At 37.3% G+C, this 122,304-nt stretch overlaps 1 protein-coding gene across 3 annotated transcripts; it reads right to left on the reverse strand.

Annotated features, from left to right (window-relative positions):
- Positions 1-52,293: 52,293 nt before the first annotated feature.
- Positions 52,294-113,118, reverse strand: IPO8 (importin 8). Of its 3 annotated transcripts, XM_019737141.3 has the most exons (25): positions 112,798-113,118; positions 106,600-106,681; positions 101,119-101,275; positions 98,537-98,695; positions 97,307-97,463; positions 94,183-94,272; positions 92,978-93,072; positions 91,986-92,070; positions 89,612-89,746; positions 88,134-88,233; positions 85,318-85,394; positions 84,912-85,028; positions 84,389-84,478; positions 82,278-82,443; positions 81,098-81,258; positions 80,160-80,285; positions 76,991-77,057; positions 72,888-73,013; positions 72,129-72,226; positions 67,977-68,072; positions 62,043-62,263; positions 59,830-60,035; positions 57,400-57,603; positions 55,169-55,285; positions 52,294-54,276 (listed from the first exon to the last, which is right to left on the reverse strand). In XM_019737141.3, exons 1-25 carry the CDS (start codon positions 112,879-112,881, stop codon positions 54,179-54,181), a joined length of 3,114 nt encoding a protein of 1,037 aa, XP_019592700.3. In that variant the 5' UTR covers positions 112,882-113,118; the 3' UTR covers positions 52,294-54,178. The 3 variants fall into 3 exon arrangements, with proteins under 3 accessions (XP_019592700.3, XP_019592711.3, XP_074181960.2); XM_019737152.3 differs by lacking the exon at positions 84,912-85,028; XM_074325859.2 differs by lacking the exon at positions 98,537-98,695 and having other exon boundaries at positions 112,798-113,102.
- Positions 113,119-122,304: the final 9,186 nt, after the last annotated feature.

Consider the following 122,304-nt stretch of genomic DNA (forward strand, 5'->3'; position numbering starts at 1 on the left):
AACTGAAAATATCATAAAATCTCAGAGAGGGAGTGCTGAAAAGTTTTCCTAAATTGACAAACAAACAAGTTCTTAATTGGCAAGAGAAAATGTGGTAATTCTTCATTTGCTTTTGTTAAACTTCTGTCCTTGAAACCAACAGGAAATTGGGGTGATGAAAATGCTTCTACTCAACACATGCATGGGATGGCAACATCAGTGCTGATAACCAAAGGGAAAATTCCCTATGAAACCATCACAAGTGCTTAATGAGAAAATTTTCATCCTTTGAACCTGGTGTAATTTCCAGTAAATGTTGTTCTTACAAACATGTGATGAAGTTGGTACTGGTCCCATATCCCACCCCACCCCCAACTCTCCACTTTTTGGAAATTCCTGGGGAATAGTTAGAGAGTGGGGCTCGCTTGGTCTTACAAAACAGAAGGAGATTTTACTCATGTCATGATACTTACTTGGATACTGCAGGAACTAGTAGCTCAAAAGTGGATCTTCAAAACAGAGCTCTCACGAAAGAAAACTTCCTCTTCCCATTGCAGTATTTCCCATCACCACACCCAAATCTCAACAAATAGCTGACATCAGGGCCAAGTGCAGGAGTGGGTGTGCACTTTGTAGAGTAGATATACATGGGACTATCTAGGCAAGAAATATCTCCAGCCGCCTCACATCACAACTGAACAAGCAAGCCAGCCACAGTGGTCTTTGGCCTTGGCTCATTATCCTAGGAGTCTTTTTTAAATCTGTTTTAGCTTTAGCATATTGTTCATTGAGCTTGATATCAAGCAGTAATTGACGGGCCAAAACCCTGCGTGTTGACTAAGGCAGTATTTCTCAATGTGATGAAACACCACCTATATCAAAATCACCCCAGGTGCTTATTAAGAATTCGAATTCTAAGGCTCCACCCCACATCTATTGAAATTCTTCAGGACTCTGAGTTTTAGCAAGTACTCCCTGTGATTCCTATGACCTCAAATTTGGGGATTACTGACCTAGGGGAAAGGGCAGAGAGCAGTTGTTCCCAAACTTTGCTACAGAATACGATGATCTAGGTATCCCTTTAAAAATATTTTTGCCTGGCTCCTCCCTTCAGATATTCTGATGAGTATGGGTGTGACCTAGTCATTAGGAGTTTTAAAAGCTCTCTAGATGATTCTATTATGTAAGGAAATTTAGAAACCTGTCATAGAGGATTCTGGATCATCACCTGATGACTATTTAATAGACAAGGAACTAAAAGATGCCAAAAGGTAATAATATTGCCTGAAGCTGTTTTTACTCTAAACTGCTTTTGTCATTTAACCAGGAGTCTCTGTTATTTCCATCAGTGTCAACTGAACACCCTTAACAGAATTTTTGTGACTTAGGGTGCTGCCCTCAGTTTCACATGATTTTCAAAAAGCACCCAGGGTATTCTTCCCTGTGACTCACCTGGGCTAAAGTGGACCCATGGCTAATTGAAGAAAGTGTGAACTGAGATGGTATCTACTTGTACAGCTTTTCAACCATTTTGATTTTAGCCACTCATTCAACAAATACTGGCTAATTAATTCAGGCTTTGCTCATTAATATGGAAAAACAATCTGTGGACTTGTTAACCTATATCACATGGTTACCAACTCAGAGGAAAATGTTATTTTACTAATTTTTCCCCTTCCAAATGAGGCTGGCAACTCAGCCAAAATGTTTAACAAGATAATTCTACTTACATGGCATCTAGAGCCGTAATCAGCTTCTTGTTACTGGTGTTCTTTTACATTTAGTGCAGGGCTGTTATTATGTGTGGAATGGTGATTTCTATATTAAACATTTATTGTGGTATCCCACATGAGGAAAAATCATTCTGATGTCTAACCTAAATTTTTTATAGAGCAGTTTAACCTGTGAAATGATGTTACCTATTTAGGTTTCCAAAGCACATTATAGTCTCCTCAATTTTAGAAAATAAAGAAAAGGAGAAGATAAGTAGTATAAATGGCGATTTAAGAAAAAAATTCCATAAGATAATAACAGCCAAACAAAAATAGTGCTTTATATGATCCCAGCACTTATCTAATCACTGAAAATCATTTAATTCTCACAATCGCTCTAATATTCCATTATTATAATAGGGTCGGAGTAGTGAGACGATGATCTAGCACTGGTCACAGCCAAGTGCATAAAAAAGTTAGAGAGTGACTAGAGGGAGGAAGAGCTTAGTGGAGACTGGAAGTGACACTGGCTACAGTCACAGTTTCCATTTTGAATCCTGGTGTTCAGGTATTTGGGGAGTCAGTGCCTGCCGTGGGTAAGAGCAAGGAATCGGAGACAAACATGCCCAGGATCCAACCCCGGCCTCATCACTGAGTTCCTGGACAAATTCTGTGGCACCCCTAACCTCTGTGTTTTGTTTTGATTTTTAATGGTTAGAAAGGAAAGCTAATGCCTGTGGACTCATTTCCTAGGGCTGCCATAACAAAATACCACAGACTAAGTGTCTTAAATAACAGAAATGTACCTTCTCACAGTTCTGGAGGCCGGAAGTCCAAGATCAAGGTGTCTTCTAAGTTGATTTCTTCTGAGGCCTCTCTCCTTGGTTTGCAGATGGCCACCTTCTCACATGGGCTTTTCTCTGTGCATGTGCATCCTGGTATCGCACATAAAAAAATATGTCCAAATTATTTCTTCTTGTAACACCAGTCATGTTGGATTAGAGCCCACCTGATGGCCTAACTTAATCACCTCTTTAAAAGCTCTGTCTCCAAAGCCAGAGGTATTCTGAGGTACTGGGGGTAAGGGCTTCAGCATGCAAATTTGAGAATACAATTCAGCCCATAATAGCCTATTTTATAATGTTTAATGAGAAGTAAAATAAATAGTGCAAATAAATCACTTAGCAGGGTACCCAGCAATAAAAGAGGAAGCTTCCTGGGATAATGAAAATGTTCTGTATCTTCTTTTTGGTGGAGTTACATGGGTCAAACTCAATGATTTGTGCATGTCATGTAGGGTGTCAGGCAGGGTCTCTGCTCCTGCTCCCCACATAAGAACGCAGGACACAGTGAGGCCAAAAAGGAACACCCACAGAGCCATAGATAGGGGAGTCATACCACAATATTCTCGCTGGCGGCTGGGTGGGAGACACAGGAAGCAGGAGCCTCACTATCCGCAACCTGCCGTCCACTTCTCTCTGCCAACCAATGTCATGCGGGGGACCCTGCTCGCTGTGCCATTTGTCATGCGGGAGACCCTGCTCACAGCGCCATTTGTCGTGCGGGGTCTCTGGTCCCGCTCCCCATACAAGAACGCAGGACATGGTGAGGCCAAAAAGGAACACCCACGGAGCCATAGGTAGGGGAGTCATACCACTATATTCTCTCTGGCAGCACTATACTCTCACTGGAGGCTGAATCCACACTGTCCGCAAACCGCCATCCACGCTTGCCAGCCCAGCCGCCATCTTCTTGCTAGCCCCCATTTTTCTCTCTCTTTCCTCTCCTCCTAGCGTAGCCACAGCAGTTATATTAGTGGCCAATGGCTCACTGGTTACAGCTGACGGTCAACTAGCCACAGCTGATGGCCATGCAATCACAGTTGATGGCCATTTACTACCTGAGCCAGGCACCTGTCTATGTGAGGCCGAGAGCCTGGAAACTACTTTCTGGGGCTCTGCCCCCACACCAACCTCACTTGCTAGCTGCAATCCATCGTGCTAACTGCAATCCGCTCTTGCTAGCTCAGCCACCATCTTCTTGCTAGCCCCCATTTTCTGCTAGCATAGCCATGGCAGTTATATTAGTGGCCAAGGACTTACTGGTTACAGCTGACGGCCAACTAGCCACAGCTGATGGCCATCCAATCACAGTTGATGGCCATTTACTACCCAAGCCAGAACGTGAGGGCAGAGCCTGGAAACTGCACTCCTGGCTCTGTCCCCACAGTGCACTTCAAATGTACATTTGCTTGTATGTATAGTATACCTCAATAAAGCTGACTTTAAAAATATTGAATTACTACCTATCAACTTCTCCACTTGAACGACTTCCTTTTAAAACATCTTTCAAAGTATAACAAACCTGTTAGCCTGAATCGTTGGTGATTAATTATCCCCCAAAGGACTCCCAAGCAAAGTAGAATTACCTGGAGTGTAGAGCTAAAAGGAAGTCTTATGCCTGAAGTTTTTGCAGTTTTTTAATACTCCCATATAAAACTAAATTACCCACTGAAGTGTTTTTTCCTGGGAGTATGTCATCCCCTCGAGGGATCTGTAGAACTGCAGTTTTCCATAAGGGAGCAGAGTTCCCAGCAAGTAACTTTGATGTTAATGAAAGACCCCAAGTATTTAAATTCACCCTCTGTCTTAAGTGCCCGTTATTCTACAAGAATTGGTATAGCCTTAAGAAGCTCCATTTGCAGTGAAAATTAAAAGTATTGAAAAGGTTTTTTCTGCAGATTTTGAATAGCATCCAAGTTAAATTATTATGGAGACAACATGTCCTGAGGGACTTAATTTTCAGCGTTGGTTTCCTAAGTCTACATCCGTCCTTGAGACATTGGGAGAATTTCCAAGTTAATGTTGATGAAGACTTATGAAATCAGAGGTGGAGTTCTGCTAACCATAAAAACAGGAGAAAATTACCATTTTTAAAAAAATCTTTATTTAAAAAACATGTCCCTGTTGAAGAATTGCTTCAGGATATAATTTTGTGTGGAAACACAAATATATGTGTATAAACATAATGGACTTCTACCGTGATTTGCACATTGCCCAAAGGTGTTTGTTATCTAAATGACTAAATATGTTGTTTGACTAAATGAATGAATCAACAAGAAAGCAGCATTAAGAAAGCTGCAGATGTAATTGTGTTATAAACATGCAATTTTAAAACTAGGAGTTGGCTGAATCACAGTGAGCCAGGAGCAGTGTGGACAGCCACCTCCCGTGGGAAATCACTCAGATCTGCACCTCCCTCACTGCCTGGCAAATAACAGACAATGATAAATGTTTGCTAAACTGAATCATTGAATGCAAGGTCTCTGTGGTAACTATATATTTTGCAATGTCTGTGCTAGGAAACTGCCTTCTAGGTGAAACCGCCTTGTGATAAGCTGTTTCTGGCACCTAAGAGCTAAAACTTACAGACTCAAAATTAGTTTTCCCTCCACAGAACTTCATCCTGCAGACTGGAGCCAGAGGGGTTCTGTAGCAGGAGCTGCTGTCAGCTGCCTTTGATGATTTGGGCAGCAGTTCTGCTGAAATCTCAGGGTGCAGACAGACTGTCAGGGTGGGGAGGCTTGTTAAAATGCAGGGTCTGATTCAGTCGGTCTGAGACTCTGTATTTCTAACAAGCTCCCAGGTGATGCTGAGATCCGGTCCATGGGTCACACTTGGGGCATCAAAGTCATTAGAGGAAGAGGGGGCTTTCTCAGCAGAGGTGCAGAATAAGCAGATATGGGGTGATGGAAGGCACTGAACCTGGAGTCTGAAGGCTGGTTATGTGACCACAGATGAATCACTTAGCTTCTCTGAATCCAAACTGTCTCATGAGGAAAATGGCTCTGATGATAATAGGACAATAATACCCACTTCATGGGATCTTTGTGAGAATTAGTGAAGAAGTCACTATAACAATGAAGGACCGTGTGCCATACATAGCCATTGCTCAGGAAATGCTTGCGGACTCTGAATGGCAGCACAGGTTACCTGCTCTTTGTAGTTCAGAGGGCTCCACTTCCCATCCCCGCTGGTGCCACACACAGTGCCTGGCACTGAGCAGGTGCTCAGGTAGGGTTTGCTCTGTTCAGTTAGTAGTAGAGTGATCGATGCCTGGAACGACATTCATAGCTGGACGATGGCTCCTGTGGCACCAACAAGAAAGACTCTTCACTGAGGGGTAACTTTGAGGCCTCAGGTAACTTCCAGGCTCCTCTAAGCCAGCAATGGGAGATGGAACCAGCTCCTTCCAGTGAAAATGCAACGTTAGGATAGCTGATCTTTGATATCCTTCAACAGAAATTGTGTATAAAATCACCTACCTTTGATATACGGCCAGGCCTGTCCCAGGCAGACGGTTCAACCTGCAGGGGTGTGGTCAGTCCCTGAAAGGCCCAAGTCACCATCTAGATCACTGTGACTCTGGCTCCTAGCCACCAGTATTGCTCTGAACGATGTTCTGCTGAAGGTCAAGGGAAGGTCTTGTGAACAACTTTTAAAGTACTGGGCAAAACTCCCAAGCAGCATAGCTGGAATGCATATAGAAAACCCGGAGAATCACCAGCAGCTCCACCTAAATCATTATAGAACTTTCTGGTGAGGGTTCAGAGACCCTATTGGCACCTTATGAAAGCCTGGTTTAATCAACTTTCAATGAATAGCTAGAATAAATCTTTACTAAAACAAGTAGAATGTTTTACATCTTCTCAAAGTATTTAAATAAAGTGTTAAAAAAATAAAAATGTCCTCCCCTCCCTCCTTCCACTGCCCCCCTACCAGCCCCATAATCTATAAGGTCCCAGGAAAGAAAGGAAGTCATCCTCTTACTGAAGAATTCCATTTCTTCCATTTAATTTCACACGATATTTTTTTAATCAACTTCAATTTTATAAATTAATATTGCATATATTTTCATACCAGAGACTTTCATTCATAGTTCATGTTTTGTCAATTTTTTTTTGACAAAAATTACAAGCCTAGGTTTCTCATAAAAATATTCACCATTCCAGGGGTGTAGGTGGGTTTTAGGCCAGGATAATCCACTTTGGTCATTGATATATTCCTATCACCTTGGGGGAAAAAATCTATCAGAAACATAATAAAATTGTTTGCAGGTGTTACTACTTATTGTTCACCAGCCTTTGCTGGGGAATTTGTTATGGTCTAAAATGTGTGAATTCAATATAAGCTCAGTTATTGAAAAGCTGACACAACCTGCATCCTAATGCCTCTCAAAAGATCATGAAGTGTTGTGAGAACGTGCTCCTAAGGTATTTCTAGTGACAAGAAACAGATTATCTTGAACCTCTTCCTTCTTTTTCACTTGTTTCTAAATGATTTCATACTATACTTTTACATATCTTGGATCCATGCCCTTCTGCTGAGATTTGGAGGGTTTTTTGTTGCTGTTGTTTGGTTTTTTTAAGTTGTCTTCTCTAAATTGATGATATAATTGTATGGATACACAGAAGTGCTGTTAACAAACAACAATTTCTTTCTGATGTTTTGGCCAGATAGCATGTCTTTAAAATCAAATGCATCACGTTCACGAAATGTCCTACAACATATGTATAATGGTTTCTGTCTAATGAATCAACTGCCTCAGATCTAGTGAATGATTCTGTGTTTGCTGCAGTTCAGCTACGAGAGGTACAATTTGCACTTAATTGATCATGGAGGATTCACCAGGATGCAAATAGGTATCTTGCTAGCTAGCTTTTCGAGATCTAATTGACCTATAACATTGTGTAAGTTTAAGGTGTACAAGTATTGATTTGATACACTTACAGATTGCAAAATGATTACCACCACAGCATTAGCTAACACCTCCCAGCATCACATAATTACCATTTCTTTTTTCATGGTGAGAACATTTAAGATCCGCTCTCTTAGCTCTAAGTATACAATACATTGCTGTTGACTCTAGTCACCATGCTGTGCATTAGATCCCTAGAACTTATTTTTCTTCTAACTGGGAGATTGTACCCTTTGACCAACATCTCCCCATTCCCTCCACTCTCCAGCCCCTTGTAATCACCATTCTACTCTCTGTTTCTACAGGTTTGGATATTTTAGATTCCACATATAAGTGATATCATACAGTATTTGATTTCTCTGTCTGAGTCATTTTACTTCACATAATGCCCTCAAGTTCTATCCATGTTATCACAAATGGCAGGATGTCCTTCCTTCTCATGACTGAATAGTATCCCATTATATATGTAATATCTTCTCAATCCTTTTATCCAGTGATGGACACTGAGGTTGTTTCCACATCTTGGCTATTGTGAATAATGCTGCAATGAACTTGGGAGGGCAAATATCCCTTCGAGATCCTGATTTCATTTCCTTGGCTATATGCTCAGAATTGGTGTTGCTGGATCACATGGTAGTTCTAGCAAATAGACATCTTAGTGAGTTTTTCCATGGCTGTGATAAGTGAATTTAATGCATGTTTAAATAGCTCAACTAAAATAATTTTGGTCATGCTTTATGGTATATATTGTCAGTCCTCACCCACTCATTTGTGTGTTGAAGCAGAAACAGGTTTCTGAAGATAATATGGTCTCTACTCATACATATTCCTTAGCCCACCTGGCTCCTTCATTGTTACAAAAGGACCCTCCCCTGTCTCGTCTGGTTGGTTGTCAAATGCATGGAACTCCTGTTAACTTGCAACCAAGCAGAGATCACCCCCCTACACGTTCCCACCAGAGAACTGAACCCTGGAACTCTCTGCTGCCAAATTTTCATGCAAGTCCAGTCTTAAAAAATTAAGACCACAAAGAATATGACATCTGCCATGCCGGCATGTGTCCTAAATCTTACTCGTGTTTTCAAGACAGACCACTAGCGAGCTGTGCATAGCAGCCTCTCTGCTTTGGTCCTGCGTAGAACTGCTTTTACTGGACTCTGCCTTGTTTGGATTGTTAGGGTTTCAGGCTTGTCTTCTAGCAAACTCTCAGCTTAAGAGATAAGCTAGGTCCTCTTTGGATACCCAGTCCTCCCACAAACCAAGTGCTCTATACACTATCTCCATTTAGTTCACTTTGCACTTCAGGTCCCTGTGGTGTGGTGCAAAGAGTACTTGACCATGAACTGAGCAGACCCAGGTTCTAGAGCTCACCCTCTAGCAACCAGCAACAAGGCAAGGACTTGACTGTCCTCTCCTGGGTCTCTTTCCAAATCTGAAAAATGACCACCCTATAAGTGATCTTGAATGTCTCATTTAGTTTAATATGTTTTTAGTATCTCCAACATTAACTAACCACCAATCAATACTTTAATACATTTAAATCTCTGTTGCAATTAGTGCTACAAAACGCATTTTTTACCCTCATTTACATTTAAGAAATGGCCAGTGCCCTATTTTTGAATTAATCATAAGATAGATTTTTATCTAAATAAATCACAAAGGTAAACTGATGAGAAGTTTTGCATTTCATAGTTGATATTGTGAACAATTTTAAAGAAAAATGGCCTATTCATAAGACTAAATCTTTCCCTAAATCCGTAGGTCACATATCCTTTGCCAGTCTTTCACACCTTAAATGCAATCCCAAAATGCTATGAGATCTGTGAATAGAGCTGAAAAATTGAACAGTCCTCACTTTACCTCCACAGGCAATTTATTTTAGCACCAAAGACACAGAGCACACACCCCTGCCCCCAACTTTCATTATTTCATCTTCGTGTGTTGACTTCTGTGGAATGCTTTAAATACACAGGCCAGGCACAGAGAAGCTATTAAAAAAAAATTGATTTGACTCATTCTTTGACAGCAAAGAAATTCATGTCATGAATTTCTGTTCAGCATCCTAGCTTTTCAGGCACTTACAGGACCGTAAAGCCTTGTGTTCAAATCTTGGCTCATCTGTTGGACCTTAATCCCTCTTTCACCTGAGAGCCTGTTATGCATATAAGCATATATGTTGCTGTCGTGGCACTTCTTGTATGATCTCTTTTTTAAGCTAAACACCCCATTTTTTTTAGCACTCCTCATTTGCTCTAGTTTCCTTACATTTCTCTTTCTGTTCACACTGTTTGTGTTACCTCTGGATTGTCCATTTTCTCCATTAAAATAAGGCACCTCGAATTAAACTATTTTCTCAAGCTCTGGTTCAGTACAGAGTTAAGTGAAATAGTTACATGCCTGGCTCTGGATCCTATATCATTATTCTACCCCAAAATAGTTATTTTGGGGGTTTGCCTCCATCTGACTTTGTGGGTCACATTAGAGATACACTCAACTGAAACCTCTGGTGATTTGGGGGGGCATTTTTCTCTTTTTTTCTAACATTCATTGGTAAACAATTCTTTCTAACTATTTTAATTGGGAAAATTTGATGTGAATATTTTGTGATTATTTAAATCATTGACAAAAATACTGGAGAGATCAGTGCCAGATAGTTTAGTACCCTCTATCCAAGTATATCTCTATCTTAATCAAGATTCCTGGTATAGTTTTTCAACTGCTTATGCATTTACCCAAGTAATTATCATCCAGCTCATGTTTCTTAGTCTTTCTACAAGGCTGTCAAAGATAGTTTCATCAAATACTGTGCTGAAAACATCCTCCTAATGGAGGATAATTAACTATGAAAATGAGTCCAGAATGCCTTGTTCTTATTGTTTCTACAGACTGCCATTTCTTGTCGTCAGTGACAACAAAACCATGGGTGTCATAATCCTTCCCAGTATTTTGTCTATGACTGATATGTTCTCTAGTCTGTTATTTCTAAATCAATTTTTTCAAAATTTTTAAAACTTAGAAAAAAGGTTATCCATGAACCATCATTCTTTAAGGATTGTGCTGCACTATAAGAACATATTACCCAATGTTTGTGTACCACTTTTCAAATATTTTATCACACTCGAATTTCACCATAATACTTAGAAAGCCCATGTCAATAAGGATTGAGGATGCATGGGGTAAAGCCTCCCCAAATGTGGACAGGATAGATAACATGGCCTTGAGAGTGGATTCTGAGGGAAGAAGTAAGAAGATTGATTGATGGGTACAAAACATGGAAGTAGATCTCAGAAGAGCTTTCTGGCCAAAGTAGAGAATTTGAGATGGGGAAACTTATAATATACTAGGTAAGAAGTTGAACAGAGATTCTATAGAAAAGGGTAGTAAGAGCAACACTGGAGTCCAAACCTGAAATTGGTAGATAATGGGTGCAAAGTTAGGGTTGTGAGGAGAGGAACTAGGTAGGGTTTTGGGGCTATTAAACGCATTCTGGCTATAGTGGCCGAGAGTTTGGATTTGGGCAGCGCGTGGTAATGGATAGAATCTGGGGTAGAAGATTCCACTGCCCTTGAGAATAGTTGGAGTGTGAAAGATGAAAGGAAAAGAGAATTCGAAAATTAAGAACTTCAGAGCAGAGCACCTAGAACACCAAGAAGACACATGGCCACTCAGAGCGGTGGGGAACCAGGGAGAAACAAGGTCTTTAGGAAGAAAGGAAAGGAGATCAATTTTCAACTTTGATGTTTTTTTTCAGTGACACAAGTAGGATAAAAAATATAATTGCAAGCTTGGAAAAACAGAAAACAAAATAAAAAGTCACATCTGATCTGCCACCTGAAAACATGATTATCACTTTGGTATATTTCCTGCAGGAACATTATAGGTGGTTCAGTTCACATGCTGTTATATTATATTATATTACATTACATATAATATTACACCATTCTCCATGTGGCTACATGGAATTAAACTACTTTAATAGTTTTTTTTAGTATTTATCAAAATAGTTAATCATAAGTTACTTAATTCCCTCGCTATTGGTCATTTAGATTGCTTTGAATATGGGAAATGGAGAGCAATGAACATACTTATGTCTATGGCTTTCAAAAAATAGACCTTGAATTATTTCTGATGATGAATTCTTACAAGCAGAATTCCTGGGTCAACATGGATGAATATATTTCATGACTCTTAAGATATGTTATTTATTTGCTTCCAAAAGAGGGTATCAATTTCCACTTCCACTGGCAGTGTTCAACTTGAATGTTAATGGGACATTTACATTGTAATAGTATATGGACAATTGAGAGTGAGGGAAGCTGAGGCTGGAAATACAGATTTAGGATTTTTTCATATATAGATAATAAATATCAAACAGGCAAATTCTTTAGGGGAGTAAATGAAAATGGAGAATAATTTTGGAAGATGAACCTTAAAGGAATATTTTTAAACTTCTCATTTTGCAGATGAGGTGCAGAGAGTGAAATGGCTGGTCAAGGTCATGGTAAATAACAGGTGGTAAGGCTGGTGGGGGTGGGGAATGTGAGGGAACCGGAGGTCATAAAAGAGAAGAATGAAAATGCATTGCCATAGAACTTACAGACTAAAACCTTGTCAAACAGAAGGTGACAGAACCACTGTGTCAAAAGCAGCAATAATAATAATAATTAATAAATAAATTTTTAAAAACTGAGAAAGGAAGGTAAACTCTTGGATTTGGAAAAGGAGCGATGTCTGACTTACTGATTTTCCTCTGATCCTCCTTTAGCTCAGAGAACTAGCTGTTACCCAGTTTTACAGATAGACTTTTAAACATTTACAAGCCCACAAACATTATAAGCTGCCTAGTTCTGCCCCAGGTAATAGTATAAGAAAAAAAATCAACATTTTTTTAAGACTCTGACCACCTATAAATTATTACTAGCCTCAGGTTTGTGAATTATTCTTTAAAAGCTATTAATTTAATAGTGTATCCAATCAAATATTTTCCTTTCATGATTTTGGTATATGACTTCACCCAGCACAAAAATAAAAAATAAATTGAACCAATAAAATCTAAGTGTCCTGTAGACCTAAAGTATCCAGGATCAATTTCTCTTCTCTAAGAGACATCCTTTGGATATTTCCAGATACTCTGGGCAAGTCAAAATAAACTGTATTGTGCCTTAAGGATTCCAGAAACAGAAAGACAGTCAGTGTTCCTGGAAGGATAGAAAATGAAAGCAAACCTGTCTAAGACGAGTGTGGGTCTGGAGAAATGGGAAACTGCCACATGGTTTTCTTTTATTTCTTTTTCTACCCCTCCTGCCGCCTCCATCTTCATGGTCTCCTGACAGTGCTGTACCTCTGTGTTTGTGGCTCACGGCTCATGTCACACTTTTCTTTAACTTTTACAATCCTTGGCATTTCCTCTTTAAAATGATATTTCTCTCTTACTTAAATTTTCACTTGTTGTGTTGATCACACTCTGCTGGGTGCTGAGAAGACCTCAGATTAGGAAGAAAAAAAAAACAGTTGCTGGGTAAGTGGGTGGGAAGAATGCCAGGTTAAATTATTCATTTCCACTGTAGAGGAAAGATGAGCCAGTGAGCAAATACCGGAACGTGTTTCTCATAAAATGCCCATACTGGTGACAGATGAGTACAGGACCTGTTTTACAGAAATAATAAAAGAAGAGTTATCTGCTTTATTTTTTTGAATTGGTGTGTCTTGAATTGCATATTTCTTAGAAAAATTATTAGCACAAAACCTGACTTCCCATGGAGCCTCAGTTTCCTAGACATGTGGTAACTTAGCGAGCCAATTGGCTGTTAGGAGGAAAGCTTAGGCGTCTACGTGCTTATCTCAGGGACTAGAGTGAAAGGATTTCCAGAAGGTAGTTCAGATGCAGGACACTGATGTCAGGGAAACCTGGCACATCTCCAATGACAGCAGCCCCCAAACCCACCTCCCACTCATTAGCTTGGAATCCCACACCCTATACCTTTTATACAATAGGTATACGTTATTACACACACCATCCACGAAATAAATGTCCATTTCTCCTCCAAGCTTTTGGTACCCAAGTCATAAGAAAAGTTTTCCAACTGTTATCAGTCATGCCAAGAGAGAAAATAACTGTCAGGAGTCCTTTACCTTCTTCAGAAGGTCTACTTTTCATTTTTTCTTCCTGGGGATAAAAAGCATGATAGTGATTAAAACATAAGCAAGGACTGTTTCCCAGGTTCTATTCTCTCCCCATGGCTCACTTTCACTTTCACCCCACTGCAGATGTTTCTGATCTGTGGCCAGAGCCTACTGCCAAATGCTGCCCTTCAACTTGCTGTCCTCAAGGCTGATTCGTGGTGAGGCAGCGACTGCTGGAGGCACTGTGTACAGCAGATAGCATGGTTGTCAGGACTGTTCTCCAGGTCACACGCATTTTTAATCAAAGCTGTCCTATATGTACCTGATCTTCTTTTCCTCCTGAACCCATATTGTCAATAGAGAACACAAATGGCCAGGCTTGGTTCAGAACCTTTAAACTCAATGAATTAAGTGGAAAATGAACTGCTTGAAATTGATTACTTAAAAATTATTAGACTATTCAAAAATACTTAAGAATTGGACTACTTAGATGACTTTAAAAATAATGCATTGCCTTCCCAGAGAATACAAAAATAAGCTTTTTGTATATAAGATACATATCAGGTAATTCCCTTCTACAGTGGTTCCCCTTCATACGTTTTATAAGTAGAATTTCAATTCCTCTTTGGAATTTAGAATCATGAGAAAAAGCAAAGAAAGCTAGCTACTAACAATACTTTCCACTGAACCAGAGTTTTGAGACAAAAGAGATTATTTGCTCTTATCATGAATGACCATTTGGGGTCCCTTGTTACCTTTTAGGACTTCAAAATTGAAATCCAGTTCAGAAACCAGAAACAGGAGCAAAACATTTTAGGTTAAAACAAAGGGGGGGGGGTGTTTTTTTGCCTGTTTTAATCAGCATACATACACAAAGCAGGGGAAAGTAAAATGAAAGTCAGCAATTGCTCTTGGAAACTGTTGTTCAGTGTTGTTTTGCTTCTGAAAGTTACAATGTCAGAGAATTGCTTTTACTATCTCTTTTCAGGAAACAGTTTGGTTAAAATGAAAATCTAAAGTATCGACAGATTTTTTTTTTTTTTCTTAAAGCACATCTTATGTTACATGTGCTGCTGCAGTTAATGCAAACAGGTATAGTAAGATGGGATGCCATTCAGATCATGGCCGTGCTTGATGCAAATTTCTAACACATGTTTTATTCACAAGCTAAAAGTGTCCTTTTTGAGAAATTGTTAATTTAATTGTCACTGCATTCTCTTTTCATTTTTCTGGTTGAATAATCAGTAGTAGCAAGTGGGCACAAAGTTATGAAAACTGTCCATACTCAGAGCATCTGGAAAACATAGCTGTCGGCCCCACGCTGGACCACTTACTTTCATGTGACCTTCAGAACTGTGCTACGAAGTCATGAACTTGTTTTATCATGGTTGAAACTCAGTAGTTTTAATTCATTCCATTCTGCCAGTTATCGTGTACAGGTGGAAAAATCTAATAATATGATCTTAGTTGTGGAAAACGTGTTGTTTAAAATGTAAATGCTTATACAATAAGTGCTCAAATAGGATATTTAACCAGTGGATATGTGTGGGGCATGGCTCAGTGTGAGAAGCTGCAAAAACCCACAGACACACACTCACACACAGGACTTACTCACACACAGTTTTCTTTTGGAGAAAAATTACAATAGACCACTCCAGGACACCTGGGGTCACCCTGACCTGGGTGGTAGGTGCATGGTGAAAGAGATTTAGTGTTGTCAAATGTTTATTCAGGTTGTTCCAAGGCCCTTTAGAACAGAGTAGGTACTAGAAATAAACATGGTGGCTTGGTAAACAAGCAGATAAGCTTGCTTTGTTGTCTGTGTGATCCATTCAACTGTGGTTTGGGGGCACCTTGTACAAAGCATGCCTCAGCAAGGAGTCACATTCTAGTGTCAACAGGCAGGTGATTTAAATGATATAAAGAGCATATGCCTCATTTAATGGAGAGCCCCCTTCTGCTAATTGTATCTATCAAAGGATGTGGATCTTGAGATGGCAGATCTTCCAGGTTTTCAAGAGAATTCAAAAGACTGGAATTTTATGTAAAATATCTCAGTGTTTGCAACTAATTTTAAACTGTTCCTTCATTCTGTGGGCCAAACTAAGCAACCTGTGTTTCGTTGTGTGCGCTCTCTGGCCTAGGCGGTGCGATGCATGTGTCTGTCTCAGTGGAGAGACAGAACATCAGTACGTGTTGCACCAGCTAGAAAGTGACCGCGCCGAGAGTGCATAGAATAGAGGTGCCAGAGACCTGCAGTGGGGACAACGAGGAACAGCCCACAGGGGAAGAGGCGTTGATCTGGGCCCTGAAGGTGGGACTTAGAGGTGGCTCAGTGCGGGCCACGCTTCCTGCTCAGAGTGGGAAGCACAGGTTGGCTGTTGTAAAATCGCAGTATAGTTGAGTATGCGTCCAGCCTTGGACTGTGGAGATGCTTCAAGTAAGGAATCAGCTTGAGCCCCTTACCCACACAAAACCTCCCCAGAAGAATTGTGCGGTGTAGGGTAAAAGAGAATATGAAAATTTGAAATTATATAAAAGCAGCTTTAAGTGCTGCTGATCCTTAAAAACCCTAGTGGTGCTGTCATTGTCCCAAAGGTAGTCACCCATTTTCACCTGGGGAGTTACTGGGAGGAAAATAAAGCCTCGTGTATCTTAAAGGGTAACCTTTTCAATCAACTATCTTGAGCCCTTTCCTGTCTTAAAGGTGTGCTCCTTTCGGTCCCAATGCATCCAGAGAGCCAGATCTCCTTCTCAGCAAACTTTTGCTTGCTGGCCTTCCTCTGAGCACGCTGTTCTAGCACTAATTTAGGGCCTTATGGACTCAGTCCTCTCTAGGACTTCAGTTGTGTATTTGCAAAGCCAGGTAAATCTTCATGATGCAAAGCATGTAACCGACTTCTGTTTTTCCTTTTAAAAGGAAACATGACTGCCTTCAGGGAGGAAGCTTCAATAAGCTTGCTAACACGCAGATGGCAGAAGCCACTTTACTGGATGCCCCAAGCATCATAACGTCTTGCTTTTCTCCTTTCTGAAACCTTATAAGGTTGCCTCATTAAGAAGGTCATAACCTCTAGGGAGATGAGGTTGAACCCAGGTCATTGAGAAATTAGTTCTCTGTGAGCCCTTTTTCTTCTAGGTGTGCAATGAATGACATATGTATGCGAGAGGAAAAAGACAACTGTATACCAACTATACTTACATTTTTAAAAATAAATATTAAAAAGTCAACTGATATGGAGTTCATTTTCTATGTGCATTCATATGATATTTGTTGGAAAATAAGACTCCAAGAGTTTGAATAACTGAATTTAAAGTGTTTATCACCGTACCTGGTATATAGTAAGTGCTCAGTAATGTTAGTTCTTCTCCCTTTTGAGCCTCTCTCCCCTATTGGACTAGATTTTAGTGTTAATTTTTTAATCATGGGATTCTTTTTTATTCTCTTTTAAAGAGGACTTTGAAGAAGCTGAGGAAATGTATCAGGTTTCAGTAAAGAACTGTCTAGGAAGCTCAGACTTAAACATGAACCACAAGGTTTTCTTGGTCAAGCCTGGTAAGTGAGATTAAGGAGAACCTGTTCTGTGGAGATTAGATAATACAGATCAGGTCTATCTATGAAGAAAATGACAGTGACCCAAATGATGCCTCAGAAATAAAACGCACTGGGCTTGGCAGGAAACTCACACTGTGACAGGGGCTGTGACTTCTCTAAATCTTCAAGTTCAGTAAAATGCACCCAGCTGTTGGAATCATATCTCTAAGCCAAATGCTGCAGGATGTGGGAAGTGGTCTTGATGGTTTAGGAAGTAATGATCTGCTGTTAGTATCATTTATACAAAGTTTTAAACCCACAGTCTTGCAATGTGCCTCAACATGTGCAGACCCTGCATTTAAATCTAATCACAGCACATGGTAGACACTAGATTTCCACAGATGATGGAAATCTCCAGGACTTTTTTCTCTTTCCTTATTTAACATCCCTTATGGAAGCAAGGTGAACGTTGATAAGGTGTTAATTGTATGGCAGATGCTAAATAAAATATACTTATTGTATCTTATTTCATGTAAAATCTATTGGGTATGAATTCTATTTTTTTATGACCTGTGCAGAGCTCCACATATTGTTGGCATGCAATGAATACTTGTAAATTATGAAAAGAAAGACGTTAAGTTTAGTGCAAGAACATGATCTTATTCTCATTGACTAATAGATTGGCTGCCTGCAGTAAAATTCAGTTTTAATTATTTTTTTCAATATGACAAGTTCAAAGAACTTTTTATTTTCTGGTACATTTGAAGCTTTTTCTATTTTACAGAAGGTAAACTACACGATGAATTGATTTAAAACTGAGCTGCCCAAGAAATCTGCTTTTATTCTTACATGTAAAATTGCTAGATGTTCTTATGTACTCATCTATAAGCAACAGAATACAAGTTAGAAGTTCCACGCATTAAGAAATTAAAAAACAGAAGAGAACTCAAGAAGAGTCAAATCTTCCTTCTACTTCAACCCCAATCAGACTCCCAAGTAACCCACTATCCACTCTATTTATCTTGCCAACAATATACTTTCTCTTTGCCTTGATGTTTTCGTATTTATGAAGTCCCCCCAATTCCTCCCCCTACCACCTGCTGCATACAGATTTATCTGTGGGGCATCTCTTGTCTCCTGCCAGTTAAACCTACATTCTAAGGCAGTCCACCTGAAAAAAATTACTATGCAAAGAACAATCATTGCATTAGGGAAAATGTACCCCAAGTTCTCCAAGTTCAGAAATTTCTCCAGGCAGCTTCTGTGGACAAAGTTATCTACACTAGAGAAAGCAGATTCTATACAGAGGGAGACACACCATGATGTTTTCTTTTTAACCTTTTCTTAATATAATCTCAGAGACCATGTTGGCACAGTATTCAATCCCTGGACAGTCCTCCCTAATTTTAAATTTAGACCTTTTAGAAATGCAGCTTATTTTTAAAAAAAAAAAATGAACTGTGATGCTCTGTTCTTAAAACTCAGAGCACTGCAGATGGCACCCAAAGGGGCTATGATATTATCACCCGTGATCACCCTGGGAGCTCTACATTACAACAGGGGTGGTGTGAAGCGGCATTGCAGATTTACCAGGAAGCTGCAGCATATCACCCTTCTCATAGGAAACTCCACTCAGTGCTGGTGAGTAAAAGACCACCACCAACAAAAACAAATTTTTTTTTAAGAAAACAGGAACTGAGAAAATGAGTGTGGCATAGGACATAGGGAGGCTTTGATAACCCTCAAAACAGAACCAGAGTATCTATTGTATATCCATTTTATAAATATTAATGTGCTACTCATGTTAGATCATTTGCCAAAGTCAGAAAAGAATGCTCTTTTAACTCATAAAAAAAGATCTTAAAATAGCATCTTTCTTGTCATTAGAAATGCAATCAATGAAACTTTTCTTACAAACACATCGTTGCAGAAATAACGTTAAAAATAATTGAGCAGCGGGCGGCCGGATGGCTCAGTTGGTTAGAGCGTGAGCTCTGGACAACAGGGTTGTCAGTTCGATTCCCACATGGGCCAGTGAGCTGCGCCCTCCACAACTAGATTGAAGGGCATCCACCTGGAGCTGATGGGCCCTGGAGAAACACACTGTCCCCATTATTCCCCAATTAAAAGAAAAGAAAAAAGTATTGAGCACTATGGCTCTAGGTCATACTTAGTCAAGTTTTTATTTAAAATCACAAGCCACTTCTGTGGGTTTTCTTTTGCCATCCTTGCTACACACACACACACACACACACAACTGTAAACTGTAGTACATACAGCCCGTCTGTGCGTCCAAAAATAGATGCTGAAAGTTTTTGTCAGAAAACCAAATATAATGTACTATATGTGCATTAAGATGTATACATTATATATAGTAATATGTAGTATATACTGTATGTATATAAAACATATGTATTATAATACATTATAATGTAATACAGTACTCCTAATGCATTTTCCCAATGCCTCTCCTCAGAGATGCTTTATTTGATACAGAAATAACAAAGTGTCTTCTAAGCCAAGTCCGTGTGGTTTTGCAGGCTCAGGTTTTGGCCATGATGGGTCAGACAAAAGAAGCTGAAAAGATGACCAATCACATTGTGTCAGAGGAGACTGGATGCCTTGAATGCTATTGCCTATTGTCAGCCTTCTACAGCAAGCAGGAGCTCCACGACAAGAAAGCCACTCTTGGCAGTGTGTTTCGACTCCAAAGTAGAAGAAGTGACATAAATAATTCATGAATTTGCACATTGAAAAGTCTGAGCAATCTTGAATATTGTCGATTGGCAAATTGTTCTCTCTTATGGAAGCTCTTCGCAGATAAACTATCAATCTTAGATTTCCCTTTGAAATCTGATTTTTAGCTCACCTCTGAGCTAAAGACTTTATGTGGTATTATCTCATCCTGTCCTCAGTGATCCCTATAATAAATAAAGACTAACACCTGTGCACAATGTGGCTTGTCATCTTCATGTTGATACATTTAATCTTGATAACAATCCTTCAAAGCTGATAACCCACCATCAGTAGAAGTTGTTATTATTTATCTCTATTTTAAAAGCCACACAAGCTAAATCCATGAATAAACTCAACAAATATTTGTGAATGTCTCTTATATACTAGACACGCTGCGGGTACCGGGAATTGAATAATGAGAAGAGGAAAAGACAGTGCCTGTGTCCTCATGGAACTTACAGTCCAGAGGAGGAGACAGTTATTAAATAAGTTATCGCAAAACCAATGTGGAGTTATAACCATGCTCTCTGATGTCATAACGAGTAGCACCGTCCCTAAAGAGAATATAATCAGGGAACCTGAGTGGTCTGGGAGGTCAGGTTTTCCTGTGGAGTGATATGGAGGTGAGGGCTGGGTGATCAATAGAAGTCTCAGAGAAAAACAGCAACCAAACAGCACATACAAAGGCCCTGTGGCAACAGCAAGAGGCCTGCTTGAGGGATGGGCATGAGAGAACAGGGTGCAATGTGAGATGTAGCCGCAGGGGCTACTGGGAGAACCTTTGAGGTTTTAAGAAGAGCAACATGATAATATTTGTGCTTGGAAGGGATATCTGGCTACAGGGGTGGGGCAGTAGGTACTGGGGGCAGAGTGGGCATCAGGGACCAAAGAGGAGGCTATTGGAGGGTCCAGATGGACACAGGTCAGGGCAAAACATCCAACACCAGATCTTGTTTTCTTTCAACTCTATTACATGACTTCCCTGGAAGGTGATTCAGGGACATTCTATTGTCACTGTAAACGGAAAACCTAGAGTAGAGGGAAATTATTTTGTCAGAGCCATATCATTTCTCAGTGAGAAAATCAAGAAGAATGAACAATGTAAGTGTTTTGACTCTCACCCAACTGTTCTATTTCACTTACCATGCCAGCTAATACATAAGAATAAGAAGTATGCATATTATTGTTTTAGCAGGTTTTACTGTAATATGTTTTCATTCTGTCTTAATTTGCAACCTCTGCAGCAGTAATGTTATAGGCGTGGCTGTTTGGCTGAAATCAAGGTTCCCAACATCCTATCCGAGCTTTTGTTAACAAAAAGGAACTCAAAGAGCATAAACTTCCTGACAAAGCTCTCAAGGTAGAAACATTTAATCGAATCAAGGCATTATGTATATGAATATCAATACTCCAATCTTTAAGTATACGCAGTAAAATCCAACATCATCGCATGTTTGCCTGATGAATTTTTTGGTTAATTGACATGATGGTTTAAATTTGTTTTTACAATTGACCCTTCAGTTTTTGATTTCCAGGCACCCATAATGCCTCAGGGTTATCGTGTTCAATCTCCTTTTTCTGTTTGCCTGCCAAAAGCCTCTCTTCCATCTTGACTAGTGTCTACATGTGCTTTGGCCATTTCTCCCTCTGCCTCCACACGTCTTTCGATTAGCCCACCCCGACCTAATTACTATCCATCCATGAAGATGCACCCTGTTTCTTCCACTCTTGGGAAGATTTCCCTAACCAGCACAGCCACCTCTACCTGGCTTCACCTGAGCTCTTGAAATACTTACTGTCTATGCCAGTCAATTGAAAGTCACAGTCTGCTGACCTGCGGGGTTCCGTCTCTATGTTAGTATATTTTACATCCCCTCCTGGATTGGACGTTCTTTGAGGAGAAAGTCTGTTTCGCTCTGTGTTTACAACACTGCACCTTGTATCCGGTAGGGTTTAATATTTACAGCATTAAAATTAAAAGTATACACAGTTTGCTCATTGATAATTTACTGTCAGAAACACTATCCATTTTTCTTTGATCAGGCAAAGCCAGTGATTGGAATCTGTAATAACTTAAGATCATACCAATGATACTTGGGACCAAATTCCAAGTGACATAATTTTGTATGAAAATGAACAAATGACTTAAAATGTGGAAAAGCAAGTGCTAAAACATTAGGAGAAATTAATTTGCTGTTGAACCTTCAACAGCAATAATAATGTCCAATTTGAGATGAAAATTATCTGGATATTCTCTTATCTGGTAAACATTTTCAACACCAGCCTTCTTACCTTATTATTACTAATATCATAATATTATAAATCTATAACTATATATACTACATGTATACATATATAGACATATTATTAAAACTATAAAGAAACTTTTTTGAAAATAAAGGTATTTGCTGATTGACCAATGGATCAAATGATCATCAGATGAAGGAAAATATATAGACTAGAACACTGAGCTAATAATAAAACTAAAATGTGCTGGGGACTTACTATATGACATACACTATTCTAAGAATTTTATATGTATTAACTAATTAAATCTTGGCAACAACCCTATATACTGTAGGTAATATTATTATCCCCATCTTAAAAATAAACTAAAATACAAAAAAGACTAAGTAATTCATTCAAGGTCACACAGCTAATAAGTAACAGAGACAGGATTTGAACCCAGGATTTTGGCTACTACACTATATTCCTTTCCTGGTTAAATATTAATTAGTCTCAAAATACATACCCTACGAGCTTATTTTAGCAGTTCCTCTCAAGATCATATTTCTTCACTGTTTGCTTAATTTAATGAAATTAATATGATGAAGGGGTGGACCAGTTCTGGGCATTTCCATATTTATTTTCTGTTTATAAATGTCTTATCAATAAGTAAACTGTATAGAAATTTATTTCAATGCTATAGATATTGAACACCCACAGGATGCAACACACAATGTTGTAAACACAAAAACATGTATCAGTTTTTACATTACAAATAAATGTTCATAATTGAGGGCAACATTACTAATTGTTGGCTTCATTATTTTGAATTAATGTATCTATGGTGATTGCTCTATTGAAATTGAGTATTCTTTTGCTATAAAACAAACCATTTTTTAAAAATTCCTAACAGATATGATACTCAAAGGGATACTTATGTTTTCAGACAAAAAATATGGGAGGGGTGGGATAATACTCTTCAACCACTAGGAGCTTGTGGCAGGAGAAAATAATTTTGCTCTAGATAGACTGAACATCGAATTAAAACTAAACAATAGACACTAGAGGCATAAAACCTTCAGCTTAAAATACAGAGACTTTTTAGTTCTTTTAGTTTTTCTAGACTTTCTTTCCCTAGTGATCCTGTCTACTTTAGAAAGTATTAAGCACCCTGTCATGGAGATACTTAAGGATGATAGGCCAGGTGACCAGATTAGTGATATAATAAAAGATGTTACTGAACTGAGCTGGGTTAGGTAATTATTCTAACATTCTATGATAATAAAAAGTTTTTCTAAGGTGAAATCTTCACAACATTGGATTTGGCAATGATTTCTTGAATCTGACACCAAAGGCACAGGTAACAAAAGAAAAAAATAGACATATTGGACCATGAAATTTAAAATTTGGGGGCATCAAAAGACACTATCAAAAGAGTAAAATTTAAAGCAACCCACAGCATGGGAGAAAATATTTGCAAATTATATATCTAATAAGGGATTAGTATCTAAAATAGAGAACTACTAAAAGTCAAGAGAAATAACTCAATTCAAAAATGGGCAAAGAAGTTGAATAGACATTTCTTCAAAAGAGATATATGAATAGCCAGTAATCACATAAAGAGATGCTCAATATCACTAATAACTAGGGAAATGAAAATCAAAACTACAAGGAGATACTACCTCACACCCATTAGAATGGCAACTATTAAAAAAAAAAGCAGAAAATAAGTGCTAGCAAGGATGTGGAGAAATTGGAACTTTTGTGCTCTGTTGGTGAGAATATAAAATGTTGTAACTGCTATGGAAAACAGTATGGCCCTCAAAAAATTGAAAATAAAATTACCTTATGATCAAGCAATTCCACTTCTGGGTATACATCCAAAAGAATTGAAAGTAGGGTCTGAAAAGAGATATTTGCATAGTAGTAGTATTATTCATAGTAGCTAAAAGGTATAATAGATGCAACCTAACTGTTCATCAATAGATAAATTGATAAGCAAAATGTGGTATATACATACAATGGAATAGTATTCAGCTTTAAAAGGGTAGGAAGTTCTGAGACATGCTACATGAATGAACCTAGAGGACATTATGCTAAGAAATAAGCCAGTCACAAAAAGACAAATACCGTAAGTCCACTTATAAGTCCACTTATATGAGATGCCTAGAATAGTCAAATTCATAGTACAGAAAGTAAAATGGTGGTTGCGAGAGGATGGGGAGAGGGTGGGAAATGTAGCACAACAATATAAATGTATTTAATACCACTGAACTGTACACTTAAAAATGGTTAAGAGGGTAAATTTTATGTTATGTGTATTTTACCACAATAACAAAAAGTTGGGAGGGAAGAAAAGTTTTTCTTCCCAACTCCATTATAAGCAGTTTTTAGAATAGCTGAAAAGCACACTTTTCTGACAAGTCAAGGCCAGCAGGAAATGAGGCACTATAATAGAAATCCTCTGGATTCCCTGCAGGCAACTTCAGTCTCCTCAAGTTCACAAAATTATCTCTGCAGGGGAATTACATATTCCAGGTTCCTTCACTTTAGAATCAACAACTTGTGCTGGCATGGTATTTTGCAAAATAACAGTGACTGGTTTTCTATTATTAAAATAATAAAAATAATAGTGATGATTATTGTATTAACCATTTAAATGTTTCTATGTGAAGAGAGTGGTTTCTACAACCCTGTAGTGTTAAAGATGGTTCTCATTTCCTAACCTGTCGCTATTTCTTATTTATTTAGAATTATAAAGCAGCCATGGAACTAAATCCAGATCAGGCAGAGTCCTGGATAAACTTGGGTGGAATACAACAAACCAAGATTGAAGAAATAATCCACTTACGTTGTGAACTGAGGTTCCCCTTTGTGCCATCTCTGTGTTTTTCTCTCTTAAATGATTAAAAACCTATACCTTCGTTGAATTGTTTGAAGACCATTCATGGATGTTTAAAAATGAAATTAGTGGTTTGTGCTCTGTGTTAGTATCTCGATGTTGACTATCATGATTCCCTTGTTCTTTAAAAAAAAAAGAAAGAAAGAAAGAAAGTATATTCATGAGGCACCGTGATTTTATTGATCGCAAATAGAATCATAGGACCAGATAGTACACAGCAATTACAAACTAATTTATGTGAACTAAAGACCTATTAGAATTTGGTTGGCTTGTTTTTCTGAGGCATTTACTCAAATGTCAAGACTAAAAATTTCCTTTAAATATGGTTTTTCTACATCTCTTATCTTTTCTTTCCTTCCTGACTTTTTACTGGTAAAGAATCTTGCTTTTCCCCCCTTTTTCTTCGAGAGAAAAACTACCCTTGATGAATCTTCCCGTCAAGAAGGCCTGAAAATTATTTTGGATCTATCTACTAAAAGCAAAGATTCACTATCTTTTGTCCATTTTTGTCCTCTCTGACTCAGTACCCAGTCCTAGCCCTTCCCCCTCTCCCCCCCTTGCCTCCCCGCTCCGTGTCCCCCTCCCCCACCCCACCAGGATCATCCCATTAAATGGCAGGAGACTTTTGTTCCGGCTTCCTCAGCAGTGAGATCTGCACTGATGCCCTGACCCTCACCCAGCATTGGGAAAAAGAGAATACGAGAGAATTGGTACTTGCTCTGGTTTAGCCTCTTGCTCATATTATGGCCGTATACGTTTAAAGGCTTAACTGCTTCTTTCATTTTGGCTTGTCATCTTAGCTACTCCAATACCTCACAGCACCGCTGAGCTCTTGAGAATTAAACAAAACAGATGGAGCAGAGGATTCTGGGAGACAGTGGAATGGAAAGCAGCAGGAATCAGTCTCCCTACCGAGACGACAATTGCGCTGGCAGAACCCCTTGTGGGACAATGCCGGTGCCTCTGGAAAAGAAAACAGGGATGGAGGTTTTGCTTTCACATCAGCAAGGGCACAACCCATGAAGCTTTCCTCTCGAATTCAGGGTGGCACATTGTGGGGCACATGCTGATAACTCTGGTGCTGAGAGATTTGCATTTCTGTGGAGGAAGACATAAAGGGCATTTAGGGAGAAGGAAGGGGGTGAGCACCCTACTGTTGTATCCATTTATACTTGGTTTCACTTCGGGTTTCATAGATACCTTTCTCTACAATATGCAACCTAGGGATTTAATTCCATTTCCCAGCCTTTAATGTCCAAAACTACAAAAGCATGGATGTAATGTAGGCAGAGCACTTATTATTGATGGAGTGAGATATTTCTACGTGGGCAGTTCCTCCAGGGGTAAGCCAATTGGGGACTGCTTCTGAGAGGAGGCTAATTTGATTCTCTACAAACCTGCAATACTTGCGACATACTAAAATACATCATTCTTTATCTGAAATTCAAATGTAATGGGGTGTCCTGCTTTTCACTTGCTTGTTGTAAATCTGGCAGTCCTTCAGCTTTGTCCCATGCCATGCAACGACTGGATGGAGGATAGTCAAGTCAGCATGTGTTACATTCCTACTGAGACTCTGGCTGTCGGGATGATGTGAAAGAAGTAAGTTACATCACCCCATCCTTGAAGACTTGGTACCTGGAGGACTTGCACAGCGTCTTGTGCATGGAGAGCGCTCCAGAAATTTCTGTAGATGCTTGGGATTGAGTGATGCCATGAGGCTTTCTACTGCAGGGTGTGTAGGAAACAACAGTTACAGATCACAGTGATTTCAGATTGTCTTTAGGGAGCTGAATGATGCTGCTAATTGTTTTTACTGGAAAGAAAGAATATTCTGCAGAGAAATAAGAATTCCATTTGAGGGAAATAAATTTGATTGAACTAACAAACCATAACAGTTTGGCATGTGTCCCACTGCAATTTAGTGGATTAGAAGCTACAGCTGCTGACCCATCATTCTTTTTGTTCTTCCTATTTGGATGAAATTTGCCACTTCTTCATAGGTGGTACCCAAACGGAAGGGTTTGGAGTTAAGGAGGAAAGTGTTGATCTGAGTATTTATCAGGTGTGAGGCCTGCATCAGAGTTTTAGGAGAAGTCATCAGCTGAATTGTGTTTCAGGCCCAGCAGTGTTGGTAACATACTGCTATTCTCCAGTTTTTTTGAAAACATGTGCAACTTCAGTAAATTTAACTACAGTTTATGGAGAACTCAACACTGTGGGAGCTGATGGAGAGGACAGAGACTCATGAGAGTCTGCCCTAAGAAGTCCCTGAGGCACTAGGTTCCATGCACCCCTGCTACTCCGGGACCTCATGCCGGTGATTCCCCCATCATCCCTGACACTGTCACCTTCACTATCATTCTCCTCCAGACTGAACCCATTGGTGTACAAACGCATTGCTATTTCTCCCGTCCTAAGTTTAAAACAAAGCAAGACTTTTTCTGGACCCCACTTCCCCCACCAGCTACTGCTCTATTTCTTTTCACCAAAGCTTCTAAAAATATTTTTCTAAACTCAATTCCTCATCTCCCATTCTCTCTTAAACCCACTCTAATCAGACTTTCCATGCATCCATCCCCAGTCCCCTGATACTGTTCTTGTTAAGTTCACCAAGAACTTCAAGCTGGTAAATTACATGTCCATTTCCAGTCTACAACATAATAGATTTTTAACAGCAGTATTTGAAATGGTTCATCGTGACCCTTCCTTGAAGCACTTTATTTACTAACTTCCAAGACCACGTGTTCTCTTGGCTTTCTTTCTGATTCCTCAGCTTCTGGCTACAATAATGCTGCACAACAAACAATCCCAAAATCTCTCCACCATTTCTCACTCTCAGATCTGAAGGTGGGCTGTGACTCAGTTGATCTAAGTTGGGCTCCGCTGGGCCAAGTAGGACTCCAGGCTTCTGGTTTTGCTCTATAGAAGGATTCTTTTTTTGAAGGATTCTTTTACTCGGTGTAATGTTTTTGTAATTTATCCATGTTACCACATGTATGAATAATTCTGAATTGAATTAATATATATATACATATATATTTGAATGAATATATGTAATGTATATATATACACATACATATGTATATATGTAAGTATGTATGTGTATATATATGTGTATATACATATATATACATACATATATATATATAGTAGCTCCACCTACTAAAATGACCTTAAAGTGATGACACCCTAGTAGTGATGAGTACAAATACTAGTGCCCAGATCTTGATTTTTCAATACCATTCCCACTAAAAGGAACCAAAGCTCCTTGGACAAATGGCTGATTTCAAGATTGGTCCAGGGAAATTAGACAGTGAATCTTGACTATTGTATACCGGAAAGCAAGGAAGTGCTTCAAGATGGATGGAGACATGTTAAAAGGAGATGGGAGCCACTTTAAAAAGTGTTCTCACGTAAGGTGTCAGATGACTACTAGCCTTATCGGGGTGATCACTTCCTAAGTTATACAAATGTCTGATCACTATGTTGTACGCCTGAAACTAATATGCTATTGTATGTCAGCTGTAATTGAAATTTTTTTTTTTAATTTTAAGTGTTCTCACTTGCCCAATTAATTCACTGAATTTCTTTTAAAAATGTAGAATCATGACTAATGGGACCAACTCACAGTAAGCGCTTCTTGATGAAATAGCATAGGAAGCACACTTGTGTAGGTTTCTTGCCAGAAATATTTAACCTCCATTCTAAGCATGAGGAAACAATCAGAATCTCCAAATTATGAGACATTGTTTAACAGAGTTGACCTGAATTTGCCAAAATGTCAATCTCATGAAAGATTTTTCTTTTTTTCAGTTGAGAAAATGTTCTAGATCAGCAATTCTCAAAATGTGGTCTGTGAATCCCTGGGGGTCTGTGAGACCAGGAAGCCCACAAGGTCAAAACTATTTTCATAATATTAATAGATTATTTGCCTTTTCCACTGTTTTGAGATTTTCAGGGATGGTGCAAAAGCAGTTGGTGGCTACAACTTCTGACACCTTATCATGAATCAAAGACATGATAGCAAATGGTACTAATAGTCATATTCTTCATCACCAGGCACTTTTTTTAAAAAAGCCAGTTTCACTTAAGAATGTCCTTGAAGCAGTCAAAATCATTAATTTTGCAAAATTTCAACTGTCAAATACATATCTTTTTAATATTCTGTGTGGCAAAATAGGAAAGACACATAAAGCACTTCTGCAAACTAAAGAGGGATGGTTGTCTCAGGAGATAGCCTTGTGTACCTGTCTGAACTGCAAGCTGGACTAGACACCTTTTTTTCACAGAGCATAATTTTTATATGACAGAACTGCTGACCAACTTGTGGTTTTTCAGATTTGGATATTTGACAGACAGTTTCTCAAAAAGTAAACAGTGAGTCTGTCAATTCAAGGAAATCACCAATAGTATTTGTTGCCAATAATAAAATTCCAACTTTCAAGCAAAAATTCGAATTTTGGAAACATTGTATTCATTATTATATTCATTTCTATTTGACATCAGCTTTTCAATACTCAAAGACTTTTTCAATAAGATTGGTGGTGATGTCAATGTACGGGATTTTTTTTATGCATATACAGAATAATGAAATTTGCTAACATTGGGAAGATCTGCATAACTCAGTGAACTGATATTTTTTAAATGGCCAATGCATGATGTTACAAAACCATCCCTGAGCAACACCTTCATTCACAGTGCACGATAGAGCAATGGATTTTAATGTGACAGAGTAGGAAAAGTTTATTGGTATAGTTTTAGATTCCACATTGCAGCTAACTTTTCAGAAATACCCCTTGTCCATGGTTGATATGTATCAAAGGAAACAACCTAACATTTATTGAGTACTTACTACCTGCCAGATGCTGTGCAAGATAGTTTACATACTGTGCTATAACAACTTAAGAGTTTCAACAAGCCTTTGACAGGGTTTTACCTCAAAAGCAACTGAAAACAAGAGTAGTGCCGGAGTCATGTCCTTAAGTTAGCACAGTGGCTGGAATCTAGGGCACTGCAGATTTCTTAAGCACTGGGTCTGCTGAGTATATAGTGAGGCCTCCATAATTTCTAATTGAATTTGCTGAATTCTCTATGTTCTAAAGAAGATGGATGGATGTTAACCAAACACTCCTGAGACCTGAGACACAATGCAGCCAGTGGCCTCTGCTAAAAATCTGATGAAAGTCTCATTACCTATCTTAGCTACTAAGTACCCAGCTCAGCACTTTCATCCTTAATTCCAAAACCTTCTGTTTGGACATGACCTATGAAGAAGCAGAAAATTTCCTCAAAATGGAACAAAAGAATGTTGGTTTAGCAAACCACAGCTTCTGGTCATAAATAAATAAATAAATAAATAAATAAATAAATAAATATTATATATATATATATATATATATTTCTAGTCCAATAAATTATAGCACGACGGACGCCAAATTTTATGGCTTTTTAGTTTAATGACATTACACAAAGATGAAATTGTCATTTCTCTGTCAGAAATAAGGCAGAATTCCTTTAGTCCATTAAAAATTTTATTGCTACACACATCATCCAGCTCCTTAAAATCATTCTGCAATCATTTCGATCTTACAAACTCTTTTCATACCTCTGCCAGATTGATCTTACAAAAGTGCTGCAGGGCTTCTAGGAAAAAACATAGGAGAAAATCTTAGTGACTATATTAGTTTGCTAGGGCTGGTGTGATAAAATACCACAGACTGAATAGCTTAACCAACAGAAATTTATTATCTCACTATTCTAGAGGCTAAAAGTCAAGGTATAGGTAGAATTAGTTTCTTCCAAGGACTCCGAGGAAGAACAGACTAAATGCCTTTCTCTTCTTCTTACGCTTTGCTGGAATTTTTGTCATTCCTTGGTTTGTAGACGTATCACCCCAATCTCTGGTTTATGGGCAAAGGCCATTCTCCCTGTGAGTGTGTACAGTCCCCAAATTTCCTCTTTTTATAAGGATACCTGTCATATTGGATTAAAACCCACCCTAATAATTCATTTTAACTTGATTACTTCTATAAAGACCAATCTCCAAATAAGATTACATTCTGAGATACTTGGGGTTAGGATTTCAACATATTAATTTTGGGGGATAGAGGGAGATACAATTCAAGCTATTTAACAGTGACCTTGGGTTAGGCAAAGATTTTTCACAAACTATGAAAAACACAAACTAAAAGAAGAAAATTGATAAATTGAATGTCATCAAAATTAAATACTTCTGCTCTTTAAAAAGATTGTTAAGAAAATGAAAAAACAAGTGAACCATAGACTAGGTGAAAGTATTTGCAAACCTGATACCTGAAAAAGCACTAATGTCTAGAATATATAAAGAAATCTTACTCAATAACAAGACTAAATAAGAAAAATACAACTTATGATAAGATGACAAGCAACCCAATAAAAATGGACTCAAGATGCAGACAGATACATAACCAAAGAAGATACCAAATGGCCAAGAAGCATGTAAAAAGATGCTCAAAGTCATTAGTGATCAGGGAAATACAAATTAAATCCACAAGATACATCTGCATACCAACACAATCATTAAAATAAAAACACCAAGTGTCAGCAAGGATGTGGACCAACTGAAACGCTCATATGGTCAGTTTGGAAACCAGTAGGCAGTTTCCTATAAAAGGGATTATACACCTACCATACATCACACCAATTTAAATCCTAGGTATTTACACAGGAGAAACAAAAACCTATGTTCACATAAAGGCCTCTACATGAATTTTTTAAGCAGCTTTATTCATGATAGCCAAACCTAGAAACAAACCAAACGCCGATCAACTGGAGAATTAATAAACAAATTGTGATATATACATACAGTGTAATAGTACTCAGCAATAAAAAGAATGAATTATTAACACACTTATGAAAAGTTTACAGTTCTATACCGTGTTTCCCCGAAAGTAAGACCTAGCTGGACAATCAGCTCTAAGGCATCTTTCGGAGCAAAAATTAATATAAGACCCAGTCTTATTTTACTGTAATATAAGACCGGGTCTATATAATATAATATAATATAATATAATATAATATAATATAATATAATATAATATAATATAATATAATATAATATAATATAATATAATAAATATATAAATAATATAATATAAATAGTATAATACTGGGTCTTATATTATTTTGCTCCAAAAGACGCATTAGAGCAGATTGTTCGGCTAGCTCTTATTTTCGGGGAAACACAGTATTTACACAGCATTCTAGAAAAGGCAATACTATAGGGAGATAAAATCAACCAGTGGTTGACAGGAACTGGAGGTAGTGGAAGGGAATTGACAGTGGAACTTTGGGGGATAATGGACATTTCTGTATCTTGATTGTGATGATGGTTAGATGACTGTACATTTGCCAAAACTCATTGAACCACACACTTTAAAAAGTGAATGTATTTTATCCAAATTATGCCTGAATGTTTTTAAAGTGCTACAATATCTTTCACTCCCTCAAGCACCTACAAAGATTTCTAGAGAAACCACCCTCCCAACCTCCCTGCAAATTCTTCAAAGACTGAGTGATGTGCTCACTCCTTTCAGCTCATGCTTAGAGCCAGCTTCCAGGTAGGAACATACTCCATACTTGCTGAGTTTATCATTCTCCATCTAATCATTCTATGGAATGGAATAAAAATGACAAACCTATGGGTATTTCCAGCCCTTCTTCCTGTGAAATAAATGAGGCTCTGATTATGCCCACTGCTTAGTTTCTGTCCTCCTCATTCTTTGACCATGATTAAGCAAGATTCGGGTTAGGAGGTAGAATTAGGAAAAGGAGCTAAGGACGAGAGGCCTAGTCTCATGAACATAAGAGTGAGAGTTTAAAGGAGTTTCGCTTCCCAGGGCATCTCACACCTGGAGTTGCGGAGGGCCAAGGGCCAGGAGCTGGAAGAGGTAGCTTAGGGGTGGATTAGAGAGAGTACTGGGGTGGGCCAGGAAAGGTGAGGGAGAGAGTCCTCTGTGGGGAAACAGTGACAGGCCCAGGAATTGAAGGATGCTAGAGAATAAAAGGAAAAGGAGATTTTAGAAAGAACAGCTGTCGTGCAGGGTCTCAGCTCCCGCTCCCCGCATAAGAATGCAGGATATGGTGAGGCCCAAAAGGAACACCAATGAAGCCATAGATAGGGGAGTCATACCACTATAGCCTCGCTGGCGGCTGGGTTGGAGACACAGGAAGCAGGAGCCGCATAATCCGCAACCTGCCGTCTGCTTCTCTGCCAACCAACCAATCCCACTGCTGGCTGCAATCAGCTTCTCGGAGAACCAATCAACCCCTTGCTAACTGCAATCTGCGCTTGCTAGCTCAGCCATGGCAGTTATTACAAGTGGCCAATGGCTAACTGGTTACAGCCTATGGCCATCTACTACCCGAGCCAGCATTTTCCCACATGAGGCCAAGAGCCTGGAAACTGCTCTCTAGGACCCTGTCCCCACAACAGCCTTAGAGTTCTGCATTTGATTTGCATGTGATTTGAATTCCTATGTGTACTGTTCTTTGAATGTGGCTCCACTTCTGAATGAACCATGAGGGTCCTGATTGCAAGATGATCATACATGCATCCAGCATTTATTAAACATCTTCTGGGGACCCACATCTTACTGGACAGCCCAGGGGAGGCAAAATATATAAAAAGACAATAGTGAAGACATTTAATTAGCTAAGAGATGAAACATAATAACATTTGTACAGCTTTTTACAACTTTCAAAAATCTTAGTATGCTTGATATGTTATGATTTTATTGAATCCTTGTAAGAACTCTACTGGACAGGCCGTATCTGAATTAAATGATCTGATTAAGTGAGCTGAATATGACTGATATTCAGCTCAGTGGCAAGAATCTGCACCCAGGGACTTCAGTTTATCCTCTCTGTTCTTTCTGTAACTTCTTCCTCTCTCTGCTCTGGGAAGGAACCTGAAATGCAGGCAGAGACCCTGAAGCAGAAGTCCAGTTTCTGATGCATAAAGTGGCTTTTCAGGATTACAGGAGACATGCCTGGTTACTTTCAGTGACAAGGGTCTCTCACACAGGGATTCAGGAGCATGTTAGGTCTAACAGGTCATCGTCTTCCTCTTGGCTATTCACTCAGTCTTGGTCCCAAAGACGTGGCTACACACAGCCCTCAAGGAACACCAGCACATATTTCAGCAAACATTGGGATATAACTTTCATTTCTGCATAGCTCCTGGAATCCATACTTATGATTTAAAAAGCATCCAATTGATCAATCTGTCATCATCCCCTATGAAGTTTCCCTATAGAGCAGTGTTTTACCCAATACCCCACAAAGGCATCTCACGTCCTTCGTTGTTTTCAGAAGAGGGCTGTGGGTGTGGTAGGCAGTGATGACAGGGGAGAGACTGTGACGGCAAGACAAATGATACAAGTTACCCGCTATCCTGCTGTATTTCCTGAAATAATAAATATGCAGGCTTGTGTTTTTTGGTTCAGTGCTTATTGGTGGTGGTGGTGGTGGTGGTGGTGGTATTTTGGCTACCTCATGTGCTCTTACGTTTTTGTTTTAAATCCTTTCAGGCATCATGGACCTCAGAACATGTATTTTTCATTCTCCCTACCCACACACGATTTCTCCATTACATTCTCTCAGCTTTGCCACTTTGAGTGTGTTGATCCAGAATTTCAGCCAGTAAGGGAAGAGAAACATCCATGCTATTATTTTTTAAATGACTCTGAACCCAATTCGAAAGCAGCACTCATATGTAGGTATCACTTATCATTTAGAGATTATAAAGGTTCCTGAAATAATTATTTTTAAAAACTAATACAAATTATCAGTGGGTTATATTATTTACTATATTTTAAAGTTTCATGAAAAACCATGAAACAAACTGGTATACAACTCAAGGTTTGAGTGTTTTCAAAATAAAAAACGCACACTTTTTACATATAAATATAGTTTTAACATGTTTTTAATATAGTACAGACAAATGAATGGTCATGCCTGTTGTAAGCAAAGTAACCTAACGTCAGTCAGTGCTATAACATTGCCGTGGAGAAGGATTAACAGCTCAACAGCTGCGCTGGAAGTATAGCAATTGCTGTCATTGGAATTCAAGGGTCTACAAAGTACTCTATTACATTTAACTAAATTGAAGCATATACAGAGCAGTTTTGGCATCAACATGAGATTAAGAAAGGATTGTTGACTTTGCCCCACTTAAATCATAGATCTTAATCCCTATAATAAAGTCAACTATTGCGATGTTTGCAAAAGAAGCATGAGATCATAGGACTGACCTTTTTACCTAAGATGAAAGAATCCATCTGGAGATATCACATTACAGCAGCAGCCCTTGCTGTCACTCTCATACCCCCTCTCAGCATTGTGTGGTGTAGGCCTTCCCCTCTTGTCTGGGTGAGTTTATCAGGGGTTGTTAGAACTGGACTTAGGGGCCAAAAATCGGTAGGCAGCCATCTACACTGTGGTTTGGAGGATTATGGAAAGGATACATTTCTACAAATATATCTTCTCTACCTCCCAGTAGAACTCGTATCTGAAATCCAGGTCTTGAAGGTATTTTAGATTTCCTGACATTATTACTGCTAAAGTTGGTTTGTTCTTTCTCCAAAGCACAAGACTTGCAGCGCTGACCCTGTCATGTGGTAGATGGTGATGCATGCAATGTTAGTAATGCAATGAGTTTGCAATGGATACATGACACATAATGAGGTTCATAATCCAGTCATATATGCCTTTTCTGTTAGAATGAATACTAGTGAAATACACAGTATAACATAACAAGATTTAAAAGAATTACGTGATACCTCTTTACAGAATTTATTGATTGAAAACTGACTTACTCTTGGCTTATACACTTAAAATGAAATTTTTCTAAGAATATCACAAGGCTCTGAAACTATGTTTTACATCAAAAACCTATCTATCCACTTTCGGGATTGCTTGTCTAATCAGAGAAAGAAATCACTTTTTTTCTGGTCCCACTCATTAGCACAAAGCGTCTTATCTTCTCCATTTGCATCTTCTGTTCCCTTTGCAACATTATATTATCTTCTCACTTTCTTTGTTTGCATCTCTGACTTCTTTCCCCAAAATTAATTGAAGAAAATTACCAAAAAAAATATGATACTCTCATATTTAATGTTGGTTCTGTTAGAGGGTTTTCCCAATCCTGCTCAAAATTCAACTTAGACATGGCATCAATCTCCTGTAACATCACTCTGATCCACAACCCCCTTGAAAGTTGTGCACTAAAATAAACAACACAACAGAAAATCTGACTAAAACTCTGAGCTAACTTTGTTTTTGTCTTGTCCTTCTTCTGAACACTGCAAATAGATCTTGAAAATATGCTAGACATTTTATAACATACTTGTACAATATCTGGTATAAATATGACGGTAGTTTATTTATGAATCTTCCCATGACTTCTCTTAAAAACCACGGGAAAAACACGGACAGTTTTTTAAAGCCGCAAATTTAATTTTTATGAAACTAGGAAACAGAAAACCCACCAAATCTACATTGAATGGAAGTGTTTTTAAAGCAGCTGAGTTCAGCAGGCATCTGGCCATAAGGCAAAAAAGAGAATAATAAGAGAGCACAGAGGGATGTAGCAGCAACAGGCCTCAGAAGCCACCAGTGAAAGTTATGCTCCCTGAAGAGGATGACATCACCCTGAGTGAGACCTGCTGTGGAAAAGACTGAGTTTAAACAGGTTTCAAGGGCTGAAGAAGGGAGAGAGAGAAAGGTGGAAAGTGCCTAGGAGTATCCAGAGTAGCAAATATCAAAAACAGCAGTTAAAACACCCTCTGAAAATGAAGGGGTCAACCTCTCAGGTAGATGCAGCATTGGGTGAAGCAAACAGAGGAGTGCAGAAAAGGCTGTAGATACCATACCGAACCAGGTGAAGTTCAGAGGGGCATACACAGAGGTTCCATATTTAAAGAGAAAAAAAAAAAGAAAAAGATTTGAAGTAGTAATGACTGAAAACTTCCCACATTTGATGAAAAACATTAATCTACACAGCCAAGAAGCTCAACAAACTCCAAGTAGTATAAATTCAAACAGATCCATATCTAGACACATGATACTTAAACTGCCAAAAAAAAAAAAAAAAATTTTTTTTAACATAGCAAGTAAAAAAAAAATTCACCACAGGGGAAAGGTAGCTACATTTAAGCAAAATCTACATACAGTATTACAGTTAAGTTAGTGGTATTCTAAACTAGATTGTTTAATGTTAAGATGCATATTACAATCCCCAAAGCAACCACTAAGAAATGAATTCAAAAAATATATAATAAAAAGAACAAACAATGGAAATAAAATGGTACACCAGTATATCTCTATTTAACACAAAAGAAAGTGATAAAAGAGGAGTGAAAAAAGACATGAACTAAGTAAAGAAAAGTCGTTCACTATACCAACAGAGGAGGTAACCCTTTTCCTTATTCATACTCATTTCCTTCATCATCTGCCAGTAGCTGGTTCAGAAAAGTACAATGCGTTCAAATATGAATGACAAAAAATAAATAATACTGCATCCATTTTTTAAATTCTATACAATAAGAAAAATGTGGGAAAGCACAGCAAACCTTTCCCATATAAAAGGAAATCCACCAGAAATAGTTGTCACAGAGCAGAGAAGAATGATATTCAGATAAAATCACAGTAATGAAGGAAGACAGAGAAGCAGAAATAGAAGAACTAGGAGAAGAAACTTAGAGACAACAGATGCTGATAGCACAATAGAAAACAGGAAGAAGAGAAAAAGGAACTGGCAGGACTCAGGAAAGAAAACCAAAAAACAAACCAAAAAAATCAAACATAAATAAAAAATTATTCAAAAGCACAAGGGAAAATAAATATTATGGAAAGCAAAGCAAGAGGTAGACAGGAAAAGAAAATGGGGAAAGCAAGCAAAATGAAACCAAAATAGAAAAAGAGGTTGAAGAAATTAGAGACAAAATTATAGATATAGAAGACAGGCAAAGGATATCCTACATATGCATAGAAAAAAGTCAAAAGAGTGGAATAGGACACATGATTGAAAATATAATTATAGAAAATATTATAGAAATATAAGATATAAGTCTATCTATTGAAAAGGAACACTGTGCATCAGTGGGCTAGAGGCTTAGGATCTGGGCTTGGTCCAGACACAGGGTCTCTGATGGTGAGACAGAAAAACTCATAGAGCTTTTAGTGGGTATTCGGGACTGAAATGACAAAACTGGAAACCTGAGAGCTGGTCTCCTCCTTCAAAGCATTCCACTAATTCCAAAATGTACCTGGTGGGAGATTAAAAAGCTGAACTGAAAACCTGTGAAAGGCAGGGTAGAAAAGCAAGGCAGTACCCGCATAGCTCATTGGTGCTCAGGAAACAAAGACCTACCCATCTATTAACCAAAGCTCTGAAGGGTCTGCCCTAGGGCAAACAGGAAGTAGACTGGAGATCTGGTAAAGATGGCTAAGTAGGTAAACACACTGTGCTTACCTTCTCTCGTGACCACATCAAAATTACAACTAACTTACAAAACAACCATCATCGAGAATCTCCTGAAATCTTGCTGAACCCAAGCCCTACAATTGCAGATATACAACAGAAGCCACCTGGAGACGGGTAGGAGGGGCAGAGATGGAACAGACTGGTCCCATACCCATGTGTGACCATTAAAAATCGGGAGGAATATCTTGGCAGCAGAGGTCCCCCCTGAAGGAGCAAGGGTTCCCAGTGCCACACCAGGCTCCCCATCCCAGGGTTCCAGTGCTGTGGAGAGAAGTCCCCAAACTTCTGGTTGTGAACAACAGCGGAGATTGTGGCTGAGTGAGACGGAGGGCACCTGGAGTCCCAGGTGCTTCTTTTAAAGGGTTTCCCATGGAGGAGCTAGGGACCCTCTCTGCAAACCAGTCTCCCCAGCCAAGAGTACTAGTGCTGGGAAGAGGAGGTCCCAAACATCTGGCTGTGAAAAACAGTGATTACAACCATCAGCATGGGATGGAAGGCTGAGGGAAACCCAGACGGCCTCTTAAAAGGCCCGTAAACAGACTCTCTCACGCACAGAGGAATGTAGCAGCAACAGGCTGTCTCACCTTGGGCTCCAGCGGAGGGACAGCAACTTGGGGGGGGTGTCGGAGACATATGGGGGGAAGGCTGAAGTGTGTGGCTTCGTAGTAAGGACTGGAGGACAGTCATCATTTTCCCTGTGAGGGTTCTTCTCTGGTGCAGCCAGCAGGCAAATGCCATCTTTCCTGTGATGAGGCCACCCCCACAAGTCAAATCTGAATCTGATTGGCCTGATGAGCTCTGATTATTCCTCCATGCTGACTCTCTGGGACCCTGCCCCACCCAACTTGCCCAACACCAGAGGCATTTTCTCTGAGAGCAGCCAGCCTTGCCCAATTGCACTCTTTCTGGGAAAACTATCAGAGGCCACAGGCTCCAGGTGGGTGGTGACTAGCGTTGGTGTGCTCTGAGACTTTTGATGAGTAGCTCCAGACTCAGCACTGGCACCAAAACAGAGTCTACATTAACCTGGTGGACATAACTCTTCCCACTCTAGTGACTCCTTGAGATGTTACCTCACCCAACTTGTGTACCGCACAAGGCTTTATCAGTGGCTGAACCTTAAGGGATCCAGCAGGTGGCAGCAAACCTCGGGTTGTCCTAGCATTTTGTGGAGCTACCTCAGGCCCCATACTGGTGGCAGACTTCCTCGGTTCCCAGTATGGCCACTCCCACACACCTCCAGGGTTAGCACAGGCAGTGGACCACTGTGGATCACTTTGTAGCTCTTACCAGGTTGTGCTTAGCTGGTCAGAGGCAGTGGGTGACCTGGCCTGCACTGGAGTCCCTCACAAGAGGCCCCAGAACCAACATACTTGGAAATTGCCTTCAGACCACAGCAGAGAACGGCCCAATTAGTCCCACAAATGGCACAACCAAAGGGTGGCCTCAACAGGCACCAGAGCCCAATGAGGCAAATACCACTGTGGGGACAGAGTGCCAGAGAGCAGTTTCCAGGATCTTGGCCTCATGTGGAAGGGTGCTGGCTCAGTTGTTGGATGGCCATCTGCTGTGGCTGGTTGGCCATCAGCTATAACCAATTAGCCATTAGCCACTAATATAACTGCCATGGCTATGCTAGAAGGTTGGTTGGTTGGTTGGTTGGTTGGTTGGTTGGTTGGTTGGTTGGTTGGTTGCAGAGAAGCAGACAGCAGATTGCGGCTCCTGCTTCCTGTGTCTCCAACCCAGCCACCATTGAGAAGATAGTGGTATGACTCCCTTATCCATGGCTCTGTTGGTGTTCCTTTTTGGCCTCACCATATCCTGCGTTCTTGTGCAGGGAGCAGGAGCTGAGTCCCTGCATGACACCACTCAGTAGGGTAAGCCCTCCCTCCACAGCAGCCTGTAAGCTATGGACATGGCCAAACCCCACAATCAGCCTGAGGGTCAATCCTACCCGATCAAGGCTCAACTATAACAGGAGGGCACACACAATCCACACAAGGTACACTCCTGGAGCAGGTGACCAGGTAGACTGTGCCAGGGCCCCACAGGGCACCTACTACATAAGGCCAACCAGCCAAGACTGGGAGACATAGCACATCTACCTAATACATAGAAACAAGCAGAGAGGCAGCCAAACTAAGGAAACAAAGAAATATGGCCCAAATGAAAGAACAAGAGAAAACTCCAGAGACAGAACTAAACAAAATGGAGGCAAGCAATCTACCAGAGACAGAGTTCAAAACAATGGTTACAAGGATGCTTGAGAAACTTAGTGAGAACTTCAACAGAGAGATTACAAGAATGAAAAAAAAGGATATAGAAACCATAAAAAAGAACCAGTCAGAAGTAAAGAATACAATAACTGAAATGAAGAATGCACTAGAAAAAAATCACCAGCCAACTAGATGAAGCAGAGGATTGACTCAGCAATTTGTAAGACAAGGTAGAAAACTCCCAATCAGAACAGTAAAAAAAAAAAGAATCCAAAATAATGAGGATAGTTTAAGAGACCTGTGGGACAACATGATGTGCAACAACATTCACATCATAGAGATACCAGAAAGAGGAGAAAGAAGGGATTGAGAACCTATTTGAAGAAATAATGACTGAAAACTTTCCTAACCTGGCAAAAGAAGTAGACATATAAGTCCAGGAAGCACAGAGAGTCCCAAACAAGATGAACCCAGAGAGGTCGACACCAAGACACATTAGGATTAAAATAACAAAGATTAAAGACAAAGACAGAATCCTAAAAGCAGCAAGAAAAAGGCAACTAGTAACTTATAAAGAAGCTCCCATAAGATTGTCAGCTGATTTCTCAACAGAAACTTGGCAGGCCAGAAGGGACTGGTACAAAATACTCAAGGTGAAAAGCAAGGACCTACAATCAAGATTACTCTACCCAGCAAAGTTATCATTTAGAATCAAGGGACAGATGAAAAGCTTCCCAGACAAGAAAAAGCTAAAAGCATTCATCACCACCACCAGTATTACAAGGAATCTTAGAGGGACTTCTTTAAGATGGGGGAAAAAAATATCAAAAATATGAATAATAAAATGGCAATAGCTACATATCTACCAACAATTACTTAAAGTGTAAATGCATTAAACGCTCCACTCAAAAGACATAGGAGAGCAGAATGGATAAGAAAACAAGACCTCTTATATACTCTGCCTACAAAAGAATCACTTCAGATTGAAAGACACATACAGATTGAAAGTAAAACGTTAGAAAAAAATATCTCATGACAATGGAAGTGAAAAAACCACAAAAACTGGGGTAGCAATACATATACCAGACAAAATAGATTTTAAAACAAAGGCTATAACAAGAGACAAAGAAGGACCCAGTAATCTCACTTCAGGGTATTTATCTGAAGAAACTGAAATGCTACTTCAAGGGGAAATGTGCATTCATATATTCATTGCACCATTGTTTACAATGGCCAAGATGTGGGGGCAGCCTGGGTGTTCGTCAATGGAAGAATGGATAAAGAGGAGGTGGTGCATATACACAATGGAATATTGCTCGGCTATGGAAGGGAACGGGTTCTTGCCATCTGCAGTAGCATGGATGGACCTGGAGGGTACTGTGCTGAGTAGAGTATATCAGACAGAGAAAGACAGATGCAATGTGATTTCATTTATATGTGGAATCTAAAGGACAAGGTAAACAAACAAAACAGAAACAAACTCACAGATACAGAGAACATATTGATGGTTGCCAGATGAGAGGGAGAGCTGGTGATGAGTGAAAAAGGGGAAGACGTTAAGAAGTACAAATTTGTTGTTACACAGTAATGATGGGGATGTAGGGTACAGCAAAAGGAATATAGTCAATAATAGTGTAATAACTATATATGGTGTCATATTGGTACTAGTGGAATCTAAAACTGCAAGGTAGCCTCAACCCAGCTCAGTCCCTGACTGGATTCAAATGAGTTTCCACTTTCTCCCACTCTAGTTTCTAATTTGAACTTTCTCCATTAAAAGGCATCAGGCCACAAAGCTCATCTGTAATTTTGTTAACAAAAAATAAAGATAACTATATGATTGCTATATTCAAGTTGCTTGCTGTTGTGTCCCGGTTGTGGGGAGCGAGGAGGGCGGCGCAGGGTTAAGAAAAGACAGTCACCATGAATAGAGTTTAAGCGGGGGCCAAGGGACCTGCAGCCTCAGGGACTGCATTAGCTTTTATTAGTTAGGTGGGAAAGTAAAGGAGATAAAGCTTGTCAATCTCAATATCTATGAATCCTATACATCATAATAGGAAACTGATTCAAGCCAATCACCCTTGCCTGCAGGCAGCAGAACCATAAGTCTCAGGATGTATGTACTTCCCCAAAGGACAAAACCTTCATGCATATGAATAGATGGAGAGCACATCATTGAATCTCTTCCCCTGCAGATTTTGGGAAGGAATGCAGCCACAGAGGCAGAGGCTTTCCTTAGCCTGGGGAAGGTGGGGGGCTGTGCCCACCTCTATGAACCCCATGGGTTCTCCTGTTGGTCCCCACTTGACTGTGCCTGGCTTGAGTTGTCTCCCCCATGGGAAATCTTACTCGTCATTGGCTCACCAGCCATCTTTTTGGGGCCAAAGAGGGAAACATAAGGTACAAGCACAAAGATGAAGCAATGTCCCCGAAAGGATCCATCTCACTGACTCTCCTTTCTTTGGGGGCAGGTACAAGGAGACAGACGGGTGGGCTGCTGCGTGGCCACAGTTTGCTGAACTGCTACCAAGTTGATAGCAGCCTTTAGCTTCAAAAGGAAGAAACCCTCCTAATACACTTTTTTATGTCTAAAATTTTAAAATTTTAAAAATTCAAGTCACCCTGCAGGAATTCATCTAGCATGCTCATCATGGACAAACTTCTCTCATACTTTCTCTCTCCACTTCATTCTAAGTTCATAAAAGTGAAATGCATTAACAAATGATGTGTGATTGTTAATTTTATGTGTCGACAGGGCCACAAGGTGCCCAGCACAAAGCAGGGCATTGAGGCAGGGGTGGGGTCAAGAGAGGTACAAAGTAAGAAGGCACAAATCTTCACCCTGCTTCACCGTGGCATTTCTGCCTTCAGTTTCATCATCCCTCCACCACCAGCACCACCACCCTCTAGCCACACACGCAACACATGGCATGCCTTCGTGTCAGAGCCTTAGGAACTGTGCAGGTCAGGTGAAGTTTTCATTGGAAGGATTTGACTTTGTGCCTAGCTCTCCAAATGATGGCAACATGATTTATACCATGATCCGCTTTTTTTCCACGTCTACTCTTTTCCTTCCATCTTTTCCTTCCTTTATACTTAATAGTGAAAATATTCAGAGCGAACCAAACTAAGAATCACTCCATCTCTAAAACTTGAGTAGGTATGTAATGAGCTTGGCATGTTTCTAATACAAACTAAATTTTCAGACAAGAGCAGAGCAAGATGAAGGGGAATCTAAAGAAAACTTAGAAATTGAAAGGGAAGCTAAATGAGGATGATGAAGCATAAAAGCTTTTGCCACAACTGGTGTCAATGACCTTTAAAAGTCATGTTGGCCCATAAATGTTCTTATTAAAGGTAAGAAAGAACATACCAACAATTAAGAATTTTAGAATGTTTTACAGACCATCAAGAAATTTGTGTGGGCAAAATAGTTTTTGAAAATCTGGGGACGGGAAAAACCACCCTTCCTCTGCCTGGTATCGGTCACAGAATGAAGGTGGCCCCCGGGTGAAGGTAAACAGCCTGATTGTCCAGTATACTTGAGCAAAGGCAGAAACTGGCCAAGGTCCAGCTCACTTCCATATTATTTTCTGACTTTTAGACATTTTTCCTTAAGAGATGAAATTTCTTTCTCTATTTCTTGTGACTTCTGTACATTTCTACAGCTTTCAAAAAAAAGCAGAGTTTGCAAAGGTGCACTCACTTGATGGGGATCAGGGTATGCCATTCCAGAACATGCCACTTTGGCATACGGATTATTTTGAGCAGAAGGCAATTGAGGAACATCAGATGCAGGAAGAGTTCGCTGCCTTCCCTTCATCCATCTGAAAGCCAGGCATAAATTTCCCTTAATGAGGGTGTGCCCCACCACCACCAGGAGGGGAAGGGCAACTCTTCTCACCAGTGATAAACAGTCAACACCAACCAAAGCTTGAATAAATAGACCTTACTAAAATAACCTTTATCTTCCATTAGTGTCCCCCATATATCTCCTAGTCACTCTCACGACTTATCATCCCTTGAAGCCCAAACCTCCTTTCCTTTGTTAAAATGATGTATAAGCCCTTAAATAGAACCACTTAAAGAAATGTAACTTAAGTGAGTTTCACTTCTTTCTGGAAATTCCCATGCACATGAATATTAATAAAAATTGTGTATCTTTTCTCCTGGTACTTATCTTTTGTTAGTTTAATTCTCAAGCCCCCAGTTACTGAACCTAAGAGAGCAGAGGTCTCTTCCCGCCCCTCTCTCTCTCTCTACACACACACACACACACACACACACACACACACACACACACACACACATAATCAAATGCTTTTAAACTTCGTACTTAAACTTTGCTTTGAAACTGTCATAAGTTAAAAATTACTCTGAAGACCACATTTACAATCCTATAAAAGCATGCAGTTGGAAAATAGATCTACCATAAAGAAATGTACTTTACAGCATTTTAAAATTTTAGCTCTTCAATTACTGAGGTACTGCCAATCACAGTCAGTACCACTGGACCATGTTAATTTTATTCCATTACAAAATCTCACAGAGGTTTTGTCAAACCTGATTGACAGCATAATCCATTACTCGAATTTAGTGGTTCTCCACCTGGCAGAACAAAATTAACAGTGTCACCAAGTAACCATTGTCAAATGAAGCTCAACAAAAGACGTAGGGGAGGCAAATGCCTGTGTCATTATATTACACCAGCAATCCTGTTCTGGTGTTTAAACCCCACAGTCAATTTTAAACCCAGACATCTCTGAAAATCAGATTTTCAAGTTAAATATAAACATGAGATGGTAAAAAGTAGAGCCCAAGAGGCAGAGAGGCAATGTCCAGGCATGTGAATACTTTTGAAAGAGACTGAAAAGTAGCTTTACGGCAATGAAAGGTCATCACGCATGTTAAAATGATCTGTTGAAGAGCTATCTCAATTTCGTGAGTTAGATAGAGCAGACCAATGGAGTCAGTGTAACTAGAGATAATGCCTGAATATGTGAAAAATTAATTTGGCAATGGTTGCAAATGGGGCCTCCTGTCTATATAAATATAGCCTATAAATTAGATCGTGCCTTTTCATTTGAAAAACTTTTGCACATTAAAAACAAAGTTGACTAAAAATAAAAATGATAGTCCCCACGAATAAATCCCTAACATTTGTAAACAGATGTAAACAAAATGTAAACTACAGATTTTTTCATATCTGTTTTTAGATATAGCTTAGTTTGAAAGTAAACAAGCTAGACTAATTTAGGAAAATTTGGTTATCATATTCACTTTCCAGTTTCAACCTATTGTGGAATCTTGGGATGGGGAGGAATCTTAACGATTATCTAATTCTTTCTCATGTCAGAGGCCAGCGCTCTCTCTCCAGTGTTCCTGTATGAGAAATAACTGGTTGTCTTCCTAGCAATGCAGGGTGTACTATCTTTATTCAGATTGCAAAGTGAGGCGAGTTTTCTGAATAGCGTATTAATTATCTATAGTAGCATAACAAATTGTCCCCAAAGGTAGCAGCTAAAACCAACAATCATTTATTATCTCACACAGTTTCTGGGAGTCAGGAGTCCAGGAGTGGCTTAGCTGGATGTGACGTAGGGTTCCCCATGAGGTTGTAGTCCAGCGGTCAGCCACACCTGATGCCTCTGAAGACTTGACACGGGCTGAAGCATCACCTTTTTAATTCACCTATGTGTCTATTGGAGGGAGGCTTCAGTTCTTCACCATGTGGGTCTCTCCACAGGGCTGCTCATGACACCAGAGCAAATGGAGAGAGTGAGCGAGAGCGTGGGAGAGCTCAAGTGAGCCCAGGATATAAATCAGTGTTTTATAACCTAATCTTGGAAGTAACATATCATAACTTCCCCTGTATGCTAGTGATCTCACAGTCCAACCTCGGAACAATGTGAGAGGGAAGAACCCAAGAGATTTCAAGGATCACTGAAGGCCGGCCATCTTGGAGGCTGATGACCATGGGCAAACAATAATCCATCTGCAGTCACACAACTCTCTAGATGAAAAAGTGCTAGTTGGTTTCTCACATCACTTAGCCTTTTAGCTGCAAGCAACAGCCACCAGCCCTAGCTTACTTAAGCAGAAAAGGAATTTAACGGAAAAATCTTAGTTTCTCACAGAACTGAAAGGAAAGCTCACAAAGGAGGCTCAGAAAATGTCAGGAACCAAGAGATATTTGCTTAATGAATATATTGAATTCAAAAATACAGTATTTTACATTAGTTTAGATACTATACTATTATTAAGAGGTACATTAAACAATCACAACCTGTGGGATATAATCAAAATGCGTATTTATTTTTACCTTCCACTTGCTCTTTAAATTTTGTCCACTGGCGAAAGTTTTCCCATTTTTAGATAAAAGTGTTCTAGCAAGCCCAGTAATTTTCTGATCACTCTTGGGCAGTAACAAGCCCCACAATCAATTTATACTGCAAAACTGTATAATGGGGGACACTAATGGAAGATAAAGGTTATTTTAGTAAGGTCTATTTATTCAAGCTTATGTTGGTGTTGACTGTTCCCCCATATATCTCCTAGTCACTCTCACAACTTATCATCCCTTGAAGCCCAAACCTCCTTTCCTTTGTTAAAATGACATATAAGCCCCTAAATAGAACCACTTAACGAATTCTATCTGCAACCTTGATTCCCCTTTGCCATGTAGGGTTACACATTCACCACTCCTGGGGAGTAGGATTTAAACACCTTTAGGGAGGAGTGGGTGTCATTGTGCTGCTTACCACAGGCGTAATATAGGTAGCAGCTAACCAAAGGACAACCACTGGTGAGGGTTAACATAAGGTGACAGCATCATGGAAGAGCCAGGAAGGAAACAGCATCTCCTGGCAGTTGGAATTGGTTTAGGTTATACCGTAGTCTTTAAACCTGGGTTGTAAGAGCCTGGAAGCCTGTCAGATGTAGGCACACTGAAAGAGTAAACAATCTGCTTCTGTAACTTGTTTCTGCTTCAGAGAATCTGGCTCTGGTTCCCAGCCACAACCCCATTAAGGCTGGTCAGCTGGTGAGTGGCCTGGACACCAGGGGTAAGGAGTGCTCAGACCTCACTGGAAAACATTGAAAATATGCTCCCAGGTAATGAAGCTTTCTAAATACTTCTAACTACTGAAATGAAAACTGCTCTTGTTCCTCACCAAAGTAGACAACAGCTTCATAAAGAAATAAACACTTCTTGCTGGTTTCTAACAATGTTGAACACTTTGTTTTATGTAAAAATGCCACCAATTCTCATACCACCCACTTGAGGGTTGTCTGATGTCTGCAGCTGCAGGGAGCTAAAAATTAGGAAATTGAATTTGTAATTTCGGTTATTGGGAATGACCAATACTGGGTTATCTGGTTTGGAAAACTGTGTAATAAATGCACACAATAAATTTCTTATTTTGAAAATAGAAGTATACACATTTTATCAATTAAAAAAATCAGTTTCTCCCTAACTTTACCAAATAAATGTTAAGCAAATATTTAAATATCACTAAACCAAAGGGGAGACCAAATTATTGACCTTCTTTATATAATTGTTTGACTAAAATTGGGCAAATAATTCCATTTCAAGTGGGATATTTTAAGTCCCACTGACTTCTCCAATTTCGCTATTACCAGTCTTCCTTTGGCAGGGACTTGGATCACGCAGGCTACCAATGACAAAACCACGATAAGCGAAGCCCTATGCTAGGTGCTAGGTTTCAGTAGTGAGGAGGACATTGGTCTGGCTCTCAAGAAGCTTGTATTACACAATTAGTTCATTATAAGTGGGACACATGATTCCAAGTTAACATAGGTAGGGGTCCAAAGAGCAGAAAGCCTTCTCTAAGAAAATATTTATGTTCCAAAGTGAAGCAGAATCTATCCAGTAAAGAGTAAAGAAGAGAAAAAAGGCATCAGTGAACCTCCAGGCATAAGAAACAAGTGAATTGGAAGCAGTGGTAAAAGGCAACTGGAAGGTACTATGTAAGTAGCACATGATGCTACAAAAGTAGGACCAATCACTCAGGGCCTTTGGGGCTAGGTTAGTGATTTTATCTGTATTCCAAAAGCCACTGAGGGATCTTAATCTCTCAGGTTAGTGATACCATCAAGATTTGCATTTTGAAAAATCATTCTGCCTATTTGGTGAAGAATAGGTAAGGGCAGGGAAGTGGGGCACAAGAACAGATGTCAGATCTCAGATTTGAGGATACGAGAATATTCTAGCTAGGCATGGTGGTGGTGGCCTACACTAATAAAGAAATAGACTCAAAATATTTTTTGAAGAGATAGTGAGACATGGCATGAAGTGGGAGTCAGCAAGGATGATACTCACATATCTATCAAGACCTGGGTCACTGGTGCCAATCAAGAAACACTGGGGGAGGGCAGGGTTGGAGATAGAGGGTAAAAATCGTGATTTCCATCTGGATGCCTGTGGAGTTTGAGATACCTGTGATCTTCAAGAAGAGGCGATTGGTTCTAGAAGTGTGAATGCCAGAGGAGAGGTCAGGGATGTTAACTAAAGCCAAGACAGTAGAAGAGGGCCTAGGATCGATCTTGGGAGACCTTTCTATACAATGAATACCTGATTAATGAAAGAACAGGTTCTTAAATATTAGGTAGAGGAGAATGAATCCAAAAGGGGAAAGCAGCAGCTGGAGTTAGGAAAAAGGGGTTCTGTCATGGAAACTAAAGGAAGAGCGGAATGGAAAAAAGAGGACTCAATTGCCTGGAATGCCGCTGCTCATAAAACCTGTGCACTGGATTTAGAAATGGGAAGAGCAGTAAGGACTGCAGTGATCCACAGATGACATCTTACCTCCAGTGGCACATATTTACTTCACTATCCAGCTGCTGCTGCTGCTGCATATTTATGTTTTCTCCTAAAAGCTAAGTGCCTCCACAGGAACCTACATGAATCGAAGATCTTATACGTGGCCTCTGAGATGCCTCTAAGTTCCAAGTTCATTGACAGTACCTCAAATGTCCATTCATTCATTTGTTCATATTAATTATGCTTGGTGACCATGTGCAGGGCATATAAAGAAGACACGTACAAAAGACTATGGAAAGCAGTCTCTGCCAATACTTACAAGGTGTGATCAAAAACTATGGTGAATGTTTAAATTAAAAATATATATTATTTGAAAAGACACATTGCCATTAGTCCCCCTCAAAAATACTCCCCCTTGCTTCAAACACACTTATCCCATCATGCTTGCCACTTTCTGAAGCATTTCTGGAAGTCCTCTTTTGTAAGTGTCTTTAGTTGTGCTGTCGTGGCTGCCTCGATGTCCTGAACCATTTTGACTTTGGGAAAGAGCCAGAAGTTGTATGGTGCCAGATCCGGTGAATGAGGTAGACGAGGAGACATCGTAATGTTTTTATTTGACAGAAATTACCGTATACCCGAAGCGATGTGTGACACGGAGCATTGTCATGATGGAAGATGATTTACAGCACACTTTAAAACACACCTTCTCTCAACTGTAGCTCACATCCGACTGACTACACCGAACAAGTTAAAACTTGTCCCACACTAAGGTTGATGCGCCGCTTCCTGTATTGAAGATCCCTGCCTTCCCATTGGATGGAACCTGGCAGCAGCATTCACTGTATTCTTTGAGCACAACGGAAAGGCTCCGTGTCACACATCGCTTCTGGTACAGCAATTTCTGTCAAATAAACACATTACGCTGTGTCCTCATCCACCTTATTCACCGGATCTGGCACCAAGCAACTTCTGGCTCTTCCCCAAAGTAAAAGTGACCATGAAAGGTAAACGTTTTGAATTGACTCAGGACATCAAGGCAGGCATGACAGCGAAACTAAAGACACCCACAAAAGAGGACTTGCAGAAATGCTTCAGAAAGTGGCAAGAATGATGGGATAAGTGTGTTCAAAGCAAGTGGAAGTATTTTGAGGGGGATTAATGGCAATGTGTCTTTTACTGTAATAATTTTTAACATTTAAACATTCACCGTGTTTTTTTAAACGTCATATAATCAATGGCATGAGCAATTCAAGGTGCAACACAATAGAACAAACACAAGAGATATGAAAAAGAAGAGGAATTCCAAGGCCAGAGAAATCATTCACTTTACAGAATTCTAATTCATTGACATATGTAAGGAGAGATAAGACCAGTGGAATCAGACTGTCTGGAAATCAGCATATGTGAAGCTGCACAAGTTCCCAGGAGAGAATGACTGCAAAGAAGGAGAAATAAGGGTATTGTCCTCACTCACTGGCCAGTAGGAATGACGAGTCACTCTAAAAACTAAGAAGAGCATTGTGTGGGACACTGGGTCACAGCTGAAAGGTGCCATGAGGTCTTGCTATGTAGTTCGCAGCTTCCCAACTTCCCTGGGTTTTCCCTTCATGCCCACGGAGGTCCTGAGGGGAAATTATCCATAAGGTCACTCCTGCCTGAGTTGCTGTTAGCCCCCTATAAATTCCAAACTCTTTGGGAAGCCTGCAGTTTCTAGATCTTAAGAGGCACCCATCTACTTGAGAAATTTTTTTCAAGTTGGGTAATCTACAAGGTGACCGCCCTCTCATGCGCCCTGCAGGGGGCACACACATTCACTCATCTCCTCCCTTGATAGCAGTCTTGGCACTCTCTTTTTCCACAAGACAGCCCTTCCTTCCCTCAGTACTGCTGTCTGGCCCAGACTCTCCTGCTTCCCAGCCACTCACTTTCTGTTGCATACACGCTTGACTTCTGGCTACAGGGTCAGCCACAGTTGTCTTCGTGTTTGTGCTTCTTCCTAAAGCATAATTCAATCCTTTGTTCATTGCTTCTGTGCCATACTCACAAGTGGACCACCCAAGACGTTTCCAACCCACCCAAGTTAGCACTTGCACGCTGATCTCAAAACAAGGGCAGGAAAGATCACTGTGTAAGGTGCACGTACACACTCCCTCTCTCGCTCTCTCATTCTCTGTCTCCGGTGGTCTCTGATCACAAAGCCAAGTTTCCCTTGATTTCCTCCATGGATTTATTACAGTTTTCAGTCTCAACTGCTACACAGAAAATGGGAATGTAATTCAATGTATTACTTAAATGACATCATTTAAAATAATTGTTTTCTATCTTAGGAGTTTTCACTGATTAACAATTTACTGGTTCAGTATGGTCTTAACATAAATTAGAAGTGGGGGAAAGAAGTTTACTGCCATGCTAGGTAAGTATTTGAGAAACAAAAGGCCAGCATTTACCATTCTGCTCAGTTTTGATGGCTCCTAATTTGATGTCGGCCCATCGAAGGTGGCTCCAATTTGAGCACCTTCTCCTTTCCCTCAAGGTCCTGGTGTGGTTAAGTGGCTTTTGCTTTCTTGGAGCTTTTATCACACTCATGTGGAAGCCCTGGCTTATGAGACGGGCTCTAGCTCTCAACACACCCCACTCTTTAGCTGTTCCTGAAGAGCCTCTGTTACCCTCCCAGACCAGCACCAGCCACCTTGTTCCAGATCCCCAGAAGTCAGGAAAAACATACTGACGAGTTTTTAATCACCTGCCTAAAGCACCTCCACATTTCAGAAAACATTACACACAACAAAGGTCAAGGTCTTGGGAATCAGTCCGCATTTTACTTTACAGTACATTCATGTAAGTTCCTGCATTTCCAAGGTAACCAGATCACATTCAGATTAGCACTGCTGGTAACAAAATTATACAACTACCCTGGCTTCAAAAACAAGATAAGATGATACACATTAACAAGTCTTTCCCTTTAATACTGCAGAAGACAATACATCACAAAAATAAAATCACATGCCTTTTACAATCCAGTGTGAAGGCATATTATTTATGTTAAAATTAAACAATTTGGGACATGGGAAGAATAAGAACAGTTTCAAAGCTGAAGATCTCTAAACTTTCCCCCAACGCCATCTTTCTCTTCTGACCACCAGTTGGCACGTTCAACATCAATGCCTTGGGAAGAGAGAGACAGTGGAAAGCAGGGGATCGTTTAACTCCGAAACTCATGGCTTCTTAGGCTACTTCTGTGAAAACTACGTAAATAACCTGAAATTCTAAAAAAGAGTGATATTAACAAGAGATGGTAATGTAGGAAGCCCCTGGAGAACATTCCTCCAGTCACTAATGGGAAATATAAGCCGCAAACATTTCACAAAAATGGAAAACTGCATCACATAGAGTAATATATTAAGTTTTGAAAATACACTTTCACTTTACTGAATGAAAACACTGTGATCCATATTCTGGTCTCGAATCAGCTGAGAAAAACAGCTGTTACCTCCATCTGCAATATTTTCAATGGGCGATCTTCCATCATTACTATCTAAGAGAGCAGCTGACCAATAGCCCCAATCCTTGAAAAATATAAGAAGCCAAACTGAACTATAATAAAGACTAGAATGGATTAGGCAGGAATAAATTCAGATGCGTGAGAAAGCAAGAAGTTAGGTTCGGGTCTCTTTCCTAGATAAAAAAGATGGTTACAAAACACTTTGGACCCAGGTCCAACACAGCTGGAATGATAAGGTATTAAAAATGCAAGCCCCCAAGCGGAACAACAGCGTGCTTATGTAGCACCTTTCTCCTAGAAGTTCAATGTGCTTTAGTATAATTATCAATTAACTGCATAATTAAGTACATGATTCAGAATATACTTGGACTTATGAATTCCAGTGACTAAAGAGTCCCCGCCACTTGCTGCTAAGAAATTTTTGAGTCCTGAACGTATCAGGTTATAAATGAAATTGATACTCATCCTTTGCTGACTCCGAAAGAAATACTACCCTTTCGGGGCTGAAAAATATGATGGGAGAGGGAATAAGACACTTCTTAGGAAAGCCACAAAACGGCGGATGAGAAACCAGAGCCAGTGCATCTTTTACGACCCCAGAGGAAAGTCCCCAGCAGCAGGCTGAGCAAGGGGAGCAGTGGTGTTTTTGAAACCAGAGTGACTTGTAGCTAAATGCCTAACAGTAAATTCACATAGTAAAATGCAGAATAAGTCAATGTATAGCCAAGGTTTCCATTATATCTAGAAATAGGTTTTATGCTTTAAAAAAAAATTGCAATGCACTCCAAAAAAATGTTTTCAGATAATTCATGTACAACAGAAGGCACTGTTATCCGCATAAATCCATTGATTCTGCATGGCAAAAACCTGAGACGTGCAATTCAGTCCTCTAAAAATCACCTTGGTCATTCATCCTTTGGAGCATATGATTTGTCCTTTTCAGTCCAATGATTTTGTTTGCCGTTAAACTCATACATACAGTAGCTGCTTAAAATACATATTTCAGGGTGAGAAAGGTCAAAGCGGAAGGGGAGAGTGGGTGAAAGTGCTGCCCAACGCCAGGCGGTGACTGGCAGAGCAGGAGGGCTCCAGAGCAGCCCCCTGCACTCCTCCCCGACCCCCACATCCCCTGGTGAAATAAAATGTCACGGTGACGCCTGGTCACTGGATGTTGCTTCTTTCAATTGTTGCTGGGCATCGTCCCAAAGTTAAACGCAGAGAGGACGCCTTTGTTTTCAAAGGTGAAGCCTCCCTGTTGTTCAATCTTCTTCTTTGCCTCTAGTATTTATCGAGAGAAAGGGAAGAAAAGAAGAATATTTAAGGTGACGAAGCTAGAAAGGAGCTTAAAGGAGCCAGATTCTCTACACTCAGCACCGTGAAGGAGTGTGACGCATGGTCCCAACTGAGCATTCACCTTTAACAGATGCAGCTCAGTAAGCAGCTGTGTTTACTCTCATGGGAAAACTGTTGGCTAACAATGAGCGAAACGAAAACAAGTCTCCAAGTTGAGTTCCACTAGCTCCATATTCTCTACTCCTGAAAGGACGCCCACACCTCTCGTACCAAAAGGAGATTCTATGCAGAACTGACAATCTAAGTCAGTGCACAAAAACTGGGTTCTAAACTCTAGATGCCTCTTCCGTGATGTTTCCCAGGAAAATATTTTTGTAATTACAAAATCCTTTCCATTGATTTTCTAGGAGTGACCATAATGATGTCTGCAGAAAACAATGTCTCTATCTCAATAATCGAAAATCAAGAAAAATCACCAACATGTAAAACCCAACAAATAGAAATGGAGACTTTCTAAAAATACAAGGTCCTTGCAAGAACTCATAAAGTGCCGTTGGTCCATCTGTGGTTAAGATGTGGAGGTGGGTGATCCAGCTGATTAACTCTCCCTCAGTGAGACTCATCCCAATCCTTACATCTTACATTTGGCTCCAAATAGGATAAGGAAATGAATGACACCACCATTACAAGAAACATAATACGTAATGCACAGTGTTTTGCAGAGCTAAGATATCATGAATGATTAAAAAGATCATACAATATAGACAGTTCCTTATTGTATTGAAATGTTAGCTTGTAACAATTTAAAAAACAGTATGTTGGTGCCACCAGGCTTATCAAATAAGACAGACTTTGGAGCCCAGTCCCCCGGGCTGACCTGCCACCGTCCGCCGGTGCTCGGCCAGCGTGTACACCTCCTGCAACGCTCTCCTCTGGTCCTCACTGAGTGGTGCCATCAGCAGCTGGTACCAGGCAGCATCCCGATTCTGCACAGCTGTTGCATTTAGAGGTAGGGGAGGGAGGAAAAGGGAACGCAGGGACAAGTAGAGAATAATAATGACAATCAAATTACAATGAAATGATTGCAGACAGTAAGAGACAAACACAAAGTGATGAAACTTATTCCAACCAAGGATTACTTCCAGGTGCCCACTTAGTAGCCAACTATGTGGGGCTAAAGGATGGCTGGGACATCGAAAATCTCTCTTTGCCTAAGTTTCCCACCTCCTTCGCCATCTCCTCTTCTTTCTAGGGTTTAGTAATTATGAATGCTCCCTAAAACCCAGATCTTGGGAAACACCTTTCCCCACTTTTCACCATTTCCTCCAGAATTCTCATATTACCTGCAGCTTCAGCATTGCTCTTACACCAAGAACTCAAATTTGTACCTTTAGGCAAAACTTTTCCCTAAGCCTCCTGGACTTTTCCATTTAGACAGCTTGCCTCAAACTCAGCACAACCAAACCCAAATCTAACATTTTATCTCCCAAACCTTCTTTATCTCCCCATTTCCATCATAGTTCTATCAGTTTCCTAGTCAACCACTGTAAATCCCTAATATCCTTAACTATGCCTTCTCCACATCCAATCCTCTACTGGTTTCTTAAAGTCTTTCTCCTGTATGCGTCTTTCCATCAAATACCATCCTCCCACTCCAGGACCCTATTATCCTAAATCAATAAAGTAATCTCCTAATGCTTTGTTCCAGAGTCTACACCCCACCCCCACCCCCACCCCCCTACCCCGACCCCCGTCAGTTCTCTTTGCACATCATCACATCTCCCCTGAAGGAAACTACCACTTTCCTGAGGTCACTTCCTTACAGCAAAACATCCAACAACTCTCCAGCGGGAAATGGGATAAAGACTACCTCAGTCCAGAATTCAAGGCTACCACAATTTGGTCCCATTTTATCACTTCACAGAGATTTAAGCACTGGTCTCTATATGCTGATCCAAAGCTGGTTGCCTTTCTCTTGAGGAGCAATTTTAAATACATACCCTAACATCCCACCCAAGACCTAAAAGCTTCCTTGCTGCTTATGATGCACACCCACGTCTGGAAGCAATGGCCTTTGAGCACACCTTCCCCATTCCCATCTCCACATTTATGCTCTTATGTTCCCCGGGCTTTGGAATGTTATTCTCTGCACCCTATCTAGTTCCTGCTAAATTTCAATAAAACAGAGGTGGTTTTACCTTCAGTAATGGTATGTTTAGCAACACTAAATCATGCCAATATAGGATACTAGCATTGCCTTGTTAGTAACAATATTTTATACACAAGGATATTCATTTTAATATTGCTTGTAACAGCAAAAAAAAAATGGAAATACTTTTATGTCCATCAATGGAAATGAATTATAGCATGACCATGGAAATAATATATAACTATAAAACAATCTACATTAATAAGATTTTTTCATTGTGATTTCTTTATAATAGTTATATGACTATTTTCATTGGTTAATTATTTATTTTTAGTTCTATAAGTTTTCCATTTACATCTTCCATCTTTATACTAGGTTACTGGTCTTACTCATTTGTAGGTCTTTGTTAACTGTGAATCTTAAGCCTATGACATGTATGTGGCAAATATTTTCTCCCAATCTTTTATGAATCCTTTAACTGTACAGTGTCCTTTACTATACAAAATTGGTAAATTGCTTATGTAGTAAAAAGTTACTCTCTTATGGCAACTGGACTCTGTTCCTTCCCATGAGGACTGTGAATTGCTAATAAGTTTATGGCCATAATTTTTAAGCAACATATGACTGAGTACTTCATTCTTTTTTGTAGAAATGCTTATCCATTGATCTCTAGAGGATGTACAACTACACAGATACTCTTGCCTGAAATTATGTTTGTGAGGATGACCTGCAGCCTCCCCTGCCACTCTACAAGGAAGAAGGTTGCTGCAACTGGGTGAGGGGTAAGTCACTGTTATTCTCTCTCATTTTGTATATGTTTGGGGATTTCCACAATAAAAATGAAGTTTTTTAAAAGAATCTAAGTCAATTTAGGGCAGATCCCAAAACAACTTCTAATAGGAGGAAATGAAGAAAAAGTTTAGAAAAAATATCTGAAGACTTAGGGAGTAAAGACATACTTAGTAGTGCTTGCGTAAAAAATTGGTATTCATCCACACTGTTGTCAAGGTCAAGTGGAGTACTGAATCCCTCAAGGGCAGTTTCTTCCAATACTTCTTCATCCCAGTCATCATCATCTTCCTCCTCATCTTCGCCTCGTCCATTATTAGACTGCATTGCTTGTGCAGTTACATTGGCCTCCTCTTCGTCACTTGAAATCTCCTCTGTGAATCCGTTATTTAAAAGGAATCAAAACACATAAGGACAAAATATAAAATTCCATAAAGAAAACAGAAATTATAAAATGATATTCTGGAAATGAAAAAAAACTACCCCGTAATTTTACATAAAATTATAAAAAACAATCCTTATCATTAGTTTGCTAAACTGAAAATGACTATCTTCCTCACTGAAAATAATTTCCAACTATGCTTAAACCTGTGGTCCAGCTGAACATTGTTACTGTTTTTCTATGGCTGCCTCATGTTTATTAATATAAAACACTATTTAACCACAGATACCCAATTAATATTTTTGTCAAAAAAAAGACATAAAATAATTGTACAGTCAGTTCATGTGTTTTAAATAACAATGCCCTCCCACTGAGAATTCAGGTCTCTTAACTATGAACTGCTCAGAAATGCTCAGGTGAAGAGATCATTTCTACTAATAGAAACAGACAAATATAGAAATGTAAAGGAAAAATAAAATAGCTACATGTGGGTTGAAAAGTTAAAAGGTGAATTGTATATCGCCATGGATTCTGTTTCTATTTTCAGTGCCCGTGTGTTCTAAGCAGTAAGACCAGTATTATAAATAACCAGAAGACAGAAAACACTTGGATTAAACTGTAAGATAGTTTTAGAAATAAGGCAAGAAGCCATAGTTTTAACCACATACATTAATGTGTGTGTGTGTCTGTGTGTCTGTGTGTCTGTGTGTGTACACATGTACACATATATATACAGAAAAGTTATAATTACAAAGACAGCAAGAAATACCTTTGCTAGTTAATTATTCTATACTTTAGTAAGAAATTCAACAAGGAAGTCTGGGATATAACTAGAAAAATTTCCCTCAAGTCACATTAATTATAAGCTAATAAAAAGTGAGCAATATAAGAAATTAAAAAGAGAACATCGTAACATACTAAAAAGGAATTCTATAATTATTGGCATCTATTTAGCAAAAAAAGGGCCAGCCCGGTGGCTCAGGCGGTTAGAGCTCCATGCTCCTAACTCCGAAGGCTGCCGGTTCGATTCCCACATGGGCCAGTGGGCTCTCAACCACATGGTTGCCGGTTCAACTCCTCAAGTCTCGCAAGGGATGGTGGGCAGTGCCCCTGCAACTAAGATTGAACACAGCACCTTCAGCTGAGCTGCCTCCTGATTGGCTCAGTTGGTTGGAGCACGGGCTCTCAACCACAAGGTTGCCAGTTCAATTCCTCGACTCCCCGCAAGGGATGGTGGGCAGCGCCCCCTGCAACTAGCAACGGCAACTGGACCTGGAGCTGAGCTGCGCCCTCCACAACTAAGACTGAAAGGACAACAACGTGAAGCTGAACGGCACCCTCCACAACTAGGATTGAAAGGACAACAACTTGACTAGGAAAATAGTCCTGGAAGTATACACTGTACCCCAATAAAGTCCTGTTCCCCTTCCCCAATAAAATCTCAAAAAAATATATATATATTTAGGGAAAAAAAGCTTCTAGTAAAGAAATAGTACTACAAAAAAATAGTGTTGCATGTACTCCTGGAAAAGTTCTGATTTTTCCCAATTTAAGAAATACCTGTTTTTAACCGAAAGAGGAAAAACTCCATTTAGAGTTGGATAATGTTTTACCTCCTGGGCCCCAGTAGTAATATTAAATATCATTAAATAAAATAAAGATCTAATATTCTTGACTCGAACAATCTTATTCTAACTCTTGGTTAAGCAAATCACCTTCATTTACGTACTTTATTCTAAATTCATAACATGCAAACTACAAATATCTCCCAATTATAATTTTTGATGATGAGTCACCTAAGAACTACGAAAAGAAAAACCAAGCACTCTCTACTAATCTGCTGTACTCTGACACTTCTCAGTCTCATGGTTAATTTAACTCATAGCTGCTGCCTTCATTGAGACTGAGCACCAAAAAACAAGCAAAAAACACTAGGTTGCTAACTTATTTAAGACCACTTAATTCTATTATAAATGTATGTCCCAGGGTGTAACAACATTTCACTAGGCTCAATAATAAATCTCTAAAGTGTCAAAAAATGAACAAATATAAACTTATATCAATGATACAATTAAGCCAACCAAACCCAAAGTATTCGTTAAATGTGCAACAGGCCAAAAAATGTAAATTTGTTCAATGACTACAGATTAAAATTCAAAGAAAATGCATGCTCAAATCAAAATCAATTCTTGCATTCACTGCAGTTAGAAGACTTTACCATTTTCTTCCATATCAGTTTTCTCTGCTTTTGAGCGATCTTCCCGGTTTACCAGTTGTCTAGTAGCACAGACCTGCTTGAGGCCAAGGAAAAGGAAAAGAATTGAGGGCACAATCTGTCCCACCACAGCATCTACTGCAGGAGGTCGATTTTGCAATTCCAAGAGGATACTCAGTCCTATTATACACATCTTCCGGTCATGATGCCTGCAAATTATGAAGGAAAAAAAAATGTACACATAAGGAATGAGGACAAATTCTGAGGAAACTGCAAAAAGGAATGTCCAAGGTGTACTCTAAGGTTCATTCATTGGAATTATACAGAGGTCTCTCCCATTTTGTAACAAACGAAATCCTATGTAAATCGAGTTTTGTAAACCAATTATTATCCTCAAAGACTTATGGGAGTCTGCAATCAGTATGGTGAAATCTTGCTGTAATATCAATTTATAATTAATATAAATGCTATATCTGGGTCTTGGAATAACAAGTTGTATTAAATTAAAAACACCTTATTTGACAGCATAAAATTCCTATCCAATGGAAAAAATGAAGAATTCCTTAGACTTTGTCTTCAGTAAATTGGTCTACAAGGTTTCTTGGCAGATATATGGTACACTAACCCCAGGTGTCAAAAGCTATTTCAAAAACTCAGGATCTAATAAGCTGAATTTATGGCTGTAAGTAAATCTATTAAATGTCCTCTGCTGTAACACAAAATAAGGAAAATTTAACTATGAAGGAAACATTTGACCAATATACATTACACACATTTTTCTACTAAATTTTTCTTCTAAATAGTTTAAAACTAAAAATATTGAGAATGAAAAGACTACTATATTGCATAACACCTAAGATTGCAGACATGAACAAAAATTCATGTGCAGTAATTCAAGTTGTTTAAAATGAGTAATATACAACAAACCCAATGATGAACATATTACAAGCTTCTGTTATTCTTCATTATTTTCATTGACTGATTCATTCAAGTTACTACTGCCAAAGTAGTACGCTATAACAGGAACCGTACTCATCCTGAGGGCTTTCTCATCCGTGTTGACCCTAACTAATAGTGCATCTCAAGTGTCAGGAGGATCAAAGCAGGAAAGATGATTATCTCGTGGGACTCTTAAAAAGTCCAAGGAAGCACAATCCAAGCATGCCCAGTCCATGCAATAGCTGAAATGGACATTCCATCTCTGGAAAGCTGCTTATAGATGCTAATAAAGAGATAAGCGTACCAACTGCGTAACTGAGAATGACCAAACCTCTACTTCCTGAACCTTTGTCACAGAAGACTTTAATTAAGCACAATTTCTGTTTTAGAAGTATGTTTTTCCCTTCAAGGCTTTAATAAGAAATCTGAAACAGGGACAAATCCCAATCTCCTACAAATAGAAAAATTAGAATAAACATAGCAGCTTATAAAGATCTTCCCCCACTCGTACTCTACATCCCAATTCAGGCCTCCATCATCTCCCCACCACTTAGCAGTGTCCTAACTACTTCTCCTGTTGGAATTCTTTTCCCCTCAGCAAATTTTTCTAAATGATCTTACAAAACTTAAAAAGAACTTTAGTTACTTCTAATGTGTTAAACTAATCAGTCAACAATCTAGCTCAAATTTTCTAACTGTCAGTACTATGTGTTGGGTCACTTGAGGAGGGTATATAACTACTACTTTGGAATCTCACTTTTCCTGTTAGGAAACGAGGAGAGTGTTTCCCATAAGGCCAAACTCTCCTACCAGGGCAGCGTCTGGGCTACAACCAATCATTCTGACCTCACATTTGAGAACAGACTCCCTTGAGATCTGAAAAGAGTCCACAGTCCAGGACAGTACATTATATCTTTATCAGACTGGTATTTTCCTTAGAAATCTTACTCCATTTAGAATGTTTTTATCCACAGACACTTAGTAGTCATGGAACCAAGACGGATATTAATTTTTGTTACCTAGAGATATAACAACACACACAAGTCAAAAGCAAGTGCAGAAAGTCTATACCTAATTTTCAGAGGCTACGTTCTTTCCACTAGATTATACTGCTGAAACACATTCTTAATTCTCTAAAAATTAAATATGTTAACAATACACTATAAAACAGTTCTTAAGATATGAAAATTATCTTTCTATATGCTATTATATGTACATATTTTAAAAATCAGCTTTCCAGAAACAGAAAAGCAGTATAAAATGCAGAAGACACATACCCAAGAAAACAGTCTGTATCATTCATCCATTGATTTACAAATTGTACAGTTATAGGTCCAGGGTTGTGAGGCAACTGAATTCTTTCTAAGGTATGTAGCAGCAAATCAGGGTTGTAGTACAAGGCAGCAATTGCAACCTGAAGACACATAGTACGGAGCTCACTAGTTTTGACCCCTCGGGTTAATCTCTCCAAGACAAGTTGAACAAAAAGTGGAATGCACTAGAGGGAAAGAAAAAAAGAGAGAATCAATCACACACAGAGAAACCAAGTAACTTTTATAGAATGCTGAATCTTGGTAAAAGTATAATCGATAAATAAAACTATTTTAATGAAAATAAAACTTTTGCTTATTTAAATCATTTTTCAAGATAGTAAATTTATATTCTCATAAAAATCTGGAGAGGTGAAATGGCCAAAGAGAGTAGCACCAAAAAGTCTCCTTCCCCTTTAAGTGCAGATCACAGTTAGTTGGAGATTGGCCTACAAGAGTCCACACCCAAATGATGGCAATATCCAAATGTGGACTTAGCCTTTCCAAGTTTAAGATAAATGACTATGGTGAGAAATCAAATTAGGGAGATCAACAAATAAGACTCAGGATAAGCATGATGTGATCAGAACTTCTCTTGAGAAAGAAAATTCCTGTTCGTATAAGAGAAAATGGTGAACTTGACACATTAAAACAAAATCATCTCACTCCAATTCTAAAATAAAACATTGATGAACTAATTGTATTATAAATATTTGCCAATAATTATTTGTCAATTGATATGGCTGGGCTGAAGTTATTTATGTAGAATAAAATTTTGAGGTCTCCATATAAGTTCATTTTAAAAGTAAATTTTTAAAATCAAGGTTTCAGGGGAGGATGAGATGAACAGGTAGAACAGGATTTTTGGGGCAATGAAACTACTGTGTGTGTTACTATAAGGCGAATACATGTCATTATAAATTTGTCCAAACTCATAGAATGTACACAAAGTGTGAACCCTAATGTATACTATGGACTTTGGGTGATAATGATGTGTCAGTGTAGGCTCGTCAGCTGTAACCAGTGTACCACTCTAGTGGGGGATGTTAGTAATGGGACAGACCGTGCACGTGTGGTTTACGGGAAATCTCTGTATTTTCTGCTCAATTTTGCTATGAAGCTAAAACTGCTCTAAAACATAAAGTTTACTAAACAATAAATTAAAAATCAAGGTTTCACGTAGAAATTTAAGTCAAATTTAGTGTTTTCTTTAGTAGGTGAAACTATAAAAACATTGGCATCAGCAGAATACTAGCCTTGTTTAAGATGACATATTAAATCAAAATACATGACTATACGAGTATTTGGTACTTTTAAGACTACAAGTTTATAACGAGATGACTAGTTTAACTCTATTGATTTCTGCTCATATTCTGATACAGAGGCATCTGTGTTCTGATTTGATAGAACAACATAAGGAACATATAGGCTACGTTAAAAATTATTACTATGGTCAAAGAATTACTGTGAATCCATGAAGCAACACAAAAAAATGTAAACTAAGCTCGAAAAGCTCTTTTTGAGTTCTTTTAAAAATAAAGTTTTACTTTAACAAATATTTACTATTACATGCAAAGCCATTAAGAATATAAAGAAACCTTGAGGTTTTAAACTAGTAAAAACTAAAATTATCCTTTTATATTACATTGAAACAAACTCAATTATGGGAACTAGTTGAACAGACTACGTAAATCCACAAATATGGAACTATGCAGCTTCAAAAAGGAATGCAGAATACCTCTACATACAACTATGGAGTGACATGCAGGATGCATTATTAATTGAAAGTGTCAGGATTGAAAAAAAATATGTATAGTATGCTACTACTTAAGAAGGTAAGGAGAGAATGAATATATCTATATGCTTATTATTTCAAATGAAACATAACTAAAAACTGGGGGGTGGGGGGAAATGGGGACAGAAAGTAAGGGTAGAGGAGACAGGGATGTAAGCTAAACTTTCCTGAACATATCTGATTTTATAAATTAGGCTTTGGAACTATGTAAGTTTTATACATTCATTTAAGAAAAATTTTAAGCAACCCCTAAAAATTAAAATAAAATGAAACAAATTAATCAACCAAACAGGGATTATTTTAAATGACTTTAAAATTTAATGATTTAACTATATTTTCACTACACATATCCCTAGTACATGGACATACCCTGTGGATAAAAGGAGCTACTGAAAAATCTTAAACTGTTTCTAGTAATTATGTGTTGGTGATAACATTAACATAATTGTTCTGAGACTATATGTACATATAAGTGAGATAAAGCAAGTGAGTAATTATGAGGAGAACCAGGACTTTTGGTATGGGAGCTAGAGATTAGGTTAAGTAAAAATAATGGAGTCCTGAATTTGAATTGAAAATTTCTGCATGTACTAATGATTTATTAATCTGAAAAAAAAAAAAAAAAAAAGACACAATATGCATTACCTGGCTCTCGTATGTAGAAACAATAACCAACTCAATAGCAATGAATATCTCCTGTGCTTAGTCTTGAAATACCACTTCCCATTTCCCAGGGTAGGGCAAGAAATGTCCAAGATGAACCTGAACATCTAGTCACATCAGATAGCAAGGAAACTACCAAATACTACTAGGGTCACATCAAAAGCACTCATATGACAAACTCAAGAGGCTCCCCACTGGCCAAACGGTGAAACGACTTTCTTTCCTCACACTACATATAAAAATTAACTCAAAATAAATTAAAGACCTAAATGTTAGGGCTAACAAGGAATCTTTTTGTTTTCCAAATCCAAGGAACATGTATTAATTGTTGTGATGGTGCTGTTTGGATAATGCGGTAACATACATTGGTTCTTCAAAAGATCAACAAAACTGACTCAACTGACCAAGGGGGAAAAAATAGAAGACTCTAATTACTAAAATCAGGAACAAAATAGAGTCATTACTACTGACCTACAAAAACAAAAAGAAATACCGGTGTTTTATGAATTGCATGGCAACGAATTAGTTAAATGAAAAGGACAAATTCCTAAAAAGATGCAAACTACTGAAACTGACTCAAAAAGAAATAGAAATATGACTAAATCTATAACAAATAGATTGAATTAGTAATTTAAAAACGACTCAAAGGAAAAGCTCAGGCATAAACGGTTTCACTGCTAAAGTCTACCAGACATTTAAACACCAAACTCCACAAACTCTTCCTGAAAATAGAAGAGGAGGGAGCACTTCCTAATTCATTCTGTGAGGCTAGCATCACTCTGATACCAAAGCCAGACAAATATATCACAAGAAAAAAAAATTGCAGGAGTAGTTGGTTAGCTCAGTTGGTTAGAGCATGGTGCTGATAACACTAAGGTTGCCGCATGGGCCACCGTGAGCTGCGCCCTCGTTAAAATAGATAGATAGATAGATAGATAGATAGATAGATAGATAGATAGATAGATAGATAGATAGAACCTATTTACTCTGCTAGCAGGATGCCTACACAAATTGTCTTAAAAAAAAAACACTGCAGATCAATATTTCTTATGAGTATAGACACAAAAATAATTTTAAAAAAACACCAGCTAACTGAATCTGGAAATATATAAAAAGGATCATACTCCATGACCAAGTAAGATGTATACCAGAAATGCATGGTTGATTTAACATCTGAAAATCAATTAATACGATACACCATTTCAATAGAATAACAGACAAAAACCACGATTATCTCAATAGATGCAGAAAAAGCATCTGACAAAATTCAACACCCCTTCATGATAAACACACTCAACAAACTAGGAATAGACAGGAACTCCCTCAACCTGATAAAAGGCATCTATGAAAACCCACAGCTAACATCAGACTTAATGGTGAAAAGACCGAATGCTTTCTTTGTCCCCTAAGATCAGAGACAAGACAAGATGTCTCCTCTCACCACATCTATTCAACATTGCATTGGAGTTTCTAGTCAAGGCAACCAGACAAGAAAACTAAAATAAAAAGCATCCAGATTGGAAAGGTAAAACGCTATCTGCAGATGACATTTAAGAAAATCCTATGGAATTCACTGAAATGTTATTAAGACTAATAAACAAGTTTGGCAAAGTTACAGAATACAAGATAAATATACCCAAAAAAATGTATTTCTACACACACGCAATCAGCAGCTTGAAAATGAAATTAAGAAAACAATTCCATTTACAATAGCACTAAAAAGAATAAAATACTTAAGAATATTTTAACAAAAACTTATACTCTGAAAACTCCAAAGCGTGTTTGAAAGAAATTAAAGATAACCTAAAAAAAAAGGAAAAACATCCCATGTTCCGGGACAGAAGGACTACATATTCTTAAAACGACAATACTTCCCAAAGTGATCTACAGATTCAGCACAATGCCTGACAATCACAGCTGGCTTCTTTACTGAAATGGACAAGCTTATCCTAAAGTTTATATGGAAATGCAAGGGACCAGAATAGCCAAACAATCTTGCAACAGAACAAAATTGAAGAACTTAAACTTCCTAATTTCAAAACTATTACAAAGATACAGTAATAAAGACACTGCAGCCCTAAATTAAGGACAAAAAAAATTAATCAAGTAGAATGAGAAGCCAGAATTACAGTCAATTGATTTGATAAGGGTGCCAAGACACAATTCAATGGGGAAAAAATAGTTTTTTCAAGAAATGGTGATGAGACACCTTGATATCCACATGCAAAATAAAGAATTTGGACCCCTTCCTCACACCACATACAAAAAATACCTAAACATTAGTGCTGAAACTATAAAACTCTTACAAGGAAACATGAAATCTTTGTGAACTTGGATTTAGAAATAATTTCTTAATATGACACCAACCACAAGAAACAAAAGGTTAACTGGACATCATCAAAATTAAAAACTTTTGTGCTTCATAGGACATCATCAAGAAAGTGATGACAATCCACAAGTTGAGAAAAAATTTTTGCAAATTATCTGATAAAGGACTTGAATTTAGAATACATAAAAACTCCTATAACTGAATAATAGACAAATAATTAAAAATGGGCAAAGGATCTGAATAGACACTTCTCAAAAAAAATATAACAACATTATTTATAATAGTCAAAACATGGAAATAATCCAAAAATCCATCAACTGATGAATGGCTAAAACTAAATACAATATATCCTTACAGTGGAATAGTTAAGCAATAAAATGAAGTACTGATACATGCTATCACATAGATGAACCTTTGAAACATGCTAAGTGAGAGAAGTTATTCACAAAGGCCCACATATGATTTCATTTATATGAAATTTCTAGAATAGCTAAATCTATACACTTTAAATGGGTGAACTGTATGGTCTATGAATTATACCTCAATAAAGCTGATATAAAAAAATTACAGAACTAAAAGAAAAAAGACACAACTCCACAGTTTTACTTAAACACTTTTTTCTCAGTAATTAATATCACTCCACAATAACATCAAAAATAAAATTAATCCTATTGAAAATTTGTAATACTGTTTAAATCAGTAAACACTTCTTTTTGCACAGTATCTTCATTTCTGATTAAAAAAGATAATATGGGAATAGTGCAATAGCACACACAAAAACAAAGGGAAAATGCAAATCTCTGGAAATTCAATTGTGCAGAATTTACACATTTATCTCCTTTATGATTTGCTTGATAGCCCCGTAAATTATTACATTTATTTCTGTGTATCTTCTTCTCAGCTAGAATGCAAAGTACAATTTCCAAATTGCATGGGTATTTTTCTTTGTCATTTAAATAGAATGTGCACCAGCAAGCACAAACTGTAGGCTATCTTTTTTATTTTTCATCATAATATAAACAAGTGTTCATCAGGCATCTAAATCTTAAATATAAACATCAAGCATGAGATTTTCCATAGAATATTAAATGTAAACATTAAGTATGAAGTTTACCTGATCAATTCCTCTTCCTTTGCACTGAAGAATGATGACTTCAAGAAGTTTGGCTGCATGACATTCTGCATCTTCTCCTGCATCTCCACACAGCACCTGCCGTAATTAAAATTAGCTCAGCAGTGAGTGGCACTGCATAAAACTTAATTGGGTCCACATGAAGCAAATAGCCCATAAAAATTCAGCAATTAGAATCATAGATCTGCTTGCTTTTTAAGTTTACCTTGCCAACCCAAAGAGGGAGGGTCAAAATAAAGTCCATCTGTCTTCCTTATGTACTCAGATTCCTTATAAGGAACAATAATTCACTCACTTAAGCTTGGATTAATAAAGTAGGCTATATGAGTTAATTACCTAGGTAAATGAAGCTTCCCTTTAAAGGCACCAAAACAACAAAACAATACAATGAAATTTCAAAATAAATAACCTTCCTTTTAAACAATAAAACTCTGTATTTTTGATCCTTTTGAATTCTTGTCCATATGCACCCACTTATACATGATAATAACCATAATTTAATACTATACACTTTTTAATTTCACCACATAGACTTTATAATTAGAAATACTTTCCATGGACATTATAACCACTTAGGACTTCCGTGTTGCCCCGAAAATAAGACCTAGTCAGACAATAAGCTCTAATGCGTCTTTTGGAGCAAAAATTAATATAACACCTGGTTTTATTTTAATATAATATAAGACCCGGTCTTATAAGACCAGGTGTTATATTAATTTTTGCTCCAAAAGACGCATTAGAGCTGACTGTCCGGTTAGGTATTATTTTCGGGGAAACACGGTATATATATATGAATGTAACCAACTTTACCATACTGTTCCCCTACTGTCAATTCTGTATCTTCACTATTATAAACAATTCCACAATGTACACGTTCATATGTTAAATTTGGAATACAGTTGCCTTATAATAAGGTCCCCAGAAAAGAGATTTGTAGAGTAGACGCATGCTTAAGTTAGAAATTAAGCTCTTCCTATAAGCAGCCTGAGGTGACCTCTGAAAATGTTTTGCCATTCATTTGACCCAGATAACCCCACAAAAATCATGCAAAATCTTCGTGTTCACTTTGAGAACACTTGTGAAACTGCCAGGCCATCATGGATATGCATATCCAAAAAGCCACCAAGTACGTAAAGGATGTCACCTTACAGAAGCAATGTGCCATTCCATTGTTACAATGGGGGAGTTGGTACGTTTGCCTAGGGCTAAGAGTGGAGCTGGATGCAGGGTTGGTGGCCCAAACAGAGTGCAGAATTTTTTACTGCACATGCTTAAAAACGCACAGAGTGATGCTGAATATAAGGGTTTAGATGCAGACTCTCTGGTCACTGAGCACAGTCAGTGAACGAAGCGCCCAATACACTGCGCAGAATTTACAGAGCTCACGGGAGGATTAACCCCCACATGAGCTCCGCCTGCCACTCTGAGATGATCCTAATGGAAAAAGGGCAGATTGCTCCAAACCAGAAGAGGAGGTTGCACAGAAGAAAAAGATCTCTCAGAAGAAACTGAAGAAACAAAAACTTAAGGCCCGGGAGTAAATTCAGCATCAAATAAATGCTAATAAAAGTTAAAAAAGAAAAAGAAGAAAGATGGAATAATTAATTAAGAGTTCAAACAAGACATAAAAGAACACTTTACCCAAAGAATAAAGGTGAGACAGAAATTTAAAATACAGACAAAAAGAGGTAACAGAGAGAAACCAAAACCAGATTTATTGGAAAAAGACAATGAAATAGACAAGTTTTATAAAAATTATTTTTTAAAAAAAGCAAAGAAAACAAAATTTAAAAATATTAGGAATGAAAAATGTATAAATATAAATAAAGGAGAGACTGAAAAGAGAATACAATGGGGAACACTCTGTTCCTTTTGTATTTATAAACTTAAATGAACTGGATAATTTCCTAGATAAATACAATTTAAGAAAACTGAATTAAAAAGAAGTTCCAGGTAAGATAACAGATTGAACACTCCTGTTTAATTTTATTTCTCCCCAAAAGGCCATTAAAATAAAAATAAAGAGACTTTAGAGGCATATATCCACAAAGATGGAGAAAAGGAAAAAAGAAGACAGCTTTAAAATTTTGGAAGCTAGAAAACAGATGGATCAATGAGGTGAACAGCAAGCAGGTGGTGGCCAAAGCCAAGAATCAACCCTATGTACATAAATTTAAAATTCTACCTCCAGGGCTGTGTATCTAGATTCAAAATGTGAATGGGCACTGGAACCAAAATGCTTGCTTCAAATCCCAGTTCTACCACTTACTAGGTGTGTTTTTAGAAAAGCTACTTAACCTCTGTGTCTTAATGTCCCCACCTGTAAAAGCAGGACAATAATACATCTACCTCATGGGGCTTTACGATATAGACAGAAAAAAAATCACTCCCTTTTCCCAAAATTGCATTTACTTTTTTTTTAGTTTGCTGATTTTGTTCGCCCCTCGTGCAAATGAGAACAAAATACAGCGAGTGCCAAAAAAAGATGTATATATATTTTAAGAAAGGAAAAAACTATTAAAATTGTAATAATATATACCGATAACAAAAGATGAATACAAATCACGTTTGACTTCTGCAATTACAAGAGGTGCTCAAAGTGGTTACCATCAGCGTCCAGACACTTCTGATTACAGCAAACTACTGCTTGAGCAACATTGACCAGTCAGTGTCCACTTGTATACATTTTTCTGGCACCCCCGGTATATTTCAATAATTTAAAAATTAAATTAAAAGTGCAGGACATGCTTACCTTTCTACACTACCTGGGTTCAAATCTGGCTCCAACACATAGTAGCTATGTGACTTAGGACAATTTACTGAACTTCAGGCACAATGCAAGAAACTGGGGTTCAGTCTCCTCTTTGACAAAAAAGTGATACCTTCCTCAGAATGCAGTCAAGATTAGATAAGTTTACCTGTATAAAGCGCTAGGAAATACCTGGTATATGGTTAAGAGTTCAGTAAGTATTAGTTACTATTAAAACCAAGAATGTGAAATATATTGTAACTACTTGACAAGTATAGTGACATCATTGTAAATATCACTTTTACTCTAGCTGCTATAACACAAAGCACCTGTCAGTTACTAATGGAATATGTAGAACTGTTACGTTTTCTGCTTGTCCCTTTCTCGTCCCCTTTTCCTCACTAGCTGGTGTCACTATAACTTAGGAAAAATTGAAGACTGCCAGGTGATTATGATTTAACAAGCTGGGCTATTACAGAGCTAAATGAATCTTTTAAAAATTATGATCCTACTCCTACAGTTTATACGTGATGAAACTTAGTGCGTTCACCAAATCTCTCAGGCTCTTTTTAACTTAACTGAGATCTAAATCAGGTGCACTGATTATCAGTGCAGTGCTCTTAACAGATCCTGGTACGCATCTCTTCCAGTGAGGAAAACAAGTTGTGCACTAGTATTTTACTCCCAACTCCAAAGCCAAACTTTGAGGTCTGGCTATTTGAGCTTTCTAAAATCTGCCAGCTCTAAGCAATACAGCTTTATATTTATGTATATACACATGTTCACCTAATGGAGAAGGGAAGCATTATTTAGTCATCAGTGATTCCAAGCTATAACCAATAGAGGGCCAAATCTAACCTATGACAAAGATAACATAGTAGACAATCATGTTTGTGCATAAATATAACAGTTGCCATTATGTGTGTGGTTTATAAATTATCCTGGATTGAGCTAAATGATGCTGTTTTCCCAACTATTTCAATTTTTTGTCTTACATTATTTATATTCAAATTACCTATACCTAGTGACTTCCAATAAATACATTCAATTAAAATAAAAATCAATGATCAACAAATTGTGTGGCTATTTTCCTAACACTTTCTTTAATCAAGTAGCAAGTTTGCATTTTTGAAAGAAAAAAACACAAAAATTATCTACCTTGAACATTATAGACAGCTATAAAAGTGGCAAACATTCTTAGCATAACACACAATATGAAATTTTCAAATTATATCAAAGCTCCATTAAAAAAAACAAAATGACAAAAATATGCTGATGTAGGAAATACAGAACTAAATGTATAGGAAACAAATTGAGAGTGTCCTGCAGTAAAATATTCAAATATTAGTAAGAACCATTAAAACAACTGATTAGGACATGCTTACCTTTCTACACATTGTAAAAAGTATTTCTAAATGCTTCGGATTTGATAATAAAGTATTTGTATCTATTGTCACATAATTATGCAGGAGAGGCATCATGTCTGGAAAAAAATTTCAAAATCCCAATGAGACGTGAGTAACAGGAATAGAAATAAATTATTGCCATTGAAACCAAATTTCTGTTACACCCACACATTACTATTTTCCTTTACAACCACAAAACCCTAGAAACAAAAGTGATAAATCTGCCCTATTTATAGATGAGGAAAATGTGGACCAGAAAGATTAAAATCCTCATCATTTATTGCAGTGAATGCTCTGAATTTTCCTTGTTTCCACAGCACTCGTCATCATCATCTGACGTGCTGCATATTTTCTTGCTTGTCTGTGTGTTTCCTCACTTCTCTTCTCCCCTCACTAAAATGGAGACATCGAAAGAGCAAGGTCTATTTAATTCACTGATGTGTTGCTGAACTTAGAACCGTGCTTGAAATATAACCAGTACTCCGAAAATATTAACTGTATTAATGTATGAAAAATATGCTCTGATTGCAAACTAATTTAAGATACAATAGAAAATACAGTTACCCATATCCCTGAGGCTGAACAACACTGCCATTATAGCCCCACCCTTCATTCGACAGGGGAATAAGAACAATTATTTTCTGATTAGCAGTGGAATCATCTGTCTCTACTTCAAGTGTCTAAGGAAATAATATCTAGACATAGAAAAGCAAAAATGTTACGTGGTCAAAGCCATACCTGTAAAATATTCAAAACAATCCTGCTGAAACACCTTATATAATATACCTAGAAGCTGCCACATTTCAGGGGAAATACCATGGCAGGTTAAACTATATGCCAGTGAAAGAATTTCTTCATAGAATTCTAGAAAGAAGAAAATCTCTAGTTAGAATGCGAGGAAATAGCAAAAATTAAGCACAAAGACCACATGGGACAGGATTTAGGCTATTCGCTAACGCGTATTAATTACTCTTATATCCAACATATTTTTGAGCATCCCTTTCTCAGTATTTACGTCTTCAGCTACATATATTTTCCACCTTTCATTTCTTACCAAGACTTGTCCCCTACTCAGTAAGACAAGGCAAAGATTTGTTTTTACTAAACTTACTCTGCGAAAACATAATTTTTTTAATAATTTGTGATATATAAAATATAGTTTATACTTATAAAACTATAATAAAAATGGATACACATTATCATATATATCTCATGAACAGGATTTTAAATTTAGAAATAATTAATATTCTTTGCAGAGCTTAATTAAGCTATGCTAAAATATCTGCCCGTCTCACATATTTCTACAAGCTATGTACACTGGACAGTATTTTGTCAATTTACATAACTTGTAGAAATTGTACAGTATTTTTCAATTTACCTCAAGACAATTATACCCACTATAAAGCATTATAGAAATGGGGTCTAAAGGGAATGTTCTGGTATTTGAATATATATTTCTTATTACTCTTAGTAAAAAGGAAATTATATCTAAACATACAATCAGAAAACATAAACCTCAACATAAAAATTTCAAATAATTCCTACTATCTCACTGAGCAAAAATATCTAACTTCAAAGTTTTTCCTCTTATTAAAAAGAACTGGGGCAGGGAGGGAGAAAAAAAAAAAGAACTAATATTTGCCTTGGAAACCTGAATTAAGTTTTTTTTTCTGTAGCGTTACTTAAAACTTAATATATTCAAAAGCTAGTTATACAGATATTTGCCTTCCTGAAAGCAAAATAAGAAGGAAATCACAAATAATGGGAAATAACTGGTTATGTAAGACAATCGCTTGGAAAACAACAAATTATCTGAATATAAAATATCTGAAAGTTCTGTTCATCATCACCCCACCTTGGAAGATGAAAAAAGAAGAGCAAATGCCGCTTCCCAACAGGAAGCCTAAAGACAGAAGAGGGGCCCAGTATTTCCTCTCACACCCTTGACAGCTGCAACACGTGTATGACCGGGCCACTCAGATGCACAAGAAGAGGACTCTGAAGCTTGAGGGAGAAACTAGGAGGATGAAGCTGTTACAGATTATTTTTTGTGACTGTCGGAGTCTGGACCCAGTGCTGACAGAGACAGCACAGGCCTTCTAAGTGGACCATTTCTATGGCAGAATCGGCTGGCTCTAGCCACCGCCAGCCTTCCCACTGACTCAGTGAGCTACTAACTATCCTTCCACTAAATTCCATTTATACTTCAATGGACCAGAAGTTATTTCAATTTTTCTCAACCAAGAAAACTATCTGTTAGGGTAGGATAGCTTTACTAAGTTTGACTTCCTATATAAGACCAAGCAGTTAAGCAGTTAAAGCAGTAATAGTTAAGCCTTCCTTCTAATAACAAAATTATTATAAGTAAATTAGCAAAATGAAAACAAGAAAGAGAGGCAGAAAAAGTGGGATAATGAAAAGAGACTGGACCGAGGATATAAACATGGTCAGACTGCTGTGGTGGGGATTCTGGAATAACAGATCCAACCCATGGCATCTTCCAGAACAGTATTTTTTATCTGAGATCTTATACTGCCAAACATTGGTTCAAAAAGGGCCATGAACACTAAATGCATCACAACTAAAAACACAAAAGAAATCATCCATCACTTTGGGACTCGGGATGGGATATTAGAGGGAACAGGCACTTCTTTCCATGGTTTTCTTTTCTGCCCACTCACCCAAGAAATAGGTCCCTTTCCTTTCCTTAACATTCTAATGCTGTAACTGCTCAAATCAAATAGCTGGCATAGGCAGATTACAGAAGTTTGGTATAAACTATTTCCCTTTGCCTTACTTCACAGTTTTCCTCCTCAAGATTACTTTAAATTTAAAAGGAGAATTTTCAGTTACAATCTCTTCTACGACTAAGGATATAAGTCAACATATTCTTTGGAGCTTATCACCTTCCCAATTTTAACATCTTCTCCAATAACAATAATAATTCAAGATCTGAAAAGTACAGAGGAGTTATCACAAAATAATTCTTCTCGCTACCGAGAATGAAAACAAATATTTGTAGTTCTAGAACACGTAAGCAATTGAAAGATGAAAAACTTCTCTGCCTTCCTTTTTAAATGCATTTTAAGTATATAACAATTTTTATATCTCTTTTCCTGTGTCTTAGTATAATACTTAAATAACTTCAATACAGTAGTACTCCCTTATCTATAGTTTCAGTTACCTACAGTCAATTGCAGTCTGAAAATATTAAATGGAAAAATCCAGATATAAACAATTCATAAGTTTTAAATTATGCGTTGTTCTCAGCAGCATGATGAAATCTCACACATTCCAGTCCTGCGTCGCCTAGGACATGAATCATCCTTTTCCAGAGTATCCACACTGCATATACTCCTTGCCCCTTACTTAGCAGGCCTCTCGATTGGTAGATCAACTATTGCAGTGTCACAGGGCTGATGTTCAACTAACTCTTATTTTACTTAATAATGGCCCCAAAGCCATTCCCATAACTTTTATTACAGTATATTGTTACAATGATTCTATTTGATTATTGTTGTTGTTAATCTCTTATTGTGTTTAATTTATAAATTAAACTTTATCATAGGCATTCGTGTATAGGATAAAACATAGTATACATAGGGTTCAGTGCTATCCGCGGTTTCAGGCATCCACTGGGGGTCTTGGAACAATATCCCCTGAGGATAAGGGGGGACTACTGTAATATCCTTACTTGTATAATCTTTATGCAAACTGATGCTTTGCTAAAGAATAAAAGTTGACCTTGGGAGCTATAAGGAGTAAAATAAAACAAGACTCCAATAATCTCACATATATCATTCCATTTACTAGTGTAACACTTTCATTAAGAATTCCTTTTGTTTCTACAACAGCAAGGGCTTAAACATTAGTACCTAATTTCCTGCAACTACTAGTGACTATTCTTTTCTCGCTACTAGATTATGTTATATGTTTTGTATGTGCTCTAGTAAGAAAGTAAAGAAAAGCACTTGTCTCCAAGGATCCTATTAGGAGAAAGCACCTCCAAGTTACTGTTTCACTTGAATGAGAATCACCTGAAATATTCAGTAAAAATGCAGATTCCTGGGCACTGCCTCAGACTAAGAATCAGAATCTCTGGGGTTACCGTCCAGGAATCTTCATTTTAACTAGCTCCTCGGTGATTCTTATGCACACCAAAGTTTGAGATCTACTGCTTTATAGCTGTTTTATAGCAATGACTTCAAAAGTAAGGGGTATGAACCCTAGGCAGTGTGTAAGATAATCTACTGAGATGGAAGAAGATCATATTAGGACATTTTTAATCTCACCCTTTTACATTTCTATCTGTCTGCATACTACATACTGCATCTTCCTCCTGCCTAAATGCCTTAGGGCTAGTATCTGCAAAATGCTTGGATACTATGGAAAAGTAGCCTCCTCTACAAACTCCCATCAGTTTATTATACCCAGCATTAGTTACTGATTCTATTCAGCAGTCAGGCACTACAATAGCTAATAGAATAGCAATTAATTCATACTTCTGATAAGCCATATGCCTATCATTTCACATTTTTCAATCCCAGATTAAGATAACCTTGCCTAAACTCATCCCAGTTCCTGGTTTTTAAAAATGTAAAGTTTTAAATTATCTGCCCTTTAAAAATTCTAAGACCAGAAATTCATAATTGGATATATTAAGTTTCTCTCTAAATGAAGATACAGATATTAGATAGTATATCCAAAAATTGAAGCGAATGCAATCTTCTCATTCTCAAAACTGTCAATCTTGTTGAATTTAAAGGACTAAAAATGCACTGGAAGTTAATCAATTTTTTTTAAATTCTCAATTTACCTTTTTACTCAAACGTTAAACTTACCGATTACATGTTTCTGTAAAACAAGATCAATGATCCGTAGACAGATATTCTCTAACTGCTGAGTAACCTAAAGACAAGTTTTAAACATTTAGTTTAAAATTCATCACAATAACCCTTAAGTTAATCTATAAATTTTAAATTATTCCAATAAAAATACCAACAGGACTTTTTTGAGAGAACTTGAAAAGTTACTTCTAAAGTTCATGTGAAAAATTAAACATGCAAGAACACCAGAAAATTCTGCAAAGTAAACCAATGATGGAAATGGGAATTAAGTCCACGATAAAATTACAAATTAGTCTCTTACCTTCATATTTCATACAAAAATAAATTCCTAATGGATCAAAGATTTCAATGTTAAGACTTGAGACATAAAAAATACTAGAAGAAAAAGAATGTGTGTATAATCTTGAAGAGGGAAAGTGACTCAAAGTCCAGAAAGCAGAAATAAACAGTCACTTAGTTTCAAAAATTTTAAATTTCTGCATAGAGCAGGGGGAAGTCAAAGATAAATGAAAAATTCAGTGAAATATTTTCAAATGGTATCACAAACAAAGATAAAAGTCCCTTTACATGAAATCAAATCAACAGAAAGGCAAAGATTAAGAAAAAAATATAAATGGATTTTAAGTTTATAAAAGATGTTCATTCTAATACATAATAAGAGTACAAATTCTAAGCACAAGATTAACACTTTTTGCCTATCAGACTGGCAATAATCAAAAAGTGGGAACTTTGCATTGATTTGGTGTAGATTGGTACATATTATGAAGGACAAGTTAGCAATATCCTTCAAACTTATACATATACCCTTTGATCCAGCAATTCCATTTAAATGAATTTGCCCTCTAGATATATTATTACATGTGCAAAATGCCATGTAAAAGGCCATTCATTTCAGCAACATTTGTGATTAGTAACAAGCAAATTTCTACTTAACAAGAGATAGTTAAATTACATCCATTAACAAGGGACTAGTTAAATAAACGATATAGCATACAAAGTGACATTATGAAACTATTAAAAATATGTAATTTTATTGACTAATATGGAAGGATCACCAAGATATATTAAGTTAAAAATGGCAGAGAAAAACTGTATGCTATCATTATCATTAAATATATATATATATATATATATATATATATATATATATATATACACACACACTCACTTTTTGTCTGGATATTATAATAGAAAAACCTCTGAAATGATACAAAAAACCTGGTAAAGGGGTGCTACCTCCTTGAGAGAAGAATCAGATGACTGGGGAGCTGAGTGAGAAGGTGAAATTCCACTAAATATCTTTTCACCCCTTTGGAATTTTTCAACATGTTTGTACTAAATATTCTTTAAATAAGTAAAAGTTAAAATCCATTATGGGTTACATTTTTCATCTAAGAATCCTATTTCAACTTTCAAGCATATTCTTTTAATATTCAGCTTAAACTATTGTCTTCAAATTCAAATGATCCAAGATTTCCCAGTTTAAAAATGTGTCACTATATTTAAAACCATTAAGCAAAACTGCATATGCTTAAGCATCTGTTTTAAATTTTTAATTGTGCTCTTCACACATTAAGTAATTTTACATGTATTCATGCACATGTGATTTTTCCTTTTTAGGAAAAATATTTTCAAAGCTTGCTTTTAACAAGCTAAAATTCAAACTCATAGGAGAAGCAATTAGGAGACCAAGATTCTAGTCCTTGTTTTGCTCTAATTATCTATGACCTTAAATAAAGCCATGTAGCAGAAGGCTTTAAGTTTTTTCATCTGTAAATAAGGAAGCTGGGTTTGATTAGTGTGTCTCAATTTTAACCCTTGCCTCTCTTGATAATCACAATAAGTTCGCATCCTCCTTTAACTGTATTTGAAATCCAAAATAAATGTAACATCAAGGGTAAAAAAATTACAACAAAAAGATCAAACGCTGTTTAGTTCTCAAAATAATCCTGCTGCTCATTCTACTACTGGTGATCCTCCACACACACACACACACACACACACACACACACACACACACACACACTAGAGAAAACTGACTATGTGATTTCTCTTCAAATTTAAAATACAAGTTCTGTGCATAAGGTGAAAGAATTATCCTTAAGTATTCTTGTTGTAATTTAATTTGGAACATCTCACTGTTTCCAAGAGGCCCATACAGTTTCAACATGGATACAAAACTAAAATAATGAATACAGAAATTAAAATTCACATTAAGGCTTTTAGGTGAAAGAAGGTCTACCCAGGAGAAGAATATCGAACTGTGTTTAAGAATCTGGTAATCTTCCACTGGTGTGTGATAAACACAGGAAAAATCAAGAGCCACAGGGTTTAACAATGCTATTTAAAGAACCGGCACCTGCTTCCTAAGTCCTCACTATATAAAACAAGAGCTGCGATCACTGCCAAACGAGTCAACTTGAGCTAATAGAAGTAGCGAACACAAATCTGAGTTAAGGAAAGGCTGTGTGATACTTGGGAAGGAGAGCAGCAGGTTTTAAATGGGGATAAACTGATATATTATCAGAATAATTTGACTGCAAACTCAAAATTCTGTGACCATGAATAAGTCTCTTGATATTCTACCTGAACCTTGTTTTTCACTTCTGCCAAAGGACTATTACCTGCTCTATCTATGTCATGGTGACTTAGGTAAGAGTCTATCAGCTAATGAATGTGAAAGCACCTGATGACTATCTAAACAAATTCTTATCCCAATACTGGTCTGGAATTCAGTTTAGGTACGATGATGTTTTAAGCTCTTCTTCCCTTCCATTCTCAAAATATTTGTTGCATCAGAATTTTGTTCTATGCTTTAATATTTGCCACTGTGACTAAATGGCTATCACTCTCTACCAAGAAGACCAAACTATGGGTTTCAGAAGGCAGAACTCATGTCTTACTCAATTTGGTATTCCCCAAAAACCCAGCCTGGCACACAGCAGATGTGCTCAACTGAACTCAGATATACTATATACTCTACAACCACATATACTATTTCCCTGCAGTCATTTAATATGTGTCTTTAAAATTTGAAGATAATTTTCTAAATCCAGCAACATAACTAACTAGCAATTTAAAAGTCAAGACTTTAAAATTTATGTCCATTCTTCATATAATTTTAATGTTACTATAATGAAAAAATAAAATAAAGAAATCCCACCTCTTTATGATCTTCTACAACTGTCAGGATAGTATCAATGGTGTGTAAAAGTCCCATAGCCATTACTGTTTTGTCTTCGACTTCTTCATATTCATCACTTTGAAGAACTTTACCAAATATCTCAGCCTATGAAAATAACAAAAACATATTCAACAAGTAGTACTGTCATATCCACCCCTCACTATTTAACAAAAGGACTGTATCACACATGTAAATATCAGCATTGCTCAAACTTTAAGTTATGCACATTGTCGAGTGAATCAATGCTAGAAACTGTTATGTTTTAAATACCAGTATAGCTATTTTTTTCCTCATCTAGTCACTGGAGTGGAATGTACATTAGCTATTGAAATCAGATAACCAATATTTAAATTCTGTTTGTCATTAAACAAATAAATCCAAAATCTAGGAAAACTGAAATCTAGTAATATACTCAATTGAAAAATTGGATAGAAGGTTTAGAAGACAAAGTTAAGGAATCACCTAGAAAATGAAACAAAAAGAACAGATAAGGAAGACAGGAGAGAAAAGGTAAGGAAATTAGAAACTCTATCCTGGCCCAATATTCCACATCACAACTATAGACTAGAGAAAATGCTAGGGAGAAATTCATCAAAGAAGTACCACAAGAAATAGCCCAAAAATGAAGAAAATGTGTTTCAAGATTCAAAGCTCAGAAAATGAAAATTTAGAAGCTTCACATTAAGATCCATCATTATAAAATCGCAGAATATTACAGATGAAAAGAACCCTAAATGTGACTAGATTTAAATCTAATTAACTATAAAAATTAACAACTGCCAAAACTATAAGAGCACACACCTTTTTACATTAACATTACAGTTACCTATAAAACTGAATTCCAAATTTTGGAGTTCAATTTATTTAGATTATTCACGCCTTTATACCCAACTAATATAACACTGCCCCACTCTTACCAAGTGTTGGGTCATATCAACAGCAATTGAGGCTACTTCTTGACTGTATTCACATATCATCTTCTGGATAACATTAGTTACGTCATCATTTTCTGTCTCTCTAACAATGTGTAACAGCTCCTGCATAATAGGCCTCACATGCGGCTTCATATATTCTTTAGCTAATGCAATAAAACAAACAAAATCAGTTTAAAAAAATTTAGCCATTCACAAGCAATAAAAAGAATTAACTTAGTCACAAGGTAAAGTGATACAGGGTAACAGGTTCTAGATAGATACTTGCTCTGTGGTGAACACGTTACAAAGCTGTACTAAAATAATCTTCACCAATATTTCAATTTTCCCATGAGTAATATAAGGATAATCAGTCCTGCACAGGAAAGAACTGTCCAGCCCAAAATGCCAACAACCCCTACTGAGAAATTCCAATTACACATATGCTCTGTTGCTGACATGACTTATAGAACATGAACATGATACCAGGATACAAGCATAAAAGATCATGTACATAAAAACTATGCCCAATACTATGGCGCTCATTCCTTACCCCACCCCATCTGTATTCACCATCCTCCCCTCACCTTCTTATACAATATTCAGACCTCCATTCAAACATTGTTGAACAGAGGTAAACTAGGTTCACGTTTCCTTTCAAAGGTTTATTTGAACTTTGAACAGAATATTCTTCTAACAAATGATATATCTGTGTTATCACTCACTAGAAATACAACTTGCTACTTTCAGAACTAGCAGAATCACAACATCTTAGAGTTGAAAGGAACCTTGAAGTCATCTAGTCCCACCCACCTTAAATTTAAATGTATGGAAATCCAAGCCTTGGCAGATCATGTGCCTTGCCCAGATTTACATGGGAAATTAGGAATGCAATCAAAACGAGACACCAGGTCTCTTGATTCCCAGTCTATCCTAGTGCCCAACAATTATCAACCTGTTTCCTAATCTAAAATATTTCTGGAAACCACAGTCAAAAGTAACTCCTCTAAAGGGCAAGAACAAACTCCTATAAAATTCTGAGGGAGCAAAAGCTCAGAAATCCAAACTCTAAAACTTCAGACTTAGAGAATCATCCTTATTAGGGGAGGAAATTAACAAAACTATTTGAGAAGACCATGTCAATAAATAAACAAACAAATCTTCTAAAAGGTAATTTTGGCTTTACCTTGTGTCTGGTTAGAAATTAATGACTGAAGGGCAAGGGCAGCTTCAACTTTGACAGGCATCTCCTTATCTTCAATCAGGCTCTTCTTTGCTAATTCAACTGCATTTCTTAGATTGAGCTCATTATGAAACTTCAAAGAACTAAATGCATGAAGCACCCAACAGGACTATAAGAAGAAAGTAAGTAGGGAACTATTAGGATTATGGCATTCTGTAATAAAGTCGTGCACACAAGAACTTCTCATTAAGTGAAATACCATTAATTCTACCCAGTACTGCTTGTTTTTGGAAGTAGCATATTAACGGTAGTTGCTAACTTCTGGATTTCCCAGTCTTTTTATTAAAATACAGTTCTATTACTTCTAAATTACCTATCTAAGATAGTATTTTTCACAGGAAAAAGAAAACAGAGCCAAGTTTAAGTGTCTCTTAAAAAATAAGGCCTATTTACACTTTCAGTAAATATTACGATTCACAACTAATTTATTACTTATATGTAAAACGCTACTACAAAGCAATGTTTGACATTCATTTGCTGGCCTTTACAGCAAACAAATGAAATATTATTTTCTCTTACACTAACTGGCTTAGCAAACTTCCTTTTTTTCAGTCACATAACGTATGAAGAAGTTTAAATCCTATAATAGATTACCAAATTTTAAACTATTAGACCACATAATCATATTATTACTTTTTAAAATTCTGTAAGTACATAAAACACAATCAACAATAATTAATTTGCATTACCACAAACTTTCAGCAAGAGAATTACAATTCACACAGCCTGCCAAAGATAGCAGCAGTTCTGTGCCCTCAGCACCTCTAATCTACCTTTGCCCAAATATTTCTCCAGTGACAATTTCTGTTTGTAAAATGCTTTCAAGTGTATAAGGCATTTTTAATATATGTTGATTTTAGCAAGACATTTTTTTGTGTATTGACATAGTTATAAAGATACATACTAGGCTCCTGAATTAAAGTTCTATTTTTATTTCTCCACACTGATTCCAGAATTAATGTACACTTAGAACACAAATAAGTTTACATGGATTATTTTCTCCATTTTGCTAAGGCCTATGTACTTAATATACTAGAAATCATAATCAAGTTTTTAGCCAAACCAGAATTTCATGCCATTTTTGGACTCTGAAAATTAATCAGTTTATGAACTTAGATTTCATAAGCATCCCGTGCACGGCATGTTTTACATATGCAACAAGTGAGGCTAGGGTGAAAAATGAAAACAGCTGGAGTTAAAATCCATAAATCCCTTTACTTACTAGTTCATTTTTTTTCTTTTCTTTTTTTTTTTTTAAGATATTTTTATTGGGGAAGGGGAACGGGACTTTACTGGGGAACAGTGTGTACTTCCAGGACTTCTTTTTTCCAAGTCAAGTTGTTGTCCTTTCAATCTTAGTTCTGGAGGGTGCCGTTCAGCTTCAAGTTGTTGTCCTTTCAGTCTTAGTTGTGGAGGGTGCAGCTCAGCTCCAGGTCCAGTTGCCACTGCTAGTTGCAGGGGGCACAGCCCACCATCCCTTGCCGGGAGTCTAACCGGCAACCTTGTGGTTGAGAAGACACGCCCCAACCAACTGAGCCATCCGGGAGTTCAGCGGCAGCTCAGCTCAAGGTGCCATGTTCAATCTTAGTTGCAGTGGGCAGAGCCCACCATCCCTTGCGGGACTCGAGGAATTGAACTGGCAACCTTGTGGTTGAGAGCCAGCGCTCCAACAGACTGAGCCATCCGGGAGCTCAGTGGCAGCTCAGCTCAAGGTGCCGTGTTCAATTTTAGTTGCAGGGGGCGCTGCATACCATCCCTTGCAGGACTCGAGGAATTGAACTGGCAACCTTGTGGTTGAGAGCCCACTGACCCATGTGGGAATCGAACCGGCAGCCTTCGGAATTAGGAGCACAGAGCTCTAATCGCCTGAGCCATCGAGCCGGTCCCTAGTTCATTCTTTATTCAGCTTATTCTTTATTTAGAATGACCATAAGGGACATTCTAATTGATTTCATTTCACCCAATATATGTCAATTTATCCAAAAACATTTAGTTCAATAATGACCTTACAAATGAAGATTTTAAGATACATAATGAAAACGTGGAAAACTTACTCTAGCTCGAAGATATCCCAGGTTAGACAATAATAATGGAAATACATGATTCTGCAGTAACAACTCCATTTGGTCCTTGAATAAACTTTTCTGTTAGAAAATAGAAATTAAATTTCAACTTAATGTCTTTATCATATATAAAAATCACATCCTAATAAAGTATATTATGATTTATACTTACTTCTATTTACAATTTTGTAAAATTACTTGACCTACATATTGCATGTTTTAAAACAAGTCAGAATAGTACCTTAAATATAATTTGATATACTGATTGATTTTTGTTGAAATAGTCATAATATTCCTTTCTTACACAGCAACAGTTTCATACTGAAAAACTAGCAAATTTTCATTTGTCAAATATTCATTTTAACTAAAGAAACAGGTGACAGAAAAAAGGATATTTACAGTCAACTCAATTACGCAGAAGCAGTTTCTAGCTTTAAATTACCCATAACTTTCATATTCTCTCATTTGCCTGTGCTTCACAGTTTTAAGTAAATTAAATTTTCAGTAGCTTAACCTTCAGTAAAATATCAGCTAGGGAACCAATCACATGCAGGGCTCCATCTTTCTTCCTAGGATCAAAGTTCGGGTCTGTTAGGATTTGATAACAGAATGCCATCATTTTGGGCAATACCTAAAGAAATAGAAGAATCCATTTTAGTCTATATTAGCTTTCATTGACTTACTATAGTATTAAATATGATGCACAAATTTTCAAAATTAAAGCCATTTTACTGTGTTTTACCAAGCAATTATAATTAATAAAACAAAACAACTATTTTCCCTTACTAGGACAGAAAAATATTCTTGAAGTGACACATTATAGCTAATAATACAATTTTTCAAATACTAGGGTTATATTACAGTGTCAAATCAATACAGGCCACTTTTCAGTTTTGGGTTTAAAAAGAATAACTATATACCTCTTTTCTTTTCTTTGCAGCAGTATATAAGAGTGTCTGGGCTGCTGTGGTAGGAGAAGCATAATCTTCAAAAATATCTAAGATTTTAAAAGGTTAAACCATGTTAGTAAAAATGCAATTACTTACTATAGATTTTAAACCTGATTAGTCACTATTCCAAAACCAAGAAATAAAAAAGTCTACAGATGACACTGGTTTACAGCATAAAAAAGCTAAGGATGTATCAGTGTTTTCATGCACAAAAGTATTTATCAAACTCTATAGGCTGTCTTCTAAACAATCATATTAAAGGAAACAATACATTGTAGGCATATCTTTTGTCTGAGGACAAGAAAAGTGCTTTATCTCTATCAAAAAACAACAAAAATGTATTTAGTGCTTGCTATGTGCCAGGCACTGTTCTAGGCTCTGGGGGACACAAAGATCAAACAATAAGGTTTTCATGGAGCTTATGAGGTGAGAGAACGAAACATTACACACACACACACACACACACACAACAGGTCAGGCTAAGAACAAATGTACAACAACAGGGTACAGAGGAAGAGAGAGAGAGTGTGAGCTGCTAGTTTAAACAGGGTGTCAGGAAAGCCTCTCCAATTTTCCAAGAAGGTAACACTGAATGAATGAGGGAGAAATCTCTACATGGAAATCTAAAGATAAAGCTCTCTAAGCAGAGAAACCAGCAAGTGTAAAAGTCTTAAGGGACTACTAGGACAGCATTTGGCTCTGTCAACAGGTATATTTAGCAGGTACTCAATGGGTATTTGTTGCAAATACACCTATTTAAAACATATCACTTAACTACAATCAACATTTTCAAATTTCAGAATAAGCAGTTTTATACAAGAATATGAAAACTTGAGAAGTATCTGATATATCCATATTTAAATATAAAAATAAAACAAAACCTAAGTCTTTGCCTGAAAATATAAAATGCAAACATTATAATACTAATAACTAACATTTTTTGAGTACTTACTCTGTGCCAGGCACTATACGAAGATTTTACAAGCATGTGGTATTGTACACTAAGCAGTTAAAGCAGTTAGTTATGTGCATTATCACACTTTATCCATCCAGTACTATTACCATTGCCCATTTTATAGCTGAAAACATTGCATCTCAGAGAAGTTATATAATTTGCCCACAGTCACACGAGTTAAGCAACCAAGCCAGCGTTCAGTCGGCCTTAACATCAAAGCTCTTGTACTTTTTACCAAATCTAAGTACAAGTAAAAAGCTCTTGTACTTTTTACCAAATCTAAGAACTTTATTATCAACATCAGTCAATACATTAAGATAGGAAAGTTTTGTTCATATAAATAATTGCAAGTGACAAAAACATAAAAAGAAAAGTACTGCCATAATTGTTCTTCCCTGTAGTTATCCAAAAGTAAAACATACATATCAAACAATAGTCACTGTACTCTAGTCCAGAGAAGGAAGTGGTTAAGGGAAAAGTACTTCGGCTAGTCTTGAGTTATCCATATTCTCTTTTAATCAATAATATGCAAATTCTGCCAATCAACACTCACAGCTCTTAATTATTTTATTTCTAAAAACCGGACACTATCTTACTTGATATGAAGAATAAGTGAAATAATGGTAGCTTTCTGAAAGCTAAACAAACACTGTGCACATTACAAAGAACACAGGTATTAGAAAAAACCTAAATATTAAAAGAATGCCTTGAAAAAGACAGAAGATTGGCTAACCATTCTGCTCCTAGGAAAGCAAAAGCACTAGGAAGAGGAAATAACAAATCATGCCCAGGTGTAATGATTTTCAAAAGGAAACTGTAGAATGGAGGGATAAAGCAGATGGTAAACATTGTTTCTCATTCATTTGCTTTTCCTGTACTTTGTCTCCAAGAGAAGAGACACTTCCTCACTTCCTGAATCAAATAATATTAAACACAAAGAACTGTAATAACAACATAGTCCAATAATCTAGCATGTATACCAGCATGCTTAACTCAAGTAGCCAGAGACACCTGGCCCAACAAGGAAAAAGCACTGTTACCACAACACCTCCAGCATGCCTTGGGCAATGCTAGTTTTATCAGTTATTTATTTCAACACTTATTGAAGACTAAAGCCAAACACTAGTAGAAGAATATAGAGGTGTAGAAGGGATGGAGAATGCAAAATAAAACAAATAAGTAAGATAAAGCCCCTGACCTCAGAAAGCTCTAAGTTGTAGGAGAAAAAGAGGTGCACACATAACATTTTGCTGTGTTAAGTGCCTGAGTATTCCCTGAAGCAATTGATTCAAACCGGGGATAAATGGGAATGAACTCTGGCAATCTACATAGTTCAATAGCTTCCAGGAAAAGCTAAGCTAAAAGGACCCCCAGAGAACTGAGCCACACAGTGGGGCCATTGCAGGTAATCTCATTCCTTTGTGGAACACTTAATCTCTAGGATAAGGAGGCAAACTAAATTGGGGTGCTCCTAAAATATGCAGAAATCCAAGGGTCTCCTAGACTGAACACAACCCAATCTACGAATGGGTATCCCAAAAGGCACAGAAAAGGGTCAGCATCATAACAGAAAAAGTTACAGACGGCTCCATGACTGCTTCACCATCCATCCACAAGAGGAATGAATAAAGCGGCTTTCCATCTCCCATACCCAAAGGTCTCAAGTCCATTGGTTCAAAAGAACATCAAACTCTACTGAGTTTCAGAGTTTATCATGCAAAGTAGAACTCTGGGAATTTAACAAAGTAATAAAATCTGCTTTAAAATATGAATTTAGTTCTATTACTTTACATATCCAGGAACTGATGAGGAATAAAATCATCTTGATTACCAAATTTCATCCTTATATACTCATATGGATCTTCTTGCCACAGCTCTTCATCCTCATCTTTATAACACATCACAGAAAAAATCACATCTTCAGAGATGTTCTAAGAAGGGAAAAAAACAAAACAACAAAAGGGTATTGTCTTCAAATTTGGGAAATACTAATGATGTATTTACTGACAGCTTTTGTGACATTAGTTTTCCAAACTGCTATATTAATCTTTGCATTAAGCTTGCATTGGCTAAGGTGAAAGCAAGAGCCTAGGGTGAGGGCAGGGAGGGGGTGAGGGGGTCTATTAAACCATAAGATTGTTTTTAAATAACAATTGATAAAAGATATAGAGGAAGAGTTAAATGTAAATGGTATTCTTTGAAGCAACAGCAGGGATAATAAAGTTTTACTGACAAATCAATATTAAACATACCTTGATTCTTTAAGGAAGAGAAACAAATATCAAACCAAGGTTACATTTACTATTATATTTCTTATTGTGAACATTTTTACATTTCCATTTTGGTCCTAAATGTCAACATATCAACAATATTAAAATTTTCTTTTCTTCTTCCATTTTCAAAAACCTAATTTCCTACTCTACAAATGCAAGTTTCAGGGGGAAAAGAAAAACCTACATCTAATAGCCTCTATATACACTGCTAATGCTCTGCTAAGACCTTTTGTGCTCTAACAATTACATAAGTAAGAACAGGATCATCTCTTAAATAAATTAAATATTTCTAAGAGAAAAAAGGATTGGCGTTTTCTTATTGGTACATTACAGCCATGTAAAAATAAGGCCAAAGGCACCAACTAGAAGGAAAAATGCTATCACAAGTTCCTTTACAGGAACACAGTAAGTAAATCAGTTTCTTTATAAACTGCAAATAAATGACCCCTATTTTATCCAAGAGATTAGGTAAATATTAAGATATCCACAGAAAACAATGCAAAAGATACTATATTTGTAAGACCTATAATACGAAAACACTAAACAAATTCTATCCTGGACACCAAAGACAAAGAAAAAGAATTTATTTTCCTTTTTAGATACCATTTTAGATTAGAAAATTTAAAAATTTATAGTTTACGAGCAAAAAAAAATTTATAGTTTAAGAGCAATACCATCTTTGAATTACCCAAATTATCTGAATAAAAATAAAAAATTATTTATTAATGGTTCACAATTTTTCATTCTCATTTGTTCTTTAACAACCTTTAATTTCTGAATTCTACCTTCGAATAAACAATTAAGCAAGATCAACTGAATCCAAGTCTTCCAACTCATAAAACTTGAAGTTCTCACTCTTCTCACATATTTAAATTTCCAAGCCCTTCGTATCAGATACAAGACTGCACATATTTAAAATTAATAATGAAAATAAAAATATATTCAATATAAAATATGGAATTAGTAACATTTACTTTGCCTGGAAAACCTAATTTAACCAGAGAATAACTTTGGAAAACTGCTCCCTGACACTAACCTGTATGTGTGGCTTCATCTGCTTCCACGTGACAGAATGAACAATTCCTTGGTTGAGATAGTTGAATGCTTGCTGAAGAACACGGGGGGCTACATACTCTTTCTGTCTATATTGGTCTAAAATTTTTAGCAGTACCTATAGGAAAATAGAAAGAGAAAGTATAGGAGAACATGAACAATTTTAAGATGAAAAGGAGGGGCACTTTAGGCATATAAAACCCAGAATCCATAAAGATAAAAACTAACAGATTTTTAGGGAAATCAATATTTTGTGAGAACGCTCATGGGAAGATTTAATTATTAGATAGGTCCATGTTATATTGAACTGAAGAGTATCTCACTGTAATTTCAAGTCATTTCCTACTTCTAACCTGTAGAACTCAGAATAAGTCTACACTCATTCTACATACTAGCTCTTCAAATAAATTAAGACTGCTGTTAAAAAATAATAACAACAACAGACTTGGATAAATGAACATTAAAAACATCCATACAGCAACAGATATCACAAACAGATTTTAATATTTGATAACATGGTGCATTTCAAATTGGAAGAGAAACAGTAAGTGATTCAAAAAGTAGTACTGTGACAACTGATTAGCCATCTGAAAAAAAAAAAGAAGTTGGTTCACTAACTAAACATCATACCAAAAGAAATTCCAGAAGGGACGTATTTCAATAACAACAAAAAAGAAAGCATGAAATTCCTAGAAGAAAACCTGGAAGAATTTTATTTTATAATCTTAGACTACAGAAAGTCTTTGTAAACATAACACAAAACCGAGAAGTTATTTTTTTTAATTGATTGAAAAAAAAAAGATTTTTTATAAGGAGAAAACCATGCCCGAAGCAGCCATGATTGTCCCCAGGGCCTTCAGTCCGAGGTGGCACTACAACAAAGCCCCAGTCTTGTAATTCCTCATCTCCAGAGCTCTTCACTAAAGCAAGCTTATAACTGAACTACTGAATAAATAAAAAGAGTTCTTTCAACACATGTACTGAATTTGTAAATTCAGAACATAAATTCAGTTCAAGTGACGTAAAATTCAGGTTTATAAAAGTGGTCAGAGGTCCTACCCTCACCTAGACGCCCCTTCTGCAGCGCAGGATAAAAATGAATGCTATTGAACACGATTCTTCCTAATACAGTTGTGGCTCATACAAAGTGGTGGGAGATGAGATATAAGACTAAAGAAAAGTGTTTGAAAAGAAAGCTATTTTTAAATACTAGGAATATATACCTTAAATAACCAAGGTACAAAGTTTATGACATGGATGCGATGGTATGAAATTCACGGACACTGGAAAAACTCTACTGAACACATTTCAAGAAGGCATCAACTTTAAGATGTTTAATGAGTTTAACAGCAGTGGAAAGAGCAGAAGACAATGCTGACCAGCTTCCTGATTATGTTAATATCCATAGTGAATTGCTGGACATAAAATTTTATTCATTACTCGATACTTTTTCCTACAGACTGCCTCACAGGCCAACAAAATAATTTGTGAGAAAATTACAGCCATAGCTTTCCTGAACTGTTGCAAGGTACTTTTTAGAAGTGATAATCCATAAAATACTAAACAAAATGATAATCTATGAAAGGACGTATTCTAAGACTACAGGTTTGAAGTATTTAACTATATCACTGACAATGAAGAAGACTAATCTGCATAATATTATAAAAATCTAGAAACACTCTCTCTATCATTAAAGTCTTGTACTATGATTAATCTTTGCTTCTTCAATATGGTCCTAACACAGAGAGTGCTCAATAGTTATTAAATTTTATTTGCTAAAATATAAATATGATTCAAATGGCAACACAGACCAACCAATCTTCATGCCCAAGTTTTTAAATATTAATATCAACCTAGATTATTTCTCAAGAACTCCTAATTTCCACTGTATAGAATGGGTCCCAAACTTCCGCAAAAAATGTTTAAGTTCTCAGTTGAAAGTCTTAACTTCTGAGCTCAACTCCTTTGCAAATAGATCGATATGTATTCTGTAATTCTTCTGATATAAAAAGACTGGAACAAAGAGGTGAGGCTCAAAGAGTTTCTTATAAGAAACTCGTAAGAGACCAAAGAGTTAATACAAGAACCCAGTTTAATATTGGTGACTGCTATACCAGTGTCAACAAACTTAAAAGGTTTGATTGAATCCGGCCTCTAGGAGTCTGGAAAGTCACTTCTTGTGGTAGCTGCCCTAGGCCACTTGGTTCTAAAACTGATCGCACTATATTAGATTCCCAGAACTGCCCTATAAATATATATCGTATTAATATGTTTGTAACCTATGTTTAAATGGATAGAAATGACTTAACTGTCAGTAGTAATTGTCCTTCTATGTGAAAAGCATAAAAGTTTATTACCTGCTGAATTCCTACTGCATAGGTTTTCAAAAAGAATTCAGAAAATTCAAAGTATTCTTTTGTGACATTTCCTGGGCTTCCATATCTTAAAATACAAAGAAAAAAGTGTTTAAATACCAAGAATTTTAAAAACAAGCGTGTCCACTAGTTTAAATACAGTGCCTTGTTGAAAAATGTATTCTATTGGGGCAGAAAACTTTCCTCTTTTTTCACAAATTCCATAATGAAATCATGATGAGCTGTATTTAGATTCTGGGTCAACTTAAAATTTCAGAGAGAGGCTTCCACCTACTTAATCAAGAGCTCATAAAGGACAAATATTACAAATAAAACTGTTTTATCTGATGTATACATTTTTTAAATAAATGCCTCTGTAAGTAAATTTGAATAGCCAAGCTCCTTCTTGTACAATTTCTGGATATTTCCAATGAGTTTAACAATGTCACTTCTCCATTCTTTTTACAAAGAATAGAACAATTCAGAGAAGACCAACCACCTCATTATGATCTCAAAGTCGATGATCACAGTTAAGCCTATTTTAAAACAAACAGAGGGTGACTTTTTGCCCTCTATGGCTCTAAAGACAAATAATCATATACTATGGCACATCAAGGGATCTAGCATGTTTCCCCGAAAATAAGACCTAGCCGGACCATCAGCTCTAAGGCGTCTTTTGGAGCAAAAATTAATGTAAGACCCAGTCTTATTTTAAAATAATATAAGACCAGGTATAATATAATGCCGGGTATAATATAATAAATATAATATAATATAATATAATATAATATAATATAATATAATATAATATAATATAATATAATACAATACAATACAATATAATACCGGGTCTTGTATTAACTTTTTCTCCAAAAGACACATTAGAGCTGATGGTCTGGCTAGGTCTTATTTTTGGGGAAACACGGTATCCAATTTTATTATATCCAATACTGAGATACTGACCATCAGATCGTAAATCTAATAAACAGAATTACCGTTCAAAAAGACGAGCTACAATATGTAGTGCCCACTTCTTACACTTCCACCAGACTAGTTCTGGTCTATCGTCCTCATCAATTTGCAGGGTCTCCTAAAAGGACAAAAACACCCAGATTAAATTTCTCCATAATAAAAGGGTTTATGTGAATGACAAAGGCAGAATAAATCTTGATCTAGATTAAGTGATATTAACTGTGAATGTAGATAGCCACACAAATGTAAATTCCATCTTATAGAGTGGTAGGTAGGAATTAAATAAGCAAAGCAAATTTCAATTAACCAATGTTGTTCACATTTATCTCCTAACTTCAAAAGGCCCAGATAAGTAGAAAACCAAAACAAAATATCATGTCATTTGAGGAATCTCTGGCCTGACAGAAAGGTTCTATATCTTGATCTGCTTGATAGGAACACAAGTGTATGTTTGTCAAAATTCACTGAATTGTTCACTAAGTTCTGTGCATTTATGTAAATAAATTAAACTTTAATATAATTTGTCCCAAGATATGAATAAAAGAAAAAAATACTGCACATTTGAAGACAAGTTTAAATTTTAAAACATTTGATATTTTTAATTTAATTTGGTTCGTTATTTCAGTTAATTTGATAGGTGAAATAAACCATTATTACTACAGATAAATATGATTCACCATCTTCCCCCTATCAAACTGGCAAACAGAATTTTATATAAGAGATATTCTCAATCACTGCTTATTAAAGTACAAGCCAGGGCAATGTTTCGGGAGAGCGCTTTTGCAAGATCTGACAAATCCTTGAATTCTTCTAGAAGTCTATCCAAGGAAAATAATGATGTGTGTACATAAAAATTTTACTACATCCTTATAGCTAAAACACTAAAAAAACTAAACCTAAACATCCAGCAAATGAAGCAACCAACAGAAATGATATTCATAATTATAAAAATGTATACCATTTTTATAAAGTACATACACACAGAGAAAAAAAGGCTGGAGGAATAAATACCAATTTTTAAAAATTGTTTTATCATTTTTAGGATTAAATATAGTTATTATTTTATTAGTTTTACTTATCTGAACTTTCTAAAAATAATTACATATTATTATTTTTATTATAATTGTAATTTTCTCTCCAAATAGGCTAGGATAATAAATCAGTCCACCACAAATATTCTAAACCCAAGTTTTCCCAATTTTTCTTAGGAACAGAAGCCGTTTCTTACAGGAGGAACTGTCCTGTCAATAATAGTTCGAAAGATCTCCATCCATGCTGTCATGGTTTGGTTATTCACCAGTTGAAGAGGCAACGCATACTGAAAACAAAAGAATAACGTCATCAAACAGTAATTCCTCTCCTCCAAGAAAATCAGCAATTTCATCTATATTAGAAGGTTGAACTATATAAAATGGCTCACATTTGACTATGAAATAATAATTTCATATGGTTCAAAGTTTAATTTAAAATAGATCTATAAAGCATGTAAATTAAATTTTTAAAATATAGAAGTATATATGCTATGACTTGTTTCTCTGGGCTACTTTTTAAAATGAAAAAGTATTTTTAATACAGTAAGGTCTCACTTATTCAACATGAGATTTTAGATAAGTGGTTTTTACCATTTACCCCTTGGTCAAACTTTTCATTTTAACAACTCCCCCCCGCCCCCAGCTTTATTGAGATAGTTGACGTATAATATTGTGTAAATTTAAGGTACACAATGTGATGATTTGATACGTGTATAGACTGTGAAATTAGTACCACAATAAGATGAGATAATACTTCTATCGCCTCTCATAATTACCTTTTTTTGGAGGTGAGAACTCATTTTAACCACTTTAATGAAAATCTTTACCTCATGAAACATTTTTTCAACTACTGTCCTCCACACTGTGGCATACTACCACAGTCTGAAGTATTACACATAATACCACAGCCACTGTATTACTGTGGGTCCCCCTTGCTACACTGTGAGTTATAGGAAATGAGGCACAGCACCTATGCATCCATGCATTCCCAAACCTGCTACATGCTAAGGACATAGTGATAAGTAAGAGATATAGTCTCTGTCCTCACAAAGCTTACACTCTAGATGGGGGGAAAAACATATGTAAACAAAGAATTGCAATATGATGTGATAGAGTGTATGTCTAAGCAGCACAATATTGATAAAGGCACACAGGAGGACCACCGCATCCAGCCTGGTAGTACCAGGGACACTTTCTGGAGGAAGGACATGCAAGCTGAGACCTGAAGAAAGAGCACAAATCAGCCAGGGTATAAAGCGGAAGAAGAGTGGCCCAGGCAGAAATACAGTATTTTAAAGGCTCAGAAAAGAGAGCATGACCTGTTCATGAAGCTGAAAGAATTTCAGTATGGCTGGAGTGTAAAACACAAAGGTAAGAATGGTAAAAGATAAAGTGACGGGCAAGATGAAGGGTTTTATAAGCCATGTTAAGAAGTTCACACTTCATTCTAAAGTACAATTTGGGCAGTCATCTGGGCTTGAGCTAGGGAACAGAGGAGGAGCAGGCTCAGGGTTGGGGGAGAGTGACGATGAGTCCACTTTTGGACAAACTGAGTCCTGATGTTATGTATGAAATAGCCAAATGTCCTGTACACAATAAATATTTAATAAATGCTACTTAGACAAAGTCAATTTTAATTGTATCAGACTTTTGAAAACATAAATTATTTTACCTTTTCCCAAATTGTCAGATAATTATTTTTTACTTACATTATCACTGTAATTGTGCCTCTTAAAGCCTAAATTTTTGCTTCCAACATTTCCAGAGAAAGTGTTGGCATATTACTTTAGTGGCATATAACAGATTACCAAATGGTTTAAAATTCTAAGGTTTTTCATTGTTTTTTTCAGGTTTTAGCATGAATATGTTAAGAGAAAACATTTTTTTATTTTTAATTGGGGAATATTGGGGAACAGTGTGTTTTTCTAGGACCCATCAGCCATTGTTTTCAATCTAGTTGTGGAGGGTGCAGCTCACTGGCCCATGTGGGAATTGAACCTGTGACCTTGGTGTTATGAGCACTGCGCTCTAACCAACTGAGCCAACCGGCCGCCCAAGAGAAAACATTTTAGATTTTGCCCTTTTAGCAAATCAAGTAGAAGTAGAGGCTTTAGGAAAATTATTTCATCAGCCTCTGTCTTACTTCCAGATTCCTGGCTACGCTTCTCCCAATGGGAAAAGGAAATCTGACCTCTGCATAAATAGGATATTACTATTTCTAATGGCAAAACATCTCACTGATTAAAAAATGTTTGCCTCAGAGTAAAATGATTCTCCTGAGGAAAATTTCTGAACAGTGTTTTAGTAAAAAAGCAAAGGCATCTTCCTTCCTTATTACTTAAAAAAAAAAAAAAAAAAAAGTGAGGGAATATATTTTCCTAGTACACCAGTTTCTTCTCTCTTCTCAGATTTGCCTCCTTCCCTCTTCCCTCTCCACCAAAAATAGCTGAGCTGAAAAAAATCTACCTCAAACTGTCTCTTAATTATTAAAAAGTTTAAAAGATGAGGCTAAAAGTATAAATCTTTATTGAAGTAAAATATTCAAAAACATTACAAAAGTACTTAAGTCATCTATAAAGCCAAGAATAAAACCAAACTCTCAGCTCTCTAGCTCGACATGCCCTCTTGCAATGACTAATTTAACTAAAGAGCATGTAAGAGAGGTTTAATTCATTCATCATCAAACAGTTTAGACTGACAATAATTATTCTTCCTCTATTCATATCTAAATAATTTATCCATGTCTTTCAAGGATTAAATTTTAAATACTTTTATATTTAAAATACTCCTTTCTCCATCATCTTCTAATTACATTTTAGGTTCCCATATTCTATTCTTTATATCTTCCAGATAAGAAAAAGGAAGCATTTTAAATAAAGGAAAATGAGGCACTAAATCTTTTTTAGCTTTAAATGAGGTCAAATGCAAAGAAACTACCATCACTATGATTTCCCAATAAAGAAGAACTCTCTTCTTCTCCTTCCTCTTCTCCTACAATCATAACTAATCCATAGGCAGAACGCTATGGACAGATCAGTCAAGCAATCAGGCTTGAGGGCAGTTAACAACCCTGGTTTTTCCATACCCAGCAGTTCAGACACTGGAATAAAAGGAATACAAACACTGGATCTCAGCTCTGCCACTCAGATAACCTTGGACAATCAAATTAATGTCTGTGAGCCTGTTCTATCATAAGGAGTTTTAAGAAATATTATGTGAGAATATATAATAATTTTTAACAGTAATTGACTTGTTGAGCACTTTCCACATGTCAGGCAGAAATATAAGTCCCCATATTTATCTTCTGCAATAGAAACTTACCTGAACAAGTGCATAAAAGATTTTCAGAATCTGTTTCTGTAGTAAAACAGAATAATGCGAGGAATCAGGAAGGAGCTGCATGATTTGTTGTTGAATACGAGGGAGAAATATTTGCATTGCTGCTATAAGAGGTTCTCTTTCTTCTGCTTTCTTATATCTACATGAGCAAAGACAAAGAAGAAAAATAATTTCTCCCCTTACAGAAGAGCTATAAGTAATGAATGAAAAAACACATTTTTTAAACTACATAAAGCTAACAAAACAAAAACATTCCAACCATTGGCTTACAACTTGTTTGGATTGTTAGAATAAACTTAGAAGAAACTTTAAAAGAGCACATTCCCATTTTAGGCAGAATGCCTAAAGTCTTTCTAGAAAGAATTAGGCTAGTTCAAAAGAATCCAAGACTATTTTATAACTCCTAAATACATTTTTCTACTACTTTTTCATCATTCTGCAATTCTTCCTATAAAATACAAGTTGACATGTCTGTTTAAATAGACATTCCTATTGTAACAAATAATGTGTGGGGGAAAAAATATTTTTTCTATCCACTATTGAGAAATTAGGATAGTTTACAAACTTAGGTGCTTTTAGAACTCATGAATTGCTACAAATCTAAAATATCTTCTAAAAATCCTACAGAGTATGAACTAACTGGTTTTTAAAAAGAAAAGTTACAGGATTTGCATGTACAAGTAGAAATCCTCTTAGAAACCAGAAAGCAATGCTATTACCACGTTTCCTCGAAAATAAGACCTAGCTGGACCATCAGCTCTAAAGCATCTTTTGGAGCAAAAATTAATATAAGACCCGGTCTTATTTTACTATAACATAAGACTGGGTCTTATAATATAACTAATATAATATAATAAATATAATATAATACCAGGTCTTATATTAATTTTTGCTCCAAAAGATGCATTAGAGCTGATGGTCCAGCTAGGTCTTATTTTCAGGGAAAAACGGTAAATGGTCCTTTGAAACCAACAAATAATTTTGAGAAGCACTACATTATCATATCACGGCCTCAGAGATTAGCAATGTACATTGGCAGATGAAAGGTTCTTTGAGTAACTGTAGTAAACATGTTTATGTTTCACTGCGCTTAACCCAGCATTTGCCAATAACCTGATTCTGCAGAATACCCAAAACAGACCCCTCTATGAAATTTAGTTCTTTCTAAGTAACAGAAGGCTGGTATTTTTCAACCAATAGAAATCAACTTACTCATATGTCTTCACCAGTTGATACAGACATAATAAACTGCCAAGCCAGCTTCCACTGCTCTGTGATTGCAAGTAATAGCCTATCTTGTCGACAACTGCTGGCCAGTGACCAGGGAAATCGTATTTAATGATGGCACGGAGACACATTGTTAACTGGACTCTATAAGGTGGGGGGAAAAAGTCCAAAAATCTAAGTAGTTATAAATACCAGGTTGCAAAGACCTCTAATATTTTACATAAAAGCACTCTAACTCCTATTTACCTACATTACATAGTTATATACCTGGGGTGGGAGGACAAAGAGCGGTCCCATAAAGAAAAAACTCGTCAGTAGCTCAACTTACTGAAAATAAACAGAACAGGTGATTTCCTAAAATAAATAAAACTTTTCAAATGGTCTTATCCTAAAGACAGCTTTGAAAAACTAATGAATTTACAATCAAATTCATAAAAATGTTCCAAAAAAGAAAGACAATGAATCCACCTCAGCACTGCAAAATTTCCCAGTATTTTGGTTATCATATCCTAATGGAGAAACAAAACAAAACAAAGAAAGTACTGTATCATTTCAACTGGACAAACAACCTAAAAATGGTCAAAGTATGTAAAATGGAGGCCTACATAATGGTGGGAAGAATTTCTGTGAGCCAAAACCTTGAACCATCCATTATCAGTTAACAGCCAACACAGTATGCTGCACCTATCAAAGATTCCTGAGATGCTAAATTTTGTTTCTGAGCGTAAGACACAAGCTTGCCATTCTTGAAGAGGAAATCTGAGAGCTATTTCCAAAGATATAAAGGAAAAAGCCATGGGAAAACCACAAAAGAAAAAAAGAGGAATCCCTTTAATAAAATGACAAAGTTAAATAATAAAAGATACGATGTCAGAACACTTAGGTCAGTAATCATTTCTTCAACAGGATCCCAACTGTAATTGGTGTTGAAAAGAAAATGAGGGAAAACAATCTCCTCTACAAACTATCGATAATATGTCCTTATGTGTTCATTTGCCAATGGTTAGAAAGTGAACCTGACTAAATTAAGATCCACAGTGAAAAAAGGAAAAGTGTGTGTGTTGAGTTGAACAGTCAATAACTTGGATTCTTTGAAATGAAATAAACAAAATAATGTCTTTTCCTTATGTTACCAAAACTATTTGAACAATTTCCTTTGCAATACTCTTAAATAAACTTTGAGAATATTTCTTCAAGAGTGATTACAGTTAAGCCTTCAGGACACAGAAGAAACAAGGGCATAAAGAACTGTCTAAAAAGATAAAGGTTTCTCCTGTGCCACCGGCAGCTGTTCCTAAATAACCAATAGGTCATATTTGGGTGCAATAAAACTGAGATTTTTCATTTTTTAAAATTTCATCTTCAGGTTGACCCTCCCAATCCTTTCTCATTCCAACCAAGCAAAGGATGGCTATGAACAGCCATCCTTTCACACACTGCTGTGTAGAGGCACTGCAAGATTCAGAGAGATCTGAACATGTAAAGATTTTGACAAGAAATGGATACACTTGCCAGGGGAGTCACTGCCACGTTGGCATTTGGACAACCAATGAGAATAATGGTTTTCTTTAATGAGTACATCCATTTTCTCCTCTTCACTCACAAAATAACTACACAAAGAGGAGTTCAATGTTTTTTTCTCCTTCCTCACTGTTCCCTCACACTTTCTTCCCTTTCTCCTGTTTACGTCATAAGGTACATTAGACACCCAGGGAAAAAGTTATATCTAATTTCTTGACATTAATCCATTTCATTCCCCTACCTGTTTCACCTATTTCCCTCCTCATTTTTCAAAAGAAACCTAGTTACTAGGTCATGTTGAAAGAATTTGTTTCTCTTATTTTAGTGCAAAATGTTTATGACTCTACAGCTGTGCTATCCAATAGATAGGGGCAGACACTAGCTACATGCACACACTTCAATCAAAATTAAATTAAAACTTCAGCTCCTCAGTTATACTAGCCACATTTCAAGTACTCAACATCCAAGTATGCCACATGGCTAAATACTGGACAGTGTAGACACAGATTTCCACCACTGTAGAAAGTTCTATTGAACAGAGCTGCTCTATAGCACCTGATCTGAATTTGAAAATCCAGAGATAATTCTTCTAGCTTGTACCTACTCTGTCCTGTCTTCTCCAAAGGAAAAGATACTCAGTTCGTAAAAATGAATAAAAAATAGGTAAAGTGTTAAGAAAAATGTTAAGTTAAATCTCCCAGAAGTCAATTTCCCTATGTCAGGAAAAAGAAAAGCAGACAGTAAAAAGTCAGGAAATCGAAACTAAGAACATAAGTTATTTACATCGTGGGAATTTATATAATTTTAGTTCAGTATGAGTTTTGCATTAACTCTTTTTGTGGCAACTTAAGGCAACTGAATCTTTTCCAAAATATTGCAAAGGATTACAAATGCCAAGACAAATAAGTAAAACAATATTCTTTGACTGTCCATCTTCATTAATTTATCTCTTTAAAAAAACAAACTTGAGGCTGGTGATAAAACCAACCTCCACTCCCCTCCATCCATGTATTTTGTGCTTCCTACTAATCTCGCAGATAACAGACCTCACTAAATCTGGAGATCGAATTATTCCTTCCACAATGTTATCACGTATTTGCTGGCGATCATTTTCATGAATGTTGAATGGAAATATTGCTTCTCCAGGTGGAGGTTCTCGGTCCGGCCAGTACTGTGTCACCATGTTCTTCAAGTAAATGGCAGCTAGGTTAGAGAAAAAAATATTAATGTAACAGTATCAAAAAGATGGCTTTAATTCAGCTTTATAGAGCATGACAGGCTAAACCCTTCAATAATATGACACCCAGCAAAAATGGAAAACTTACAGTTATAAATAGCCAAGTGGGGAGGGAAAATGGATAAGAATTTAAAGTTTCTCTTTAGCTAGTCATAAAGAAAGTCTAGGCATAAAACATTTCATTAAATCAAGCTGCAGCTTTTATATGACAGAAAAATGATCTAGGAATCAAGTATGTATCCTTAGACTAAATACAAGATGGTCTACATGAAATGCTACTAAATGTACTTTGAGATCGTAAGGGTCACAATGTTTATAATGCCCAAACTGAGCTGACAAACAGCTGAAATGCTGTCCTTCATCTAGATTGCTTTTCGGGTTTATTTTCTTTCACTGCACTACAATTTTGAAATATTTATGCTTTTTGTAGTACTGGTAATTTTTATCTAACCCTTCTGAAATAAACATAATAGAAAAGGACATCAGCCTTCCAATATTTTTGGAAAATCTCAGGAAATTTCTTATTTGTTTATTTCTATCAAATACATAATCAATGACGTATTTTTTTAACTCAACTTTAACATTCAACAAAAGGCCTCTGAAAGAAACAAGCTAACATACTGCTACAAGGTTTTGATAGGAAATGTGAAACTTTCTAACAATCCCAGCTGAACACTGTATGTAGATAAATACATATAACGTTGTGTTCTTATATACCCGTAGAATATAAGAATAAGGAGATGTGCTCTACAAAGCATTATAACTTTCTTCCCTCAAGTTTCTCCTCTCCCTTCTTACCCCACCCAAGCCTCCCTTCATCCCAATTTTAACATAAAACTAAATTGCCTCCTAAAAGCATTCTACCCCAGAGAATAAACCAACATGTTCTACATTGATATTATACAACAGAAATGTAATAAAATTATGAACTTGACACCCAATAAGCTCCTCTTTCATCAGTTTTGATTCAACAAAGGTCGGAAAGGTTAACTGCACCTTTTCATTGTAATTTGATTTTTTGGGGGGATAAAAACAAAATTATCTGTGAGAGACAGAGAGATTGGATTTTTGTCTTATTTGTTTCTAATTTAAATCACACAGGCTCTGTACTAACTACCATCTTTGATCTCAGTACATTTATTATATTTTATAACAGTGATTGGCAATAAAAATTTACAGACTACTTAAAAAATGAATAAATGATCTAAGACTATGGTCTAATCTATTAACAGTTCAGACGATTTCATGAGATTAATCTTTGCAAAAAGAAAAGGCAACTATATTATACACAGAACTATTTTAATCCCTTTAGAACTAGTCTTAAAAATTAAAAGCAAACTTCAGACAGCAAAGATACATACATGGTAAAATCATGGACTTACTTATAATTCAGTCAGTAAATGCTGTTAATTCTATAACTAAAATGTTTTTGTATTATGGGGCACCATACAAGATGGTCTATATAAAACGCACACTGACTAATTTATACATGTTGCAATAAATCTGTAATAAGTTAAAATTGAACTTAATGTAATAACTTGAAAAAATAATATTAATTACTCTTACATATAACCCAGGATTGCTAAAGATAATGAAGGAAAAACACCAAAGATAATCTAAAAAACCTCTCTTTAATCATTTAATTCAAGTATCTATTTAACCATCTGCAAGAGCTAAGAAACAAAACACAAACATCACCTTAATCCATTAACAAAGAAATTAAGTATTAAACTTTCTTTTGCTCCATAAACCACTTACATCTTAATTTCAAACATCTTAAGTTTGAAATGAACTTTCTAAAACATATACATACTTCTCTCCGTCTCAAGCACAATGAAGAATCACTTAACTCTATGCCCTGGACCCAGAGCCACAACTACATAGGTTAATCGGGTTCCATGACTTCAAAGTGGAAAGAATGGTGACATCATAAACTCAGTGAAGGAGAATGCTGTGCTTTTTGAGTTGATATTTCTAAGCTTCTCCATTTTTCATTGTAATTTGGTAGGTCCTTTCCCTTATTTTTATGTAATCTGTAAAGGCTAGGAAATCAGATAACGTGTGTATATTTCTAAAACAAGATTAACTAGATTCTGAGTAAGGAGCGTTCTACAAATAAGACACAGGAGTTTTAAATTAATAAAAGATCTTCCTGAAGTGCTTCTGGACTGGTAAAAGGCATCATTCTGTTTATTTCTAGGTTCTGTGTTCTAGAACACTAAGGTTAACCTTAATAAGTAAATAACCTGTGAACAGCTTAACTATAAACTGAATTTTTATATCCTCTATCATCCCTCTTTTAGAAATACATACCCCCAAAAAAGTCAGAATAACAAAAAGCAGGCAACTTACAGAAAACAGAAACCATGCTATTTTTCAAATGATGGTCCCACATCAGTCACCAACAATGACTTCTTCAGGTCAAATGTAATACCACCTATCTACCACTTTTAAATTCAAACTACTCTTCTGCTCACAGCAACTCCAAACTGCACTAAATAAAGTACTTTTCTGAGCCTAAGTTTATTAGAGTGTCTCTTCTCTTCAGTGGTAGAGAGTAAAAAAACTGGAAACAAAGCCACTTGAGAGTCCTGATCATAACTATCCTAAACTGAAGATGGGACAACTTCTCTGTATTATATTAATAATGCTATTAAACTTATCAATACCATAAAAGGAAAACAGTAGAACAAACACCCAAATTTATTTTGTTTTGCTTGCCAATATCAAAATACTAATTTTTTTTCCTATTTCTTCACAGTGAGGTAATAAAAGACATTCATGAATGAGCTTGCTTGATTATAGCAAGAATATCTCAGAATTGCCCACAAAAAAAATGAAGAACTTAATATTTTGCAGAACTGTCTTTCTACTTAATGTTACATCATATTTTACAGCTTTATACAGCCTAACTTTTTTTTTCATTAAAGATAACATCATCCTTTTTTAAATGTCATATAAAGGTAATAAATTATCTGTCTGGTTCTTGGGACATCCTTGTATTTTAATAATAGATTAAATAAGACAGAAGATTTATAAATGGCACTTAAATTTAGGATAGTTGTAGTGTAGAATTTTACATGATGTACTTCAGACTCTGTTAAAATGGATGCTCTAAGATAGAAGTTGTCCTAATAAATTAGAAAATGATCAACCACCAAGATAAACTCTGTCCTATGGCTAACAGAGTTGAAATCTACATAAATTATGAAGAAACAATTTGCCTGTAAATGCTCTTTACATTTTATTTCAAAACTTAATTACCTAAGTTATTAAGATTCAAAGTTGTATAGAATTGGATATGATATAGGGAGCCTAGCATTCTAATGCACTGTTAATAGATAAAGCAAGCAAAAGAAACTTGGTGGTAAGATTCAAAATTCTAAATGTTAATATCACTAATAGCCATTGACCTAACATTTCCATTTCTCCTAATTTATTCTATGAAAATATTCCCATAAGTATCTAGAGATATATGTCCAAGGATGGTCATTTTAGCTTTGCCTCTATCAACAACAACAAAGAGGGACAATAAAGGAAATGTCCATTAATATCAATTGTTTAAGCAAACTATGATAGTTCTACATATACAAAGAAATACTGAACAGTTGTTATAAAGAGTTAAGTATATGCATATGCACTGACATAAAACAATCCCCCAAGGGCACATGGTTAAATGAAAATAAGGAAATTATAAAATAGCATGTGTAATATAAATAGTTTGTTGTTACTTTTTAAAGCCAGCATATCTATAGCAAAAAAAAAAAAAAGAGAAAGAATTGGAGAACTGTGCACCAAAGTTGACAGCAGCTATCTTTGGGGTGAGATTAAGAGCAATCTATAAATTCTGTATAAATGCTGTGTTTTTGTAATGTTTCTATGCTATATAAAGAAGACACACTAGTTTAATAAACTACTTTAAGATCTTTAAAAATATTATTTTCACAAAGCTTCATAGGAACTTTACGATGGCCCTATAAATACTTAGGTTATTAAAATAGGTTCCACTTAGCAAAATGTGGTTTCAGAACAGCTTGTTTTATAAAACAAAGATTAAGTAAAACTGAGAGCAACGATTTCAAAAAACTTACAAAGAAATCCTATAAACCTTATTAAAGTAAAAAATAATTGAATGTAATATGAATGTTTAACCACACGTTTTTCTTATCTTAACCACAAAGGAATCTTTCAGGAAATCATACATATTATTATAAATATTTTCCCAAAGTTTAATGATTCCTTACTTTTTTATTCCGCTATGTTCAAGTAAAATTCAGTATTTTTATCTAATATAGAGTATGATTGCATTTCTATAAAATTGTTCACCTATCTTTCTACCCGAACACATGCAAAGACTAACATTCACCTAATGCTAATGATGGTCATTTCTGAATGATGAATGTTGAGTAGTTTTCCTTTCTTCTTGGTATTCTTCTATATTGTCCAAATTATTTATAATGAGTATATGTTACTTAATTTTAAAAGTCTTTTTAAATATATACAGAGGGTGCCAAAAAATGTACACACATTTTAAGAAAGGAAAAAACTGTATTAAAATTGTAATACTCAATATATACCGGTAACAAAAGATGAATACAAGTCACATGTATACATTTTTTTGGCACGCCCGGAATTTTTGGAATTAACTATTATCATTTTACCCCCTTTCTCTTGAAGTTACTATATTTTCAAGACTCATGATGCTCCAAGGCTTTCTCGAATTTTTTATCTTTTGGGCTCTAAAAACCAGCTCATTAAAAAAAGCAAAAGAAAAAAAAAAAAAAGAAACACACAGCATCATGGAACTAACATAAGGTCCCATAGACTTAAAAGTAAGTTTCATGTTTAAAACAAAAGTCCCGCTCCCCAATCACGTGGGGAACATCGGTGCAATACATTACCTCCATGATTTGATACATGAATAGAGCTCAACATCATATAAATTCACAATTTTAATCTATGGGCCCAAAGGCTATACCACTAGGAATCATAAACAATTCGGGAGATTAAGCTATTAAAATTGGGGAATGTAAGGGGGACAACAGCAAAGTTACAGAGACAAGGTGTTGGTGGGTGGAAGGGAGAGGGAGAAGGAAAAAGCCAGGGGATATTTAAGAGCTCAGTATCTAACGCTAAGTTTCCAGGGGAAAAACAAGTGATATTTTTAAGCCATTAGAAATACTTCTTGTGTGTTTCCTGTTTTTTCAAGTAATCACAGATATTTAGAATTAAAACTCTAGTTCCACTTTCACCATAAATAAATTTATAAAGGATAAAAAAATCAACTCACCTGCCTGGCGTACTGGGAATTCCACATGGTCGGAGACTATAATCCGAAGTAAACTGGGGGCAAAATTGATAATCTTGTAGGACTGAAATTACAAAGAAATATTTTATAGTAGTACCTGTTACTATATACACTATTGTAAGTAAAAGAAAAACTTTTAAAGTGAGAAAAACTCTCCAATGCAAAATGAAGATTACTCAAATACTTCAAGTCAAAAAAAAATGTTTACTTAAAATAAATTGGTAAGAGTAAGAACATTTTTACTTTTTATTCTTTTTACATATGTGGTCAAAATGCTATCCAGAAAAGGTGTAGCAATTTACACTCCCAAGAGCAGTATATGAGTGTGTCCATCTATCAACCATAGGGATTACCATTATCATGCCTTCAAAATTTTTAAACATTATCCATATTTTAAATTACATTTCCTCTAGGTTGATTTTTTTTCCTGTTTGATGGCTATTTGTTTTTTCCTGCAAATTCCTTATTCCCTTTATCCTTTTCTAAGTGGAATATTTGTCTTAGTCTTAATAAATTCTAAGAGCTACTTATAAATTTACAACCTCATCTTTTTATCTGACCTATACATTGCAAGTATTTCTACCCAGCTTATTTGTGCTTCAATTTTATGTATTTTGACTAACCAAAAACAGAAAAACATGCTACAGGAAACAGAAGATCCGACACAGGCAAATGGACAAGGTAATGTTAACTAGGCGTGCATGCGCTATGGAGAGGAACCAGTCCAGATTGGAACGGTGTGCTTCACAGTGTGAAGAGCTGTCATCAGCAGCTGCCCGCTATGCTGGAGTGTCTTTTAAACTTAACAAATGTCCAAGTGAGCTTGTGTTGACGAAGTGCCTGCTGCCTGGGTCATTTTACCCCACAGAAATGTTCTACTTTGACTTACTCCTGAGTACGGCCATGACTTTAGAAGCAAAAAATAAAAAATAAAAAAATACAGATCAACCCATTTCTTCTGACCATATTCCCACCAGATGTCTAGTACCTACACCAAATTCCCAGAGCTTATACTTGGCCTTGCCTGCTGACATTCCCAGAAAAGACCCATAAATTCTCAGGAAGGCTAAAGCCAGACAAATGAAGCACAGAGTCTGTTCAGGTTACCTTCTCCCAGGAGCCTGAATCTATGGTGGCATCCCTTTCATTACACCACTAGGTTTATGCACGCTACTTAATTTTTCAATCTGTCACCTTTCCTACTTATTTTTATTTATTTATAGTAACATTTATTAAGATAACTCTTCGATTAAAAAAATTTGGAGAAAACTGTCATGTTTAAAATACTGATCCTTTCCATCCAGGAACATTATGCTTTCTAAACATTTCTATATTCTTCAGTAATGTTTTGAATTATCTTATTAATTGTTCTTCCATCCTGTATAAACCTCAGAATCTTAAATCTGCTGTATATGAAGTAAATTCTGTTTTATCCATTATTGAAACCACCAGAGTTTTAAAGTAGTTTTTAAGAAAATATTTTTCTTTTTTTTTTTAAAGATTTTTTTTTAATTGGGGAAGGGGAACAGGACTTTATTGGGGAACAGTGTATATTTCCAGGGCTTTCTCCAAGTCAAGTTGTTGTCCTTTCAATATTAGTTGTGGAAGGCAAAGCATAGCTCAGCTCCAGGTCCAGTTGCCGTTGCTAGTTGCAGGGAGCACAGCCCACCATCCCTTGCAGGAGTCGAACAGGCAACCTTGTGGTTGAGAGGATGCGCTCCAACCAACTGAGCCATCTGGGAGCTCAGTAGCAGCTCAGCTCAAGGTGCTGTGTTCAACCTTAGTTGCAGGAGGTGCTGCCCACCATCCCTTGTGGGACTCGAGGAATCGAACTAGCATCCTTGTGGTTGAGAGCCCACTGGCCCATGTGAGAATCAAACCAGCAGCCTTCGGCATTAGGAGCACGGAGCTCCAACCGCCTGAGCCACCAGGCTGGCCCAAGAAAATATTTCTTTTAACAGCAGTTTACAGGAGTCAAAATTAATACAGATTTAGCCTAATCTTCTACACTTTCTATATTTACATTATTATAAAATCACTCGTATTTATAACTTTTGAGGTCTTGTGGCGAATCAAATGTCTATATAGTTTACTATACAGCCAGTTTTTATTTTAAAAATCTTATTACACATGAGTACAAAATAACCTTTATACTTAGATTAATGCTACTGATTTAAAAGTAGTTATTGACAAGATTACTTTTATTTCAACACTGTTACCATTGTACACATTTTGTAACTCTTTTTTCTGCAACTGTTTGCTATTCAAAGAACTTCTGCAACTTTTCGTTTTTTCTCCTTCCAGACTTGATTCAATCTGCGTAAATTTGGCCAGCTAAAACATTCGATGGTAAATTCACATGTATTCTCATACTACTTTCCTCACAAAAGAAATTGGATAATTTCTTTTTCCACCCTGGGCTTCAGATTTCTAAGGGGGGTAAATAAGATTATTTCTCAATGATTTCTTGAAGGATATTTACTTGGTATCTGTGAAGTTTTCTGGAAATAGTTTACTTGCTTAAGTAAATTCTGCATTTTATGAGACTGCATTTAAAGCAAAGATCTGATGTTTTCTAATTCTCTGCCTCACTGGCCCCACTACACTAACTTTTCTGGTCCTCCAAAACGCAAAGCTGAGGGCCTCTGCTGAACTTGCCCTTCCCTCTGTTCCTCCCCCAGTTCACCTGGTTTGCTCCTTCACATCTAGGTCTCTGCTCAATGTCATTCTTCAGAGAATAACCACGCTATCTCTACATCACAACACACTCTCTCTAGGGTTTCAAATCTCTCTATAGCACTGATGACCTGAAATTTTATTATTTACTTGTCTGCAGTCCCCACTAGAATGTAAGCTCTATTAGAGCTGAGTCTTGTACTAGGACCTTCAATATAACTCAATATGCTATTCATATAAGCAAACTCTCTTAGATTAAATAGCAATAAAAAATGATACCTACAGATACTTGGAAAAGCAGGGATTCCAGAGGTGGGCAATGAAAGTACATATCTTTTGCATGTACTGCAATGTTCATTGCAGCATTATTTATGGTAGCCAAGACATGGAAAGTACCAAAGTGACTTTCAATAGATGATTGGACAAAGAAAATGTGGTACATATACACAGTGGAATACTAACTACTCTGCCATAAGGAAAGATGAAATACTGCTATTTGTGACAACATGGATGGATCTTGAGATGCTAAGCAAAACAAGTCAGAAAAAGTCGAGAACCACATGACTTCATTCGTATGTAGGATATAAAACTGAAAGCAACAAGCGAACAAGATAAACACATGAAGAAACAAAAACTCATAGACGTAGACAACAGTTTAGTGGTTAGCAGAGGGTAAGAGGGGAGGGGGGATGGTAGAAGAGGATAAAGGGGTTCAAATATATGGTGATGGAAGGAGAACTGAGTCTGGGTGGTGAACACACAATGTGATATATAGGTGATGTATTACAGAATTGTACACTTGAAACCTATGTAATTTTACTAACCACTGTCACCCCAATAAATTTAATTTTTTTAAAAAAAGAAAGTACATATCTTTATTTCCCTGTTGAGGCAATGTGGAGAATGATTTATTAAAAGAAGACACCTTTCTGGATGAGTTACTGGAGCAAGATATCTACCCATTCCTACTTCCCTGTGCCACTGCTAAAGGGAATTCTGGGTCTAGGGACAGTGAGGAATGTGTACAGGACACCTTCTTTACATCTTGAGATAAAAATTAAAATGCATTTTCACACAGAAACAATATCACAAATAGCAATCAAGGCATTAGTCACTGGTGACTGAAATTATGTTGGCCACAGAAAAACACAGCTCCAAATAAAAATTCATCCTTTGGAATACAGGCTTTTACGTTTTGAAGCTGACTACTCTTCTAAATGGCGTTGACAAATCAATCAGTACCCTGTAGAAGCTCCCCCCATTTCCTATGCAGAACGTATTTGCTGAGGGGGGACACAGACTAAACTAAATGAGCTGGACCCTGATCACTTAGGGTAGATTACGCACCTGTGTATCCCACAAAGTAGGGTGGTAAAGGAGAAGCATACAAACCCTTACATTATCACCACGTTGCACTATAAGATTATGACATCCTTTAGTCTTCTACTTATAAACAACTCAAAAAAATATCCAGTGGGAGCATATTACTACCCAAAGCACTACACAAGAATATAAATGCTAAATGAGTGGCATAACAATCAGCTACTTTTACAAGTTGCAGAGGGAATTGTGTACTGTGAGGACCTAAGGGAATATGGGGCAGGGCAGAGTGAGGATGGAATGGATTCGGATTGAAATACCATGAAGAAAAAGATAAAACTGGGTCCTAAATGTCTCTTCTAGTTCTAAGGCTCTCCCACCTATCTTTTCCACTTCCTAAAAGTCAACTACACGTATATATTGATGAATCAGAAGTAAAGCAAGAGGGGCCGGCCCGGTGGCTCAGGGTTCGACTCCCGCAAGGGAAGGTGGGCTGTGCCCCCTGCAACTAGAAAACGGCAACTGGACCTGGAGCTGAGCTGCGCCCTCCACAACTAAGACTGAAAGGACAACTTGACTTTGAAAAAAGTCCTGAAGTACACACTGTTCCCCAATAAAGTCCTGTAAAAAAAAAAAAAAAAGTAAAGCAAGAGTTGGCTAACAGAGGCAGAAAAGTACAACGTAATATCAAAGATATGATCCCTATCAACACTATCCAAGTAATACCTGGCCTCACTGTGAGGTGAGGGGCTCACAAACAGGCCAGTTCCTCCCTCATACTAGATTGCAAGTTCAGCTCTTGCTTTGTTGCTTCTAACCAACCCCGGGATTCCTATTTTTCTAGCCAATCAACATATAGTACTTCTACTGTGCAAAGTCTGGGATAGGTACCGACTTTAACTTTTTCTTCGTCTCCGTGAGAGTCCTGTTCTTTTTGAGGCACCAATACGTTCCCTTTGGGCTTCAGTTCAACTCAACCTTCTCGCCAGGGTGGGTGTTTTCACTCTCCCTCTTATCTCCTGGGAATCCTGGATGCACACTTACTCCAAACTCCACCCAGATTTCTCATTCAAGTCATCCGTTTCAAAGCATCACAGCGCATACCTGCCCTTGAAAGTCAACTCCAACCAGGGAAAACCTTAGTGAACGCCTACGGAAATGTTTCCTTAGGACAGTCGTTCTCACTCGTTAGGAAGCATGGAATCACCTAGCTAGCTAATTAACACCCTCCCCACCCCCACTCCCAGAGTTTCTGATTCTTTAAGTCTGGAGCAAAACCCCATAATTTGCATTTCCAACAAGTTCCCAGGTGATGTTGTCGCTGCTCATCCTGGGCAACCCGTTGAGAACCACTCATTTCGGAACCTTCCTTTACATGAAGGATTACCACCACCTCAAACGGCTGTCCCTCTACCCTGAGGGGTAGACTTTAATTCATACGTTTCAGGTGACAGGTCGATCATTCATTCTTACAGGTGAAGAGGGAAAAAAATAAGCTAGAGTTTGGGATCATTAAAAATTTCGAAACGTCGGTAGTAACGCTGGGCAAGGGCAAGGCTAGGGAGCAAGCACAGAGGATGAAGAGGGACAGAAAGATTGCGTTCGCGAGCAATCCCCCCACCACGTATAAGTCGGTGTGTCCTTCGTACGCAGTCCCCCGGGCACACCGCCTGCTGTCCCCGGAGGGCTCTCCGCACAGCCTTGGCCAGCGCGCCCACAAAACTCTGCCACTCACTCCGGGGCCGCACAGTCCTGCGGGACCCACAGCAGCAGGCGATGGGCAGGGTGTCCCGCAGCAACACCTACCAAGGGCCGGGTCTGGAGAAAAGCTGAACTCAGACCTGACCTGTAAGTGCATTTCCCCACCCGCGCCCCCAAGTCGGCGTTCTTACAGAAATCACGCCCTGAAAACAGTAGCAAAGGTTGCTCACGCTGCTTTGTGGCGAACCAGCGCGGCTGAGCAAACTGCGCTGGGTGAGGACAACGACGTGAGAAGATGCAAAGGTGACCAACAGGTGCGAGAGCTGTTTGGAAAGGGATTCCGGGAGCGCGGCGTGACCGGACCCGGGGTGGGGGCGCTGCAGGCCGGAGCCGCGCGGGTCCGGCGCCCCGCGGGGGTGGGGATCGGGGCGCCCGGGAGGGAGAGCCGGGGGCCGGCGGGGGCGCCGCAGGCCCGCTCCTCACCTGGTTGAGCTCGTTCTCGGCTGCAATCCGCAGCTTCGGGTCGATGGTGCCCTTCAGCGCTTGGATGATCCGGTTGAGGTCCATCTCCCCAGGTGGGGGCTCCGCGGCCCCCGGACCAGTAGGCCAGACTGCAGCTTTAGTTTTTCTTTCGACCCTCTCAGCCTCCTCCTCCGTGACCCCTGCACTACCTCACTTTTCACCCCCCGCCCCCGTCGCCACCTGCAGCCACTTGCTGCGCCACTCTGACTCCGCGCCCCCGGTCCTCCCTTTCTACCCCCCACAACTCGCTCTCCATTCACCCTTTTACGACGGCCGGTGGGAGGCGGGAGAAGTAAGAAGAGGAAGCGGCGCCTCCTTTACGGCAGCCTCTTCCCCCGAGCGTGAAGCTATGGCGGCCTCCTGCAGGCGGCCGGCATGCTGCTGTACGGAAAGTAGTCTCGGCTTCTCCGAAAGGAAGCTACGCTCACTACGTCCGGTAGGCTGCCGCCATGCTGCGTACGGAAAACAGGCTCCCCGCCACTCTCCCCGGTCCGGGAAAAGAACTGATTAGATGTCTCTTTACAGCTGCTTCCCGATTAAGCGTATATAGATGGAGTGGCACTTTTGGTTAGTTCGAGAACTGTCTGGGCATCACAACTGAGCCTGTTCCAGGGCAGACTTTAGGGAACCTTGAAAATTTAGCCCACAGGAGCACAGGGCTCCCTCGGTCTTTGGGAGCCGTCATTCGTTCACTCACTCATTCACTGAACATTTGTTAAACATATTTTTGAAACTGAATACTGAAATATTTAGGTACCACATTATAATTAGATGAATTTGATGCACGTTACTACGAAGGAACTTACAATCTGATACGAGAGAAATGTAAACAGATATATTTACAGAGTAACTCTGGAAATACAGAGATCAGAGTAACTACGTGCCGAGAGTTACTGAAAAATTTATGGACGTTCTCAGATAAGTAGTGAAAGACAAAGAAGGGTTATACTGTTTACACTCACTATGGCCGTATCTTCTTAATGGCATAAAAATGTTAAGGAACTATTTCTTCCTGAGGTTAACCCAGAACCGAGAGTTCTAATTACACTTAGTAAATAATAAATAAGATGACTGTGGGAAAAATACATCCGAGGAGATGTGATCTTTCCAGGAGCAGAAAATTCAGACAGACTGGTCCAATTAACTGAGTTCAATCAGTTGGGTAGAATACACGTAGCAGAACACTTGGCTGCCTGGAAGCTATCCCCTCTGCAAAGGCTGCAAGCGAGACACACCCCTCAGCTGGGTGCAAAAGTGCCTAGCAATATGTCTGATTGCTTCCAGTTTTGCCCTTCTTTAATCCATTCTCCACGCTGCCATCAGAGTAGTGTTTCTTAAGGGTTAATACTGTCATGTCCCTTCCTTGATGATTTCCCATCCATTTCAAGATAAACTACAAACTCCTTAGCACTCCAGGGTCTTAGAAAACATAGTGCTTTTCATCTCCACCCTATTTCATTAACCCACTCTCTTGCTTATGATCATCTCAACCTCCTTGACCCTGAATCTTAATTCCAATATCCTCTTTTCAAGTTAGGACCTATTCTTCTCTCTCTCCTTCAATAGTTATACATGTTTTCCAACTCAATCACTTTTTCAGTTTTCCTTAGTTTATCGATTCCTGACTACACATCTTTCTTTGCTATGAAACTCCAGATTCACTTCTCAAGTCTACCCTGACCCACTGTGTAAATTGACATCATTACAAATGTGTTTTCTCAGACTCAACAATACGATTCCTTGTCTTTGATCAGTACCACCTCACATTCCCTCAACTGTTCCAACCCTCAAAACTCTTTTCAAACTGCCTACGCCGTCTCACAGAGTCCTGCAAAGATGAGCAAAGCCATAGGCTCAACTCACTCAAACACAAATTTATCTCTACTTACCTTCTCCATTTTCTCCCTCCAATCTGAACCCAATCTCCCATCTCCTTTAGAACCTTGCTCCATAAATATCTCTCCTTGCTTCTATATATTTTTTCAATATAATTTTGAGTATTATTACATGCTCATTGTTGACAATTTGTAAAACTTTTTCCTATATTTTCAGTCTCTTTCTCTCCACTGATTCAACCTCAGCCTAAAAACATTTCCCCTTGTTAAAAAACAATCTTTCTTCAGTAATGCTTTCGAATTATTGTTCATTCTTTTTCACTTTTCATTCCAAAGAATGGTCGTCATTCATTGTCTACTTCCTTATTTCCTATTCATGCTTCAGTCAACTATCCCCAGGCATCTGCCCTCATTTCTCCCACCAAAATTTCCAAGCACAAAACAACACTGATCCCTTACATACCAAATGCAAAAGACATTTTCAGCTTTCATCTTAAAAAGTGTCTCTCTGGTATTTGACACCATATTATATGCTCTTCTCTTTTTAATATCTCTTTCCTGTTTTCTCTTGAAGAATATATTCATAACCCTTTGATTACTCACTTCATCACCTAACTCTCAAACACTGGTGCTTCTCAGAATTCTGAGAAGTTCTTTGCCACCCATTCTACTTTCGTCATTTCATCCACTTACATAACTTTAACCATCAACTCAGCAGGGTTGACAAAACCATGACTAACCAAGATCTCTTTCCTTAAACTAGATGTATCCCAGTGCTTACTAAGTTTCTACCTGAATGTACCCAAATTCTTTAAGGCACATGTCTAAAGCTGAACTCTTGTAGCACGAAAGATGGTTTGGAGTAGGGAGAGAATTGATGCAGTCATTCCAATAATGTAAAAGGAGAGATTTTAAAAAATAGTTATACTACCAAATGCTGGCAAGGATGCAGAGAAACTGGATCACTCATATTTTTGGTAGAAGTGTAAAATGGTACAACCTCTCTGCAAAGCAGCAGTTAAGCAAACTGTGGCACATCGATACCATGGACTACTATTGAGCAATAAAAAGGAAAGATACACACAACAACCTGGGTGAATCTTCAGAGAATGATGCTAAGTGAAAAAAAGCCAGTCCCAAAAGGTCACATACTATTTGATTCCATGTATGTAATGTTTTTCATATATAACATTCTTAAAATAACAAATTGTAGGAAGAACAGATGAGTGGCTGTGAGAGGTCAAAGGAGGTGGGCGTGACTATGAAAGAGCAACATGAGGGATTCTTGTGGTGATAGAAATGTTCTGTATTTTTAGACTATCAATCTTAATATCCTGGTTGTGCTATTGTCCTATAGTTTTACAAGATGTTACCATTGAAGCAGATTGCATAAAAGTACACAGGATCTGTTATTTCTTATAACAACTATCATCTATGTTATTTCTTATAACAACATGAGAATCTATAATTATCTCAAAATAAAAATTTTAATAAAATAATAATTAAAAAGAGAGTGGATGTTCCCATGAAAACTTCATGTGCTATGGATTCAGTGAAGAAAAGTTACTAAAAAAAAAATGCTGTCAAATTAGCAGTGTCTGAGACAACAGAAAAATCATGATTCTGTTGTCAGATTTCTTTGCAAATGTTTTTAAAGTTTTCCCTAAAATATAACTATGTTTAACCTACATATGGTCCATTGTTTGAGTCCCCTTTTTTATTGCATAATATGAGAGGACGTCTATATTTATTGATAACCTCACCTTGTTCAAGGTAGAATTGTCTTGTTGCATCATCGTGGTTTACATATGCCTCACCTCTCAGTGCCTGTTTCCTCATCTGTTTTCAAGAGCTGTTGTGAAGACTAAATTAGATGAGCACATTGCTCATGGTACAAGCTCAATATTAACTATTATATTTTATTTAAAAGGAGAGACCTTATTCAACATTTGATGAATGTGACATAGTGAGCGTTCACACTATGCCTGGCACATAATAAGCAATCAATAAGTACTGTTAATGAATAAATGAATACATATGAGAGAAATAGGGGGTGTGAAACAAGATATCCACAGAAGTAATGAAGGTAAGACAGCAATGAGACATTTCCCAGGTTGAATAAACAGGAATTTGTGATTGATTGGATATACAAAGTAGTAAAAAAGTCAAGAATGATTTTAAAGTTTTGATGACCTATGGAGGTCATTAACCAGAGAAAATAGAAGGGGTATTAGATTTTGGAGGCGAGATGAATTTGCCTGTGGACATGTTGAACTAGACGTGCTTATGGGTTATACAGCTAGAGACGTCCAGTGACAATTGGAAGTCCACATCTGGCACTCACAAAAGAGCTGGGTGAGATGGCAGGAAGGCATGGCAGGGGAAAGAGGAAGAAATTAAAGGATGCAATTAGAAAACCATGAGTCATCTGTATATATAGGTTAGTTGACACCATAGAAGTGGATGTCATTACTCAGAAACATAGCATAAAGCATGATTATAGCTCAAATTACAGAAAGAAACTTTTTACTCCAAGCACTTCCACTGTGGCTTTTGAGACTTAACATTTTAGTCATCTAAACGGAATACCACACAGCTGTCTTCCCCATCTGTTGGCAGCAGCTCATCTGCTGGTACATGTTAATAGGCTTGAATCTAGTCCATATGGTAAAGAGAAAATGGGAGCGAAAAACCCAGTGCACAAAAATCCCTACCTGTAAGTTTAACAATACATCTTTTAAACTATATTAAATAATCTGTATGTGAATACTGAAAAGTTTGTGATTAAATACCTCTACTCCAGAATTATCGATACTGGCAGAGCACCTGAAATATATGCAAGATTATATATGTACAGCTTATAAGATCTTTAGTATTTTGTTAATAGAAGTCAACAGTTATCTCCTTTAAGATGTCACATGTAACAAAAAGCCCTGAATAAAATTTTCTAACAGAATGTGACAGACTGCTCAGTTAAAGAGGAATTTGAAAGGAAGGAAGGAAGGAAGGAAGGAAGGAAGGAAGGAAGGAAGGAAGGAAATCAGTGATATGTAAGTTAAAGTAATAGGGAGTTAGAGAGTTTCTGAACAGAAGCCAGAAACTTCTTTCTCCAAGAAACTAAAGTGGTAGTGGTGGTGGGGAGGGACAGAAATTAAAAATAGTAGCATTAGCTAAAACTAAAGAAGAAATATCTACTTTCAAATCATTTTTTTCCTCAAAATATTGTTTCTTCACTTCTGAGGCTTTCTACATTTCACACTGGCTAAGGAGTCATCCTGCCTCAACGTCAGGACCTATGAAAAATTATAACTTATGACAGAGTCAACTGAGTCCACTTTGTCCAGTTCACAAAGAGTTTAGTTGGCCATAGCAAAGCTGAGTAGTGTACCAAAAACAACTGTGTGTGCAAAACAGCAGTGGAAAACACAGTGAAGGAACAGAACCTGAGAACTGGAGAAGAGAAAAAACGTACTGTAGAAAATGCTATGCTGTATTTGGACTTGAGAGAGCTAAGTCTGGCTCAGGCCCTTCTGCTAGTGGCCTTAGGAAGTCAGTCTCCTAGTCTCCATTTTCTTATTCCCTAAAACAGTATCTACCTCACAAAGGCCATTGTGAAGATCAAGTAAGATTATGTAGATGCGATTACTCTGTAAATTACGAGGGGAAGTGCAAATATTAGTGAAAGGTGGTTAGGTTTTTATGGTAAAACTCTTCCATGTGTTATCCCAGGCTTAATGATAATTAAAACAAACCCTCAAGCTCTATCCAAGGTAAGAAAAGGAAGGGTAAATACCATAGCAATCTACCACTTTAAGATTTAAAAAAAAAAAAGTGATAATGTACGTTTCAAATTCTACAGTAAGATTCAGAATGAAAAGTAAGTCTTCCCCCCTCCTGTTACAACCTGTTGGCCTTTCCTTAAGGCCAACACTATCAGATTTCTTACACATATTACCAGGAAAAAAATGATCCAAGTAATCACATATACATGCTTTTAGAATTTTTTACACAAATGATGTTGCGCACTCTGTTCTGTGTCTTTCATTTTGACTTATTTAACCAATTCCCTATTGACAGGCATCTCCTTATTGACTGGTTGCTTCTCCAATTTTCCTATTATAATTAATGCTATACAAAATATCTGTATGCATGTACTTTGGCATAATTCCAAAACTATTTGTAAATTTCTAGTGCTGGAATTTCTGGGTCAGAAAAGCATGTAGTTTATCTTGATAGCTATTGCCAATGTACTCTTCAAAAATGTACCAATTATATTCCCATCTACAGTCTGAGCGGCCATTTCCCCACATGCTTGCCAAAACATGTACTTTAAACCCTTACATATACTTATTGATCTTTTTTTAATGTGTATATTAATTGCATCTTCATATCTGTTGGCCTTTTTGGGGCCATCTTTTTCTTATTGATTTCCTCCCACAGCGAGTGATCATTTGTCTTTTGACATTATTTCACCTAAACAGAAGTTTTAGAGGAATAAATTGTATGTGTCAAATTTGTCCATCCTTTATGTCTTCTGGGTTTTGTGCCCCACTTAGAAAGCTCTTCCATTCCCCTACTTCGGTGTTCTCCCTCCAAAAGTCAACAAGTACCACCTTCGCATTCAAAGATTCCAATCATTGTTTTTGTTTCCCCTTCATAAATAGAAACAGTCAACCAATTATCACAAGATTCTAAGCAAATAGATGAGACTAAACCAAACAGGAAAGGTGTAGGAAATAAACTACAGAGGGAAGAAAATTTTTAAAACTTTATCCTTAAAATTAGAAAATAATTCAATCATGAAACAAGAACTGAATACATATATGTAAGGAATGTTCGGTTAACATAAGTGTAGTATAAATTTTAAATGTAGCAGAGATTTAAGACTCTAAAAAAGGATGGAAGATGAAATCCAGGAGCTCTCCCAGAAAGCGAAAACTTAAAGAGAAAAGATGGGAAAATTAAAGAACTGGTCCAAGGAGGGCTAGCTTCTGAATAGTAAACATTCCAGATATAGAACAGAAAAACCAGGGGTGTGATAGAAAGCAAAGAAGTAACTCAAGATTTGCTCTCAGCAGATGAAATTGATAAACCTGATACCTGATGTGTCTGAACATCTGAATGTCATTCATCCTTGTAGCCCCAGAGCCAGGTACAAATCAGATAACCTACATATTTAAAAGACTAAATTTGTCATTTATTTCAAGGCATGAGGCCCTTGAAATAAAATGAATAAAGGAATAATGCTTGCGAAACAGAATTAGAGAGCCCCAGGCCTTTTGGTATTGATAATGGGTAACAATATGTTATAACCTGGCATTCAATATCTTGCGCTGGTAGCACGTTAGCTGTACCGATCAGTGTCAACGCTTGTCCAAAGGCTTGAAAAATTAGAACGAAGTCTATTGGCCTAATCATTAAAATGGTGGTTAAGAATACCCCTGAGATAGATTAGCAAGCAGAGGACCTAGAGAGAGAAATCTAAATTTTTCATCAAAATAAAATGTTTGGCAGGGAGAGTGGAATTCATATGAAAAAACTTGAGCGTCTGTATGCCAACAATTATTTCACCTGGTAACATACATGAAATAGCGTCCTAGTTATCACAAGGATCACAACAGAACATCAGTCATAAAGCTAAGGAATTAAAACTTTGCAAAAAGAATCAAAGTATTAAAAATACAGTATGTGATGTCAAACCACGGTAAAAACACAGTCATTATGGAGTTGAGAAAGTTTAACAAATGAGAAGGTTGACAGATCTTGGGTACAAGAGGCAAGTGAGCCAACTTCTCAAAAAACATTTCCTGCTTTAAATACCTGCATTGATTCACTAAATCACTGTAGAGGAGGTAAGAGTCAGTAGTAGCTCACAGTACCTGGGGGGAGAATTCATTGAACAAAAGACTAAAAGAAAGAAAGTGAAAGAAAACAAGTAGGGGGAGGATTTAGTAAATAGAAAAACTTACTTTATCTCCTCTATCTCCATCTCCAGTTAAGACAACTAAGTATCTGTAGCCTCGGGTACTACATGGTAATTATAGGGAATGTGTTTCCACTTCTAGTCCCATTTACAAGATCTTCCCATTAAAGCTCTTTACACAAGGTCCGCAGATGAGCTGTACAGATCTATGGATCCCCACTCCGTCTCTTGTAAATGTAGCTAAAATCTGTGCATGTGTACCTTTTTCTGTAAAGATATCCAGACTATTTTTTACTAACGGCTTCCAGAAGAACTGTCTTCAAAAAGTTACTATATTGCTTCAGAATGAAAGATCTTGTCCATGCATTCTCATAAGCCTAAGAATACTTAATTTCTAGTTCATTGTCTTTACATTTAGGAAGACAGTATTTCATTTAAAATGCTCTCCCAAAACATGACTACTATTATGACAGGATACCCTAGTTAATGGATCTTTCGTGTGACAGCTTTAAAAATATAGAGACGCTCACAGTATTTTAAATAAACATTGATTGTGTACAGGAATAAAGACGAAGCTAAAGACGCTAATGTAGTACAAAACATAATAGTTAAAAAAGGCCTCACTGAACTTGAGCAACAACCTTTTCTTTCTTTTTTTTTTGAAAGGAGGGCGCAGGTCACAGTGGCCCATGCGGGGATCGAACCCACAACCTTGGTATGATTAGCACTACGCTCTAACCAACTGAGCTAACAAGTTACTCCAACAACCATTCTTAAACCTCACATTTCCCCTCAATCATTTAATCATAGTTCTGCTTTTCTGTATACTTTTCAGTTTGTATTCTGGACAGAAAGCCATGAACTAATTTATTTAACTGGAATTCTAATATCCCTAGCCTGCCAAGTACCCACTAGAAGTTGAAAATTTCTGTTAAATTGTGCATCACATTACATCCTTTATCTTGAGAACACTATAGTAACATTTAACACCACAGAGAGCTACACATGGCTTCAGGGTTTAACTGCAGAAGCCACACCCAACTCAAAAATGTTAACTATAATAATTTAAAGCTCTTATACCATCCTCCTGATATTATTTAACACCTCAGAGTGAGAGGAGGATCAAAACAACTTTCTGCCTTTGCAAGGGACATGCCTTGGTTGCATTGGAAGAATGGCCCTCTCCCTAACATATTCCAGAATACTGCAATCAAAATGCTAACTTTAAAAAAATATTCCTTAATTGAGAAATAAAATATTCATAAGTTCTCATTAATGAGAAACATACACAAGCTTAAATAGCAAAGTGTGAGAATACATGTCTAGAACGGACACTAAATTCTGGCAGTGCCTGCTATATTGCATAAGACAGGATATGCACACACACACAGAACCCTCAAGTTTTCATAAGGAGAGCAAAACAATTACAGCAGCTAACATTTATTAACCACTTAGGTGCCAGGCACTGTTAAGTCTTTTAAGATATAGTCTTAGTTGAACTTAACAACTGCTCTATGAGGTTTATCTATCATCATTCCCATTTTACATTTAGGGAAATGGTCTTTTAGAAAAACAAGGAGAGACCTCTGAGAGGTAAAGTAACTTTCCCAAGATCAGTCACTAAGTGGCAAAATCAGGACCCAAACACAGCATTGCCTGACCACAGACCTAAGCTTTTTGATGACTAAACATTTTGCTATTCAAATTAAA

Source organism: Rhinolophus sinicus, chromosome 1, assembly GCF_057876585.1.
Source record: "Rhinolophus sinicus isolate RSI-liver-muscle chromosome 1, RSI-T2T, whole genome shotgun sequence".
NCBI lineage: Eukaryota > Metazoa > Chordata > Mammalia > Chiroptera > Rhinolophidae > Rhinolophus > Rhinolophus sinicus.

What these genes read in the sequence shown, in the direction of transcription:
- IPO8 (XM_019737141.3), bottom strand. Translation starts at nt 112,881, where the DNA reads ATGGACCTCAACCGGATCATCCAAGCGCTGAAGGGCACCATCGACCCG. An exon ending in TCTTTTATGCACTTGTTCAG is followed by an intron (nt 94,273 to 97,306) that starts GTAAGTTTCTAT and finishes TTTTGTTTTCAG; the next exon opens with TATGCGTTGCCTCTTCAACT. An exon ending in TTTTACGCAAGCACTACTAA is followed by an intron (nt 55,286 to 57,399) that starts GTATGTCTTTAC and finishes TAAATGCAACAG; the next exon opens with CTGTGCAGAATCGGGATGCT.